The following is a 138351-nucleotide window of genomic DNA, read 5'->3' on the forward strand; positions in this document are numbered from 1 at the left end:
GGATGGTGTGCCTTGGCCTCTCCCACTAGACTTTAAGCTCCTTGCAGGCAGGGGCCACACCTTACTCCTGTTTTCCATCCCCACGGTCCAGCACGGTGCCCGGCACATAGTCGTGCTCAGTAACTGTTGGCCGAGGGAGCGCCCGCATCATTCATTCAGCCGGATTGCACGGGCGTCAGGATGACAGAGTGCACCACTTCCTAAGCCTTCGAAATCCTCCGGACTAACAGCCACCAGTCCAGGGGAGCCAGGTGCCTTACAGGTCTGTTTTGCAGCCAAAGCAAAGCATTTACTGAGTTAATCTTAACCTCGTTCTTCTGCTGATTAAATCCAGGGCTTTGTTTTTCTTGCAGTATTTGGTTTTCCGGGGAGTGTGCCCAGCTATCTCATCAAGTCAGCAGGATCAAGGTGGGCAAATCCGCAGGATTAACTGCAAGTCCTCCACGCTGCACTGGCCTATGGTGTTAAGGTTCCGGGTGTGCGTGACCCTTGTATTTCTACGCGACATGTGCATACCCACAGTTTCCCTTTGGCCGCATGGCACTGCCATGAGGCATTTAACTAAGCGAGGTTAAATGAGTCATCCAAGATCACACAGCTCATCAGCCAGGCTCCACCACCCCCCCCCCCCCCGCCCCGCCACCGCCTTGCTCCCTCCCCCAGCACGTTCCCTGTCACCCACCTTGGAGGGAGATGGCTCTCCGCAGCCACGGTTAGGGAGATGCTCCTGGGTTCCTGGGGCCTTGTTCCCGCTGAGCCAAGCACTGAGGAAGCTGAAGGGGTCCGCAGTAGGGGGCTGCAGAGATCCAGCATTCCAGAGGCGAGGGGGGAGGGGAGAGGGGAAAGGGGAGAGGGAAGCCTCGCCCTCCCAGAGGCAGCCGAGTACAACATTCCCCTGCGGAGCCATCACCGTGACCCAGACAGGAGAAATCTGGAGGGAGACAGACACTCGCTGAACCGAAGACAGACAGCAGCTGGGAGGGGAGGGGGAGCCAGGGCCAGGAAGCCTGAGGCTGGAGACAAGCTCTTGTCAGTGAGTTCTACACACAGGTGACAGCCGGCTCCGGCTGCAGACCCCCGGGCCTGTTCCAGAGCCTCTCCTCTGGGAAGAGGCCACTACCACGCCCCTTTTTAGGAGAATGAAACCAAGCCAATTGTCACTCATCTCTCTCCTTGGGAGGCAAGGTTGCTATAGAGTTAAATGGCCAGATTCAAAACCTAAAAGATAGCGGCATAGTTATTTTTCTTTGAGATTTGTTTATTTATTTGACAGGCAGAGTGACACACAGAGAAGGAAAGACAAAGAGAGAAACAGAGAATGTCCATTTGTTGGTTCACTCTCCAAATGGCCGCAGCAGCCAGTGGGGAGCCAGGCTGAAACCAGGAGCCAAGAACTCCATCCCGATCTCTTATGTGCGAACAAGGGTCTAAGTACTTGGGCCGTCATCCATTGCCTTCTCAGGTGCATTAGCAGGGAGCTGGGTTGGAAGCAGAGCAGCCAGGACTGGAACCAGGGCTCTGTTATGGGATGCTGGCATTGCAAGAGGTTACTTAATTCATTTCACCACAACACAAGCCCCCCAAATGGCATTTTTGCCATGAAATTCTTCATGGGTAGGGGCCAGAGCAGAAAGAGCCCAAGTACTTTGGTCCCTGCACCTACATGGGAGGCCCAGATGAAGCTTCTAGCTCCTGGCCTTGGCTTGGCCCAGCCCTGGCCGTTGTGGGTATTTGGGGAGTGAACCAGCAGATAGAAGATCTCCCTCCAGCTGTCTCTCTGACTTTCGACTAACAATAAATTAAAAAACAAAACAAAACAAAACAAAACCGAGATTCATTCAACGGTTGCTGAGTGCTGAGTTCTAGGCAGTTACTTAAAGCTGAGAGCGGCATCTCCACTGTCAAGGTATTTGCAGACTGGCGGGAAAGTAAGCTGACCCACGAAAGTCATCCACGAAGAGGCGTGGTTCAGGGTGGTAAGGAGAGGGCTGGCACCTGGCTCACTGAAGGCAAACCGGAGTGCGGCATCAGGGCGCCAGTGTCTAGAAAGGGGCCTGGAGTTAAATTTGGAAGACAGATACATGGCATACGCCCGCAACTCCGGGCCTCTGAGCTATTTCCAGGGCTGCGACCTTCCTCTCTTAGGTGGGATGGTGGTAATACTTTCCCATGTCGTCTCTAGGACTTTCCTGAGCTGGGTCTTCTTATCTATTCCCATCTCCTGTTTTACAGTTGAGGAGCCCGGGCCTCCAGCGGTTCAGTAATTTATCCGAAGTCTATCAGCTGGAAAAAGTTGGCAGGGAGACATAAACCCAGATGTCATCTGGTGCAGCGTGGAAGACACCACTTGGGATGCCTGCATCTCCTATCAGAGTGTCTCGTGCAAGTGCCGGCTCCATTTCTTTCTTTCTTTTTCTTTTTTAAAGATTTATTTATTTGTTTGAAAGTCAGAGTTACACAGAGAGAGGAGAGGCAAAGAGAGAGGTCTTCTATCTGACGGTTCACTCCCCAATTGGCTGCAACGGCCGGAGCTGCGCTGATCCGAAGCCAGGAGCCAGGAGCTTCTTCTGGGTCTCCCACGCAGGTGCAGGGGCACAAGGACTTGGGCCATCTTCTACTGCTTTCCCAGGTCTTAGCAGAGAGCTGGATCAGAAGTGGAGCAGCTGGGACTAGAACTGGCGCCCATATGGGATGGCCTGGCTTCAGGCCAGGGCGTTAACCCGCTGCGCCACAGCACTGAAGTGCCGGCTCCATTTCTGACCCAGCAGCCTGCTCACGTGCACGCTGGGAGGAAGCAGGTGATGGCTCAAGTAACTTGGGTCCTTGACACCCATGTGAGAGACCTGGATGGAGTTCTTAGCTGGCGAGCATTTGGGGAGCGACCCAGATGATGGAAGATCCGCTCCCCCCAATTTTCAGAGCAAATGAAAATACATAAAAATTTAAAAACTGGAAATTTTCCCTTAAGAAATGGAAATGCTGTCGAACTCAAGAAACTGCCGCTGCTTCCCTGAAGGAACCTCTCCCCCACAGAGCCCAGGCAAACGCAGTGCACACTGGGTGCCACCCTCTCTTGGGTGCCAGGCTCCCAGATTCTAAAGCTCCATGGTAGGGGCTGAGACCAATCCCTGCCGGCGGGAGAAGGCAAAGTTAGGAGACGAGATCAACACCACACATCTGAGGGTTCTGCAGGATCAGGCCAAAATCTCGTGGGCCCAACGTCTCTGAGGTGGCCTTGAGATCCAGGGTCTTGGCCTTGGTCTCAATCCCAAGCTCCTCTGGCCTCGTTGCAAACAGCCAAGGGTTGCTGTTTCCCTTTGCCAGTCTCAAGGAATCACAAGCTGTCGGTCCTGGGAGAGGCTTTAGGGATGATCTAGCCTGACCCCCTGGTTTATTATAGGCTACATATTAACAGAGGCTAAGGGCAGAGCCACTGGGAAGTGTTCTGTTTGTTTCTGTGAAAGATCTCCCCACTGAACAGCCGACATATGCATGATTTCCCTGGCTGCAAGCTATGGGAGAGACTCTCACAGCCCTCGTGCATGCACACGGGGGATCTCCGTCAACCCTCGTCCTTGGTGTTTTGATCTACCTGCAGTCCCGCTTTGGCTGCGAGGGCGATATGGGTGGGGAGGGGGTGTAGACAGCAGAGCCGTGCGTTTCCCTAATGCCGAACACAGACACTGTTGCGGCTGGCCTGCGCCTCTGCTCGCCGACCTGGTACGTCAGCCTCTCTGCCATGCTGGAAGCCAGCAGCCACACATTTGTCTGCCAAGCGCCTTATGGGCCTGACCCGCTGGCAGTGGGAGCTAAGCTGATCCTTTCACCTGCTGGCTGCTTGTCTGGCACACACGGTTTGTGGAGAAGGGGCCTGCCGGGGAGGAGCTGAGTTTCCCTCCCAGAGCCCCTGCACGTGAGGGTAGTGGTGCTGTCATGCCAGGTCCGCTCTTGGATCTCATGCCCTTCCTGTCCATGTGGAACAGCAAACATCTGTGCTTGGGGCCTACCACGGGGCAGTGGGCAGAGAACAGGCAGGGAACGCCTGTGGAAAGTAGAGGCAGCTGGGCCCACTCCCCCACCCTCTGTTGGGACCCTAGAGCCACCTATGCAGCCCATCCCCTGGGCTCCTCCCATCCTTCTGCCCCCCCACCCCCTTTTTAGGACTCAAACCCCTGGTTTAGACAGCATGGTAGGTTCCCATAGCAATGGGCCTTTCAGCTGTTTCCATGGCAACCAACACCCAGACCATTTAGTTGCTAGTCAACTGACAGCTGTAAGTGAATCCTATTCAGTTTAGAAGCTGAGGGGTAGGTCAGGGATTCTCTTCCGAGATAAAGACACAACCACCCCAAACGACTCAGCTCCCCTAAACAGGTACATTCGCCGCCCCCACCCGGAGGTGCAGAGCCACTTTCTACTTTGGGGCGCATGCCACTGGTCCCACACCGCCTTCCCAACTCACAGGTTCCTCAGCTGGGCACTCCAGGCCTTCTCACGGGGTGCTCCCCACTCCCTGTGTCCTGTTCTGTCTGCTGCCCAGAGGGTCCCTGGGACTGTCACCCAGGTGCCTTCCGTGCACACGACTCCGTTCCCTTCCTAAGCACCACGGCCTGGCGCTCATAGCAGCCGATCACTGACGCACTGTGCACCTCCGGGTTACCCGGAGTGAATGGCTAACCCATTCTTCGTCAGCCTCAGCTTTGCCAAGTCGCCCTTCCTATGCCCAGGGCCACCTCGGAGAACTGTCCGTTTTATCAGCTCACTCAAGGCATAATCCAGCTGTTTCTTTCTTTTTTTTTTTTTAAATCAACTAAGATTTCAAAAGCCAACATGCAGGATTTGGAATTACTCTATGCTGTTGCTTTCTGTTAGATGAAGAGAGGACTGACCACCAGGCCTCACCCTTGACCTCGCACCCTGGGGACTTGAGGGGTTTGGCTCCCTTCATTCTGTAAGCAGGAGTGGTGCTCGTCTTCTTTTTTAATACTGCTACAGCCTGGGAGTCTGGGATTTAACTGCCTTGGAATTCATGCAAGAGAGTTGAGTCTAAGCCTCCGAGGTTTGCTCAGGGACTAGAAGAGCAGGAGACGGGCATGGGAAAGAGCACTGCTTACTTTAGAGACCTAAGACCCCATGCTCCCAAGTGTTGTAATGACTGTGAACTGTTTGTGGAGGGCGACCTTTCAAACTAATCCACCCCCGCCCAGAGCCCTAGCTGGCTCACTGCTGCAGCCGCGGAGTCTCCCGAAAGCCAGGGAATGGTCACAAGCTGTCCTGGCCGGAGGGCAGTGGAACTACTCGTCCCCTCTGCAGGTAGCCTGTGAGGCACGGGAGCATGGAATGAGGGTGGGTGGCTGTTAGCCTCAAAGCAGGTAGCCAGGAGGAATCCTGTGGGATAGGGAGATAGCAGGCACGCACACGAGAGCTGAGCTAGAATTTTCTAGGCCCTGTAGGAAGTTCCTGTGCACAGAGAATTACCCCATTTTTGGGAGGAGACATCATCACACGGGAGATTGAATTTTCTGATTGCCCAACTGTTTCTAGACAAAGAACAGAGTCTGTCTCCTAGAACAATGGCCAGCAGTCACAGAGTGTGCGTTCCACGCCAGGGGTCATTCCAAGTGTTTTACGTGCCTCATTTCATTTAATCTGCACCACCTCACTATTACTCTCCCTGGCTGACAACTAAGGGCACCCAAGTAGAAGTTCCAAGGGGTCTGAAGCCAGAAACCACAGCAGTTAACCCCTTTAGGATTCACACCTCCGGCCTGCCTGGGGGGACAGGGCGGGCTGTCCCTTAGACTCAATGAGATAGAAAACACAAGAGACCTCAGCTAGTAGTGGGTGAATGGCGCCAGAATCGACCATCAAGGCTTTGCTGTGGATAACTTTTTACCTGGAGCTTTCCTGCCCCCTGATGGTTCTCCTGGGAAACTCACAGGCCTGAGAAACAAGGGTTTAGTGAAGTGACGGTGACGAAAACAACTGTAAGTGCCTTGTATGAATTAAGACGTTCTTGGTTTCTGCTCTAACGAGAGAGGAACTTCCAAGATCCATGTCATTCAACTCAATTATCAACAGGGTTGCAATCCCTGTGCCAAAAATCTGATTGCTAGTATGCGGCTTCAATGTGTAACTAGGTATAAAGTAACATCAACTACACTTGAGCGACTTATATTCAATGCAGAGCCAGGAAGCTGATGCCTCAGGGCTCTGCTGCCCTGTCCTAAGGCTCACTCTGCCTTTGTTTCTTATCTCAACTCTTTTCCTAGAGGAGGCCAAGCCAGCCTGTGGACCTCAGGGAAGGACCTTCGGCCACCATGGTGCCAGCCTCCTGCGGCTCCCGGATGGTTTTGCTACACTGACACCCCTTCCATGTAGCCTCTGGAAAGACCCCCCAAACTCCCTCCTCCAGCAGAGTGGCAGTTCTAGGGACCAGAGGTCTGTCACTCTCTCTTCTATCAATAGATTATTCTCATTCCTTTACCCCCAGATCTTGTCCTCATTATTTTAATTTGGCTTTGGGGGCAGGCACTGAAGCTTTGGTGACAGAAACAGAAAAATACATGTCTCATAATCATGCTTGTGCTTTAACTGTAGGAGACACCAAGATTTCATCAAGTTAGCCATGGCTTGCTACAACTTCGCATTTTATCTTCTTAAAAAATTAATTTCAGAGAGCGAGCGAGCGAGCACCTACCTGCTGGTTCACTCCCTCGATGCTTGCAACAGCGAAGGCTGGGCGGAGGCCGAGGCCGAGGCTTGATAACTCCAGTCAGGTCTCCCACAGGGGTGGCAGAAACCCTGCTGCCTGCCAGGGTCTGCATTAGCAGGGAGCCGCAGTCAGGAGCCAGAGGAGGCATGGAACCGAGGTGCGCCAGTGTGGACGCGGGTATCCTAACTGCTAGCCTAAACTTCTGCCCCTCCGTTTCACTTTTAACCTTCCAGGCTTTCCCCATCACGGCAGAGGGTTCCCAAGTCACCACGCCTCTTCCCAACCCGTAACCCGGATCGTCCTCTACCTGTCCAGTATCAGCAGTGTTCAGCTGGGTGTGCTGAATGCTTTCATGGCTGCTTTTCAGTTGTGTTGGGTGGGACGCGATTGTGTAAAATAAATAAAAACAAGGTAGGCTGGCACCGCGGCTCAATAGGGTAATCCTCCGCCTACAGTGCCGGCACCCCAGGTTCTAGTCCTGGTTGGGGCACCGGATTCTGTCCCGGTTGCTCCTCTTCCAGGCCAGCTCTCTGCTGTGGACTGGGAGTGCAGTGGAGGATGGCCCAAGTGCTTGGGCCCTGCACCCCATGGGAGACCAGGAGAAGCATTGGCCGTAGCAGCCATTTGGGGGGTGAACCAACGGAAAAGGAAGACCTTTCTCTCTCTCTCTCTCATGATCTAACTCTGCCTGTCAAAAAAAAAAAAAAAAAAAGAAAAACAAGGTCATTTTGTGTAAGACAGGTAAGGTCTAACTGGGAAAAATGGCGGAAAAGGTCACTTCAGAAAGAGCCGGGTTTTCAGCGGGGCCGCTGGGACCATGGAGCTGGGTGCTGGCATCCACAGGCCTAGGGGATGAGCTCTGTCCGAAGGAAGCAGGTGACCCCAGGCCAAATGAAGACAAGCCTGACAGGACTTTATTTACTCAAAGCTACACATGTCCAGCTACAGAAAGAGGCCACAAGTTCATGTTCTTTAAAAAAAAAAAAAAAAAAAAGACAAACAAAACACCAGCTAACCAAGTGCTGTCTTTAATGAAAACCACCTAGACAGAAGAAGAGACGACACCACCACGGAAAAGCAGCCGCGCAGGGCTGACTGCTGAAACCCCCTCTGCACCCAGTTCCTGGACCAGGGTGGGAGAAGTCACGGCTGCTGCACCGTCGGAGTCGGAGGTGCTGACTCCACGAGGCACTTAGAGAACAGGAGCCTTCAGAGACACGGCCCAGCTGGAGGGAGGATCTGGGGACCATCCCCCGCGGCCAGGACCCACAGGGCGAGCTACCTGACAGCCCCACAGCAATCCCCTCAGGCGCTGCCTGGTTGGGCCCGCCTTATCCCAACAGCCTCCCTCTCCCTCTCTCTCGTAAGGCAACAGTTCTGAGCTCAGGAAATAGGGTCTTAGATGCTTTTGGACGTGGAGAGGCAGGAAGCAGCATCTTGCGATTCCTTTCATCCAGGGGCATGGATTAAGCTTCAGGTCTGATGTCTTCCCTCCCTCCGCCCTGGCCCTCGCACGCCCAGACAGACATGCGGCCATCAAGCAGCTCCAGGCTCTAGGCTACGATCGCGATGGGGATTTCCCAGCAGAAGAGGTTTCTCTGTTTGTCATCCTTAAGTTCCCACTTCACCACCAGTTTTATCTGGAGAAAGAGAACAAGAATAGGGAAACATGAAGCTGGCAATTGACTTCAGCCATAACTGGCTTCACTGTGTGTCCTAGGTCTAAAGGGCAATCAACTGCCCAGTTCCTCACACTCCCCTTAAATCCTGCCATCAAATGCCCGCTCCGCTCAGGCGTGGCCTTAATGACAGTTAGCAACACCACGCAACTTCCCTGTGATCAAATATAATTTCTACAGCATTCTTGTCCCTCTCAGATGACTTGCATATGTAAACAACACCTTGCATGAATAACAACTTTACATGTAAACAGTCTCTCCCGTATGTCAACCTGATCCAGCTTTTCCCAACCGCAACCATGAAGAGCAGAGAAGTAAACTTAGATTCTTATGTATAAGGAAACGCTCTTGTTAGCTGTACAAAGAAATGTCAAAGTGGTGTCAAAGGATGAGCTGAAGAGGTGTAGGCTGTTGAGCGATGTCAAGGACAACCATCTGTGCAGCAATAGTTTCGGCTGAATTCCTTAAACTGTTCGCTCAGGAAATGCCTGCCTTGCCTTGCCTTGGTAAACTCATGTTCTGAGCTGCTCTAATTCTTGACTCACTGATACTGTACTGTTTCTATCCTTTTAAAATTTTATTTGAGAGGCAGAAAGACAGACACAGACACACAGACACACTCCTGTCTGCTGGGTCCCTCCCCAGATATCCACAAAGGCTAGGTAGGGACAGGCCAGGTCAAAGCTGGGAGCCAGACACTCAGTCCAGCTGTTCCTTGTGGGTGGCAGTGACCCAACCACTGGAAGCATTAGGGCTGCCTCCCAAGGTGTGCATAGCAGGAAGCTGGAGTTGGAAGTGGAGTTGGGACTCACTTGGATGTAGAAGGTGGGTCCAACTGAAGCCTTAACCACCAGGCCAAACGCTGGGTCCTGCAGTTCCTTCTTATGAGGACAAAGTCAGCTCTCTGGGCACTAGTTACCACCTCTCTTTTGTACTCAAATGCTTCTTCACAATGCAGTATTTGCATGACAATGATACCTAGCTTCTTGAAAGTTGTGCTGGGGGCCTGCACATGTAGGTGGTGTAGCAGGTTAAGCCTCCCGTGTCGGGCGGCTGCTCCACCAGACACAGAGATCCAGCTCTCTGCTATGGCCTAGGAAAGCAGTGGAAGATGGCCCAAGTGCTTGGGTCCCTGCACTCGCGTGAGAGACTTGGAGGAAGCTCCTGGCTCCTGGCTTCGGATTTGTGCAGCTCCGGCCATCGCAGCCAACTGGGGAGTGAACCAGTGGATGGAAGACTCCCTCTCTCTCCCTCTGCCTCTCCTTCTCTCTCTGTGTAACTCTGACTTTCAAGTAAATAAATAAATCTTTAAAAAAAAATCAATTCCTTGGCTTCTCTATTCGTATCAGAATACCTATCTTTAGTGCTCGGTGGAAAAAACAGCAGGTCAAGGGGCAGGGGGTCAGAGGTGAAGATGGGGGCTGGAGAGGGAGTGGGGAGGAGCCACCTCTCTGTCACAGCGTCAGCAAACTCTGGCTGTCCTGATGCCACATTCAGTGGGGAAGCCAGGATCCTCTGATGACAATGCCGAGACAGCCTGGATCTTCAACTCTGTGATAACCTTTTAATACTGCACAGGTTTCAGATCACAAGAGCTGGCTCTAAACCTAGGATGTGGCATTTCTTGGTGGAGCGGACTCTGTCCGTATCACACAACAGTATCTGTAAACTAGAAAGAATATCAGCTTGCATAGGTGGCCACGAGACTCCAGCGGAATACCCTGTGCAAGAAGGCAGCATTAGGCTAGTGTGACGGAACAAATGCACGCAGGAAGAAGAACCTGCCCTCGCCCGCGATTCCTAACCCTCGCACCTACTTCTTCCCCCTCCCCGTAAAGCAGAGGAGCCCCCAACCACAAGGCTCTCCCGGCCGGGGGCACTCAGCGGCACTCACCGAGGGGTACTCGTTCTTCACTGGGAGCTTGTTCATGTAGTTGTAGGTCTGGCCTTTCTGGATGGGGCAGCTGATCCCGCTCTTGCAGCCGTCGGGCTCAGGAATGGGAAAGGGAACTTCAACCGCGAACAGGATGCCGTGCACAACGGCCGTGCTGTTCTTAGACTGAACATCTAAGAGGAAAAAGCCAGCGAGAGGGTGAAGAAAAGAGCCCGTGTCCAGACTCCGAGCCAAATCTTCAGACACACTCTCAGGCAACAGCACTGCTCGAACGGCAGACTGTGGAGCCTGTGTGTCCTGATTCCTAGGGTCTGTTTCTGCTTGTAGTTAGGGTTGATGGTGAGCGCAGCGCAGGTGTTCAGCCATGAGCAGCCATTGAATGATGCAGAAAGGAGCAATGGGCAGGAGCTGGTTTTTTTGGCTCCCAACTCCGTGTTGCTCTTTCCTGCCTTTCATAGTTTCTCAGGAACATCACAGCTACCTGGATAAACGACCTCAGCCAAGTCCTGGTTTCCCGAGGGTCCGGTGGGTCCTCAGACCCTGCAGACTGTTCAGTATTAGAGGCACCCTTATTTTCAGAACGTGGACAATAACGGAAAGGTTTATTGCTGAAAAGAACATTCTGAAGTTTTCAAAGTCTGCAGACTTGGAGTCTGCATTAACGCTCTGAAGCCTGTAGCCAAACAGGGCTGACATCCCATAAACACCTGCTGTGCAATAGGGGCCAAGATAGCACCGGGAAAACCCAACGTGGTGCTCTAACCCGGGAACACACAGCCAGCGCGCTGCCTGCTTAAAGGGAGTCCGGCAGCCGTGGACGCTGGGGAACGGGCACCTGGAGCCCAGCACGAGAGCAGCAGCCGATGGCGTAACGAATCCTAGCTTTGCAGATTGGCAGGGAGGTCACAGAACGCCGCGCACCAGCCCCCCACCTCCCCCGTCCCCCATTCTCGTGCTTATGGCAATACTCCCGAGTTTACTCACTGCTGGAGAAGGTGACGTTGACGCCGTAGGACTGTCCCTTCTGCAGCTCGCAGGGCTGCACGTGGCATGGGCTCACATTGACTTCTTTGATAACTCCAGCTTCGGAACCTGAAGCAAAGGAGAGTGAATTGGAGTTGCAGGGAAACTCCACCAAGGAGGCGCCACCCCCACCTCGTGGGAAGGTGCTCTGTTCTCTGAGACGGCTGCTTTCCTGACAAGGGAGGGAGTCTACATGACAACGCAGAACCCCGATTCCTCTCACCCCTAAAATCATAGCCTGTAAATCAGACGGAAAGGGAGCTGGTGGGTGTTAATATTTGTCAAGCCAAGTACCCAGAGGCCATGCCCATACAAGGTCATAGAAAGGGGCTAAACTACAACGAAGAAACTCCAAATGTTCCCAGATCCTCGTCTCCCATTCTTAATCGTAAGGGCTCAGAGCTCAACCCCAAACCTGGAAGGTGCTTGCTTCCTTCTTGTTAATTAAAATACTCCAACTTCCACATTCATTTTCTAGCAGAGAAGCACATGCAAAAGTAGTCAAAGTTGTGCCGGAGAACTGACGCTCTGGAAGGCAAAGCAGAGGCAGGACTCCACGGAGGGAGCCCCAGCAGCTTCGCAAGCGCTAAGTTAGGGATCTGTTCCCGTTTGCTGGAAAGTCTGCCGGCTCTTAGGACCGACAGGACCTCTATGGAGCTCCTGGCTCCAGGAGTTCGGAGTTCCTGGGTCATCTGTTCTCAGAAACTATGGAACTTGTGTCTTGGGCAGCAAGGACCGGGAAAATCTGAGGCACTTGTAGGAAAGAAGGCGCACAACACTGGGGTTTCTGGCTTTGTCTCAGGACTTGGAAAGATGGCTGTGACTTGTCCAAGATCACACGGCCTGAAGAGGGTAGACCCAGGACTCTGTGGGTCAGCCGGACTTGGAACAGGAGGGAAGTTTCGAATTTGTAGCCAGAGTGACAAATGGAAGGAGACCCCCACGGAATTCCAGGGTGACCACTCTGTGAGGCCTCTGGGGAAGACCCAGGTTCAAACTCAGCTACACAGAGCCCTTTCGGGTCCCCTGATGCGGTTTCACACCTTTGCCCCTCACTGCTGTCCTCCGAGAGGTTCAACCCCCAGACCCTCCCCCCAGACCCTCGGAGACTTCAGTGATGAAATCTCATCTGCCCACATTGTATGCGCCGTTACAGATACGGGCCAAACAGGACCTTCAGGGTACCCAGGCCTGGCTTTTCAGCTTCCACTGATTCCATTCGCTTGCAAACAAGCAGACTACAGAATTTCTGAGGTCCTACCCCCTTCGCAGAGGAAGCTCCTACGGTCTCCGAACTGGGAATGACCCTTTTTAAAAGATTTATTTGAAAGGCAGAGTTAGAGAGAGAGAGAGAGAGAGGGAGCAATAGAGTGAGATCTTCCATCCGTTGGCTCACTCCCCAAATGGCATGGCCGCATGGCCAGGGCTGAGCCAGGCCAAAGCCAGGAGCTAGGAGCTTCTTCTGGGTCCCAAACACTTGGGTCATCCTCTGTTGCTTTCTCATACGCATCAGCAGGGAGCTGGATCAGAAGTGGAACAGCCAGGACTCGAACAGGCATCCACAGGGGATGCTTGCATTGCAGGCGGCAGCTTAACATGTTACGCCAAGGCTTGCATTTCTAAACAGAGAAGCACACAGTAGCCCCACTGCACTTCTATGTTTTCTTTAGCCATGTTCTTTGTGGGGGAAAAAAACCTGTGAGTCACAAAATATTCTGGTTTTAAAAATAAAAGGCAGTACCTCAAACCTTAACCAGGTTTGTTTGTTTGTTTTCATTTATTTGAAAAGCACAGTTACAGAGAGATGAGGAGGGAAAGGGAGAGAGAATTTTCCATGTGCTGGTTCCCTCCCAAACAGCCGCAATGGCCAGGGCTGGGCCAAGGCCAAAGCCAGGAGCCTGGAATTTCTTCCAGGTCTCCCATGCGGATGCAGGGGCCCAAGCACTTGAGTCGTCTTCTGTTGCTTTCCCAGGTGCATTAGCAGGGAGCTGGATCAGGGGTCTCTAACCAGCACTCATATGGGAGGCTGGCGTCACAGGTGGAAGCTTAACCTAAGCCACAACCCTGGCCCCCCTAACTAGGTTATTAGGACCTTGCTTTTTCCAACAGTTGAAGATGAGCTTAGAGGTCATGGTCTTTCTGTGGCTTCCCTATAACCGTAGGGCCCAAATCAGACCTAACTCCAAATAGGGTCAGTTAGCACAAACAGCAGAAGGGGCAGCTGCAGTGAGGCCCGACCCTGCCACCTGAGTCTAGGTTCCTTCTGCCCTGAAGCACTCCTGTGGTCTTGGTCTCCATCACTGCTGGAAATAATTCACTTGCCAGTACTCCCTGAGGGTCAGAAGTAGCAAGGCACCGGGAAAAGTCAGAAACAGGACTCATCTGACCTCTACTGTTGTTTCCAGGCAGGTTCGAAACTTATCACTCACCAGCTCTGTTGAGTTCGGGAGTCCTCCAACAGGAAGAAGAGGGCACCCAGGGGTAACCTACACATTCTCTACAAGTTTCTGAACTTCCGCTTTCTCTAACAGGAGCTATAAGCTATTCATATACGATGAAGGCGAATGGAGTAAATTAGGAAGGACAAAGAGCCAGCAGCCCTGCTCTGTGTCCTGCGAGGGCTGGATCAGAAATGCTTCCACGCCAACCCAGGATTTTAAAGTGGCACAAGCAAGGCTCAAGTCTAGTGCTCCTGTTCCCGTTTGTAATTTTTTTCTCCCCCATTTTATTTAAAGGTGGCGAGGTGGGGGTGCAGAGAAAGAAAGATTTTCCATCCACCGGTTCACTCCCGAAATGCTCAAAATAGCCAGGGCTGGGTCAGGCCAAATCCAGGCACCAAGAGTTCAATCTGGGTCTCCCACGGGGGTGGCAAGGACCTAAGTCCCCGAGCCACGGCTTGCTGTCTTCCCAGGGTGCACATTAGCAGGAAGCTGGACTGGAACCCAGGCACTCTGACATGAGGTGCAGGTATCCCAAGCACAGCACCGAACGCCACCCCCTATTGGGGATCTTGAGACTGGCTCCAGCCATGCCTGTAAGTAAGCCCTTGCAGCCCCCCAGCCCCCCAGCCTGCTCCTCCAACACTGCACAGTTCTCAAGCTGTGCACATTCTAAGCACACAAAACAGTTTGAGAAGCACTCTTCTACTCCATCCCATCATTTGTGGACAGGAAAAAATATCTATCTATATCTATGCTGACCTTGAATCAACAACCTGTTAGAAATCGGTGCTGATGTGGAGGCTTTGAGTTGTCCGGTTTCTACACGCTTCTTGCAAGCACAGGTCCCGTGACCCGGCAGGAACGAAGCAAAAGGCGCCACTCACAGTCCTTTCCTCCTGGTTTTTAGCTACCATGTTGTTCTTGGACTTCAAATGCCACCAGAACAAACTCCTTAGCTGTACCCTCAAACATTGCAAAACTGAAGTCTAAGAGGCTCTGCGGGCACCACCACTTCAGGAAATCTCACAGCAGGGGAAGTCCCACAGAGACTTTTGATGTGGGTGCGGATGTTGTCACCTTGTATTTCCTAATTCGAAAGTAAATTGAGAATCTGTAGCAGCCGCCCCCTTCCCTTGGAGAAATTCTTCCCCCAGGTGTGTACCTTCCCCTTTCAAATGACTAACGACTTCTGGATTGGTTTTTTTCAATGTTCCCTCAGAAACCTGAAGCTCACAAAGACCTACCACTTTCCTACTGCTTACTTGGCTCCCATGGGCTAGTGCCTCAGTCTCATCTGTAACAGAGTCTAAGGACCGGATGAGTTAATACAGTGTCTTCCTCCACACATAGACACTGAGTTTAGTGGAGGAAAAGGCAGTACTATGAGGCAAAAATAGCATTTTTCAAGTGCCGGCCTCCCAGTTGGGTGGGACGGCCCGGCAGAGTCTAGTCCTTAGACAGTCCTGCCCCAGCCCAGGATTTTACTTATGTCTCCACACACATTTTGAAGATGCCGTGGAAAGAGTACCCACTCACTCATTCACTTTTTCAACACGTATGAGTGCACTTCAAAAAACTGCATGGGAAAACAGCAATTAAAAGATAGTTTGGGTGCAAACATTTTTGAAATCCATGCATAGTTTTTTTTAAATTTATTTATTTATTTTTTATAATACCTTTCCCAGGAACGTTTTGTACTTCTTTCCTAGCTACTGAGCAGGGACTGCTCTCGGCATATTCCGGTTCTCTTCTGCCTATGCCTTCGGGTAAGTTAGCGAAGGAGGCAGGAAGTCAATGATTGACTACAAGAGCTCCAAGCCTCCTTCCTGCTCAGGTATTCTGCAAGATCGGTTTCCCGTCCCTTTCACGCCCCACCCCCCCCCCCCCCCCCCGCTCCGCCCCACCTCCCAACACCACTGAGTCAGTCTCCACAATGACTTCTATAGACCATGGCCGGATGCGTCCACTGCCCCCTTTGTTATTTTCCAACAGAGTGCGACCGCAGCGCGAGAGGCAGTTGAGGGTCATAAGCCGCGACTGGAAACGCGATGCATTTCGTAGGAGGAAAAAAATGACTTAGAATCCCGAGAATGTGTGACAGGGGAAGCCCTCAGTAGTAAGAATAGAACAGAGGAGGGGAACTGACTTGCGTCTTGTCAGCAAAAGGGAATAAGAAAGCAAAAGAAGCCGGAGGAAGTCTGCACCCTCACCCCCTGGATCCCGACCTGTTGTCCGCCCCACAAACTTGAAACTTAGGACAGAGGCCCAGGGACCCCAAAACACGCGTCCCAAGGAGAGACACAAAGTTGTGTGCGGCCGAGTTGCCTCGAGGCCAGCACGTTCTCCCCCCAGAAGCCCCCGGGTCCGAGGCTGAGCCTGGCCGTCCGAGGATCCCACCCCAACCCAGCCTGAGGTGGCAGCGCGGGGCGGGACCCTGGGGCCGGCCCGGGGCTCACCGCAGTCCTTGAACCGCACCGGCTCGGCCTGGACCGCGGCGGCGCCGAGCGCCAGGAGCAGGAACGCAGCAGTCAGGAAGCGCATGGTGGTTAACCAGGCTCTAGGCTCGAGGAAGCAAGGAGTGGACGCCGCGGTCACAAGATAAACCTGATGGGGCGGGCCAGGGGAGGGGCCCCGTCAGGCGACCGGTCACCAGCGACGAGGCCGAGGTCCGCCCGGGCCCCGCCCGCGGGAGCCAGGCCCCGAGCGCTCGGGCCCAGACGCTCGCTGTCCCGCCCATCAGGTCCGCTCAGAGCACTGGAGGACGCCGTCCCAGCTCCGCCCTGCCCAGCTCCTCCCCTGAGCGCTCCGCCCCAGTTTTCTTGGCCCGCCCCTGCTTTCCAATCGGGACCATTTCTTAGCCAATCAAACCCCTTCTCCTCCTGCATAGCCCAATAGGCACGCTCGGGGGGCGGGGAATCAGCGAGGCTCCACCCTCCGGCGTATTCTCTCCGCCTCCGAGACCCGGACGAAGGCGGTGATAAAGGCGGTGCGAGGGGCGGGATTCTTGGGGGCAAGATGGCGGCTGCCCGCGTGTTGTCGCTAGCGGCCTCGGCGTTGAAAGCTGTCGCCCGCTGGCCGAGGGGCAGGTACTAAGGCTAGAAGGGCACTTGGGGTGGACGTTAGGTCTGGCGCCTCCGGGGGAAAGGGGAAACTGAGGCCGGAGGGGGAAGCGAGGATGTGGCGTGAAGCCGTGCCGGTGGGGGTCTCGGGGCTTGGCGTGAAGCTGCCTCAGCGGGGGTCGCCAGGCGTCCTTCTGTTCCCGGACTCGTCTTCCTCCCTTGCGCCGCAGGCTCCTGGCGGCCTCTCCGGGACTTCAGGCGCGTCGGGAAGCGTCGTCCTCCGGTCCCGAGGCTGGCGAAGGGCAGATCCGACTCACGGACAGCTGCGTCCAGGTAAGGGGGTCGCCCGCGACGCCGAGCCCGCCCCGCACCTGCCCTCTCCCTCCGCTGGCCGGCGTTTCCGATCCCGGTTCCTGAATTTCAGAGGCTCCTGGAAATCACCGAAGGGTCAGAATTCCTCCGGCTGGAGGTGGAGGGAGGAGGATGCTCCGGATTCCAGTACAAGTTTTCGCTGGACACGGTCATCAACCCCGACGACAGGCAAGGAGAAGGGGACGGGCCCCCAGCGGACGCGCGGGAGGGACAGAGTGTGTCCAGTTTAAGGTGCACTCTGATTCCGAGCGTAAAGGGTTTGCGTTGTTTTTGAAGAGTTCCCTAAGGGTGGTTAGCACCGCCCTTCTCACACAGTGAGGATGCAAGAATTGTTGGTCTTGATTCAGTGTAGCTGATTTATAGTGGGGGAAATGGGCCCGCCCAGGTCCACAGTAGCGTGACAGGCTGGGCTGCATTCCAGGCTTCAGTCCCTGAGCGTTTCCCAGCGTTCCTAAGAAAATCAGCCCCTGTTGGAGGGAGGTGGTGCCTAACGCGATCGGAAAGCCGAGGACTGTGCACCCCTGGGCTGCACCCCTGGGTGAGGCTCCTTCACGGCTTCCTGCTGTCTCTGCAGGGTTTTTGAGCAGGGTGGAGCCAGAGTGGTGGTGGACTCTGATAGCCTGGCCTTCGTGAAAGGGGCCCAGGTGGACTTCAGCCAAGAACTGATCCGGAGCTCGTTTCAAGTGTTGAACAATCCTCAGGCACAGCAGGGCTGTTCCTGTGGGTCATCCTTCTCTGTCAAGCTGTGATGGGACCGTAGGTGGCCCCGAGGCGCGCTGCCGACGGAGGAGCCTGGGTTGGTAGAATTCTGGAGGTAGCCTTCTAATCATGTCCCTCTTCCAGTTTTATTTCCCTCGATGCAGGATCCAAGAGTGTTGTGTTTTGCCACTGTTATTTCAGAATGTGAGCTTTTACTCTTGACTAAATTCCACCCCTGCCCCCCCATCCCCAATACAATAGTGGTTTAATGTATAATGGATAGACTGTCCAAGACTCCATCATTTGGAAGCACTTCTCTGGGCCTCAAAGCTGCTTGTACATATGTGTATAGCTATGTATAAAAACCTCCTTTTAAAGAAAGGCCTCATTTTCGTGTGTTTTGGATTATGGTCCTAGGTTGGGCAGCTTGGACACCAGTTGCTAGGCTAGACAGGGTGAGAAAAGCAAATGAAATGTTCTCTTCCTTCCGAGATGTGCCCCATTCTCCACTTCCCATTTGACAGGAGAGGGCAGGTGCATTTTACTCTGCTCCAGGAGTCAAAACCAAGAGCTCATCACCCAGGACATTTGGACCAACCCTCCACTGATAGCTGAATTATTTGAAAAACTCCTCCCTACTGTATACTCATAAAGACTTGTCAAGGTTCAGCAACTGACTATTTTTAGGATATGCTAATTCACTTATGATGTAAACTGACTCTGGTTTCTACATAGCAGTAAGTGGTTCTTGGTTTGTGTAGATAATAGATACATAGGGACCTTTTTAGACTGGGTTACCAGATGAAATGCAGGATGCTCAGTTAAATTTGAATTTCAAATGAACAAGTAATTTTGGTTAGTATGGGTATGCCTCAGTGCACAAAACATACTAAAGTTATTTATTGTTTATCTGGAATTCTAATTTAATTGGACATCCTCCTTCTCTCTCTCTCTATACATATACATATACATATACATATATATATATTTAAAAGACTTATTTATTTGAGAGGTATAGTTACAGAGAGAAGGAGAGACAGAAAGAAAGGTCTTCCATCCGCTGGTTCATGCCTCAGATGGCTGCAATGGCCAGAGCTGAGGAGCCAGGAGCTTCTTCCAGGTCTCCCACGTGGATACAGGGGCCCAAAGACTTGGGCCATCTTCTGCTGCTTTCACAGGCCATAGCAGAGAGCTGGATCAGAAGAGGAGTAGCCAGAATTTGAACCAGTGCCCATATGAGATTTCCATGCCATAGGCAGAGGGTTAGCCCACTACGTCACAGCACCGGCCCCATCCTATATGTGTGTGTGTGTATATATATATATATATATATTTTTTTTTTTTTTTTTGACAGGCAGAGTGGACAGTGAGAGAGAGAGACAGAGAGAAAGGTCTTCCTTTGCCGTTGGTTCACCCTCCAATGGCCGGTGCGCTGTGGCTGGCCCACCGCGCTGATCCGATGGCAGGAGCCAAGTGCTTCTCCTGGTCTCCCATGGGGTGCATGGCCCAAGCACTTGGGCCATCCTCCACTGCACTCCTGGGCCACAGCAGAGAGCTGGCCTGGAAGAGGGGCAACCGGGACAGAATCCGGCGCCCCGACCGGGACTAGAACCCGGTGTACCAGTGCCGCAAGGTGGAGGATTAGCCTAGTGAGCCGCGGCGCCGGCCCCTATATATTTTTTTAAAATATTTTCATTAGAGCAACAAAGAGAGTGAACTTCCATCCACTGGTTCACTCCCCAAATGCCTGCAACAACCAGGGCTGGGCCAAACCAGAGCCAAATACCCCAAACTCCATTCAGGTGCTCCACATGCATGGCAGGGCCCAGGTACTTGAGCCATCGTCTGCTTCTGCTGCATCCCAGTATTCATTAGCAGGAAGCTGGAATGAAGTGGAAATGCAAGGACTTTAATTGGGATGTGTGTGTCCTAAGCTGTAGTTGAACTCACTGCCATAATGCTGGCCTCTAGCATTCTGTATTTTTCTTTTAAAGATTTATGTATGTATTTGAAAGGCAGCGTTACAGAGAGAGAGAGAGAGAGAGAGAAGTCTTCCCTCTACTGGTTCACTCCCCAAATGTTTGCACTGGCTGAAGCTGGGCTGATCTGAAGCCAGGAGCCAGGAGCTGCTTCCTAGTCTCCCACCCAGGTGCAGCAGCCCAAGTACTTGGGCCACCTTCTACTGCTTTCCCAGGCCATAGCAGAGAGCTGGATCGGAAGTGGAGCAGCCAGGACTTGAACTGGTGCCCATATGGGATGCCGGCACTGCAGGCGGCGGCTTTATCCGCTACGCCACAGTGCCGGCCCCCATCCTGTATTGTTGCTATATCAGGCAACCCTACTTCAGGGTCACTGAAAGAAAAGCTTTTAAACCGTAAGTTTTGGTGAATTTTATTTTTGTTTGAATATTCATGCTGATTCATTCCCCAAATGCCCACAACAGCTAGCGCTGGATCAGGCTGAAGCCGGGAACCTGGAACTCAGTCTGGGTCTTACACAGGAATGGCAGGAGCTCTGGTCCTTGTGACATACATCATCAGGAAGCCAGATCAGAAGCAGAGCCAGGACTCAGACCAGGCACTCTGACACAGGGTGAATTTTAAAGTACTTGGCTAGATGTGATACTTAAATAGGCTTCCCAGCTTGAAATGATAAAATTGCAGCGTGGGGCCAAGAGCTGTGTGGCCAAGCAGCTGAAAAATAGTCCACCACCACCAGTGACTTACTAATTTCAATGCTGGGGAAACCACCACCGGGTTGATTCTGGAAGAATTATTGGTTAATCTTTTGCTCTGGTACCTAGAAGTTTAACACAGCAAAAACTTGAATTACTGGACTAGATTGAGATTCAGGTCATTTAGTAAGACAGTTTACAAAACAAACAAACAAACAAAAAACAGGAAATAGAGTTTAAAAACAGAGTATTCGAGACAGAAACTTAGGCACTTTCATTACAAGTGTGGGAATACATGGGACTTTCAGAAGAAAACCTGCTGTGGTTAGAGGGGAAAGCAGGACCTCGGGGACCAGGAGCATGGTGGCACGCGATGCCGGTGTCGCAGCGGAGACTGACCTGCCCTGCCAGACGCCTGCACCCTTCTCGTTACTTTCAAGAGAAGTTGTCACAGTCCAATTTGTTGCAGAATTGCCTTTAACTTTTTTTTTTAAAGATTTATTTATTTTACTTGAAAGGCAAAATTACAGAGAGGCAGAGAGAGAGAGAGAAGCCTTCCATCCGTTGGTTCACTCCCCAGTTGGCCGCAACAGCCGGAGCTGCGCCGACCCAAAGCTAGCAGCCTAGAACTTCTTCCAGGTCTCCCACTCGGGTGCAGGGGCCCAAGGACCTGGACCATCTTCTACTGCTTTCCCAGGGTATAACAGAGAGCTGGATCAGAAGTGGAGCAGCCGGGACTAGAACCGGCGCCCACATGGGATGCCGGCACTGCAGGCAACAGCTCTATCCGCTATGCCGCAGTGCCAGCCCCCCCATAGGATTGCTTTTTTAAAATCCCTATTTTCCATTCTTCACAAAAATGCCACAGGGCTGTTTATGGAAGTTTGACTTAAGAAATTTTGGAATAATTATCACTTGGCCTTAATTGTAAATTATATTGAAACAAATATATAAATATAGAGGGGAAAGCATTTAAGCAGTCTGGCAAGTAGCCGTGTTTTTGAAATACTTTATTTTTTTTTGAATAGGTAATATATATGGTACACATTTAAAAAACAAACAAACAAAACAGGGATACAGTGAAATCTGCAAATCCTGTACCTAGCCACCCTATTAACCCTTCCTCAAAACCACCACTGCTCCTAGGAATTTATGCGACAGGTAAAATCCCATGGATAGAATGTGAAATAACACACACACACACAAGAATATGCACTACCGCCTTTATGATAGCAAAAGACAGGAAAAATGGGAACCGGCTCGGGACTGTTGACACAAATTCCCGTTACCCATCAGTGGAGTGTAGGCAGCAGTGGCGCAGAACGAGGCAGGGCATGGTGTGTAAGCACAGAGTGACCCGTGGTGTTTGCGGTCGGAAGTGTGTGTGGACGCGTGTGGTTTCTGGAGAGACAGGAAGGGGAGGGGAGGGTTTTGTGGGGTGTCGGTGACAGGAAGGTGAGGGTAGAGGGTTTTGTGGGCGTCAGTGGGAACACGCTTGAGGGCACAGCGTCAGCGGGTGCGTCTGGGGACGGGTGAGAAGTCCTCTGAGCGCTGGGCGTGGGCGGAGCAGCAGGGGGGAGGCAGCAGCTGTCCACTTCTGCCCCTCTCTTGAGACAAGTACACAGTGACATGTTGCACACTGTGACACTCGAACCCCTCCCTCCCTCCCTCCCTCTCTCCCGTGGTCTATTTTGGATAGTTTTCTTAAGGAGGCATTGAAAGTCACTCTTCTTTTAAGGCTTAATGGCCATGAAGTGTTTCTAATCTCTCACTATTAGAATTGATGCTGTAATAAGTAACCTACATGTTACGTCACAGTTGATGAGAATATATCTGAAGGTCAAGATTCCTAGAAGGATTACCGAATGAAGAGTAGTGTGTTCACGGTTCTCCGGCGCCCTCCTCAGAGGTGCAGTTTCTCATGCCCGCTGAGGTGGGTGCCTGTTTTCCTGGATGCTGCCGTCCAGGAATCTCCACAAACTAATCTCACAATTAAAAAAGATGATCTCAGTGTGGTTTCATGTTGCATGTGTTTTATTAGGAATGAAATAGTAGTTAATGTGTTTAAGAGCCATTTATTTTTGTCTACTGAGAACATTTCAACAGAGATAACGACCTAGAGCAAATTATTCAAGGCTTCTGGGCCTTGGTTGCCTCACCTGTACACTGGGAATGAGAACAGTAGGATTGTTGCATAAGTGAGGGAATTTCTGTACAGCACTCGGCATAGTGCACGGCGCACGGCAGGCGTTCAATAAGTTATTATCTGATGGCTGATGATCAGAGCAGCAGGCAGGACAGGACACATTAGGAGAGAGTGGCAGTCGTCTCTTTGTCCCCAGTCACACAGGCCTCGTCCATCTACTTTGCGAGTCATCAGAGGGATGTCGTGGGAGCTTCCCGGCTTGCAACAGCAGAGATCCCTCCCTGGTGGAACCCATCACAGGCCATCGGCAGGCAGGGCCAGCACAGGGCGGGCCAGCCTCGTCTCTAACACTGAGACGTAGCCAACGTAGTACATACAAGAGAGGTGGCCTAACATAAAGTGAACACGAGACCAGGAGAGCCCAGCTGTGCGCTTGTTTATTCCACCGTGGTTCTGAGCTCCCGGCTAGCCCAGGCGGGAGTGGTCTCCGCTTGTGAATGGAGAGGGACACCAGCCAGCCACGTTCCGAGGGGACAAACAGCGCTGGAAATGTGGCTTCCCCCGAACCCAGCCGTGCCAGAAAATAGACCTTTTTATTGTCAGCACATCAAGCCGGCGTTCACGGAGGGAGAGCCCGGAAGACTTGTTTCCTGTGGGAGGCAGTGTGTGTGTGATAGCGGTCTTTGGAGATGGGTACCGGCTTGCAGTAGCCCTGGCTGCTGGCGCACGTGGGCTGTTCCTGCGTGGATTTTGAATGTCTACCTGAAGTGACCGAGTCTCTTCAGGCCTGTACGAAGTCCTGGCTCTCCGTTTCTCGTCTCCTCCCCTCACCTCGCACAGCTTCCTCAGGCTCTTGCTCTTCATCTGCGTCCCTTAGGCTCAGCAAGCTGATACCAAGTGTCTTGGGATGCGGGGCTCCTCTGTCTCTCTCTGCGACAGAACCAGCTACAGGATGGAGAGGTGGCAGGGCCTCGCCCAGACTGGCTGAGTGGTGGTGATGGTCCTTGGGCGGCGGCATTGGAGTCGGCCCTCAGACGTCCCCAAACCCTTCTTGTCCTGTTGATTCTGAAGGACCGTCCCACGGCAGCTGTGGGACCACCCATGTGGTACCCGGATCATGGCTGGGCGGAGATGTCTACAGCGTGAGGCCACAGGTCCTTGCACTTCTGCACAACTTGCAGTGGATGCAGGCCATCCTTTGGTGAGCATCCCGGAACAGGGCCAGGACAGTGGTGCTCGGGCCGCGTGGCCAGTGGCTGAAGCTGAAGTGGTGTTTGAGCCAAGCAGGGCACGGCGGCAGCAGGGAGGCAGTGATGGAAGCACGCAGCCAGAGCCCAGGCTGGGAGAGAAGAAAGCTGGCGAGCCTGGCTGGGAGATGGGCTGCTGGGCCCTGGCCTGACATCACGGTGTCGTCCCAGCTGGGAAAGCTTCCTCGGGGCCCCGACCTGTAGCTGCCCACACGGGCCCTCACTGCTACTCCTTGGCAGCGCAGTGTGGGGGGCCTGCCTCAGCCACGTAACCTGGGGAGCAGTGGCAGCGGTAGGAGCCCTCTGTGTTCTCGCAGTGGCCGTGGCCGCAGAGCGCAGCAGGCCCGTTCAGGTCGTCACACTCATTCACGTCTACGAGGAAGGGAAGGAGAGTGCTGGAGTGATGGGCCCCGCCCCTCTGGTCACTGAGCCCTTGGCTGTGCCCTGCAGTGGACTCCTAGGTGGGACAGCCAGACCTAGGAGTCCAGCTGACATCACTGCCCCAAACCAAGTACATAAGGACGGAAAGCAGGGGCAGCGAGCTCTAGGGCGCCGTGACTGTGCTGTCCGGCCCCTGTCCTGGTTCTGTGTAGGAACCTCCTGTCCAAGCCCAGCATTAGCATCCTCTTTCATGGCTTTACCTGCTGTTGTGAAGCCGGGAAGCCCCACTAGGGGGCAGCAGTGGCTTTCCCAGCCGTCCTAGGTTGAGTCATCTCCCTGGGCAGTGGGCCAGGGGGACAAGTCCATGCACCCAAGCTTACCCACGCAGGCCATGTGCGCCGCGTCCAGCTGGAAGCCCTCGAAGCAGTCGCAGGTGTAGCCTTCCCGAACGCGCACACAGCGGCCGTTCTCACAGCCGTTCAGGATGCCGCACTCCTCAGCCTGAAGCCCTTCGAAGCCCGCCTGGGGCTCTGGGGCGAGGGGGGAGACAGGAGAAAGGGAGCTGTGCACCTCTGGCCACGCACGCAGACTCTGATCACTCCCAGCGCTGGAACCTTCCCCGCCAACGCCAGGGCCTGCTGCAGAGAACTCAGGGGGTGGGATGGGTCACCTTGGGTCATTTCAGGGGGGAGCAGGCTGCGCCCTCAGTGAGGGTACCAGGCAGGTGGGGAGTCCCTGTCACAGTGCCAGGCTCCTGGCCGGTTCAGTGTTTCTCTGTAGTGGCTGCACTGAGTGGTGATGGGGAGTTTTGTTTGAATCTGCATTGTTTTTTGGGGGGAGACTTGGACAGCAGAGGGGCCTCCCCCAACACTAAGCCAAACTTGTACCAGATGTGCCTGACCCTCTTTCTGGGCACCTCCCACCCCTCACGGCAGTGCTAGGGTGGCTGCGCCATGCCCCCTGCCCTGGGGCCAGCCAGACTTCCTCCTGAGAACCCAGGGCCTGAGTGCTGGGATTGTCCCCGTCACAGTCCCCAGGGGCCTCTAACAGGACTGGAGAGCCTCGCTCCCCAGGGTGGGCTGCAGGCTGGAGTGCGGGTTTCTCTGGAGCGGGCGGGTTATTCTGCATCCTCTGAGTGGTGCTGGAGAGAAGACCAGACCAGGCCAGACTGGACGCGCCTCCTCTCCTCCTCGCCTCCCAGGGGAAGCTCCTGAAGCTGGGACAGCACCTGGCCTCTTAGTGTCCCTGTGCTAGTTCACCCCAGGGAGCTGTCAGTGTGTGATGCAGGCGTCTGGAGCAGGGACACCTGGCAAGGTGCGTCTTTCCCCTCCCTGCCCCCCTCCCCCCCGCTGGCAGGGTGACTGGCAGGGGGTGGAGGGTGAGGGGGGAGATGGAAGGGAACAGCTTCAGCCCACTTCCTCCCCACCTTTGCACCAACACAGACCTGACTGGCTGGCCACGTAGCGGGGCTGGAGCTCTGAGGGCTGCAGCGGAGCCTCCAGGACTGGGGTGCGGTCTCCTGGCTGGCTGGCCGCGTTGGGGAAGCGGGGCTCGGGGATGGCGTCCTCGAGGCCCAGGTAGTTGTAGAAGGGGGCTGTGTCTGGGCCATAGAGGCCGTAGTGCAGGTCGTCGAGGCCAGGGCCATACTCATAGCCCGGCCGGAAGTGGACCCCAGCCTCCCGCTCCGCCTCGATCCGGGCCACGTTGCATAGCTGAGCATAGACCTCTGTCAAGGAGGAGGAGACGGGCCGGGCTGCAGCTCCTGCTCCCAGAAGCCTGGTGGCCGACTCCCCTGGGCAAGAGGGGACATGCGGGTTCCGGGGGGCGGGCCCTTCCCTCCCCCACCCTTTGTTCCCAAACAGGGGTGGAAAGCAGGGGTTCTGCTCTGGCTGCCCTACTCCTCCCTTCCCAGTTGGGGCGCTCCCCCCCAACCGGAGCTCCTGGGGGGGCACAGAGCGCACTGCCGGCTCCAGGCCTCGCCGTCCTGGCAGCAGCACTCTGTGTAGGTGGTGTGGCGGCCGCGCAGGGGCTGGCTGCACACGTCGTTGGTGACTTTGTTCCAGCAGATGTCCATGTGGATGTCGTGGTCCAGGAGGCCCTCTGTGGGCACAGAGCACAGAGGCGCATGAGCCCCCAGCCCAGGCCTGTGCCCACCGCCCGCCACCCCAGCTGGCTCACCCAGGCCACCCGTGCTGTTCACGCAGCGCTGCCCGCTCAGGTCCAGGGTGAGGGGTGGGCTGCAGAAGCAGTGGAAGGAGCCTTCCGTGTTCACACACTCGCCATCCTCGCAGGCTACGTCCCCACACTCGTCGTGATCTGGGTGGGGCATGGGGGGCAGGAGGTGTGGGTCCGGCTCAGGCTCAGGGTAGGGGGTTATCCTGGCACCGACCATGAAGACAGGCTCAGCCTGGAGGCCCCTCACCAGGGGCAAGGGGTGGGGGGAGGTGGCATGGGTCCTCACCCTGGCACTTCCTGCGGGAGGCGTCATAGTGGTAGCCAGGGTCACACAGGCAGATGTAGCCGGGCACCGTGTTGAGGCAGCGGCCGTTGGGGCAGAGGGCGGACCCGAACATCACACACTCGTTGGCATCTGTGGAGGCAGCGCTGGGGTGAGGGCTGCCGGGAAGCGCTGGGAGGCAGGAGCTGGGATCCCAGATCTGCCTCTGACTGGTTAGGGACCTTGCCTCTGTCTACCCGAAAATGCTGATGAGACGACTTAACCTCTCACAGTCGACAGGAGCATTACAAATGGTAAGACATTCGTGTAAGTGCCTGAAATAGTGCCTGGCCCTCAGTGGCACTGGAGGGAGGCCACTTTGGGTTGCTGTGTCCCTCTCAAGGCTGGCTTCGGGCCTGGGCTACTGAGGGGCTTGGTACCTGACCCCTGCGGGCGTATGGGCTCTGCCTTCCTAAGCAGGGGCTGGAGGTGGGGGCTGGGCAGAACGTCGTGGTTTGTTCTTGAAGGTAGGCCTTGGGGGAGCAGAAGATGGAGGTGAGCATCTCGGGTCTGGGCTTCTGGTTAAAGCTCCGCAGCAGGGGCTGGCAGTGTCGTGTGCTGTGCTAAGCTGTGGCCTGTGATGCCAGCATGCCATATGGGCACCGGTTCGAGTCCTGGCTGCTCCACTTTTTTTAAAAAATTTTTTTTATTTTTTTATTTTTTGACAAGCAGAGTGGACAGTGAGAGAGAGACAGAGAGAAAGGTCTTCCTTTGCCGTTGGTTCACCCTCCAATGGCCACTGCAGCTGGCACGCTGTGGCCGGCGCACCGCGCTGATCCGATGGCAGGAGCAGGTACTTCTCCTGGTCTCCCATGGGGTGCAGGGCCCAAGCACTTGGGCCATCCTCCACTGCACTCCCGGGCCACAGCAGAGAGCTGGCCTGGAAGAGGGGCAACCGGGACAGAATCCGGCGCCCCGACCGGGACTAGAACCCGGTGTGCCGGTGCCGTAAGTGGGAGGATTAGCCTAGTGATTCACGGCGCCGGCCGCTGCTCCACTTCTGATCGAGCTCCCTGCTAATGTGCTGGGACAGCAAAGGAAGATGGCCCAAGTACTTGGGTCCCTGCACCCACATGGGAGACCCAGATGGAGTTCCTGGTTTCTGGCTTTAGCCTGGCTCAGCCCTGGCTATTGCAGCCATTTGGGGGAGTGACAGTGGATCCCTCTTTGTCTGTCTGTCTGTTTCTCTCTCTGTCACTTTGCCTTTCAAATAAACAAACGCATCTTTAAACAGAAATCGGTAACTAAAATCTCCAAGAAGTGACATGGGGGCCCAGGCTGGGTGTGGAAACACCCAGGACCTCCTGGAGGGCCAGGCTGGGCCCACTCAGGCACACGGTGTTTGGGAGGAGTAGGAGGACAGTTACCTGTGTACATGGTCTCCCCAAACGTCCAGGCCTCTTCCACAGGGATGTAGCCTCTCCCACTAGGGCACAGCTTGCTGAAGTCCGCTGTGGAGGGAAGCATCAGAACTCAGAGCCCTTCGCGCCCCTCCCCCTCTCCCGCCTTCTTTGAGCGTCACTGTGGAGCCAGCCTTACCCGAGTCCTCGGACGGGCAGGGGTCACAGGCGTCTCCCCAGCCGGTGCCCTGGGTGCAGCAGCACTCGGCCTGCGTGGTGTTCCGGCCCAGGAGGCTGGAGCAGGCCGGGTGGCCGTCCTGCCCGGAGTAGCACGCCATGCGGATGGGGCCTGCGGGGCGGTGCCCTGTCGGGGCCTCGGGGATGTGCTGACCTGCGTGTGACAGATGCCCTCAGAGGCACGGACTCAGCCTGTGAATTTATTTCTGGAAATGAGCACTTAAGCAAATCGCACTACAGTATACAAAACGTTGCGATAGCCTCAGCAGCCTGGGAGGTGGGCGCTGGAATTACCACAGAGAGCTTCATGACGCCACAGCCACGCAGCTGCACACTAGGGAGCTGGATTTGCACTGAGCTCCTTCGGCCCAGCACCCCGCCTGCCTTCCTGCCCAGTCGTGGGGTCCCTAGCCCGGTGTGTGTGCCATACAGGCTGTCCATCCTCTGACCCATTCTGCCTCATGGACAGCCCAGCACCTCCAGCGCCCTGTTCTAGGGCCCCTCTTCCCCATCAGCGAAGCCAGCTGAGTCCTAGCCCGGCCTGGGTGGCGGCTCTAGGGCAGAGTCAGGGTGGGAGGGGGAGAGTCCAGCTTAGTCCAGGTGGAGCCCTCCCTCAGCTGGGCGACCCGCAGGGCCTGGACGGAGTCAGCATCCCTGCAGAGCTCCATCAGACTTCAGGGACCCCCCCGCCCCGACCCCGAGGCAGCAGCTTCCTGAGGTTTCTCTAGGGTCGTTGGAGCCCCGTAGCCTTCGGAACATTGCCTGGCCTGGAGCAGATGACCCCTCTGTCATGACATGTGGCGATGCTCAGACTCACTGCCCCACCTCACTCCTCCCCTCCCCTGCACCTCTCCACATGGCCCCAGGCCCAGGCCTAGGTGCCCCCATGGCTGGAGGCTGCAGGAGTCGCTGAGCTCTGTGCACCACACAGGCAGATGTAGCTGGGCACCGTGTTGAAGGTTCCAGGCCTCACCTGCAGCCCCCCGCGGGCGGCAGTGCCCCTCCTGGGCGTCGTACTCCTCCAGGTCGCTGGCGCAGAGGCACAGGAAGGAGCCTTCCACATTCTCGCAGAGCGCGGCCCCGCACACGGCCAGCATGAGCTCACACTCGTTCACGTCTGCCAGGCGTGAGGATGGGCTCAGTGGTGGGGGCAGGGTGGCCCAGCCCTGGCCCTGACTCCAGCCCTCGTCCCCCCAAAGGAAACAGGCCAGGTCTTAGGGTGAGAGCAGAAGCGGGGATGAATTAGCGGGAAGAGGGAAGCTGTGCACAGAGGGCCTGCGGAGGAAGAGAGGTGAGGCAGAGGAGGGTCCCAAAAGTGGGACACGAGGAAGGGCTGCCCTGCACATTCCAGACGTCGGCCTCTGGGGAGGGGCCCACCTGCCTTTGTGGGCTTGATCTTTGGCTGGCAGAGTGTAGCCAAGCTGGCTCTTGGCCACTCTGTGGAGACCTGCTGTGGCCCCCATCCAGGGCAGGCAAGAATGGCGGAGCTAAGGCCCCAGCCTGCCCTTGCCCAGACCTAGGGTAGCCCGCAGGCTTCTCACCAATGCAGTCCAAGCCTGAGGGCGAGGTCTCAAAGCCCTGGTCACAGAGGCAGCGGAAGGAGCCGTCGGTGTTGTCACAGAAGCCGTGACTGCCACACAGGGTGTCGTTGGCGCACTCATCTATGTCTGTGGGACAGAGGGTGCATGAGCACCCCATGGCCCTCCCCATTCACTGCCAATGCTTTCTTATGTGGTCTCTCAACACCAAGGCCTGCAAATGCAGCCTCCAAACATCGGGCAAGAGAAACCCCAACACACCTCTTCCATTTGGGCATTAGCTGTGCTGGGTGCAAGTGCACACACTTTGGACAGCTGCACCTGCCATGTGCTCAGGGTGTCCCCAACCCTGCGACTCACCAATGCAGTCTCCGGTCGGGGCCCTGTGGAAGCCGGGCTGGCAGCCCAGGATGCACCGGAAGGAGCCAAGGCTGTTCTCACACTTCCCAGCCTTGCACACTGGCTCTTCGTGCTCATCACACTCATCAATATCTGTCCTCGGAGCATGAGAAGGGACAGAGGTGGCCAGGTCACTGCTCTGCCCCCGGCCGTACAAGGTCATGTCCCACAGCCTCCAGGGTCCAGTGCTGAGCTCCACCCCAGCACACCAGGACCCTGGTACCGTCTGCTGAGCCAGCAGGGGTAGGCATCTAGGAGAACTGTATGCTGCTTAGGAAGCACTGAGCTCCTGGCCTTCTGGAACACTCCTTCCCCTCTCCCCTCCCCCAGCCCCCACAGCCAGTGCATCCACTTCTTTACAGGAGGCCTGCACTGTATTACAGAGAGCCATCTTCCTATCTGCCTGGTTTAAGTTCAAGGGGGTCTATAACTGTCCCAGCAAAAGCCACTGAACGTAGCAGGCTTAGTAAACGTTGGCTACGTCGATTTGGCCTTTACAGCCGGATCATGTGCTCTGCGGACACAATTATGATCGTCTTCATTTTGTCACCCTGAGACCATTCCTGAGTCTGTAGAGGCCCAGCAAATGCACTCGCCCCCGGCTGAGCCATCTGTGGCCAGCACTTGCTTCCCGGTCGCGGGGGGCTGAGGAGCAGGCAGGGGTGCAGGTGCGCACCTCCCCTGGAGCCCTTACCCATGCACTGCCCACTGTCGGGGGAGGGCCGGAAGCCAGGCTCACACAGGCAGCTGAAGGAGCCATCCGTGTTTTCACAGCGCCCTCTCAGACACGGGTCTGCGCCTGCACACTCGTCCACGTCTGGAACACAGACGGCCATCAGCGGCCCCTGCTGTGGGGTCTGGGTATCTTCCTCTGGGCTCTGGGTAGCCCACAGCAGGGCTGGGGAGTGGCTTGGGGTAGGAAAGCCAGAGGCTGGGCTGGAGGGAGGGGCCCTGGAGCTGGGCAGCAAGGGGTGCATGGGGAGCCCCCAGGAAAGATCCTGGGTCCCTTCCTGGCCCGCTTGCTGGCTCCCTCCACACACCCCCACCTCCCACCTTCTCATCCCTAGGTGGGGAGTCAGGGGGGGGTGCATGAGCATACTCCGGGATTGGTATTAACATGAGCTCTAGACACGGCCTCCAGGGCCCCTCCGGCTGGCCACTGGACACGCTCTGGCGTCTCACCCTGGCAGCTGGTGCCTCCCTCAGTGCTGGCAAAGCCAGGCGCACAGAGGCAGAAGAAGGACCCGGGGCTGTTGAGGCACTCGCCGTGGGGCGCACAGTGCTCCTCCTCGCGGCACTCATCCACATCTGCAGGACAGGGCGGGCAGTGGGTGTCCCGGATGTGTGTGTCCTCCCATCCTCGCTGCCCCCGCCCCAACGCCAGCGGGGAGACCTGGGCCGCTCACCCTCACACACGGTGCCATTGGCCAGCTGGAAGCCCTGGGGACACAGGCACTGATAGGAGCCCTCCGTGTTCCTGCACTCGCCTCCTAGGCAGATGCTCTGGGCGTCTTCGCACTCATCCACATCTGCAGGCCACGTGGAGGAGGGAGGCCGCCAATGGCAGCAGCACCCAAGGGCGGGGCCAAGGGCAGGTTTCTCGGGGCCCTGTCACCTGCCCGGGCCCTGGCAGCTCCCCTGCCCCCCGCTGGGCTTCTCCAGCTCTGCCCACACAACACCCAGGACCCTCGGCCTGGGGTGGCCAGGACCCTCTGACCGCATCATGTCTGCAAAGGCTTGGAGTTCAGAGAAGCCAGGGGAAAACAAGTATGAAATAAACCCAGAAACTGACACAGAGACCCTGAGAAGGCGGCAGAAACTCCCTGCTGAAAGTTGGCTACAGATTGCTCGGGACCGGCCAGTGTTCTCCAAAGTAAGGTCCCAACACCCATCCTGGGGAGGAACACTCGGGGCACTTGTCAGACAACAGATTCCCAGGGCCCCTCTGGAGTCTGGTCTCGTAGGGCCAGGACGAGGCCCAGGCAGCTGCCGGAGACCAGGGCCCCTCGGTGATGCGGAGTTCCACGCCCCCACTGCACCCAGACCTGCAGCTACCTTTCTGGTTTCTGTCCTCAGGTCGGGGGTGGGAGGGGGCACTCTGCTCACTCCCTTCTCCAAGAGTGAAGGGCCAGCCCCCTGCATCCCCGCTGTGCGCCCCCTGCCCCTGGGGGGCTTTTACCCTCGCAGGTGCGGCCCAGGGGGCTGGGCTGGTAACCAGCATCGCAGTCCTTGCAGGAGAAGGAGCCCACGGTGTTGGTGCAGACCCCCGTGGGGCACATCCCTGGGAAGGTGCACTCGTCCAGGTCTGGGCAGAGAGAGGGCCATCATTGTCAGTGACCGCGAGGGACCAGCAAGGCCTCGCCGCACTTCTGGGCCCCTGGTGAGGGGCAGCCCCTCTCCCTTTGTGCCCCGTCCCTAGGATGCTGCAGGAGCAGCTCTGCCCTCGGCTTCCCTCTTGGGCATTATGGGTCCTTGGCCTAACCTGGAACCCCTCAGTGTCAGCCCAGAGCTGAGGGCAAACAGAATTCTTGGGGGCGGGTGCAGGTAAGAAGGCCCACACACTCTGTGCCCTGCGCCCAGCCCCAGCCCACCCTCCTCAGGGTACCTTCGCAGGCAGTGCCGTCTTCATTCACCCAGTACCCACTCTCGCACGCCAAGCAGGTGAAGGAGCCCTGGGTATTGAGGCAGAGGCCCGTGGGGCACGAGGCTCGGCTGGCACACTCGTCCACATCTGAAACAGGCCGTCGGGGACAGATGTGCCAGGACAGCCAGCAGCTGTCAGGCGGGCAGGGGCACAGGGGAGGATGGGTCTCGGCAGGGAAGTGTTGGGTCAGCGTGGCTAAGGATGCAGGGTTGGGCACGGACGGGGCTGGGGGCGTGTGCCGAGGGGAAGGGGCCGTAGGCCGGGTTTGTCTGTGCAGGAAGGGGCCTGGGGCGTCTTTGTACCTTGGCAGCCCTTCTCGTCGGAGGTGGCCTCATAGCCCTGCTCACAGGAGCATCTGAAGGAACCTTCCAGGTTGACGCACTTCCCATGGGCACACAGCCCGGGGGTCAGACACTCGTTCACATCTGGGGGGAGAAGCCCAAGCCGGCGGGCTGGCTTAGAGTGTCTCAGGCACAGGCCAGGGAATCAGCATCCACTGTGGAGGCCACGAGGCCAGGCTCCGCAGTCCACCCCAGCGCTCACTTCAGCTCTGTCCCGCATCATGGAGCAATGCCCCCATGTGTTCTAGAAAGGGGGACAGGGTCGCTCAGCCCTGGGGCTGGTTTGGCCAGCTGAGGACACTCGGACTGAGGCGTTCCAGGCCCCTGACCCATCTCAGTGTGGCTCTGAGCCCCGCTGGCCTCCTACCTGCCAACCACCCAGTGCATGTTCCCAGCCCTAACCCAGCTTCAGCAGGTGGGCGGGCAGCGTGACCAGAAGCCAGCAGTGCCGGGGTGGCTGTGGCCGTCTCCGGGGCCTGGGAAACATCTGCCCTCTGCAGAGCCTCAAAGAATCCATTCAAAACTCAGTCCCTCCCAGCATCCTGAAGCCTCTTCCTGTGGGGGCTGAGGGAACACCCCTCCTGCCACTCACACCCAGCCCCCGCTCAGCGCGGGGTGCCATCTAGATGCCGCTGTGACAAGCAGAGGAGCCGAAGCCCCCACGGTCCCAGGACTGCGGAGGGACCGGCTGCTGGCTCTCACCACTGGCTCTCCACCCCACCCCACCCCGCGGGAGCTTGGACTCCGGCTCCAGAGCGGATGTGGCAGAAGAGCCCCCCCACCCCCCAAACTGGCTGACTCAGCGGGCAGAGCCCCAGTTCCCGGAGCACACCCTTCTCATGCCCGATGCCGGATCACGGAGCACAGCTGCTCGCATCTGCCCGCCTCGCCCTCCCCGAGCCCCCTCCCCTGTGCCCTGGCAGGCAGCCCTCACCTACACAGCTCCCGCTCTGGCCCCTGTAGCCCTCCTCACAGGCCAGGCAAGTGTAGGAGCCCGGGGAGTTGACGCATCTCCCGTCGGGGCAGGTGCCAGGATGACGGCACTCGTCAATATCTGCAAAACAACAGCCCTTCCCTCAGCGGCGGTCCCTGGGAACCCCAGCCCATGGGCAGCTCGGCGACCACGCACATCCTTGACCCTGCCCTTGGTTGGGGAGGGACGTGAGTTTCTGCACAGATGAAGAGTAGGAAACAGTGAGAGTCTCCCTGTGTTCCCAACTCCACCTCCCACCCACTGTCCCAGACCAAAGAGATGAACAGAAGAACTTGTGAGAAAGGGAGACACTCCCTGGGTGGGCGCAGGGGGCCGTGGTCACCACCAGCTGTGGGAGGGTGGGAGAGCCGACAGGGATGGGCCTCCACCTCGCCCTGGGTCAGTTCTGGATCCTTTACATGCAGGGACCATTACCAGGATAGGACATGCCTGCTGCAGTGGCCAGTGGGGGCTGCTGCCTGGGGCTCTGATCCCCCCCAGGGGCAGGGAGCAGAGATGGGCTGCTCTGCACAGGAAGTGAGGATGCACGCCAAGCCCAGCCCCGGAGCTCGGTGCAGCCCAAAGGCTTCTCTGGCGGGCAGGGGTCAGACCCTCCTTCCGGCCGAGAGCCATGGAGGTCTCCCCACACCCATGATACAGAGGGATGAGTCTGGGCACCAGCTGGTCAGGCAGGGTCAGAGCACAGCCTGTCTGCAGGGGACTGAGGCCAGCAGAGGTCACTAAAGAGCAGGACGTGGGCAGGAAGTGGAGGTGGCAGGGTCTGCAGAGTCAGGACACATCAAAGCCATCGGTCCTCGGGGACCTGGATCCTCTCAAGCTCCACCCTGAGTGTCCAGAAGAGGGAGCCCCCCCGCCCCTCGGCAGGCGGTGACTCAGGTGGGTGTCTACGGGGAGACGCCCATGACTCTGAGGCAATCTTGGGGACACGTGGACAAGGCTCATCTCTGCAGAGAGCCCAGAGCAGTCCCAGTGGTGCTGTGATGACACCAGGCGGGACTCTCCTAAGGGGTTCTAGGGGCGGGCGTTTGGGGCAGTGGTTAAGATGCGGCTTGGGATGCCTGCATCCCATGTTGGAATGCCCACTTCCTGCTAATGGGCACCCTGGGAGGCAGCAGGTGATGGCCCAAGTTGTTGGGTCCCTGCCACCCACGTGGGAGACCTGGATTGAACCCTTGGCTTTAGGAATTTCAGCCTGGCCCAGCTCTGGCTGTTGTGGGTATTTGGGGGAGTGAATCAGTGGATGGGAGATCTCTATCTGTTTCTGTCTTTCTCTCTGTCTCTCTGCCTTTCAAATAAATAGGATAAAGAAATAAACATTTTTCTAAGGGGTTCCTGAGAGAGAGAATGAGTAGGATCAGGACACCTGCCCCCAGACGAGGGCAGGCTGCACCCTGGCCTGCTGGCCTTGGCTGAGCTCTCTGCACACGTGGGCAAAGGCGTTGGGAATGACAGGCAACTCCTGCTTCAGAGCTATGAGGCTTTGCAGGTGAAAAGAAAGCAGCATAAGTCCTTGCCGAGAAAAACAGAGGCTTTCCCCCTGCTGCAGGGGCCAGGCAGCTCAGGAAGGAGACCAGATGCAGCAGGAGCGGAGGGCTCGAGTGCCCTGTCCCACCCGTGCTGGGCACCTCTCCTGGAGCTGGTGCAGGGAGTGTCCCGTGCTGCATCTCTAGGAGACATGGGTGCTTATTAACACTGGGCAGGAAGTGTTCCAGCCCTCCACACTCTGGGCCACAGCAGGTATCTGCCTCCTGGGCCCTTGTGGTCAGGCAGGGCTGGGAGACTAGTGCTGCCTGATGAGCTGCGAGTGGGCAGGATGTGTGTGATTTGTGGACCAAGCCTGTTAATTGTGTTCCACTCTCCAGACGGCTCCCTCTTCTGTCCAGGGAACTGGCCACATCCCAGAGACTGGCTGTTCCCTCAACCGAGTCCTGGAGGGAGCAGCAGAGCCCCCAGCTGACCCGCGTTGGACATGAGGCCTTGATGAGACCCTAGCCGGGCTAAGGCTGGGCTTGCCTGTTGATGCAGCAGAACCCAGTCCATCCTGGCACCTCTGCGATGGCCACATGTGTGCAGTCTGACAGCAGGTGGGTGCGGGAGGCCAGGAGAGCAGAGCAGCCCCTCAGCTCCACTTGAGCAGGGAAAGGATCCCTGCGTGGCAGTGGATGCGACCCAGTGGTTCCCCAAAGGAGCCAGCTGAAGGCTCTGGATCGCAGCAGCAGATTCCCTGGGATTCTTCCCCAGCCTCCTGGGACCTGCACTGGAGCCAGTCACGGAGCGGAGATTGTTCTGTCTAGTCTAGGGTTTGGATTTCATTTTACGTTAAAAAATTATTTATTTATTATGTGATTCATTTGAAGGGGACATGGGGGAGAGAGAGAGAAAGAGAGAGATCTAGCCACTGTTCACATTCCAAATACCTGCACTGGCTAGGGCTGGGTCAGGTGGAAACCGGAAGTCGGGAACTCTGTCTCCCACATGAGTGGCAGGGATCCAGGGACTTGAGCTGTCTCCCGCCGCCTCCCAGGGTGCATCAGCAGGAAGCTGGCACCCACAGCGGCACCCTGACAGGGCTGTGGGCCTCCTCAGTGGCATCTGAATGGCTAGACCCTCAAGACCACGCCTGGAGTTTGACTTTTAGTCTAATATTATGGCATGTTTTGGCAAGCTTTGGTACTCTGGTTGTCAGGGGCAGGAGGTGTCTGTTATGTCTATGGCTGTAGCTGGCACTCAACCAACATTAGCCGGGCAAGGAGTGGGCCACGGTGCCTACAACCGGACCGTTGGTCCTCTCAGGACAAGGCTGCTGAAGAGAGCCCCCAGGCCCCAGGCAATGGGCTCCCCAGAGGGCAGCAGGACATGGGAGGGTCCTATGTTCTCAGACTGGGTGCAGCTCTGGCATGGGGACCTCTGCCTTCATGGGAGCGTGGGCTGGGGGTGGGGCACAGGGAAGGCCCTGACAGTCTCCAGGGGATCCACCCCTGTCCGTGGGAACCCCGGAGTTCGGGACAACGGAAATGCCATTGAGACTGTGGGCGGGGCCCTGGGCCAGACTGCGCAGCCTTTCACCAGAGACTTTGGGTTGCAGCGGAGAGCGCGGTTTCTGGGTTGGAAACAGAAGAAAGAGGGAGGAAGTGGACTGGCTGGGGGTGCCGGGCTGGGCCTGTGGTTACCGATGGAAACCTGGAGCCCTGCGCCGCCTGCATCATTCTTTCTTTCAGCAGACTCGCGGGGTCCGCCCTGGGCCAGGAACCGGCCTGACCTCTCAGGCGCGGTGTGTGTCGGCAGCCTTTCCTCTGGGATGGGAGGGGACGATCCAGAGAGGGGGTGGGGGCCGGGGGTCCTGCTGGGCCAGGGAAGGGACCCTGGAGACGGGGCGAGCCCCTCATGTATCTCGGTCCTCGCAAGAGCCTCTGAGATGGACCTTATGGTTTCCATTTCCAGACAGGAGACAGGAGCCAGACCCAGGCCTGTCTGCACCGGAGCTGTGCCCTTAACCCAAGTGGTTGGGGTGAATCTGGCATCTTGAATGTTCTGGTGTTTTCTGGGTCCAGTTCCTGCCCTTTTGCTTTTCTGTCTAACACAGCGTGGCTGTGACACTCAGGGGAGCTTGTACAGCCAGCTGGGGCAGTCAGCACCCCCAGTCGCTCTCCCCTCTCCCAGGAAATGTCTCCAGGGAGCTCATGAGGGCCAGGGGCAGGGTTCAGGCTTTGACCACGTGGAAGCCTGAATGTTAAGGCTGAGACCAGGCAAGTTCGGGCTGGGAGAAAGCTGGAGGCTGGTGGAGGTGGCGGTGGTGGGGTGGCAGGGAGGGGTCTGAGCCTCGGCTCGGACTCAGGGCAGGGCTTTTCCCAGACAGAGCCTTGCTTGGTTCTCATTCACTCTCAGCTCAGCCCGACTTAGGAGCACACAGCCTAGCCTTCCTGCAAGCATCCGACACCCCAGGCAGGCAGGTGGCAGAGGTGGAGCCGGTGTGACAGTGGCAAGCTCCAGGCGGGCGGAGGAGAGGGTCTGGGAGGAGACCAGCTAGCAACATCTCAGCCACCCTCTGGCCGGGTGTGGGAGAAGGAGGGAGTTCTGGGATCTCGTTCACGTTCATCCAACCAGCACTGACTGGGAGCTGATGGGCGTCCGTGCCTGGCCAGCTAAGGACATGGCATAGCACATGGTCTAACAAGCTTTAGCGAGGCCAAGACTCTGCCTCTGCCACCCGAGAAGAGGTCCCCAGGAGACAGGGAGATGAAGCTACATGCAGACATGCCGCTGTCCATCAGAGGGGCTCAGCCTCAGGGGCCCGGAGGGGACAGGCTAGGAAGGGAGCTAGTGGTGGGGAGGGTGTGGGGGGGCCAGGCTGCCCGTCTTGCTCCCGCTCCTTACCTTGGCAGTGCCCCTTCCGCACCATGACATAGCCCCGGGCACACTGGCAGTGGTAGGAGCCCTCCGTGTTGGTGCACTGCCCCCCGCTGCACACTCCGGGCTGCGCACATTCGTCCACATCTGCGAACAGACAGAAAAGTCCTGTGTGGCAGCCGGCCCCAGGGTAGGGGTGCAGGGGGGCCTGGGACATCCTTTCCAGAGGTCAAGGGCACTTGTGCAGAGGCCCAGGCAGGGCAGGCTCTTTGTAGAGCTGGGAGGGTCAGAGAAGGCTCTCAGCCAGGGCTGACACTGGTCTGGCACAGGCTTCCTCTAACCCTAACTTACTTTCTCTCGGGGGGCAGCTACATTTGGGTACATGGAGGCCCTTGAAGCTGTCTCTGCCACCTGGCGGGAGGGCTGGTATTGAGGCTGGATGGCAATCCACACAGCACCATCTAGGAGGCCATCAAGGTCCAAGGTCCCCATCATTGGGTCTGCTACGACGGTTGTCTTCAGGACCTTTTTTTTTTTTTTTAAGATTTATTTTATTTGTTTGAAAGGAAGAGTCAGAAAGAGAGAGAGAGAGAGAGAGAGAGATCTTCCATCTGCTGGTTTACTCCCCAAATGGCTATAATGGCTGGGGCCGCACCAGGCTGAAGTCAGGAGCCAGGAGCTTCCTCCGGGTCCCCCACATGGGTGCAGGGGCCCAAGCACTTGCGCCATCTTCTGCTGCTTTCCCAGAAGCATTAGCAGAGAGCTGGATGAGAAGTGGAGCAGCCAAGACTTGAACTGGTGCCCAAACGGGATGCTGGCGTCACAGGCTGCAGCTTACCCTGCCACTCTACAATGCCAGCCCCTTTCCGGGGCCTCCTTAAAGGTTAGGAGTAGAGCAGACAGAGGGAGGCCGCACGCCAGGCAGCTATGGAGCTGCAGAGAGCAGTTTATGTCATTGTCCCAAGGCACACTGGAGCCCCCTGGCGGCTCTACACCCAGCCCTGACCATGACCATGACCTCTGCTTATGCTCCTGGGGTCCCCTGCTTCCCCCACAGCCTGGCTCACAAAGCCTTCACCACTCGGCCCCAGACTTGCTGTAATTGCTCATTTGCCTGTGCTCCTTGGCCTGGCTTTGACCATGGCAGAATCCCCTGGGAGCAGCCTCCAAGCCTTTCTTCCCACAAATGCCTCCACCTGGAGCACCTTTCCTCACCTCGAGGACAGCTGGTTCCTCCTCCCCTTCGAGGACTGGCCCAGTGTACCAACTCTAGGCGTCTAAGGCCACTCCCCAGCCCCTCCCCCTGGTGCCCCCTGTCCCCAGCACTGGTTCAAACGCCTCATGGAGTCCTTGGGAAGATTCCCTGAGATAATCCGGGTGAAAGGCTTGGCTCAGTGCCCACCTGGCCTAAGGTCAGCACGGAAGCAATGTCAGCTGCTGACATGACTCCAGCGCTAAGCCTGCCCTGCAAAGTCCACGCTGCTCAGCCTGGCTCCATGCAGCCTGGCCATGCCTCTCCCACCTCGCTTCTTGCCTCCTGCACACCTCCAGGACCTCCTCAGAGCTTCTGCCTCCTCCCCCGCAGCTGCCTCCTCCTCCACTCTCAGGGAGGCTGACCCCTTCCCTCTGGGCCATCTGCCCTTTCCCAGGCTTCCCTGAGCATAACTGTGGGTTCCCTTGTTTGCTTCTCCCCGCCGAACCTCAGTGTCCTCACCCCGCTACTCCCCGCAGAGCCCCAGCGAGAGCGCATCAGGGACTCCAGCAACAGCGTTTGTTCGTGGACAGTGTTTGCAGCACTTCAGAAGCCTCCAGACAGAGCAGGGTCACCGGCAGAAGGGATGACGTGAGCCTTCCCAGGCCCACACCCCGAGATCCTGACCTGGCAGGGCGGGGTGGGCCCAGGAACCTGCAGTGCAACTACCGTTCAGGCCATCTGGAAACCACTAGGCCTCGTTTGGAAAAGCTCTGACCCCAGTGGAAGGCCAGAGGGAACTCAGGCAGAGCTGTGGTTGTGACCGGTGGGGCCTGGTGCCTGGGAAATGGACTCACTCCATGGGGGAAAAGGAAACGGGAGTGGGAAAAACTGCGCTCTTCACAGCCACGCAAACGTGGGCTCCAGGTGGACTAAAGCATCCCATAAAAGCTCAAACCGTAGCCTCAGGGGAAGGAAGTGCAGGAGAGGGGCTGGCATCGTGGCACAGCAGGTTAAGCTGCCACCTACAACGCTGCCCGGCATCCCACGTGAGTCCTGGCTGCTCCACTTTCCATCCAGCTTCCCGCTAGTGCACCTGGCAAGGCAGTGGGAGACCTGGATGGAGTTCCAAGCTTCTGGCTTCGGCTTGGCCCAACTCTGACCACCACGGCCATTCTGGGGAGCAAATTAGTGAATGGAAGATTCTGTCTCTATAACTGCCTTTCAAACAAATAACCGAATTTTGGAAAAAAAAAAAAAAGTGGGCCAGCATTGTGGCGTAGCGGGTTAAACCACCGTCTGCAGTGCTGGCATCCCACATGGGCACCGGTTCAAGTCTCTGCTGCTTTACTTCTGATGCAGCTCCCTGCTGACGGGCCTGGGAAAGCAGCAGAAGATGGCCCAAGTGTTCGGGCTTCTGTACCCAGGCGGGAGACCCAGAAGAAGCTTCTGACTTTGGATTGGCCCAACTCCATCTGTTGCGGACATTTGGAGAGTGAACCACTGGATGGAAGTTCTCTCTTTCTGTCTCTCCCTCTCTTTCTCTCTGTTACCCTGCCTTTCAAATAAATGAATAAATCTTAAAAAAAAAAAAAAAAAAACAGCATAGGAGATCCTTGTATCCTAAAGGGAGGGGCAGACTCCTTAAATAAAGCCCTCAAACCAGAAGCAGTAAGGCAAAGCCATGAGTTTCAACACATCAAAGTGAGGGATTGCTTTTCTAAGACACCTGGATCAGGTCAACATCCAGAGGACGACCGGGAGAGCTGCAGGACGTGAATCCAGCCACACGTCTAGACTCCACAAGGGAGTCTGCAAGGCAAAGCAGCAACCAAGACTGAAGCAAGAGTCACTCGCCCAAAGGCCAGTGCACGAACTCGCTAGGAAAGTGCCTCTTATTTTAAATATTCAAATAGCTTATATTTAAATATTTAAATGATTTATATTAGTTGTTTCTGTATGTACTAATTTATGGCTTGTTACGGTTTGTATTAATTATACAGATCAGCGAATTCATAAAGAAGATAGACAATAAATAAAGTCACCGAAAATATCACTCTGGGATGGCAACGTTCAGAAAGTGCACAGGCTCCTGGATGAGAACGCGCGAGCAGCAGCCAAGGCCCACTGGGAGAGGCACTCACAGCCGACCTCAAGCCCCACCTCCTCTGCCCCAGCTGGCGGGGCTGGCCAAGACATCTGGACGCCAGGCTGGCACAGGGCAGAACCCTTGTCTGGCCAGTGCTGGTGACACTGATCCCTACGGCGGCCACTGCTTGCCCTGGGCTGGCTCCCTGGGCAGGGTCTACATGCAGGCTGCTGGAGCCTGCAGAAGCCGCCTGCTCCCTGCTTCTTTCCGGGCCCCCTTGGCCCGCTCCTGCCCGAGTCACTTCCCTGAAGGCCAGCGGATCGCGTCACTGCCCTGCTGCTTAGAGACCCCTCTTGCCCGCGGGACGGCGCCCAGGCACTGCAGCCTGGCACTCGAAACTTCCGAACTGGCCCCAGCTCCTCTGCAACCTCCACGGCCCCTGTGCTCCGGGCACACCGACCTCGTCACAGGCCTCTCCAGAAATGACCCCCTCTTACCTGGACCCCCCGTTCCTACCTACACTCCACCGTGGCGTCCAGCCCGGCGTATGGTTGGCAGCCAACCATGCCTGGGAGTTGGAATCACTTGGACGCTGTTTCCAGCTCAGCCGTGACTAGGCGTGAGGTCCCTGGTGTTTCAATTCGCCTCTCTGAGCCTCAGTTTGCTAAACTATAAAATGGGGACAAAGATTTCTACTGCAGGGGTTGGGGTGATGAGCTTCTCACAGGACAGGGCCGGCACCTCCGTACTCGTTAAATGGAAATTAATATTATTCTGCCCCAGCTCAAGCAGCCCCTGCGGGAAACCTTCCGGAATCCTCTGCTACGGAACCAGCTGCTTCCCCGTCTGGATCCTGCAGTGCCCACGTTCCCACCTCCTTGGGCTCAGCGTCCTCAGGGCTCTCAGCTCGGCGCCTGGCCCACATGTGCTCGCGCTGGAGTGCTCCCTTCTTCCACCAGATTGGGTGCTGTCTTCTCTGCCCCTCCCCTTCCCCCATGATCAAATCAGAGGCCCTGGATGGCAGACCAGGTCTTTGAGGGGCTTAGAACCGAGGTGACCTTGGCAATGAGGGGTGGGGCACCCAGCTTCCTGGGAGTGACCCTGGGGCTGCCCTGGCCAGAACCAGCAGTGTGAGCCCTAAGAGGGGGCAGCAGTGCTCTCAAGGTCAAGGTGAAGGATGTCCTGCTGGGGTGAATCCAAAGGCTCTGCTTGCAGAGTGCTGCGTTATGTTCTGTGTGAACTCAGTCACAGAAATGTACGTGGAATGTTCTGGTCACGACGGGGCTTGCAGTGCACCTGAGCTCACCAAGCGTCCCCTAGCAGAGGGCCAGGCCTTCCCAGGGAAGCTTGGAGCCGTGCGGGTGTCTCCAAGCCGCTGGGATCCGTGCCCCTCTCTCCAAAGCACAGATGGGTCATGGGTCACCCGCCCTCCCTGAGATGGAAGCAGCTCCTTGTCACTCTGAGTGCAGAGACCTGGTTTTGGTCCCCGTCTCCAGCCTGTCCCCTGCCCCTCTCCCGCTCTTGGCTCAGAATTCCTTAGGTCCTTTAGCAAATATCGCTGCTTGGCGGACTCCTGTCCCTCCTGCACATCTGGGTGCAGGATCAGCTTCCTCCCTGGCCCAGGCAGAGTCTGGCCTCTCTTCCCCCAGCTCCCACACTCCCCACACTGCAGTGTGGTGGCAAGGGACTGCGAATGCCTCAGGCCTCTTCCACCCCAGGAGATGTGGGCCCAGCCAAGACGCTTTGTCCTGTCCTTATCCCGGGGCCAGGGTGGGCACAGCTTACCTTGACACTGCTGTGGTGCGCCCTCGGTGGCCAGCGTGTAGCCGGGGTAGCAGAAGCAGCTGTAGGAGCCCACGCTGTTGACACAGCGCCCTCTTCCTGCACACGGGTCCCTCAGACACTCGTTGTCATCTGACCAGAGCGGGGTGGAAGCGAGGTTAGGGCGACCAGCAGTGGAGTCTGGGGTGACGGCTAGGACCTCGTCCCTGCCCCTGTCCCCTTCCCCAGGGGCCTGCTGACCACCTGCTCTCCTCGGAGACCATGGTGGATGTGTCTCCCCTATATAAAGCTACTGGGAATGGGGAATGATGTCCACTCTCAAATTATCTTGGCCCCAAACCTTCCCCAGCGAAGGCCCTAGTGGAGGCTTTTACAACTGGGGCAGATGTAGGTCCACTCTGCAGGTAGCAAAATGTCCAGTTTGAGGAGTGGGTGGAGGGCTGCCAGATGCTGGTGGGGTACACTGGGGTTCACCCCCACTCTCCTAAGTCCTGGAGACTCATGGGATGAGGCTCACAGAGGCAGGTCCTCCCCTGAAGGTCAAGGTCAGCCTTGTCCACAGGGACCGTGCTCCTCATAAGCTCACTGACACTATAGCACTGCCCGGGCCTTCTGCTACCTGGACCCCTGACTCGGTGCCCCAGCCCCGCTCCCGTCTACAGTAGGCACACAGTCGGCCCAGGGCGCCTGAGTGAACACCTGTGCAGTAGGCCTGGCTGGGGTGCAGCCGGTAGCCGGGGCTGCAGACACACGTGTAGCCTTCTGGGAGGTTCACGCAGGTTCCAGGGCCACAGAGGGTGGCGGCTCCAGCAGCACATCTGTCAATGCCTGTGGGAGACAGGGCAAAGTGGAGGTTACAGCCAGGTGCGGCGTGGACGAGGGCAGTGGAGTTGGCAGGGGTGGGGAGGGGTCAGGCCTCAGAAGACCAACGAAGTCCATAGCTCCTTAACCAAGCCCTTCCCTGTCCACGCACAGCAGGGCCTCCTGTAAGACCCCGGGGCCCGGGATGGACTTGCAGATATGCCTTGCTTGATGGAGACCTGCTAGGTCCCAGGAACCCGGGATCCCAGTGGGCAGCCTCCCTGCTGAGGCCTGCACCTGACCTCCCTGTGACCTCCCTGTGACCCCCGGCGCATCTCTGCCTGGTCATCCCCGGGCAGGCTCCTTTACAGACTGAGGAGAAGGGTGCATGGGGACAACTGCCCGGGGAAGATGGGAGAGGCAGACTGGGACCCAGGCTGCCACCTTGAGAGTGGCCTGGGAGAAGGGAGGTGGTCACAGAAGGGACTGTCTTGGCAGCAGGGTGGCAGAAGGGCCCATGCATGGCGGGATGCAGAGGGCCTTCGAAGTCTGCTGAAACCATCACAGGAGGGTGTTTGGGTGGTGGAATGATGGATGAATGAAGGCAGGATGCTTTCAGCCTCTGTGTGCTCCCTGAGGTCACAGCCTGAAGCCCACATCCCCAGGGGTTCCCCTCCCGCCCCGCAGCTCCAAGGGAACCCGGATCCCCAAGGGAGCAGGCTGGGAAGGGCCCGTGCTGGTGCACAACACACTCAGTCTCTGCTACACTGCGCTGAACTGAGTGCACGCTCTGGCCTGCTTGCCAATCCCGAGTCTGTGTGCACCCAAAGGGGTGAGGCTGGGGGATGGCAGGGCACGAGGGAGATCCGGCAAAAAGCTGAGGCTGGGGGCTGGGAGGCCTCCGTCTCCCACAGGGCCGAGAGCTGGCCTGGCTTCCTTGCCTTGTCCCTTCCTCCTGGCTTTACCGCAGCTTAGCCCAGCCCGGCCCAGCCCGGCCCACTGAGCAGAGGAGGGGAGAGGTCAGCAGGGATCCCAGGGAGGCCATGCCCCATCTTACTCCTGCACGGTCCCCCCAGGCTGCAGGGGCTCCCCTCTTGCTGGAGGAAATCCAGACCCCTCCTCACCTTCCTCTCGGGGCCTGAGGTTAAGAGAGCAGCAAGCCCTGGGAGAGAGCTCGTGGGCAGGCCCATTCGAGCACGGGGTGGGGGTGGGGGTGGGGGTGGCCGCCACGGTACCCGCCTGGCTTCTCGGCACCCTGTCCCCACACAATGAGCCTTTGAGGAGGCCACATTCCAGAGCCAGGTGCATCTGCCAGGGGTCTCCCCCACAGCTGCCCCCATCGCCGGCCAGAGGGACAGCAATGCAGCTAAACAATCTTAAGAATCAGAACCGCGTTCCTTCCCGAAAACCAGCCTTCCCCCGGGAGACCCCTGGCTTCCACGGAGGGCTCTGAGTCAGGCCCTCTCCCTGCAGCCGCCCCCCTGGGCTCATCAGGGCCGCAGACAAGGCTCCTTGTCTGGGGGGAGGGCACTGTGCTCTTGGAAAGACGAGGCTGGGGCCGCAGAGCCTGCATGGGGGTTGCTGGGCAGGAGGGGTTCTGCTTGTACCTGCGCCCTGGAGCCTGCTCCCAACAGCCGTGTCTCCCAAAGCAGGGTGCACAGAGCCCCAGAGGGCTGCCTGCAGCTACCTGGGGGGCCTGTGGTCACAGGCACAGCGGCCGAAGGGGTCACTTGTTCCTCTTCCTGGGGCTCTGCAACCTCCCGTGCAGGCAGTGGTGGCGTTGGTCTTCCGGTGGCGTCCTCTGCAGAGGACAGAGGGCAGCAGGTGAGTGGCCATGCCCTCCTCCTTGCTGTTCTAGAACCTGGGGTGCCGCCCAGGGTGGGTCGCCCCTTGAGCTTCCTAGCCTCCTGAAATGTGACCGGGCCCCCTACAGAGAGAATCTAGGAGCTTGCTGAGGTCTTGGAGCACACCCATTTCACAGGCAAGACGACGGAGGCTGGCAGAAACAGCTACAGTCCCAGGTCAGCCAGCTGGGTGGAGGCAGAGCTGATCCACACTGCAGCTTCCTCCTCCTTCTGTTTGCAAAGGGTCCTACAGCGTTCTGCCACTGACTCAGGTGTTTGAGAGGCAGCAGGACAGGAGTTGGTGCCCAGCACATGGGTGCAGGAAGCTGAAATCTAGCCTTGTGGTCTCTGAGCCTGTGGGCGGTGTGCTGGGCTCTGCAGAACCCTCTCAGTTCAGGGAGGCAGCACAAGGTCCCCCGGGGGAAAGAGCTCCAGGGACCCAGCCCACTCCCATCCTGGGGAGTGTGCTTTCTCTTTGGCCTGAGCTGTGCACTGGGTGACACCCTGAAATCCAGAGTTTGTGGCTAGAAAGCATTTGCAAAGCACTGGGGGTCTCTCACTGGCTTCACAAGCCCGCAGTCATATGGACATTCTGGAAGGAACACTCTGAAGTCGGGTCATTCATGACCTCCCCAGGGGCCAGCTCACTCCACCACCAGGTCAAGGTCCCACCTCCCCTCCCTTCTTTATTCCCTGGAGCCGCTGGGACTCACCTGGGACCCAGGCAGGTAGGTGGGCGACACTGGTTGTGACCTGCATGGGAACAAGAGAGCGTCACCCCCATGACGCACACCCTTCCTCTGGGCTTCTTATCCAACTTTCTCTTTTGCTTTTTCATTCATTCCAGGTATGGGAGAGCTCTTATTGTATGCTGGGCATTTTGCTGGGCACTTAATGCCCACAGTCTTAAACAGCCTCTTAACCTCAACTAGCTTGGCCTGTAACCCGCCTCCTTACATGGTCCCTCCTCTTCCACCTCCTGCCACACCGGCTCACTCCCAGGACAGTGGCCCACTGATGACGTGAGCCAGGCTGTGTTCTGCGCCAGGGTCTGGCATGCGGGAGACTCTCAACCAGCGGGGTATGAGTGCTACAGTCACCGTGTCTCAGACAGGGCAATGGACACCCAGAGGGTAAGTAGAACAGTTAGGGCCACAGGACCAGCGTGGTGAAGCCAGGACCCAGGGTCCAGAAGGAACCGGAGCAGGCTCTGGACCCCCTGTGCAGTGGAAGCCAGGACTCACTGGATGAGGTCCTACTTCCTTTCTGAAGGGCCCAGAGCACGGCAAATGGGAGGCTGCTTGCAGGCCAGCTGCTCTGTGAATGCGACCTGCTATCTCCCCGCTTTGTGGTGACACTGGGTCTTTGGCTCAACCCTCCCACCAGCCATTGCTCTGGTAAAACCCGACGTAGCCTCCATCTTTCTCCTCTCCCTCTGCTGTGGAACACTGCCCTGGGGCCTCAGGGACTGCCAGCTCTCTGCCACCCTGGCCCAGCTCCCTAGGGGCAGGCGTCACTCACCTGGCCGGCCGCCGGGGAGGCACCTGGGAAGGGAAGAGAGAGTGCATGAGCTCTGAGCATGGCCGGGGCTGCTTCACAGTCCGCACCCCAAAACAGGTCCTCAGCAGGAGCAGCTACGGAGAGAGCACAGACTCTCTCCCTGTCTCCACTGTCAGCCTGGGCGAAATTGGCCAGCACAGATTCCCAGAATCCCAGGTCTTGCCAGGATGGGGAAGGAAGTTCGGCTCACCTCTCCCTCATGGAGAGCAAGCCTGCTGCTTTCCTTCAAGGTCCTCCCTGGACCCCCACCCCCACCCCAGGGCCCGTCCACCCACCAATCCTGTAGCCTACCCCTTCCTCTCCTGCCTCCCAGCCACACTGGGCCCCTTAGCCCCTGCCCTGGGCTTTGTCTTCACTGCCTTGTCTGTCCCAGACTCCTGGAGCAGTTTTGGTGACCACGAAGTTCTCCCGGTCCTAATCCACGCCTGGCTTCCTGCCCTCAGTGCTGCCAGCAACCTGGGCATGACTTCTTCATGGTTTTCCAGGGCACCTGCCAGAGGAGGCTGGAGCCCAGCTCCTCTCCAGCCCTGTGCCTTCTGGTCCAAGGCCCTGAGCCGGAGTGAGTGATCTGACTCCAAGCCCAGGGCTGGGGTCAGTGGCCTCCGAACTCCACGGGATGCCCCCGCCAGAGCTTCCGGCTTTGCGGCAAGCCCTAGCCCCAGAAGCTGCTCTGCCAGGGGCGGCAGAGGCTTGATCAGCTGGGATGCAGGCTGCTGCTGTCCATTTCCCCCACTAGCAAGTTCCTGGGACCCAACATGGGGGAGGGCGGGATGAGGCCTTCCTGCCGCGCCCGGCCACGAGAGATGGTTCCAGGGCTGGGTGCTGCTGTTCCAAGCTCTCTTTCCTAAGGCCCCAGAGCTGGACTCCAGGGACCTGACAGGAATACCCTGTGCCTCTCTGAGGTGCTGCACCCTTGGGGGCCAGAGGAGTCCCCCGGTCACCTCCCCCCGGCCCCGATACCCTTGTCAGGGGGGCTCGTGGCCTCGAGCCAGATGTCCGTGGCTGCCCGGAGTGGCTGCTTCTCCACCGGCCCAGGCAGAGGCCCGCTGCTCTTCTGTTCTTGCTCCCTCGAGGGCCTGGCCAACTCCTCCTCCTCGGCCTTCCTCATGGACAGGCGAATGTCTGAGCTGGAGTAGGTGTAGCCATGGCCAGCCGGACAGATCTCCCTGAAGGCCTCTGTGAAACCAGCGGCCACGGACAACTTGAGAGACGCCTTTTCCCACCAGGGCTCAGGCCCTCCCTTCCCTCCCTTTGGGGGCCTGGACCACTGAGGGAGGTCATACCGGGATGGGGTGGGGATGGTGGGGGGCGAGGAAGACCCCTGGTGGCCAGAGCTGGGATGGGGACAGGGGATTACCTGTGCCAGGCAGGGGGCATTTCTCACACTCGCTGCCCCAGGCTTTGCCCACGCGGCTGCAGCAGCATATCTGCTTGGTGATCTGCTGGGCCAGGGGCAGGGTGCAGGTGCCAGATCCCAGTGACCGGTAGCACAGGCCCTGCTGCATGGACACAGCCTTGTCCGCTGCAAGAGACAGGGCACGTGGGGCTGGGTGAGTGCCAGCCAGAGAGGACAGCGTGGTGGGAGGGCAGAGGGCGCAGGCGTGGCTGGCCGCGTGCACCCTGGCTGGCCTGGCTCACACCTCAGTCTGAATGTGCAGCCATAGGGAATGCGTGGGCCCGCTCTCGTGTCATCTGCTCGTGGAGACCCTTGAGCACCTGAGCACAGGAAGTGAGCACAGGAAGTGAGGATGGAGCTGCTGCCTCCAGGCACTGAGCTTCCAAGAGCTCGCTGACGGCCCCACGTGCGCCCGGGGTGGAGCGGGGAGCAGAGTGACCCACAGGCAGCCTCCTTGGGACAATGAGACAAGGTAAAAACCGAAGGTCTGATGGGGAGGTTTGAGGACGGGGACCCTGTCACGGTCACCATTGCACCCAGGCACCTTCTATTTGTTCAGTAATTGCTGATGGAATGGACAGATGGGTGGCTAGGTCACTGACTCCATATACTGTAGGCAACAGTGTGCTGCTCCCCTCTCTGCGGTTTGAATGTGTCCCTCAAACATTATGTTCCAGAAACCTAATCCCCAAAGTCAGATGTGGCTGGTCTTTGGGGGGGGGGGGGCTCTTGCACTGGGAGATGACTGGCTCATGCATGGACCAATCATGGATTCGTGGGTGATGAATTCCCTCGGGAGTGGCTTTGGTATCCAGGGAGCTCCCGTGTGGCTGCGTGGTGCCCTCTGCCAGGGTCAAGTGCGGCAAGAAGGCCCTCACCGGAGGGCAAGCAGCAGACGTGGGCACCATGCCCTTAGACGCCGCAGCCCCCAGAATGGTGGGCCAAAACAAAAAAACCTTTGTTCTTCACAAATCACCCAGTGTGTGGCATTCAGTTAGAGCAAGAGACTGTTCTCATGCCCTGTCTCGAGGGGAGACCAGAGGCCACGCCTGGGTGGGAGAGGCTGAGTCCTCGCGGGGTGACCGGACTGTAAGGGGACAGCTGGGGTGCAGAGGACAGTGATGGAATCGCCAATCCTGGGGAACACTCGGCAGACCAAGGCCAGGTCCCTGCTGCACCGTGAGCTCCGGGACCTCCCCAGGCCTTAGCTCCCACAGGGGTTAAATGGAGATGGCAGAGACAACGCCATGGTAGTGGATGCCTGCCTCTCTGCCCGCCCGGCCTCTGTGATCCACATTCTGCATTAGCACCCTGATTTTCCTGGGGGGTCCCCTCTCCTAGGCTCTCAGTGTCTCAGTGGCGCTGGAGTCAGGTTCTTCTCCACGGCCTCCCAAGACCTGCACCAGGCGGTCTGCAGTCCGAGGGCTTGGCAGGCCACAGACAGCTCTGCTTGGCTGGTGGGGGACAATCCGACCCGGGCTGCTGCTCCCGAGGCCAGCGGGGGCTGGTTTTACTCAGCGCTAGGTGGTCGGGCCGTCCTACCCAAGGAAAGCCCCATCTGGGCCACAGCACTAGCTCTGCCATCTAGGAGAGCTGCCAGTGCAGTCCCTCCCAGCTGGGAACCACGGCCGCCCTGGTGCACCGGCGTGCACACACGGGGACCTTGCTAATGCTCACGGCTCATCCCACATCCATGTCCGTGAATGTGGGGGCACGTTCAGAACCACAGGGACTCGTGGATTGTGGGAAGGCCCTAGGGGGGGGTAGTGGCCTTTAGGAAAGGTCACTTTGCAGTTCTGTGGCCAGGCTGTTCCCCCAGGTGCTGGAAGAGGCAGCCACATAGGGGCCAGATGTTGCAGCCCCCAGGGTATGCAAGGCAACAAAGGGACAGAGTAAGGAATAGAAAGCAGGAATCTCAAACTGCTCAGCCCAGGAGGAGGACATGCCCTGGGCAGCAAGGACAGTAGGAGCGGGCTCTGTTCCAGGGGCGGGACACTGGGCCAACTCCAAGTTGAACAGCAGACAACAGCCCTGGGCTAGAGCCCGGGTGTCCCCCCAGCCCTGGGCCCCGCCAGCACTCACACACGCAGCGGCTCCGCGACGGGTCCAGCATGAGGCCGGGTTTGCAGGTGCACAGGTAGCTGCCCCTGGTGTTCACGCACTCCGAGTCCTGGCACAGCCCCAGGGCCAGGCACTCGTTGACATCTGCAGAGTTGGAGGAGATGAGCAGGTGCCCGCCCCCGCTGAGACCTGGGGGAGGGGACGGACTGGGCGGGGCCTTCATATGCTTTGTCCAGATAAGAGAGCACTGGGAAGACAGTGGCTGTTGACTAAAGGTGATCCCTGTCTCGGGGCCTCAGTTTTCTCATTTGTAAAATGGGGATGATGATAGCAGCAGAGAGTGTTGTTAGAAGGATCATACGATAGATACGATAAAATTGGCAAACCACTTGGAGCAGTAACTGGCTGGTACTAACGCTAACAATTAAGATGTGCCTACTGTATGCCACATGCTGTGAAGTAGACCCACGTGTCCCCATGGCCCCAGGAGTGACCTGCCCAGTGTCCCCAGGCCTGTATGTGGCCCCCCAGGATGCAGAGGAGACTGGCCCCGAGCACTCTCAGGGCTGGAGGGTAGCAGGCGATGGGCTGCCAAGTCTGCCCTATTTAGCCTTCCTGGAGGGGTCCCTGAAGCTTGTGTGTGGGGCTCAAGACTGGGGAAACATGTGTGCAGAGAGCTGCAGGTGCCAGGGACCCTGGCCTAGACACAGGAGGCTGAGGCAAGGGGCTGGAGGGGCTGGCGGGGCGGGCAGAGTGTTGGGAGGATGAGTATACAGGTGCCTGTGAGCCCCCTGTCCAGGCAGCTCCCCCACAGCCCCCCAAGGTCAGCAAGTACACAGCTGTCCATCAAACAAGGGCGGAACAGCAGCCTCCTCTGTGACCTTGGGAACTTGAGGCTCCACGTGGCTTCCTGCCCCGGGACACATCCCAACCCACGCTCTCTAAGCTCTGAGAAGGGGAGGGGGCGCCTTGGCAACGGGGCCTCTGTGGACCGTGACACAGCAGAGCTGCTTACAAGGAGGCTGTGTGAAGGTCACCCTGCCCCTCCCCTGAGGCGGGCGAAGCCATGGGCACTGGGGAAGCTGGCACCAAGCACAGGAATGAAGGGCTGAGAGATGACCCAGCTCGGGCACCAAGAGGACAGGTCCTTAGCAGCACGCCCCGTGGGGACGGGGGTCCCAGGGAGATGCCGCTGTCAGCTGGGAAGGGAAACCAATCCGTGCACTCCCAGACAGCGGCCAGGGGGACGTGCGGGAACCCAAAGCTCACTTGCCTCCCTGCGTCTTCCCTTCCTCCGGGAAGCCCCTGGTTCCTACCTTCTCCCCTTCCCCATCCCCAGGGCTGGGTGAGCAGGTGGCTGTGATGAGGCCCTGCGGTCCTTCCTGGCTGTGCCCGGGGTGTGCACACAGTGTTCCCTCAGGCTGTGCAGCCAGCCAGCACTGTTCCTTTCCTTACGCTCTTCCCCCGGCCTGGAAGGCCTGCAGCTCTTTACCTGGCCAACTCGTACTCATTTTCAAAGTCCTTCCTTCGGTACTGCCTCTCCCAAGAAGCCTTCCCTGATCCTCTCAGTCTGGGAGGGGCCCCTCACCGTGGGATCCCATAGCACCCAGTGCCTCTTTCCATCAAGAACCTTCTCTCCTTGTGTGCGATTGTTCAGGTGTCTGTTTTCACCCAGGGCCGGGGACTGTGTCTTTCCCATCTCTGAGTACTTAGCACCTAGCACCATGGCTGCAGCTCATGGTAAACCCCACAGCCCAAAAAACTCCATGGAAATCAGAAGGGAGGAAGGAGAGAGAGGGGGGTGGTACGTGTGGGGGTGGTGGTGAGCAGGTGTCAGGTGAGAACCACTGACCTGAGCAGGGGGACGCTCAGGGGCAGGGTGCTCTGGGCAGGGCAGGGGCTCAGTGGAGTGAGGGCAGAGTCACCCTCAGCTCCACCTGGGGGCCCTAGCTAGGAGGAGAGGCCTCCGGGGCCAACTGAGATGTGCACAGGCTCTCCACGCTCGGGCAGGTTTCGGCCACCACCCCACCGCCCACTGCCCTGCCGTGGTCTGCTCTTTTGCCTTGTCTGATCCCTTTTTCTTACTCGTGGGCCAGAAATCATCTCTGCAGCCCAGCACCCCACAGAAGCGGGCGCCTCTCTCCTGGGGGGGGGGGGCAGGAGAGGGTCCTAGGAGGCCATCTGGGGCAGCCCCCTGTCTCGAGCCCAGCTTCCCCCAAAGCAAGCCAGACACACAGCTACCTGTCCAGCTGCCAGAGCTCCGCCAGCTGTAGGAGCCGCTCACTGGAGGGAGACCCTGCTCGTGTCACACCCCTGCTGCGCCCCAGTCAGTGGGCTCGGAGCCAGCAGCTGCCAACCAGTGAAGGCCCCTGGGCCCTTGGTCATCTGGGGCCCACTCCCACCTACCAGTAACAAAGCCATCGCTGCATCCCACCTCCCCGCTCTGTCCCAAGGTGCCCCTAGGGCCCAGCCCCTCTGTGGGCCCTCTGACTGCACCCCAGCCGACACTGCCGCTCACAGCCCAGGGCGGGCGCCGGGCTTCATGTTCCCTGATCTGTGCCAGCCGCGCCCTGCCCTTTGCCTCCCTGGCTGGGGCCCGAGGCAGGTGGGAGCCCAGCCCAAGCAGCTGGAGGGACCTTGCTGGGTAAAGCCCTCAAAGGCCCCCACTTGACCACCCACCACCAGGCAGTGGAAACTCCCCGCATCCCCCGTCCACATCCCCCGTGTCCTCTCGCACCAGCCCTGGAGGGAAGTGGGGGTGAAGGGTCGGCCTAGGGAGGGCCCTGCCCTGTGCCGGGTGGGAAGGGGAAGGAGAGGTGGGCACAGCTCCCTGGGCCCCCTCTGTGGCTCCCCCATCTCCCCGCTTCCTTAGGCTCCTGGAATGGAGCCCCTACCCACTCCTAGCTGGGGCTTAGAAGCACCTGCAGTGGGGTGGGGTGGGGGCAGGCGGTGCTTCTGTCTCAGCGCTTGTCCCCTCCCCATGTTCCCTCCCCGTGCCTAGCAGGGTCGGTTCCTGCTTACCTTGGCAGTGAGTCAGGTTCAGCCTCTTATACCCCAGGGGACACTCCAGCTGGCCATTTGCAATCACCGGGGAGGCTGCGGAGGGAGGACATGGACAGGTCTCACCAGAGGGCCCAGGCCGGGAGGCGGGGTGCAGCTGTGAGCCCTGGCCGCACCCCCAGCCATCGCCCTAGGGGGCTCTGAGAGGCCACCATGTACCATCACCTGTATGCATGATCATTAGCGGCGCTGAGTGCAATAAGCCAGGCACAGAAGCACAAATGCCGCCCGCTCTCACTTGCGGAAGAGGCAGGGCGGGAATGGTGGTTACCAGGGGCTGGGGTGGCTGGGGAGACGTGGGTCAAAGGGCACAGAACTTCGTTAGGGGGAGGGGCGTGTCTGGAGATCTGTTCACACCATGGTGTCTATCATTAACAACTAGGTGCTGTGTGCTTGACAATCTGCGTTCTCAGCATAAAAAGATAACCACCCACAAAATACTAGGGGCAGGTATATGACACCGTGGTTAAGATGCCACTTAGGAGGGCTGCAGCCTTATAGGAGGGCCTGGGTTTGAGTCCTGGCGTCACTCCTTTCCAGCCTCCTGCTAATGCACACCTGGGAGGCAGCAGGTGACGGCTCAAGTGCGTGGGTCCCTGACATTCCCCTAGCAGGCCCGGATGGAGTTCCTGGCTCCTGGAACCATTTGGTGTGGCCCATTCCTGGCTGTTGTGGGCGTTTGCAGAGTGAACCAATGGAAGATCTCTGTCTGTCTACCTGTCTCTGCCTTTTATATAAAAAAGTTAAGAAATTAAAAAAACTTTTTAATCAAGCTAATTAATGTGAATTACATGTGACGTAATACATGTGGTGATTTGTTTGATTTAGCCATTCCACAATGTATACGTATTTCAAAACATCATATTCTACACCATAAATATATATGTTTGTCAACTTAAAAACATATTTAAAAACATGAAGAAGGAGCTAGCACTGTGGCACAGCCTGTTAAAGCCCCAGCCTGCAGTGCCAGCTTCCAATAATGGGTGTTGGTTCAAGTCCTGGCTGCTCTACCTCCTACAGCTCCCTGCTATGGCCTGGGAAAGCAGTGGAATATGGCCCAAGTGCTTGGGCCCCTGCACCTGCATGGGAGACCAGGAAGAAGCTCCTGACTCCTGGCTTCAGATGGGTTCAGCTCCAGCCATTGCAGCCATCTGGAGAGTGAACCAGCAGATGGAAGACCTGTGTGTGTGTGTGTGTGTGTGTGTGTGTGTCTACCTCTTTCTCTAATGCTGCCTTTCAAAATAAATTAAATAAATCTTTAAAACAATTAAGAAAATATACTAATTGATTATATACCTCAAATATAGTTATACCATTACATATAGCAGCTATTATACTATGTATTATACAATACAACATATGGTTGAGCGGGGAACGTCAAACTTTTATTTTGAAAGAATTACAGACACCCAGGAGATGTCTGATTGCAGATCGCCCAACAAGGAGACAATTTTCAGTATTTTGATCCTGACTTGATCTCACAATTTCCCCACTGATAGAGAAAAATCCCAAACTACTGGCATTAATAGAAACAGGGAAAGCATGTCGGTCACTGTGGAGCGACACACGTGTGGGCACCTCTGGTCTCTAAGTGGATCAGTCCCCACCTCGAGGGCTCCACTTTTGTTTCTTTTCAATAATTTGGATTTATTTATTTTTCATTTGATTTAAAGGGGGAGGGAGAGAGAAAAAGGATGGGGGGAGTATCTTCTATATACTGGTTCACTTCCCAAATGCCCCATGCATCTGGGGCTGGGCCAGGCTGAAGCCAGGAGCCAGGAACTCCATCTGGGTCTCCCACACGGGTGGCAGGGGCCCAGGGATTTGAGCCAACATGGCTTCCTCCCAGGGGAAGCAGGCATTGGAAGTGCACTGGGGGCTTGAGCGCAGGCACTCCGGCAGGGCACGCGGGTACTCAAGGAAGCAGGCCCCTGTGCACTCTCTTGAGAGCCTCCTACAGGAGCCGCTGGCCACCCCAGAACAGCAACAAATGGGGAACACCATCCGTTTTGTTAGGAAACGAAACAAGGAATACGTCATCTTTCTGTCTGAGGCTCTCTTTGTCGAGAGGTAGCCAGGGATGCTCAAGTGGTCCTAGCAATTGTCACAGAGCCTGTTCCACTCCGAGTTCCACAGGGAACTCCTGAAGGGAAGGGCCTTGCCTGCGCCTCTGCCTCCTGCCTTCTGCTCTGGCGGGTCTGGGGACGCTGCAGCCAGGGACTCCCCACTCAGCGCCTTCCGTCTGGCACCCCAGCCCCTTTCCTTTCCACTCCAGGGATCACGTCAGCAGCTCCACGTGCACATTTGTTTGGTAAAACTTTTTTTAATCCAAGGAGTCACCTACTGGTGAAAATCTAAGTTTTCTGGTTCTGCCTTCCTTGAGTGGCTTACACAAAGATGTTTTACCTTATTGTTGAACTGGAATCTTGCAAATACCAAGAGACATGTTGGGAATGTCTATATTTTCATCCAACTGCACGGCCAAGCTTGAGGGTTTTGGTGTTTTAGAATGCTTTTTCCTAATGATTACAGATTTCTGCTAGCACTCGCTGCTGCTTGGGGCCTATTAGACACTTACAGCAAGGTCTGTTATTACTGGTTGCAGACAGAAATCTGTGTTTCACAAAGTCTTTTCGAACCTTCGGACGCTGGGGACATTTTGGTTGTTATGATGATTTGAGAGCAGAGGAGACGGAGAGAAGGGGAGAGACAGAGAGAAGACAGCTTCCATCAGTCAGTCCACTCCCCAAATGCCCACAACTACTGGGGCTCGGGCAAGGTCAGAGCCAGGCACCAGGAACCCAATCCAGGTGTGGCACATGGGCGACAGGGACCCAATTACACGGCTGCCTCCCAGGAAAGCAGCTGGAGCTGGGAGCTGAACTGGGCACTCAGATGGGGAAAGCTGGCATCTCAGCCAGTGCCGTAACCACGAGGCTGGCCACCTGCCTGCACCGGGTCCCGACTACTGCGACCCTGGAACACGCCTGCTGACACAGCCGACCGCCGTGGCGAGAAGTGCCCGCCCTGCATTTTGTCCATGGCTGCTTGTTCGCGTTATTTTGAACCCAGTTGCTTTGCAGGAGGTTTTTTGAGGCACTTCTCCGCTCTTCAGTGAGCATTAGGCAACAGAACCGAGCGGTGTGCGAGCCAAACGCTGCAAACCGCCCTGTGTTGTAACACGACAAGGACAAACATGAGGAGGTGCCACATTTTCCTGGAACCCCCACTCTTCCCTGAGGACACAGCGGCTGCCAAACCTGACATGTGACGGTCTGACAAACGGACAGAGCAAGCGAGGACATAAATTAGCAAAGCTCCATTAAAAAAAAAAAAAACAACTAAGAAATGTTAGAGTGAAGTTAGAATATTTTTTTTCCTGCTGTGCACTGGCGCACTCTGCATTTGCGGCTCTGGTGGGAGCAGGGAACTCAGCTCTGAAAATCCTGGGACTGAGAGGGAACAATGGGTGAGCTGGGGGACGTGCCTGTCCCTGTCCTGGCGCCCCAGGGGGCACCAACTGAGGACAGGGACGAGGGAAGAACGAGAGGACGTTGCTTGGAGAAACCCACAAAGCCACGGCTGAGCTGTAGCCAGGGACACCGTGAAAAGCAGAGGATGGCGAGGATAGGGTGGGGTCACTGCCAGAGGGTGGAGTCCCAGCAAGGGGACAGGTGCCCGAGGCTCCTGAGCTGTGAGGCCAGCAGGTGTCATCCTGTCCCTCACAACAACTCCCTGGGGGCAGGGCTCATCACCTTCCTTTTTGCAGATCAGGAAAGCAAGGCTCAGAAAGACTAAGTAACTTGCTGAAGTTAGAAAGTTGGTTGGAGGCCGGCGCCGTGGCTCAATGGGCTAATCCTCCGCCTTGTGGCGCTGGCACACCGTGTTCTAGTCCTGGTTGGGGCACCAGATTCTGTCCCGGTTGCCCCTCTTCCAGGCCAGCTCTCTGCTGTGGCCCAAGAGTGCAGTGGAGGATGGCCCAAGTGCTTGGGCCCTGCACCCCATGGGAGACCAGGAGAAGCACCTGGCTCCTGCCTTCAGATCAACGCGGTACACCGGCCGCAGTGCGCCGGCCACAGCGGCCATTGGAGGGTGAACCAACGGCAAAAGGAAGACCTTTGTCTCTCTGTCTCACTGTCTACTCTGCCTGTGAAAAAAAGAAAAGAAAAGAAAGAAAGAAAGCTAGTTGGTTGGAGCTGCATCTGGGTCGAATCCAAGCCTCCAGATGCCAAGACCACATCCTCTCCACTCACCTGAGTCAGGGAGAGGTCAGGGGGCTCCGGGACAGCCAGCAGTGTCACCTTTTTTTTTTTTTTTAAGACTAAGGATCTACAAATACTATTTGCTCATTTGAGAGAGAGAGAGAGAGAGAGAGAGAGAGAGAGAGAGAGAGAGAGACAGCAACCCTATTCTCTGGTCCATGCCCTAAGTGCCAGCAATGGCTGAAGCTGGAAGCCGGGAACTCAGTCCAGCTCTCCCATGTGGGTGGCAGGGAGTCAACCCTTGAGCCAGTGCCACTGCCTCCCAGGGTGCGCCCTAGCAGGAAGCTGGAATGTGGGCCCGGGCGTCTTAGCCAGTGTGCTACTCACTAGGCCAAACATCCGTCCCAGTGTCACCTCTTGGGAGAAGCTGGCAGAAGATCATTGCTTTGGAGGTGACCAGGAGAAGTGACAGAGAACTTGGATTAGAGCTGGGAGCAGGAGCGGGAGCGGCTGCTGGCCGCTGAAGAGGTGGTGACAGCTGGAGGGCTGTGCTAAGCCGCGAGGCCCCGGTGTGGACACAGGTAAGTGCTTGTTCTGTGAAGTGCTTCCCGCCTGCGTGTGGCGCTGCGGGGAACACCGCCCAGGGCCAGGCCTCGCAAAGGCAGGCTTTGGGACAGAAAGCAACACAACCACTGCCTTGGGTGACGCTGCCTTTTTGTCACTCCCCACTGGTTCCCAGACCAGGGTGCCCAGAGGCACTTACGAGGCCAGTTTGTAAGGCCAAGTGCAGCACGCGATCCAGGAAAATCAGCTTGAGCCTCCCTGGGAGAAAGCGAGCGGAGGGTCAGACTGCCACGTGGCTCAGGGGAGCCTTCAGTGGCCGGTGAGCTGTGTGGCTCCCAGTGAGAGGAGGCGGGTGGGCCGTGTCCCCACCCCTGCCACCCCTGCCAGCTGCCCCTCCCTGGTCACAGCACCTAACCTGCTGCCTACTCATCCCTCTCCCCACTACAGTGTGAGCGCCACAAGGACAGGGACCTTGTGGTCATCATCATTTCTATGTCTAGTGCAGGTACCTGGAGAAGTACGGACACTTGGTCCAAATGGCCGTAAGTAATAATAACACAGAATGGCACTTGCCACAGCCTGGCCCTGACGGAAATGCCTTACAGCCACTCACTCAGATCACCCTCCCAACAGCTTTTGGCGATGCTCACTAATATTACCCCCATTTCACGGATGAGAGGCACAGAGAGGCCCAGGTCACCCAGCTGGAGGACAGAGCTGGGACCGGGGACTCAGGCTGCCTGGCTCCAGAGGAGAAATTCGGAACCATTCTCCCCGCTACCTCCAAATGAGTAAGTGACAAGCACAGGCGCTGTCCAGAGGACCCTGGGTGCAGTGGAGGCCACAGGGAGACCCTTGCCCCACAGGAAGCCTGCCACTCTTCCTGGAAGCTCTCCCAAGCCATTGCGCATTAAGTTTTTCTTAATACAGGATCAGAAGAGGGAATGGAATGGCAGGGATGCTCAGAAGGTGGGGAGAGGAACTAATGAGATGTCCGTGTGTGAATCCCACGCTTCATGAGGTGTAGAACCCCTCAGGGCCCCTAAAGGCCAGGAAGGAGGAGGAGAGGACCTGAGATCGAGAGAGAGAGAGAGAGAGCAGAGCAAAGCTGTGACTCCCACAGACCACAGATGCCTCTGGGAGACACCTGGGGTGGAGACGTGAGAGAGTCAAGTGTCTGCTGAGGGCTGGCTGGGACCCGAGCAGATCCTGGGGGTCTAAGCTCGGCACCGTGCCTGTGGGGCGTGCAGGGTCAGCGTGGGGGGACCGTCTCAGGGAGGGAATCTGGGCCATGAGCTTTCTGGTCTTTGACCTCAGCTCTTCTAGCCCCTGACCTTGGCCCTGGCCACCCGCCGCTGCACCCTGGTTGCTCACGGATCTGGGAAGGAAGCAGAGGGCCCCCCACCCCTGGCTGCAGCCTGCCCCTGCCCTGCTAACTCCCCCTCAGCAGCTGCGATGCTAATCGCTGCCGACAGTTTTGGCCCTGACTGTGAGAGCAGAGCAGGGAGGAGGCGGTGAAGACATGCGTCTGGCCCCAGGGCTGTTTACAGGCTGCGCTGTCTCAGCCGCGATGACAGGTGCCTGCAGCAGGCAAGAGGAAGAAGGATGAGAGCAACCGCTCTGCCCAGGGAACAGACTCCTACATGGCTGCTGAGGTCAGGGCCAGGGTCAGTGGCGCAGGGACCTGCAAGCAGGCTGCAGCCTCGGCCCCTGGCCTTGCAAACCTCAGGCGGGTGAGCTGGAGAGAGAAACATCTACTGGCTTGGTACAGAGGGTGGGTGTAAGGGCAGCCAGACCCACTTCTAATTCCTAGGTCTGCACTGGCTCCGTGTGTGACCTGGGGCACATTTCTTGTGGAGTGGCTGGGGGTGTGTGTGTGTGTGTGCCATTTTGCTGAAACAGACGGGCAGACTGAGTGGAGCTCGATCCTAGCACGGTCCTGTAGGTGCCTTCTCCCTCCCTCCTTCTCCCCACCCCCCATCTCCCGCCTTCCTTTCATGGTCTCAAGGAGAGCTTGCTGGCCGGCTGCCCTGCATGAGTTTGTAAGTTACCGAACTTCGAACTTCACAGAGCCTGGGGGTTCTTATCAGCAAATCGGAAGTGAAAAGTCCTCTCTCGTGGGGCTGCTGCGGACACTAAGCAAGCATTCGAGACTCTGAGCACGTCCTTGTCACACGTAACAATGGCCAGAGCGCCTGCCCTTCCGACCTCGCCTGCAGGAATGACGCACGCTCCCTCTGAACCCATCCTCACTGCCCCAGTGGGCACCACCACCAGCGAGGAGGAGAGGGGTCTGGGCACGCTCCTGGCTCAGACAGGCGCCCCGCCCCCCGCCGCCATCCCCACCACAGCCCTTCCCAGCCCTTCCCAGGCCAGAGACGATGCCACGTGTCGGCAACAGCCTCCCTGCTGGGGCAGGGTGGGTGCTAGCTTCAGCCGGAGGCGCCATTCCCAGGCGGCTTCCAGCCCCTTGGAAGAGGCTCTCAGAATCTCTCCCAGCCACAGTCACAGGGCTGGTTCAGCCCAACAACTGGAATTCTGAAAATCTCGTTTCTTGAGGGCAAGGAACTGGGCGTCCCGGAGAACAGGAGCCCCACCCCAGCACAGCTGTTCCCCAAGCCGGGGTCCTCTGGGTGAGCAGACACTAGGGCCAGTGCACAAGAAATTCACGGGCAGGTGCATCACAGGGTGCTTGGGAGCAGGTATCTGGAGGCTTCCAGGCCTGAATGGGGATGATGACACCTGACGCCCAGAGACGTCGTTGGGATGCCAGGGAATGGGGAAGCAGCCGGCCTGGCGCCTGTGCCATCAGGGCTCTGGACAGACGCCTGCTGAGATGAGGGGGGTGACCATGCACCGGCCGCTGCTCTGACTTGCCCTTGGCTCTCTGCTCCTATGCCCTCCTGGCCCACATCAGCCTCCCAAACCCACCCTCCCCAGGAGCAGGCATCCTAGACCCACACCTAGAACAGTCCTCATGCACAAGGGACAGGAGCAAACCAAAGCACAGCCAAGCTTTCTTCCAGCTGAAGGCGCCAAACAGATCTTCAGGCATCGCTGAGCACATAAACCCCCATCCCCTCAAAAATCAACTTCTCTGCCCAGCTCCCCCGAGAAATCCGGCCTCGGCAGGAACACCCCTTGGGACGGGGAGCTCAGTACTTCCGGGTGCAATGTTTTACTGCTGGGCACCTGCAGTTGTTCATAGGCTGTCTCTGTGCTCAGCACGCTGAGCTCTGCTTCCAGAAACATCTGTGCATTTTTTTCCCCTCCTGAAGCACATGATGCAAGCTTACCTCCTCCCCATCCCCCGCCAGGGGCGCGTTTTTCAACTTGTCTGATAATTCTCCGGCCTGGGCGCTGTGCTGCTAACCTTGCCTGTCTGTTCAACCCTGACCTCGACACGCATTGTTCTTCATGCAAAAGTAACGCATGGACTATCACCACCCTGCTTGCTTACAAAATTCCAGTCTGGGAGCCTGATGTTCTGAGCCCTCCGGGCAGCCCCAGGTCTCAGGGCAATGGTTAGGGAAGTCTGGCTCAGCTGCCAATCAGAAACCTCGTGCGAGTGAATCCCAGCTCCACCTGTCCTGGCTGAGTGACCTCGGACGAGTTCCTCCACCTTCTCTCAGCTTCCTTGGAGTCCGTCAAAGGAGGGTTAAAACCCTGAGCTTGCAAATTAAACCCTGGTCGTGCAAATTCACTGAGATACCACAAGTGAAGGCTCTAGCGTGGTGTGAAAGCTCTGGGACTGGCGGCCCTGCCTTGTTTTCAAGAGGGAAAGGGCCAGAATTCCCTGGGGGGACACAGCAAGCGTCAGCTCTCCCTGGAGCTGCAGGGAGGGGCCCGGGTTCTGAGGTGAACCCATCCACACCAGGCAGACGAAAGCCGATCCCCGGGCAGACAGCTGGAGCCCACCGCCACGGGCCTCGAGCCCTGCGCCAGCTCCGCCTGTCCCAGCAAAGGGGCCTTGGGGTTGACACGGCCAGTGCCAAGCCAGATGGGGCCGCGGCCAACTTTCCAGTCAACCCAGATGTTTGCCTTTCTCAGATGAAAACTCAAAAACGTGGCCTCGGTCCACGTGGCTGTGAGAGCTGCGTGGTCTCCAGACTCTGGCGGGGCACAGGCAAGCTCTGGGGTGGGATTGTTGATAACTCTCAAGGGTCAGGGAGAGGCATGGTGCAGCCAGGGCCTGGGAGGCTGGCTGGGGACACGTTGCGTGGCTTCAGAGAGAGAGAGGGGGGAGCCACAGGTGCCAACACTGCCTCCTGGAGCCCAGCCCCTGAGGAAGGGGGCTCTGCGGGACCCTGGGAGGAAAGGCGTGTCTGGGCCATGTGACTGAGCATAGCTGTGGTCTGCAGGACTCTGCCACAGCCTCAGAAGTACAATGTGACTGGGGGAAGCTGTGAAGTCACATGGGCAAGTCACGTGGCTCCCAGGCTGCTCCATCAGGACCCCCTTGACGGGGATGACAAAATCTCCCACCCTCCTACTCCCCATCGAGAAGCACAGCCCTGTTTTATCAGAGAAAGACAGGCTCAGAGAAGCAAAGTCACTAGGAACAAGAACATTCCAGAACCCAGAAGTCGTCTTGCCAACCATCCCCGAAACCCTCCGAGCAGTTTGTCTTCTCCCAGTCCTCGCACAGTAGCTCGCTGTCATGACTGCTTGAAGAGGCGCCCTGACCCCAGGCGTGGACACACGGCTGGGTGCTGGCACCCTGTCAACTCAAACACAGTTCCCAGCCTCCCTGCCCTTCTCTACACAACGTCCAGCTGCGTTTTCTTGTGCTTTATATGTTTATGTTGCCCTGGTCTTTGTTATTTCTCACTCAGTGTGCTGGCATGCTTGGCATTCCAGGGTCCGCCCCCTGGTACCCGGCTTGACAGAGTGTGCCGAGCATAGTGGGGGAGGGGAGGGGGCACCTGGGAAACGGCAGGTGGAGGCTGAGCCTTGGAGATGCGTGTGTGTGTGTGCGTGTGTGTGTGTGTTGGGGGGTTCACAGCACCGTGTTCATGACCCACAGATCTCTGCGTCCACGCCCCCCGCCTCAGGGCCCCAGTCCTGCACGAACAAAGCTGGTGCCGCTCTGCTGGGAGCAGGGTCCTTGGGCATCGGGCGGGACCAGGCGTGGGGCGCGTGGGTGGGCAGGCAACCCTCAGGGTGCAGGGTCTGGCCTTCTCTCCTGCTCCCCACCCTCCCAGGGGAGGGCTGCCCTGCGGTCTGTGGGTGCGGTCGCTGTGCCGAGGGGGCAGGCCCAGGACCTCCCCTGACAGCAGCCATCACTGTCTGGGCCTCACAGGCAGCATGCGTGGGTCCCTGCTGGCTCCGGGGCCCTGTGCTCACACGGCCTGCCTCAGTCATGTAAGAGACGAGGTGGCGTTGGAACGAAGACTCCGGGCGCAGGTGTGCGGCATGGCAGTTAAGACGCCTCTCCAGACACCTCCATCACATTTCACAGGAGTCCCAGCTCCACTTCCAATTCAGCTCCCGCTCAAGTGACCCCGGAGGCTTGAGTACTTGGGCTCCTGCCACTCACTCACGTGTGAGACCGTGACAGTTCCAGGCTCCAGGCTTTGGCCTGGCCCCGCTTAAGCTGTTGTAGCCATTTGGGGAGTGAACCAGCAGTTGGAAGATATCTCTCTGTCTCTGTCTCTCTGTCTCTGTCTCTCTGTCTCTCTGTGTCATACCACCTTTTAAATAAACGTTTAAAAATAAATAAATGGTCCAGAGTGACTTCCATTTTCATTTTCACTAGTGTCACCTCTTGGGTCCCTGATAGGTACTCTGGTTTCGCACATTGCTGTCAAGTTGGCTCGTGAGTTGAAGAGGAGGAAGTGACCCCAGTGACCCTCCAGGACCCTCCAGCAGACTGCTCAGGACTCAGGACCGTGCTTGGTGGCCAAACCTCAGACAGCTCAGGACCGGAAGACTTGTCCAGAGCTGGGTCCCTGGAGACAGGAGTGGCCTGGCCTCACTGTCTGCGTCCCCACTGCCCTTGGCACTTGTCCAGTCACTGCGCCTGCTCCTCTCTGATGCCACCAGTGGTGTGCGGCCCCCACTCCACCACCACGAGCACGAGGTGCTTGTTCTTCCTCACTCCCCGCCGTGTGGCGGGGGCCTGCACACTCTGGGAACCTAGTGGGGGCTTGGTTGATGTGAGCGTGATTGACTGGCATGTGAGATGCAGAAGTCAGGGGTGGGCCTGGTGGAAAGAGGAAGAAAAAGCAGGAAAGAGCAAAGGAGCCTGCAGGGGAGATGCGCACACACTCCTCTGGGGGGCGCTGGTCTGCCCCCTTTGCCCTTTCTCCTAACACTTACAAAGAAAATAGCACAGCTGTTCCTTGGCACGCTGGGGCATTGGTTCCAGGGCCCCAGAGGATGTCGGCATTTGCGGACGCTCAGGCCCTCCATGGGAAAGGGAGAAGTACTTGCACATATGCACATTCTCCTGCAGGATGCTGCTTCAACACATTCGCGGAAAATGGAATTTATCTCAGTGCAAAGTTCATCGAAATCCAAATTTGAGAAGTCCATGCAAGCGTATATTACGAAAAAATTACGCATGGGTTTCAAAATTTTTACACCGAAATAAAGCTAGCTTTAATTTTTTTAAAAAATTTGCTTATTTAAGAGACAGCGAGAGAGAGAGAGAGAGAGAGAGAGAGAGAGAGAGAATGCACATACCCATCTGCTGGTTCACTCTCCAAATGCCCGCAACAAATGGGGCTGGATCAGGGCCAGAGACAGGCACCAGGGCCTCAGTCCAGTCCTCCCAGGTGGGTGGCAGAAACCCAGTCACTTGAGCCATCGCTGCTGTCTCCCACCGTGTGCATTAGCAGGAAGCTGGAGTCAGAGCCACAGCTGGGCATCGAATCCAGGTCTTCCAATATGGGATGCATTTTCAATGCCAGGCTACGCACTCACTCCCTAAACTAACGTTGTCATTCCATTTTTACCCCCACAGACTTTAAATCATCTCTAGTTCACCCTTAACATCTTACACAATGTAGATGCTATGCACTAGCTCTGCTGTATTCTTTAGGGGACGATGACAAGAAAAGAAGGAAGTCTGAATGCATTCAGCACAGACACAACCATTGTGGGCCCAGCCAGGCAGCCCATGACAGAGACAGCAGGGGAGCACTGCTCGCACGAACGAGGATCTGTGCAGGGCGGGCGCTACAGCAGGGGATGCCACACAGCCCCGAGGGCACGTGAATTCACCACAAGCCTCAGTGCATGACAGATTCAAGTTTGGCTTTCTGGAACTTTCTGGAATTTTTCCCCAGATATTTTTGCTGTGCGGTTGGTGGAATCTGTGGATGCAGAGCCCACACATACCGAGGCCGACTGTGAGAGCTTCCATTTGTTGACCTAATGCTGAGCGCACGCAGCATCCCAAGCAATGCCCTCGGCAGCCCTAAGAGGCTGCTGTTGCTACTGCCACGGTCTCGCAGGGCAGGGGAGGGGGACACGGAGGCGTCCACGTCCAGTGGGCAGGCTGGCCCTGACGTCTGGCAGCTTAGCGCTGACTGCCCTTTGCTGCTACCACACCGTGAAGCCGCCTGTGCTTATTTGCAGTTTGGAAATTATAGTCCTCGCTCACTTGCTCGGGGCTGAGTCCGATGTAGGGAACAGCCCTGCCCCTCCCATCTTTGGGTGCCAGGCCAGGCACCCCCTCAAAGCCTCCTCAGCGAGCCCACTGCTGACAAATGGAAGAAATGCACACCAGCATGAGGCCTGGAGCGGCAGGCAGGCTCAGACACGGGCACCTGGTCACCCCCAAAGCCATGGCGTCGAGACCCACGAGAGCAGCAGGAACAAGCCTGAGGCAGCGGGGCAGCGTTTGCTCAATGAGTGAACGAACACACATTAGAGTTCTCCCACCATCCACAAGGGGACAGGGAACTGGGGTCTCCATGCCACGAGACGGAGAGATCCTGGGGCAGATACTCAACACTGGCCAATGCTAGGGGTGGTGGGGGGCAGGAGGCAGGGTGAGGACGAGGCCTGGGGGCCCCTCCAGAGAGAGAAGGAGGGAGTTCCTGAGTCATCAGACCAGGTGCTCTGGGCCCCTGGTGCTTGTGCAGGGGTGCATGTGGCACGGTAAGGCTATGAGGGGGCCCCGTACCATGGGATCCCCCAAAATCCAAGCAGGAACCGCTGCTAGAAGGAGGAGCCCCTCACAGGCAGTGGGGCAGGAGGGCTGAGCTGGCTGCACTCAGGAGCTCCTGGGGCCCCAGAAGCACCCTGAAGGCAGAGCTGCAAAGCCTGCCTGGTCTAGTAGCCTGGCCACCTGCCCGACCCTGAGACCCTGGGGGTGCGTCCTGCATCCCACCTCCCCTGACCAGGGCACCCAGCACTCACCTGGTCTAGGTGGGCAGGGGACACACGAGGTCACCCCCCAGAAGGCCCCCACGCTGCCACAGCAGTCCTCTTGGGCAGTCAGCTCCAGCAGGGGGTTGGCACACTGGAAGAGAGGCATGGGTGCCTGTGACCCCCTCTCCCCTCCCCTGCGGCGCACAGGGGTGTCTCAGGAGAGCCCGGGACACCCAGCTCGCCCCTCATGTTGTGGCGGCCCACGGCATTCCCGAGGGAGTCAGCTGATGCCCCAGAAGAGAACAGAGACGCCTGCAGTCCTCCCTCCCAGACCCTGGGCGCCCAAGCTCTGCCCTGCTGGCTCCAAGGCCCGCCCCGGTGCGCAGCCAGAGGGTCCCAAGGACAGCTTTTCTTGGCCCACCTGCAGGGTCACGTGTGGTGTGGGCCCTGCTGTGAACAGCGGCTTGGGCTCAGAGACACCATGAGCTGAAGGGCAGGGAGTCCCTAACCTCTCAAGGACTTCCAGGAGATACCAAACCGCAACCCCAAGGAATAGCACCCCGGGCTGGCCTCACCCCTGTTCCTGGATGCTTGGCACCCCAAAGCTCATCTGCACCATCAGGGCTTGGGGTGAATCTGTCATTGCCAATTCCACCTCTGGGACCCCTGTCTCAACTGCACACAGGACTCTGTCCCCAGAGCCTCACGGCCCTGCTGTACATGTGCCTGGGTGGTCAGTGCTCAGCCAGCATTCACTGGGCTCAGATTCTAGGCTGCCTGGGCCTGAAGACGCTGGGGACAGATCCTCCAGATGGCCACGTCCTTGGGTCTTCTGCTGTGTGTCTGGTACCGGCAGGTACCACGTAGAGCCCAGGCAGCAGGCCCGGCCCCTCCACGCTCAGGCCCTGGGTTTTCCCACGTGGGAAAGAGGAGATGGCAGACACACAGCCCCGAAGGAGAAGGAGAGAGAGAGGAAGGCAAGCACAGAGGGTGGGAGGGGGAGACTGCCGTTCTAGAAGCCTCCATGACTGGGGCATGAGCCGACGCTCACCTGTCCGTTCACGGTGCTCAGGTAACACCGGCCCAGCAGTTCCTGAGGCCTGAGCACTGCTGGGGGTGGCGGCCGAGGGGGCTCTCCTGACTGAGCCGGGATGGTGTTCCTGTGCCAGTGGCCGCGGCCGGAGCTGGCGGGAGGCTGGGCAGGGGGCCGCGTCTCCACGCTGTTGTCATCCGGAGCTCTCTCGGTCTCGGGCCGCACCCGGGCCACCTGGTGGACCTGCACGGAGGCCTCGGGCGGGTGGTGAATGTGCACGTTCACCAGCGAGGGGTTCACGGAGGCTGGACGGAGGGGTGGGACTTAGTGCAGGGGAAATGGGGCCACGCCCCCACTTTCCCACCCAGAAGGAGTGCCCTGGGCCCGGTGGGCCACCAACTGCGTGCCTCACCAAAACTCTCCTCTGTTTCTTCACTCCCTGCCTGGAACCCCAGGAAAGTCCCCACAATGAGGACGGGGCGCAGCTCAAACTCCTTCCCTGTGGACTTTGCCTATGAAGTCGTGCGCACAGAAACCCCTGCTCCCACCCCCGGGCCTTTGCTCACGCCAGTCCCTCTGCTTAACCAAACGCTACCCAGTGGTGAAGGCTAACTCAAGTGCACCCCTGCTGTGTGGCCTCCCCCAGAGCTCCAGGTTCAAGGGTTCTTCCCCTCCTGGCCTCCTGCAGGAATCCATATTATTATGATTTTTGCACCCTTCATTTGGCACTAATCATAGGAGCGGGGAAAATGACATCTTGTGTGTTGATTTCCCCTCCAGCCTCCTTCTGTCGCGCATCCTTGACTGCTCAGCGGGAGGGGTTAGAGAAGGTCAGGCAATGTCGGGGAGCCCCGAGGGGTCTCGGCAGTGAAGGCAGCTTCCCTGTCCCAGCCAGCACCAGGCACAGGGACGCCAGCCACCCTCCCCGGCGCGCCTGCCAGTCCCAGCTGCACTGGCACTCACCGAGCTGGTTGGAGAGAGGCAGGGTGAAGGTGGACTGCTTCAGGGGGCCTTCCAGCAGGGCCCCACGGCGAGAGCCCCGCTCCGGGGGCTCCCTGTCCAGCTGCGGGATGGGCAGGTGGCAGAACTTCCCGGTGGAGTTGGAGGGGCACCAGCACTCGTCCCTGCCGATGCAGCGGCCTCCGTTCAGGCAGGGAATCTGGCAGAAATCTACAAGGTCGACCCTTAGGGTGACCGGCGGGGAAAGACATACAGCACCCACCGCATAGCCAGCAGGTGACAACAGATCAGCAAGGGGCGCAAGACCCCACATCTCACGGCTTGGAGAGCCCGGCATCCGCTGAAATGGAGGGACTTTCTCCAGGGCCCAGGAGCGAAGAAGGATCCACAGTAGCCCCCTCCCCACCTTGCCCCTCTAAAAAGCACTCTCAAACCTTTCCCTGCCCCCTACAACAACCTGGGGTATGCGGCAGTGGCGTTAACATGAACCCACTCACTCCTGTGTTGAGGAATCAGAGAGGTTAGGTGACTCGTCCAGAGTCCCACAGCTAGACCAAGGCAGAGCTGGTGAACTCGGCTCTCCATGTCATGGGAGCAGGGGACTTCCTGCCTACAGGTCCAGTCTAGGGCAGCCTGTCCCTCTGTCCCCACCCCAGGGCCAGTCTGGAACCATCTCAGGCGAAGGGACTCACAGATGCGGAAGCCGGACTGGGGGTCATGCCCGTGGCCCCCCTGGCTGTACAGGGTGGTGGTGTCACCCCGCTCACAGCTGTTGGCACAGTGCCCGCGGGCACAGGTCTGCCTGCAGATGGTGGGCGTGAAGACGATCTTGATCTTCTTGATTTTCTCGGTGAGGTTCAGCCCTGCAGAGAGAGGGCTTGGGTCCAGGGGGCGGGGCTGAGACTCGGTCCACCTCTCCCACCTGGGTGGCAGGCCGTTTTCATGCAGAACAAACCAAAGAAGGAGGCAGGCTCAGGCAGACCCAGGGAAGGGAGGGGTGTGCATAGCGGAGGGGTGGCAGGAAGAGGAGGAGTCCCTGGGAGGTGGGGACTGTCCACGGACTGATGGGATGGAGGCTTGGAAAAGCAGGGAAGGGGGCCTGGAGTCGCAGTGCAGGGGGTTAAGCCACTCCTGCAACACTGGCATCCCTCATGGGCACTGTCTGCCTCACTTCTGAGCCACCTCTCTACCAGTGGGCCTGGGAAAGCAGTGGAGGATGGCTCAAGTGCTTGGGCCCCTGCACCCATGTGGGAGACCTGGAAGAAGCTCCTGGCTCCTAGTGCTGGCTGTTGCAGCCATCTAGGGAGTGAACCGGCAGATGGAAGTCTCTCTCTCTCCCCCTCTCTCCTTCTCTCACAACTCTGACTTTCAAAATAAATAAATAAATCTTAAAAGAAAAAGAAAAAGGAAAGGCAGGCCTGCAGGAGCCGCTCTCAGGAACGGAGTGGGAAAGCAGGTGTGAGTTCCAGGGGATGCTGGGGACCCCTGTGGGCAGCAGAGGCCCCGTGCAAAGGAAGCAACTGGCTGGCTTGGTCTAGAAGGGGTGGAGTTGGCAGGGAGCAGGAGGAGGAAAGACTGAGGCCTGAGAGTTCAGGTTCAAGGTTGGCTATGGAGGCAGCAAAGGCAGGAGGGGATCACAAATGGGCAGAAATCTCAACCAAGCCCTGATCAGCTGGGAGCCCTGGAACCTGGCCCAAAGCAGGTGTTCAAATACCAGGTGCTGATTGGCTGAAAGAATGAGGGGAGATGACAGTGTAGCCCCTCTGTGAGAGGTAGGGGGAGAGGGAAGGTCAGAGATGGAGACGCTCAACTCTGGCCAGCCCTGAGACAGGGCGTCCTTACCCCAGGGGGATGCGGCCTGCGGGGCGCTAGCCCTCGGCTCCAGGCCAGTGGCCACAGGCAGGGCGTTGGAAGTCAGCTGGCCACTGGCGGCAGCGGCCGGGTAACGTCGGACAGTCCGGGAGAGCCCCGCGTGCTGCTGGGGGGGCCTGGTCTGGCTGAGCCCACTCAGGGTCCTGTGGAGGCAACCGGGGCACAGGTGCTTGACTATCCCAGGAGCAGGTCTCCGGGCCCACCCTCCTGCTGGCTGCTTGCTGCCCCCTCCCCAGCCGACTCCTGGCTACGGAGGTGCCTGAGGCCCAGGAGGACCGAGCTAAGGTTAGGCAGCCGGCTCTGGGGTTACCCACCCTGATGGAGCCAGGCTTTGGCTGGGTGATTCTGGGCAAATAACTTGGCCTCTCTGGGCCTCCAAGCCCTTGTTTGCAAAATGAAGGTGCTAGACTAGGTGGTTCTGACACTCTGGGAGTCTTTGAGATCCCACTTATGGATGAGCCCCCACCCTGAAACCAAGTCCCGTCACCTTCCCTGCAACACAGCCCTTCACCCGAATCACCTGTGCCAGAGGTGCCCAACGGTGCAAGCTCACAGAGCCTGGAATCTGCCTCTCACTTGTTTATACTGTATAAACAGTAGAACAGTGCTATCTAACTGGGGGCATGAACACATCACAGCCTCCCACACTGACGCAGCAAACACTTCTTTCAGCCTGTAGTCTCATAGACGCCCACATCCTGGTAGCATCACCTGCAGATGCAACTGAAGCTGATTTCACTTCCTGTTACATCACAGCGTAGGCAATTCTGTGATTTTTATATTTATCAAGCTCATTGCTACATGTAGTCTATCTTCAGATAAAACACAACGTAGGGTCCGGCGCTGTGGAGTAGCGGGTAAAGCAGCTGCCTACAGCGCCGGCATCCCACATGGGTGCCGGTTCAAGTCCCTGCCACTCCACTTCCAATCCAGCTCCCTGCTGATGCACCTGGGAAAGCAGCAGAGGGTGGCCAATGACCAAACAAGGACAAAATGGGGAAAATATGCACAACCTTATTGTGGACAAGAAACAACCTCTAGGATATCTAAAGAGTTCCTAGAAACGGCCAGCGCCGCGGCTCACTAGGCTAATCCTCCGCCTTGCGGTGCTGGCACACCGGGTTCTAGTCCCGGTCGGGGTGCCGGATTCTGTCCCGGTTGCCCCTCTTCCAGGCCAGCTCTCTGCTGTGGCCAGGGAGTGCAGTAGAGGATGGCCCAAGTACTTGGGCCCTGCACCCCATGGGAGACCAGGAGAAGCACCTGGCTCCTACCATCGGATCAGCGCGGTGTACCGGCCGCAGCGCGCCGCCCACGGTGGCCATTGGAGGGTGAACCAATGGCAAAGGAAGACCTTTCTCTCTGTCTCTCTCTCTCACTGTCCACTCTGCCTGTCAAAAAAAAAAAAAAAAAAAAAAAAAAAAAGAGTTCCTAGAAACAAAAAAAAAAAACCAGAGACTAACAGCCCTAGAAGGAAAAAAAAAGCAAAGGATGTGAAAGAGCAAGTCACAGAAAAATGTTTCCTATAACCCAGAAAAATACGCTCAGCCTTTCTCCTTAGAAGAGGCGTGCAGGTGAAAGATTTTTAATCCATCGCTTAGCAAAGCTGCAAAAGTTTAATCACATACTCATTGGGCGAGATGGCACAGATGCACACTCTCAGGTGCAAACTGGAACGGCCCTTGTGGAGAGCAGCATAGCCATGTCATGAGGCATGGATGCGTGGCCCCTGCAGCTCCAGCACCGCCAAAGGAGTTCAAAAGCTCTGGCCCACAGCGAGATTCGAGTTTGGCACAGTGGCTAAGATGCCACTGGAGAGGCCCACATCCCATGTCAGAGCGCCTGGGATTGAGGCCCCGCTCTGCTCTTTTTTTTTTTTTAAAGATTTATTTTATTTATTTGAAAGATAGAGTTACAGAGAGGTAGAGCCAGAGAGAGAGAAAGAGATCTTCCATCTGTTGGTTTACTCCCCAAATGGCCGCAACATCAGGGCTGGGCCAGGCCGAAGCCAGGAGCCAGAAATCCTATCCAAGTGTCCCACATGAGTGGCAGGGGTCCAAGCCCTTGGGCCTCTTCTGCTGCATCTTCCAGGCACGTTAGCAGGGAGCCGGATCAGAAGCGGAGCAGCGGGACTGGTGCTGTGGCATAGCGGTTAAAGCTGCTGCCTTTATGGGCGCCAGTTTGAGTCCAGGCTGCTACACTTCCAATCCAGCTCTCTGCTTAGGCCTGGGAAAGCAGCAGAAGATGGCCCAAGTCCTTGGTGCACCCATGTGGGAGACCGGAGGAAGCTCCTGGCCCCTGGCTTCAGATCAGCCCAGCTCCAGCGGTTGCGGTCATTTGGGGAGTGAACCAGCGGGTGGAAGACCTCTCTCTCTTTCTTTGCCTCTCCTTCTCTCTCTGAAACTCTGACTTTCAAATAAATAAATAAGTGTTTAAAAATGAAAAAAGAAGAGGAGGAGCAGCGCTCTGATACGGGATGCCGGCATCACAAGGGGGCTTAGGCCACTGCGCCACAGCACTGGTCCCTATCCACACCACATTCTTGCACGGCCCTCTACATGTTCCCCCCGCTGTTTCCTTTCCTCCCTTAGCACCCCCCCGATACATCACACACACCTGAGCCCACACCCAGGAGCCCCAACCAAGGCACCTGAAAATGTCCCAAATGATACATGAGCAGGGTTATTCCCAGAGGCCCTGTTTTGCAAGGGCATGTTATGTTGTTATTGAGAATAGGAACAACTTAAGTGTCCTGTGGGAGAGAGCTGGCTAAGCTAAGCAGGGTCAGAACAAGGTACCTCCCACCCACTGGTGTGGAAAGGCCCCACCTTCCGCCGCAGCCACCAAACCCACCGGCTGTTTTTGGACAGACAGACCTAACCATGGTTTTCACATTTCTAAATGGTTGGGGGGAAAAATCAGAAGAATCATATTTCCATGACATGAGAAAATGATATAAAATTCAAATTTAAGTTTCCATAAATAAAGTGTAATTGGAACGCAGCCACACTCATTGTCTGAGTCTTTCGCTCTCCGACGGTGCGGCTGAGCAGTTGCAGAGGCCATCTGTCACAGCGAGCCCACATATTTACTGTCTGGCCTTTTATGGAAGAGACTTGCTGGCTCCTGGTAGAGGGCGGATGAACTTCTGGGTGAAAACACAGATCAGCCGCATGCATGTTGCATTGCTTCACATATTCATAAAGCGACCTTGGAAGAATGCCCCGGAAAATTAGTGACAGGAGTTACCTATGGGGGAGGGGGTTGTGCACAGGGAGGGGGCGGGGTGGGGAATAAACACAACTCAGGCCCCGTGCCAAGGACGCACGTCCCAGGCAGTCTCTCGTGTAGGCCTTGCCATGCCCCCAGGAGTTTGACACTCACCGTGCCCATTTTAGAGAAGTGGAAACCCAGGCTGCCGAGGGGCCATACCTTGCTGAAGGGCGGAGGCCAGGCCGCCTAACCAGGCACCCCCCTCCGCCGTCCTAAGCCCACCCAACTATCTGCCCCCATGGCCATTTTGCAGATGAGGGCACAGAGGCTGGGAAGGGGTGAAGAAGAGCTGGCCTGGGCCTGCAGGGAGGAGGGCCTAGAGTCTGGGCTGGGCTGCAGGAGGAAAGGCCAACTCCTCTCCTCCCACTCATTCAAGAAGCGCTCGCCGAAGGTCTGATGCGTGCCCCCGGGTCTCAGCTCCATTGGAGGTCCAACAAAGGGACCAGCACCCAGGCAGGGTGAGGGGGCCCGGGAGGGAGGGCTAGGCTGTGAAGGGCGAGAGGGCTTCGGTGATCACTATTCTGCTGGTGGAGGAATGCGGGGGGGGGGGGGGGGTCGTTGACCAAGGTCTGGGCCGGCAGGGGGCGAGCACAGGACTGAGAAGGATGCGTGGGTTCGAGGAAGATTTAAGGCATGGAGACGGAGATAATTCCCAGCCATAGCTTAGGCAAGTGGGTGGATGGAGGCCCAGGAACCAGGACCTCAATGGGAGAGACCCCAGAAACAGAGGACGGGCTCGGTTTGGGACATGCTGAGGGTTCCGTTCCTCTGGATGGATCTCAACGTGGAAACACTGGGAGGCCGGACTTGGGAGAGAGTTGGGGGGCTGCAGACCCCATGAGGGTGGGCGTGGGATGGGGGCTTCCCACGTGAGGAGGTGGTGGCTGCAGAACTAAGGGGCGGGCAGGGGAGTTTGTCACTGCCAGCCTGGGGCCTTGATTCTGCTCGTGTCTCCTGGGTTAAAAAAGGGAAGTCTTTTCCAGCCCTTGGCACCTGCTAGCGCTTGTCCACTAGCGCATGCCGTGGCCAATGAACAAGCACCAGCCCTCCTGCTCGCTGAGGACATGTGGGCCTGCTACTGGTGAGCCTGGGATCTTTTGTGCACGCAGACGTCCGTCACAGTTTCTGCTGATAAAACTGCTCCCGGCCCCAATCGTGGAATTAACCCTGGGGACAGTTTGTGTTACTCCTTGTGACTTCCAGGGCTCTGACACCTGTCGAGAGGAGCAGGAAGGGTGGAGGGGGCGTGGCCAGAGGGGGGGAGGGGGCAAGGAGAAGGCCCGTGAGGAGGGCCTTTCAGAACTCTCTCGGCTTCTGGCCACAGGTTCCGGGGCTGCTCTTCCTCTAACTGCAGCCCCACCCAGTGCCTGGGTGTCTTCCAAGAGGCTTGGTTTCCCCTGCAGAGCTCCGCACCCCCAGGCCAGACGCCAGGGCCAGCTGGAGGATACTGGGAGGCCACGTGCTCAGAGGGTCCATGTCGGGGGAGGGGGAGACCCGCCAGCTCCTGGCATACTTGATGGGGGCAGCGTCTACACTGGCATCCGCAGGTGGCTCCCAGGTGTCTCGAGACCACTGCCACTGCTGTGCCTGCTGTGCCTTCCCCCATCCAGCCCCTTCGGCCTCCCCAGTCAGCCCAAAGCCCCCACGCGGCTGCCATGAGTCCCATCCCCCTTGGGCCCCTAGCTCTTTCTGTGTGTGGCACACCAGGGCTGAGAGGGCTGGAGAGGCCCCAGGAGGCTGCCAGGCTGGGGTGGGGAGGGCGTGGAACCCTGGGAGTCTCTCCAGCCCACTGCTGCACCCCTCTCTGCTTCCCAGCCGGCTCTGGAGGCAACATGGCGTCCCTGATCACAGTGGGTGAATGTGAGGTGGGGGGCCCTGGGAGGCCTAACCCCTGCCTCAGCGGCAGCCTCCGTTTCCCAAGGGCCCAGAGCCTCCCACTAGCCTCGTCCTCTCCTCTGCCTCCCAGACCCTTCGACCCTCCGTCCCTTGTGAACACTTCTCCACCGACACTATCTCCCTGTCCCCTCCTGCCTGGGAGAGGGAGCAGGTGGGGGAGCTGGGGCAGGCTGCCGGGGCTCCCCCTGGGGCACCTTGGGGGCAGAGTGGCAGGACAAGGTGGCCCCCAGGGACTGCCCAGGGCCCCAGGAAAAGCCTCCTCCTCCCACCAGGAAGAGCCGCTCCAGCACCCTCTGTCTGCCTGCCTCTGGCCCACAGGACCACCCGCAGGACGGAAGCTTGGCCAGGGACACGTGCTCCCTCCATGGAGTCACCACAGCACCGAGCACACAGCTGCTGCCCCAAAGATACTGGTCACGTTGAACTTGGGACTTCCCCAGGGCTTCTCCCAGCTAGGAAGCCGTCTCCCCAGCCAGCTCGGGGAGAGCCTGGCTTTGATGAATTCATCACTCAGCCACTGCCCAGTATGCTGGGGAGCCCCTCGCAAGACGCACAGTCCCAGCTGGCACGAAAGGGCTTGGGATCCAGACGGGGCGGGAGGACTGCAGGGCCTGAGCAGAAGCCCTGGCAGCTGCCTGCTTCCACGGTTGCTCCTCCTCTGAGCATCCCTTCTCCCCACGGACCAGGAAATCCATACAGGACCCACGCAACACACAGCGGAGCGGTTATCGGGAGCGCGGTAGCCACCCTGGAGAGGGTATCTCTCCTCCTGGGGTGCAGCTCTGGGCACAGGGGTGCTGTGGGGCACACCCCTGAGGAATCTGAACTGCAGAAAACAACGGGTGTGCCCAGGAGCTGCTGGCGACCAGGGCGAGGCTGGGGGGCTCCTGGCTGTGCAATGGAAGTTACTGCTCCTAGTCCCAGGACCAGAGGGGCAGGGAGCTGACCCGTAGGAAACTTGCCCAGCGGTGGCATCCTTCCTCGGGGGACTGTGGGTCCCAGGGGTGGCTGGGGTGGGGCGGTGGAGTCTCTGGGAGCCGCCAATCCACACCCAGACCAACACAACCACCCTTGCTGAATACAGGGAGCACCAGGCAGCAAACATACAAGGATGCTTCAGGAAGTGCATGGAAACGGAATTCAACAGTAAGTTAATTTCGGTGCAAAAGACTGAAACCAGGCCTAGTTTTTCATAAGACACACTTTCCATGAACTTTTTTAAGACACTCCCCACCCCACCCCCAAAACATCACCTTGCCAAGGCCCCCTACCCACCCTGGGGGTCGGAGAAGGAAAGGAGCCCAAGCTCAAGGCTGGACTGGGCTCAGACACGGAGAAACCCACGATTCTGGAGCTCGCCCGGCCTCTCGCCTGCAGCGGAAGCCTCTGAAACTCTCCCCACATGACAGACGCAAACGATTGGAAGGAAGAGAAACGGGCCAACAGGGGTCTGAGGAGTGTGGCACGAGCTGCCGGAGGCTGGGGGAGGGGAGGAGGTGACCTTAGGCTGAGGGGGTTGGAGCAGGACCACTGTCCAAAGCCAGGATCCTCGTGTGTGGTCTTTTCACCTCCACCAAGTTGGCCATGAGCTGCCAGCCTCCTGAACCCTGGGTTCCCAGCTCACAGCCCTTGGGTGCTGTCCGCCCGCCATGACACACCCTCCCACAGTGCACACTTGGCAAACCCAGGCCTATGACTTCACGTGCGGTTCCCCACTCCTGGGCCTGCCTGAACCGGCCTATTGCAGACAACAGCAGCGGGGCCTGGGTCAAGGACAGCCAAAGCCCTGCCTGCTCCTCCAGGGGCACAGATACACCAGGACCATAAGCCAGGACCCTGACCCAAAAAGTCTGCGCACAGCCACACAGCAGCCCAACCCTGTCAACTGCCAGGCGCGCGACACCTGCCGCGGCAGCTCCGTTCTTCAGCTTTTTAGCTTCCTGACCGCAGCTGACCATTTTGCAGAAGACAAAGTGGAAGCACGGAGGAGCTGCCAGCCAGCCCCGGTCACGCCCAGCGGGGTCTCCAGGCCCGAGCTCTCCTGCCTTCGGCGAATGGCTTCCCCCCACCTTGCTGCCCACCCAAGCTGTGACCGGAACCTCACCAGGGCTTGAAACTCCAACAACCGCCCTGGGCAAACTCTGATTTTGAGCGGCTGCTTCTGTTCAGGGGCAATTAAGAGTGGGTGCCACTCACAAGTGCCCCAGAGAAGTACCACTCGCAGAAGGACTAAAAAGTGCCTGAAGCATCGACACGCATTCAGACAGGAGTCCTCCTGACAACTCTGGAAGGGTGTGGTGGTCATTCCCATCTGCCAGATGGAAAAACTGAGGCCAGGAAGCTAAGCCCCTTGAGATTCACACTCAGGCTTCCTCCCTGTAGGACATAAGTGATTTCACAATTCCGCTCTCACTTATGACCTGTGCTCTGGAGGGCCTGTGACCTCAACCCGGGAACATCAAAGGAAAAAGAAATATGGGATTCATTCATTCCTCGCGGCAGGTGGCGGCCTGGCTGGGGGTTCATTCATTCCTCGCGGCAGGTGGCGGCCTGGCTGGGGTGTGGAGAGGACACGGCCACCCCACAGAGCCAGCCCTCCCCTCTGCACGGGGCACTCATGGGGACCACCCCGGGCAGTGGTCAGGGGCGGAGGTTCCAGGAGGAAAATGACGCGTGGGCGAACTGGCTGGACACAGAAATGCGGTTGCCCGGAGGTTTTGATTTGTAATCTCTGTTTTGCAAGGACCGGGGATTTTTCTCTTAAAAAGTACTTCACTTCCTCGAATTTTAGACCTTTCACAAATATTTTTTTAGGAGAAATAAGAAGAAAAAGACGAGAGGGGGAAAAAAAAACTCGAGAGAATGCCTGTTAGAGCCACTCACTTCCACAGTGAATCACGGGTACCAAACCACAGCTATGCGGCTGACAAAGGAGCCGTGTGTTTTCTCCTTTGATGATTGCAAATCATTTAGTAATTTTCACTATGTCATCTGCAGATAGAGCAATGGACGGACACAGCCGCACCCTGCTGGGACCCGAGGGCCGCCGCCTTACACCACGGTCATCAGATGACTTTGAACTTCATCCGTTTTCCCTTTCTAATCGTTGTCTGGAAGATTACCCTGCAAGGCTTCAACCTCCCCCTTTAGCCATCCCTGCAGAGGTGGGCTGCGTGTGCCGTGCCTGGGGGGAGGTCGGGGGTGGGGGCAGGCGGGGGCACTGATCCAGTTCGCTCCCCAAGTGGAAACACGTGTCCATTTCATAGCCGCTCTTTTTATTACTGTTCTCAGGATACCGCTTTGCTTTGCTAAAGGGATTGTCACCGGGGTCGTTCAGAGCCGCTGATGACAGATGTACAGATGGAGCACCTGGAAAACCCATCGGACCCGGAGCCAGGACAAGGGGCAAACCCGATGTGTATCTGAGCTCAAAAGGGGATTTCACAGGGTCTGCAAAATCTCCACGAGGACTTTCAGGGCAAGCTCACGCCACAGCTTCCCACCCACATCTTGCCTCTGTCTCTCTCTCTCTCTCTCTGTCTCTCTGTCTCTCTGTCTCTCTGTCTCTCTCTCTCTCTTTCCCATATATATATAGAGAGGGACTCACTGAGCATCACGGTTCTGCAAAGAGCAGCCTGAAAGAGACCCTGGGCTGTCCATCCACTCCCTCCTTGCCTCATCTCTCCTTCTCTCTTCCTTTCGAACAAAAATCCTAAAGGGTTTAAGTCAGTCCAGGGCTCCGAGGACAGCGCAAGCCCGAGCCGCGTGCTGCTCCTGTTCTTCCGAGGCCGGATGCTGGAAACCGCACCCATGGCCACTTTCACGAGGCTCCCCGGCCTCCCCCATGTGGCTGGGAGCGAGGCTGCCCCAGGCTCTCGTTCCGCGTCTCTGCCTTGGCTGCCAGGCCGTGCGCAGTGCCCGCCAGCTGCACGCCCCCACACTTGGCCTTGCTTACCTGCTCTGGGGCTGACGGCACAGTGCCTGGGAACACAGACTCTCGGCTGGGACAGAGGAGAGCTTGGATTGCCCTCCCCCTGCCCCTGGTTTCTACCCTGCTCACAGGGGCGCTGAGGGCTGCAGAACGTGCCAGAGACCTTCCACTTGCTCCTGGGACCCTGGCCGGCCCTCTCCAGTCCGTTCTGGGCCCTGGGAGGCTCCTCCCCCCACTGCCCTCCAGTCTGGTTCAGCCGACAGGGAGCCCCAGCAAGAGGTGAGCAGAGGGACCACCCTCCCCAAACAGGTGGGCAGGGCCGGTTCCTCTGCCAGAGCCCACAGCCCTGTCAGTGGCCGTGTCCTGGGGCTGTGGCAGCTCTGGGTTCAGGAACCCCTGGTCCCTTGCTCCTTGGTCCTGAAGGCTCCCCCAGGCATGCTCCGCCCCCTGTGTTGTTTGCCTCTCGCCCTGTCCATGCCCTGGTAGACGGACCCTTTATTCAGCCATGCCCACCAAGTGTGCCAGCTCCTCCCTGCTGGAGCTCTGATCCAGACAAGAAGAATATCAGCTATCAGGCCACCCTGCGTTTGGTGCAGAGGTTAAGGTTAAGGTTAAGGTTTGCCACTCAGGATGCTGCCTGCCGCGTCTACAGCCATACCACTCTGAACGCGCCTGATATTCTAAGCTAAGCCGGGTTGGGCATGGTTAGTACTCGGACAGGCAGCCCATCTCTTACATCAGAACGCCTGGGGTCAAGGTAAGGCTCGGCTTCCAATCCAGCTTCCTGCGAATGCACACCCTGGGAGGCAGCTCGAGTGCTTGCCACCCGTGTGGGAGACAGCTGGAGTTCCTGGTGCCTGGCTGCAGGCATCTGGGGCGTGAGCCAGCAGGTGGAAGATCTCTCTCTGTCTTGGTCTCTGTATGTCTGTCTCTCTTTCAAATAAGTCTTCTTATCGAGCATTGAGCACATAAGTATGTGACTCAGCCCTGTAGCCACTTTCCTGACCACACTGACCACAGCCCTGTGGGACCGGTATTAACGTCAGCATCATTTTACACTGAAAGAGCTCACACGGCCTCCAATGGCCGGAGAGCAGCAGAACCGGATGAAAGGGCGGGCTGGGTGGCTCCCGAGCCAGGCTCTCACTTCGGCCGGAGTGTCCCAAGGATGAAATCCCCCCCAAGCCTGCAAAGTGCCGGCCCACTCAGGAAAGGGCCCCCAAACAGCAGATGCACCCGGCAACCACACCAGGCCCCACACACCCACAGTCCTCCCTGGAGCGTAACCCCAACCCAGCCCAACCGCAACCTCAAGGTTAAAACCTCAGCCCAATGCCTCATTCAGCTACACCCCTAATTGCACCCTACCCACCGCTCCGTAACCGTCCTGGCTGACATCCACCCTGGGGCTCCGGTCCAAACACACCTCTGACAGCACTGTGGCGAGCACTGGGGATCTCCCAGCCCCTCTGCCCACCGTGGCAGGTGCAGCCCGCCAGCCCACCCCACCTGCACTCCACTCGCTGGATACAACATCTGTGCCCAATTCAGCCCTGAGACATTGTGCAACACCCACTTCCTGCCTGCCTCAAGCCGGAGAACTGTGACGTGGGGACTGTGACAGGAGGGGATGGCAAAGTCAGAACGTTGTGGATGCAATTAATCCCACGGACAGAGAGGGAGACTCGGAGAGGGAGCAGGTGGGGGCCTTCATCAGCGCCGTGGTGGCTGCCTCGGCCTGGATGTCTGCTGTCAGGTTCCACTAGGAATGGGGAGCAGGAAGCAGCCCCAGTGGCCCCCGAGCCTGCCACCCCCTCAGTCTGCTGTCCCTGCCCCGCCCCCCGCCCCATCTGCCAGTGCTGCTCTGAGCTCTGAGAGGCCTGAGCTCTGCACCCGGCCCCAGCCCCGCCCCACAGCGGCTGCATGAGGAGGAAGGAGGTACCCAGCCCCCACCCCCCTCGCAGTCTCTGCTGGGGCCCCAAGGTCCAGGGTCAAAGCAGAGCCACATTTCACGCTCTGCCCAGAACAGGGATTTTACATACAAGCTCACCCTCAGGCCAGCCTCGGCCCCGCCCAGGGACTGAACGCCTTGGGTCTCAGGTATGTGCGTGGCTTTGGAGATGCACATCAATAGCACAAAGCCAGATGTCCACTCTCTTTCAGAGGGCCCTAGAAGGAACCTCAGTAGCTAAATCCAACTAGAAAGGATTCCCTTGAAGCCACATGCTTTGTGGAAGAAATGGAAGATACCTCTCTCTCTCCCTCTGTCTCTCTAACAAAGAAGCCAGATCTAGGGTCACCACGTACGGTTGCGCACGCTGTGTACTGCACAACTCTCAGGATGCCTATCACAGAGATGGCAGTGTGAAGGACAAGCCCCAGCACTGTGTCCAGCAGCTGACAGGTCCAGGGCCGAACTGGCTGCCTCCCTCCCCCGCCTGGCTGGAACAGAGTGCTTCTGACCCGCCCGGCCACGCCCAGCAGTCCCTACCAGGCAGGGATGTGCTTGGGGCTGGCCGGGCCGAGTGCCAAAGAACCCTCTGGAAACCCTGATGCAGCCCCACTGCACTTCCGGAACCCATGCCTTGCGAGAGGCCTGGGCCGCGGAGGCCAAGGTCTCTGCGCTCCTTACAGAGCGGTACCAGGGCGCCTGCAGCTGCGGGCCTGGGAAAATAAAACCTTTGTCACTCCTCTGGCTGGGGGCCTGCAGCAAGCACCCACCCACGACTCCCTCGGAGCCTCCGGCTTCTGAAGCCCCAGCCCCCGGCGAGGAGAGCTGGGGGCCGGCTGAAGGTCAGCTCAGAGTGGGCTCAGACCAGCCCTGCTCCAGGCAGCAGCGGAAGACGCGTGGGGAAGGAATGTCCACTCGCTGGATCCTTGTTTCCCGGGAGCCAGCTACCTGCTGGGCGCTGTTCTGGGAGCCTGGGATGTGTCAGTGAACACAACACAGATCCCCGCCCCGGAGCTCTCAGTAGCAGGGGGAAAACAAACAGAATAAATCATCACATTATACGCTACGTTAGGGAATGGAAAATCAAAAGTAAACCAGATGAAAGGACTCTCAAGTTGAGGGCTGACGATATCCAATCATGTGAACATGGGAGCCATCCCAATGCTGGGACGAGGCCAGGTCCAGGGTCACCTTGGACAGCTGCACAAGTAGTGCACTGTGCAACTCCCCGGATGCTTGTAACAGGCTCTGATGTGAAGGACACCCCCGGTGTTGTGTCCAGCGGCAAAGGTTAACCCTAAGGTTACAGAGACATTTGACGAGGACCCACTGGAGAAGCTTACTTCAAAAAACGGCCCACAGACATACACGAGGCGTCAGCAAACACTCCAGCCTGCTGTCAGGACGGCCAAGAAACCCCCAAGCATCTGCAAGGCACCCTGCGGTCCGCAGAGCGAGCTTTCCTTCTCACACGTTGGTCCAAGGGCATCCCCACAACATCCCGCGAGAAAAGACCACGCTTCCCATCGCACTGTGAGGAAGCGACGTGGGGCCTCCCACTTCCCAGTCTACCCGGAATCGTGTTCTCAAGGTCGAGGCGGTGGTGAGTTCCAGAAAACCTCAGGAGGTAAGGTCGGGACTCAGGTCAGGAAAAAGCGACAGCTGAGGTCTTCCTCCGGGAAAGGCTGGCCTGGCCTGGACGTGACCTTGGAGAGGGGCAAAGTGGGGAATCGGCACCTGTTGGCACCAGGGACGGGACAGGGCACAACCGGACGCTGTCGCTCTTGACCTCAGGGCAGATACATGCTCTCCCCTCTGGCCCAGGGCGGGCAGGGGGCTTTCCCAGGGTCTCCTCTGTAAGGTGGACCCCTGTCATGTTCCGCGGGAATGGGACAGTGGTCTTGGGTCTGAGGGGCGCAGCATTCTGACGAGGAAGGAGGACAAACAGGATTCACGTGGCTCAAAGGAGTGAGTGGAAGGAAGGCTCCCAGGGCACACTGGAGCCCGGGAGGGAGCCACGGGGTCAGGGGTGGGGGGCGGGGGCGGGGCTGGAGCGGGAGCCAGGCTCAGAGGGCCGGGGCAAGCTTCCCGCTGACCCAGAGTCAGCGTCTCCCGGGTCCCCACGATGGACCCGCACCCCAGCTGCCAACCTTCGCCTTGCCTCAGTTTGCCCGTCTATAAGCCTGGTCAGCAGAGTGGAGGAAAGCCCATCCTAGCAGATGGGGTGCCCCACACTGATGGGCCACGGAACGGGACAGGTAGCTGATGAGATTTGCCGGCACTGGACCTAGTGCCTGCCAGGCACCCACTCATGGCTCCACCCGCAGGGTTCTGAATTCTCCCATACCCACTCCGAGATGGGCGTGAACTGGCCCATGTCAGAGTCAAAGGAACTGGGATTCCGGGGCTGAAGCGGCTTGCATGGCTGACTCCTGAGGGCACCAAAGCCCTGGCACCCCCGCTCATCCCCTCCTCCAACAACCAGACCTCCATCCGCAGGGCGCCCAGGAACCAGTCTGCCTCCCCTACACCAGCGCTGCAGGGCCTCCTCCCTGCCAGTCAGGGCTCACAGCATCACCAGGAGACCCGTCCACGCAGCCCCACGGGGAGCCTTGTCCCACCTCCCCCTACACCCAGCCCCTGACTGCTGGTGCTGGGGGAAGAAGACAAGACAAGGCACCAAGCTGATTCGCCATACGGAGTGTGGCTCCCAGCTGCCAGCCCCCTAGTACCCGGGTAACCCATCCCCATTTCTGGGAAATATTCGCGGCATCCTTTGACCTTAATATAGGGGGGCGGGGGGCTGATGTTGTGATTGCAGAGGGTTAAGCCATCTGCAATGCCAGCATCCCACGTGAGCACCGGTTGGAGTCCCGGCTGCTCCACTTCCAATCCAACTTCCTGCTAATGGGCCTGGGAAGGCAGTGGAAGATGGCTCAAGTGCTTGGGCCCCTGCACCCATGCGGGACACCAAGATGGAGCTGCAGGCTCCTGGCCCAGCCCTGGCCATTGTAGTTGTTTGGGGAGTGAACCAGCTGACGGAAGGTCTCTTTCTGTCTCTCTGTCCCCCTACTCTTTCTGACGCTCTGCTTTCAAATAAAGAAATCAATTCTTTTTAAACAATAGAGGGATAGTCTTGGGTTAACCAGGTGGGCCCAGTGTCATCCCAGGGGCCCTTGAAAGTGGGAGAGGGCGTCAGGAGAGCCCCAGGGGAGACCCAGCAAAGAGTGAGGCGGAGGGGAGACTGAGACCGCGGACAGGTGCAGGAAGGTGGCACAAGCCAAGGGGTGGGGGTGGGGGGGCTTCTAGAGGCCAGGAAGCATCTCAGCTGATAGCCAGGGGAGGCCGGGGCTGCAGCCCCACAGCTGCGAGGACCTGAGCTCTGCCAGCCACCCCAGGGAGCAGGGACACACTCTGCCCCGGGCCTCCGGGAGCGCAGCCTGCCAGAGGCCCTGGCTGACAATAAACCGCGCTTGCCTGCACCTGCGTCTCTGGTGGGGTTTCCTTATGGCAGCCAAGGAGCGTGTGGACAGCATGAGGACAGGTGGGGTGGGCAGAGAGGGGCTGGCCAGCAGAGACGGAGGGAGGGGTGCAGTTGGGGAAGGAGCCCCCAGCCCCTTCAGTGGAGATCCTGCCGGGGCCTGTCACAGACACGCCCCTCCCCTCCCCTGTCCGGCTCAGGGCTGTCCTCCAGGCCCCTGTCCACGCCTTGACTGAGCCTGAGCAGTGTCCCCGGGGCTCAATTTCCAGATCCTCAGAACATGCAGAAGCAGCAAACCTAGCGGAGGTCCCTCCCAGCCTAATGCGTCCCCAAAACCCGGTCTCCCAGAGAGTGGGTAACAAGAGGTCTGGGGGAGCAGCCAGCCCCCAGGTCAGCCAAAGCTGCTCCTCCCCCGAGGCTGGCTGTGGGCTCTGCACACGTGCATGCACGCACACACAGACACGCAGACACAGACACACACACACCCTGCAAGGTTCTCTCTACTCTGTGCCCCCTCGTCCCGGCCTGAACCACTGTTTCCCAAAGCCTGTGGGTTCCAGGTTCTTAGAATCAGCCGCTGCCCCATCTCTGAGGTCCCTCCCCGTGGCCCCTGGCTCCCCAGGCAGGGCAAGGCGCTCTGCCCAGCCTTGGGGCAGAAGCCTGGGCTGCGGCTCAGGGAGACTCCCCGGCGGCAGCTGGAAGGCATCCGTCTGCATCTGGCGCTCTGTCGGGCGTTCTGCTGGACCCTCCCTCTGTCCATGTCGGGGACACGCATGTCCCGGCCTCTGCCCGAGGGGCCTCTGCTGATCCTCAATCGCACAGGGTCTCCCTGCATTTTACACCCCCCCCCCCCACTCTGAGAATGCCCTGAGCACTAGGCCACATTGAGCCCTCTGGACACACAGGGCCTGTCCAAGTTGCTATCAGGAGAGAGGCCAGCGGCTGCCTGGGAAAGCTGGCCAGGCTCACAGGAAATGTCTGACACCACCAGGCAAGTGGGATTTGGCCTCCCAAAGCAAAATACAGCTGGGCCGACAGCAGGGCGCTCGCGTTTCCCAGAATCATGGCACCGAGGCCCCGGGGGCAGAGAGGGACTGGGCCGGCCTGTGGGTGGCAGCTCATTAAGACCATCACAGCAGCCCCTGGGCTGGGAGCCTGTGACAGGCGAAGGGGACAGCCCCAGCGGGGGGCCAAGATCTCCCCCAGGGTCTTGGTGCACAGAACACCTTCCCTGAGGGCTGGAGGCCCACGGTGCCCGTGCTCACTGTGATCCACCCAACTCACATCGACCGGGCACCTCTGGTGTGCCAGGCGCGCAGACGCGTGCAGGGTGTCGGCTCCCAGGGAGCTCCTGGGTGAGGGAGCAAATGAAGAGACCACCCCTGCCCGGAGGGGGGGCTCACCCCTCTCGCCCCATGAGCAGCCCCAGGTGCAGGGCGAGCGTTCGGTGCCAAGCGGGCCCTTTTGCTAGCCTAGCTTTGTGGTTTGGACCAAGTGTTGGAGATCCAGTAGGAATTGGGCCCTTCTTTGAGCTAAGCTGTGGGGAAGCTCTGAGAGCAAGTGGTGGCTCCGCCTTTCGGGGCGCAGGCCTCCCCCCACCCTTGGATCTGCAGGTGCAGCGCCAGTAAGGGCTGCAGGGGCTCAAAGAGCTGTGTAGCCATGATGGGGCAGGGGGCAGGAAGGGAGCTGGGAGAAGCAGGGCCAGGCCTTGAGGACGGGGAGGAGGGAGATGGGCTGGAAGATGGGGCAGGGCAGGGCAAATGAGAGGGCCAGAGCCAGCCGGCAGCGTGCACACACTGGGATCAGCACCTGACAGACGGGTGAGTCCCTCAAGCCCAGCAGGAAGGACTCTGAGCCCACCTCGCCCCTGGCTGGCGCCTCCAGCATTCCTCCAGGTGCCTTCACATCAGGCCCGCCCACAGCCAGGACCAATCAGAATAAGGCGCCAGCCCTGCCCACCTGCTCACAGCCAATCCCAGCCCTCTGGGTGGTACACCCAGCCCCTGGGCTCTGCACACAGGCCTTGCCTTCCTGGCTTGGCTCTTCTGGTTCCCTGGGCCTCAACCTGAAGCCAGCTTTGGGCTTTGCTGCTCCCAGATGCCTTTGAGGTCCTGGAAGCCCACTCCCCCGAGACCCTGGTCTGCCCAGCCCCGCCTGCTCTCAGAGCCACTGGACACCTGCAGCCTCTTCTGCTCTCGCTCCTGAGAACTCAGCCGGCGGCTCCTGACCCTCCCTGCCGGGGGCCCGACCTGCGAGGTCGCCTCCTGCCCGGCTCCCCTGGCCTCTGACAGGGCAAATCCTTTTTCCCCTTAGTTCAGCAAGACGGGGTTGCAACATTTCAGAAAGAGCTTCCTAAGGAGGCAGCGAATGGAAAAACTAACGTGAAAAACCCAAAGCAAAACACAGCCCCCTAAAAAAACGGACCGCTTTGCAAAGTTCAGATTTCCTGTCCTGAGCTCGAGGAAGTCTGGCCAGATTGGCCAGCGAGCAGGCCAGGGAAGCCTGCCCGGCCGCGTCCCCTCGCTGCTGTTTATTCGACTTTCTGCTCCCACACGCTCCTTCCAGTGGGTGGTGAGGGAACAGAAGGGGCTTTTTCTGGCACAGGGGTCTCCCGACATCGCAGAGGCCGCGGGCAGCAGCAGAGGGCAGGGGGCGGAAGCTGACACCATAGAGAGCTGTCACGGGCACCCCACAGTAATCCTTATCATAAGGCCACCATGCACGCATTAGCATCACCCCCACCTGACTGATAGAAAGTAACTTGGCCCAGGTCATCCACCTAGGAAGTGACAAAGCCAGGAACCAAAGCAAGAGACCTGACCCCAGGGACATGCCCACTTCCAGTTCACCCCCATCCTGGCCAAGGACGCCTGCGCCACCCCACTACCTGACCCTCCACCCCCACCCCATGCCTGCTCGCAGTTCACAGCCCTGGCCAGGCAGGCAGGAAGAGCCAAGGACAACTCCACCTTCTCCACCAAGGGCTACACCAAGCACTCCCAGGAAGAAGCCCCTCCAGAGAGGGGACTCACCTGGCTGGTGGCAGCTGCCGTGCCAGCGGCTGGGCTCTGGCCTCCGGCTGTTCTCTGGGCACGCTGCTCCTGCGCAGGTTCGGGGCGCCCTCGGCGGAGCGCCGCGGTGCAGGCCGGGAGTTCTGCGGGTCGAACTCTTCCTCGGGAATGACCTCCTCGCAGCGGGCTCCGCGGAAGCCCGAGCGGCAGACGCAGAGCTGGGGCCGGCTGCAGGAGCCCCGGTTCTGGCACGGTGGCTGGCACACGGCTGAGGATAGAGGGAGGGAGAGGGGTAAGGGCCGCGGCCGGGGCCACTGGGCAGCACTGGGCGACATCCTGTGGGAAGGGCCTCCCGCCTGTGCACCTTTGGTGACGCCACCACTTGGGACACCCACATCCCATATTCAGCAGAGGGCCTGGGTTTGAGTCCTGGCTGCTCGTCTTCCCACTTAGCTTCCTGCTGGGAGGTAGCAGGTGCTGATGATGGGTCATGTGCTTGGGCCCCTGACACCCACACCGGAGACCTGGATGGAGTCCAGCCTGGGCACAGGTGTGGTTGAAATTGGCCTCTCTCCTCCAAGCCAGGACAGTGTAGCAGCCCCCAGCCCACGGCTTCCCTCTTCACCACCCTTCGTCAGCTGGAGAAGTGCAGAGCCACAGCCTCTGCTCAGTGGCCAAGGCGGTCGCACACAGGGTCTCGCGCTGGGACAGGGGCTCTGCCCCGGGGGAACACGTTCGCACCCCTGAGTGCGTGGTCTTGCTCATACTGGATCCTCCCAAACCCAATGTCGCATCCACCCATCACTCATCATTCCACAGTTTTTGGGTGCTGGGCACTTGGGACAAAGTCCTTGCCCGCATGGGGCTTGCAGTCCCGTGAGGGACAGCAACAAGTAGCAGGACCTCAGGAGCACCATGTAGGGTTGGGCAGGTGCTCCAGGCCTACCCAGGGGCTTTTCAGGGGGCAAAGGGTGGTCAGGGTACCTCTCCGAGAGGTGGGATGAGAGGGGCTCAAAGGGGCTGGGACCGGAAGATCCAGGCAGGGCCTCCCAGGCGGCGGCCCAGGCCAGCACAAAACTCTGCAGGCGGGAAGAGCATGGTTAGCTCTGAGGCAGCCTGAGGGACCCGGGGGGCTGGGGTCTGCGGCCACAAGCTAGGGAGTGGGGACAGACACGCAGACCTCGTCGCCTCGGTTGCTCCAGGTGCACCTGTGAAAACGCCAGGCACAAACGCCATGAGCAGGTGCCTGCAGGTTTGCACCCTCAACTCTCCTCTCTGAGCTCAAACCCAAACCACAGGCTGGATACATCTCCCCCGATTCCACCTGGCCTGGGTTCCCTCCGGCTCTCAGAGGCCGTCGGTGGCTTCCCAGTACCTTCAGGATCTAAGCTGGCCTGGTCAGCCACCAGACACTCCCTGGGAAACGGTTTGTGCCAGGTGGGCCTAGGGATTGGTATCCCAGGACCCCAGACTCCTCTGGAGCCCACCCAGTGCTTTCAGAGGTTAAGAGAGGATGAACGCGAGCTCATGCATTCACTAGCTGTGAGCCCGCGACAGAGCCTGCATCCTGCCTGACACAGAGAGCAGGACGCACAGACTCCGGGACAAGGACTGGGTCAATCGGAGCCTCTAACCCAGGCTGAGGCAGGGGGAAGTCAGGGCAGGCTTCCTAGAGGAGGTGATGCTGGCCGAGACACAAAGGATGAACAGATTGGGCACTGGGCACACTCAGGGCACCTGAGGGCCTGCCTACCTATTCAGCAGAGTGTGGGGAAATAAGGCCTCCCTGCAGGGCACTGGCCATCGGCTGGATTTCCAAGGCCAGGCATTATCCTCAACGCCTCACCCCTTCCTGGAGGTCTCCAGGCTTCCAGGGGAGCAGGGAACCACAGTGATAGGTCTGGGGTTATCACCTGGCCTCCACTCCATCTGCCAAGCAGACTTAGCCCCGGTCCAACCACCTGCCAGGCCCCACTGCTGTCACCATCAGATTGCCAGCCCAGCACGCACAGCAGGGCCAGTGAACACATGGGGTCGGGGGGAGGGGGAGGGAGAAGATGTGCTTGGTTCTTGTTTCTGGAGAGAAGCAGAAAGGGAGGCCTAGGTGGATTCCCACCCTCCTTGGTGGCAAAGACCCCAAACCTGGCACAGATACCCAGAGGCTCATGCAGCTCCCACCTCTGAGGGGGGTCTGCCCCAAAGCCAGCCTTTGGCAAAAAGCCCAGCATCCATCCTTCCCCTCCTGAACCCCAAAGATGCCAGGAGCCTAGAACTTCATCCAGGTCTCCTGTGTGGGTGGCAGGGGCCCAGGGGCCCGAACCAGCGTCGCTGCTGCCTCTCGGCGCGTGCAGCAGCAGGCAGCTGGATCGGAAGCAAAGGAGCCAGGACCGAAGCCCAGGCTCACCGACAAACAGGCAGGTGCCTTCGCCGCTGCACCGACCACCGGCCCTCTGCCCTGGATTTAACAATCAGACCTTCCACCCTAGGGACCCACCGAGACCCTGGCGTCTGTCTGTGCCTCGCTGAATTCTGCATCTGCCTCATACGCGAACGCCTTATGCAAACACTTCACGAGCACCTTCTCTGGGTTGCACTGGGTGCAGGGAGTGAAACACGGCCAAGGCAGGGCCCTGGGTGGAGGAAGCTCGGCCTCCCTCCGGCTCAGCGAAGCCCCGCACAGAGCAGCGACTTGGGGCCTGCGTGAAACGTTGCTGGGTACGGCGACAGCGCATGAGCAGCGAGCGGTCAGGGGCAGGACACGCTGTCCTGTGGCTGTCTAGAGTAGCACAGGTAAAATCTCAACAGCCTCCAAGCCAGCCCACGCATTGGTGGGAGACACCGCTGGAGGAGACATCCCCCCCCCCCCACAGTGTGGCCATTTCGGAGACGGTAGCGACGCCCCATGTGCTGGGCAAGGGCCCCCACAAGCTTCGGCGGTCGGAGGTTTTGAACCTGCTCTTACCAATGCCGCTTCCATGTCTCTGGGGTGGTTTTCACAGGTTTCAGCAAGATGGAGAAGCCGTCATGGCTCCCTCTCTGCAGTACTAAAGTGCTTTGTTCTGGGGCCGGTGTTGTGCTGCAGTGGGTTAGACCGCAGTTGTGCTGCCGTCTGGGACACGTGCATCCCCATGTGAGCACCAGGGGTTCGAGTCCCGGCTGCTGCACTTCCAATCCAGCTCCCCCGGGAGATGGCCCCAGTGCTTGGGCTCCTGTATCCACGTGGGAGAGTTGAGGCTCCTGCTGGCTTCAGCCTGGCCCAGCCCCAGCTGTTGCAGCCATTTGGGGAGTAAATAGAACACTTTCTCTCTCTCTCTCTCCCTCTCTGTTTCTCACTCTTTCTCTCTGTAACTACACCTTTTGAAATAAATAAATAGGAATCTGTTAAAATAAATAAATAAAGTGCTTTGTTTTGGGCTGAGTGCACACACTATGGGACTGGAACATAAACTCAACTCCCCTGTCCTCCCCTCCCCTTCTCTCTCCCCTAATGGCCCACAGGGGTGGCTCCAAGTGTCTGCCTATGGAAGGAACATTCTGTTAGTTTCTTCTGGTCTGCCAGAAAACAAGGAAAATGAATACAGTTTTTTCTGTGTGTGCGTGTTTGTAATGCTATTTTTGTCCCATTTATTTAAAGAGCACTTTTTGTTTTGAGATGATTTCTTTCCTATGTTTTCGATGTTAAAATTTTCAATTAAAAGTGGTGGAAAACAGTTTCCTTTTTTTTTGCTCGTTGTTGCTTTTCCTCCCTTAACATCCTCACTTGGAAAAATGAAGAGCCAGCCACCGGCTGGCACCTAAGAAACCTGGGAGACTGTATCATCCAGCGACCCTCTGGCAGGAAGTGGCTCTTTGTGTAAAGAACCCTGGACCAGAACATTCCCAGGTCAAATGAGCAGAGATTTCAAAACCCAAGTGTCCCGAGGGAAATTCAGCATCTCAGATTCGCCGGTGGCAGGGACTGTCGCGCAAAGCCAAGGAGGAAATGCTGGGGGTAGCAGGAGGGGCAGCCCTGGGGCTGCAGGGATCAGAGAGCGGAAATCGCCAGCCTGGGTGGGCTAGGCAGTCTTCGAGCTTTGCCCCTGGAGCTCCTTCCTGCCCATGGGCCCCTCGGAGTGCAGAGAAATCAGCCTAGCGTGCGTTCCGTGTGTTCCGCGGCTCCGGGGACTCCTTGGGGGCCGAGGGCAGCGGCTGCGGGGGACAGTGCCCTCGGATGCCTGGAAGCCACATGGCTGCCCAGCCTCCCCGTGCCCGCCCGCCGGCGCCAGCCTTTAGCCATTCATAACTTGGGCTCTTCCAGAACCCTTTCTTCGCCACCCCTCCCTGGCACTCTCTTCCTCACTGAACATCGGATGCATCCAAGGTCTCGCTGCGGAGGGAGCCGGCTGCCAGCAGGCAGGGCAATAAAAGGAAACTCCTGGAAGTGCCTTGAAAGCCAGAAATGGAAGGCATTGTTCCCCCGCCCGGCTGTGCCCCCTCTGCCTTCACACAACAGCCGGGCAGGCTTCCTCCGATTTTCCACACAAAAACCCTGGTCTTGGGAGAAGACCAACCTGGGAATGGGCAGGCCTGGGAGAGGCTCCAGAAGCAGCTCTCACTGTGCTGGCTGCTCCCTTCATCTGTTCAGCATCTCTGGTGCATCAGCCACTTGCAACGGAAAGAACATGGGGTTGGCGTCGGCCGGGACCGAGCTCGGTGACCCTGGGCACGTGGCACCTCAGCCGCCTCGCCCGTCGAGTGGGCTGGTCATTCCTCTCTTAAAGAGTTGCGTGGGTCTCAGCAGGCATCCTGGGTGTGAGAGGACTCTGTACCCTGAAGCTAGGCTCGCCTATACCTTCTCATACTGTAGCCACAAGCTATATATAGCCACTTAAACTTAATCCAATTAAAGTTAAATTTAAAATTCAGTTCCTCAGTCTCACCAGCCACACAGCAAGGGCTCAGCAGCTCACTGTGGCTTACTGGACCGGAAGAGAGATGTTTTCATCATCACAGAAAGTTCTAGTACAATAGCAACAAAACCCCACTGAATCCCTAGAGACAGGATAGCCTTAGAACCATTCAGCCGGGCCTTCTTCCCCAGGGAAAAGCCTGGTCCGCTCAGCTCATGGCTAGTTGATGGATAAGTAAGAACTTGCAGGGCCGGCGCTCTGGCGTAGTGGGTGAAGCCGTCACCTGCAGTTCCGGCATCCCATATGTGTATCGGTTCGAGTCCCAGATGCTCCACTTTCTATCTAGCTCTCTGCTATGGTCTGGGAAAGCAGTGGAAAATGGTCAAGTGCTTGGGGCCCTGCACCTGTGTGAGAGACCTGGAAGAAGCTCCTGGCTCCTGGCTTTGGATTGATTCAGCTCTGGCCGTTGCAGCAATTTGGGAAGTAAACCAGCAGATGGAAAACCTCTCTTTCTCTCTCTCTCTCTCTCTCTCTGTAACTCTGTTTTTCAAATAAATAAATATATCTTCAAAAAAAAAAAAAAAAAAAAGAACTCACTGTACAGTGAAGTCTATATTCCAGGCAACAGTACAGCCCCCACCCCCAGGCGGGACGCTTGTCATCTTCTCTCCTGTGCCCCAGAGACACCTGCTCCCTCCAGGGCCCTGGAGGAGGCCCAGGGACTCCGCCTTCCTCCAAGACTTCAGCTCCAGGGCCTCTCGTCTGAGACCTGAACCCCAGCTCCTGGCCAGAGGATGGGGCCAGACGACGGGTCCTGCCTCCCACACCGGAAGCTCCGCAGCCCACCAGGACACTGGGCCACCCAACCCCTCCTGTAGCCCAGGGCCCTCCCTTACCCAGTATTTACCCCGGCCCCTCCCTGAGCATCCCACTCGAGACCCCCACCTGCAGCCCTCACTTTGCCCCCGGAGCTTGCTTGCTGGGAGGCCCAGCTGGGGCCCTACACTACTTCTCCACTACCTTGGCCTTGGCCTGGCACAGGAAGGGGACACTGACAAGGGACCCCTGTCTGCCTGCTGCCCTGGGATCCAGCCAAGGCCTCGGCCTGTCCGTGGGGGCCTCGCCCTGCTCCCACCACAGCTGCGCAGGGTTGGGGATGCAGCTCGGGATGGCTGGAGACAGCGCTGGGGCTCTGAGCCGGCCAAGTGCCCGGCTCCAAAATAGCAGTTGTGTTCACATAAAAGCTTCTAATGAGAGAAAGATGCCGTTCCTGGCCCCGCGCGCGCGCTGCAGACACTGTCTGGAAGGCCAAGTGGGCCTCTACCGTTTGGCGGCCGGAGGGGAGGAAGGGGAGGCGTGAGTCAGACCTTGGCCCCCAGCCCCTCAGCCTGGACCGCCCTACTCATTGTATTAACAGATGCTCCCCAAGCTGGGCCAGTTGGGGGGCTGGGGGCAGGGGGCTGGGGCAGGGAGCAGCCCTGATTCCCACCGGCTCCAGAAGGCGTGAGCTGGGGGACCTCTGGCCATGGCCTGTGGTCCCAGGCTGAGGCCCGAGTGTGTCCCCAGCAGCTGCCACAAAGCTGGAGAAGAGTCGCCTGTCCATCCCCAGCTCCTCCTCAGGGAGGGGACAGGGCTTTGGGGGCTGCTGGAGGTGAGAGAGAGGACGAGTTGGGGACCTGGGACAGCCACCGTGAGGGATGAGCCCCGGGAGCTGTGTCCCAGGGAAGGGTGTGGAAGACAGCTCTGCATCTGACATGAGCCACCCACCCCTCTGCGCAGCACCTGCTCCTCCCCCAGGCCCTGGGCAAGTCAGGAGGGCAGGGGGCCCCAGCCCCACTGAGGACGCAGTAGAGGCCAGAGAGGACGCACGGAGACGCATGGGGTCGCACAGAGCCCTGCATTCCAACCACGTGACCTCAGACCAGCTTCCCCTCTTCCGGGACATGATGGTACACTCAGCGGCTACTGGCAACCGAGGACAGTAAACAAGACGTGGGCTCCCAGGACAGTCAGAGGGACCGTCCCAAAACAAGCGAGCCCACAAGTAGAAGGGGAAAGAGATGAGGGGCCGAGACTCAGAATGCCAAGGTTGGTGGAAGCAGCTGGGGCAGGGGGCTTGGGGTGCAGCCCCTTGGAGGAGCAAGGTTTGAAGCAAGGACTCTCCAGATGCCGACAAGGGGCCAGTACATAAAGGAGAAGCGAACCAGGGGGTGAGTAGCAAGGCCTGTGCAACACCTGCAGGCAGGGGTTGGCCAGCAGGGGGCAGTGCTGAGAGATGAGGCTGTGGAGGGCAAGAGCAGACGCACAGCCTGCTGCGGGCACCCAGGCCACCACGCCGTGCTCGGGACCAGAGAGAAGGCACCGTGTTCAGGCTGGACGTGTGACAGAAAACAGAGAGGGTTTGCTGGGGGCCTGGTGACAAAGTCTGAGTGGGAAGACGGTGTCCTGCACGGCCACCAGGGGTGGGGCCCCAGGCGGGCAGGGAGACAGAGACGCCATCTCCCAGAGCGGGTAGGAACTGGGCAGGGGAGCTGGCTCCAGGGCGGGCGAATCACGAGTTCATGTTGGATGGGCTGGGGATGGGACGTCTGGGAGGGATCAACAGCAGATGTGCAGCCGGCAGCGGACGCACGAGTCTGGGGTCAGCAGGGAAGGCTGGCTGAGGATAGATGTGAATCTGGGCACCATCAGCTCGGAGACGGTGTTTACATTCAGGAGAATACGGCCCGGGAGCAGAGCAGCGAGCAGCAAAAGAGGGGGGAACCCCAGGCAGGAGCCCCGGCAAGGAAGCCCAGGGTTTGGCTGTAGGTCGGGGAGAAGCCGCAGCCAGGGCCACGGGAGGGCACCAGGACAGGGAACCACACGGTGGCCACTCGCAGGCTTGGAGGAGGAGGCAGGCGTTTAGTGCGTCGCTGGCAGAGCGAGCACTGGACATTATCATTTCATTATTGTTATAGTGCATGTTCATTGTCTGGCACGGCACCTGTGGGGCTCAGTAATGGGCTGTGGTTTATGTGTGGCCTGGCTCCCGTGGCCCCCGCCTTAGAAGTGGGAGTTTAGAAGACCTTGGGCAAGCCTCACATAAGATGCTGGGTACCGGAGCTGGCACTGTGGCTCAGCGGGTAAAGCCATATGGGAATGCTGGGGTTCGAGTCCCGGCTGCTCTGCTTCCGATCCAGCTCTCTGCTATGGCCTGAGAAAGCAGCAGAAGATGGCCCAAGTGCTTGGGCCCCTGTACCCATGTGGGAGACCCGGAGGAAGCACCTGGCTCCTGGCTTCGGCCTGGCCCAGCAATGGCTTTTGCAACCATTTAGGGGAATGAACCAGCAGAAGGAAGATCTCTCACGCGCTCTCTAACTCTGCCTTTCAAGTAAATAAAGAAAATAAATCTCTAAAAAATTTTCTTTTAAAGATGTTGGATAGTGAGGGAGAAGCCAGGAAAGGAGGCGTTAGTGAGCGTGTGTGTGTTTCTGCCTCTCTTCCTTTAGGATAAATAAATACATTTTTAAAATTAAGAACACAGGGGCCGGCACTGTGGCATAGCAGATAAAGCTGTCATCTGCAGTGCCAGCATCCCATATGGGCGCCGGTTCGACACCCAGCTGCTCCACTTCCGATCCAGCTCTCTGCTATGGCCTGAGAAAGCAGTGGAAGATAGCCCAAGAGCTTGGGCCCCTGCACCCACGTGGGAGACCCGGAAGAAGCTCCTGGCTCTTGGCTTCGGACTGGCACAGCTCTGGCCGATGTGGCCATCTGGGGAGTGAACCAGTGGATGGAAGACCTCTCTCTCTATCTCTCCTTCTTTCTCTGTATAACTCTGACTTTCAAGTAAATAAATAAAATTTTTAAAAATAAAATTAAATTAAGAATATAAACTGCTCGGCAAAGCACCCACCATGTGATGCTCTCCCTAACTCCTCCCAGCGACTTGGTATTGAGGACTGTCCTTGTGTCATGGGCTAGGAGAAACATTCACCTGCCCAATGACACTGAGCGAGGATTCAGACACCTACCCCCTCCCAGATCCGCCCCGAACACAGCATGCATGGTCCTAACCTTGAGCTTTGCTGCATGCAAGGGTCGGAGGAGTAGTGGTCTGCCCAGAACCCCTCAGAACAGCCCCTGCCCTTGTTGAGGTGGGGGTGGGGAATGAACCAGCCTGAGAAGATTTTGTCCCAAAGGAGCCACGGAGTCACTCCCACTCTCCAGGCCAGGGCAGGCCACCGTCAGCTGCCCCCATGAACACATAAACAGAGAAATCCCTTGAGAGAGCCTGCAAAGGAAAGGCGGGGCCTGGACCAGAGCCCAGCTCCAGACCCCACCCAGAGGGGCGGGGGACACCTGCTGCCCAGTGCTTCCTCGGTCCCACTGACTGTGCAAGGAGGATGGCGGCAGGCCTGGGTGACACACCAGTGGGAAACAGACCTGCGCCGAGTCTCTGAGAGGCGGCAAACAGAGGGCCAGGTGAGCATCGGAACGCCAGGCGGCACGGACCCCCACGGGCCTGGCAGGGAGGCAGGCCCACTGATGCCTGGGAGACTGAGTGTCTCCGTGGTTCTGGAATGAGACTTTGTGCTTGGCAGTGGGCGGGTGCCATGCACCCCTCCTGCACCCCATGTGTGTGTGTGTATGTGTGTGTGTGTGTGTGTGCACCCAGAGGGCAGACGTGGAGAGGAGAGAGGAAGATGGGATGTCACTGGGGGACGCAGGGAGCCAGCTGTCGGGGTGCCGAGCCAAGAGCCCCATGTCCTCCAGCCCATGGGACCCAGTCATCCAGGCCAACACCCCAGCACCCACGTGGTTTTCATTAGGCTCATTAGCAGCAAAACAGCAACAAGCAAACAGCACAGGGACCAGTCCTCCAGTGGGCAAGCCCACTGCGACCAAGCTGCCAGTCTGGGACCCCAGGGCCAGGATGGATCGCCAGGGGGACAGCAGGTGCCAGAGTGGGAGAGGGGGCACCAGGGCAGTGGGGACGGGCCACGTCCTGCGCAGCCTGCTATGACAACCCGCAGGCTCCCCAAGCCTCCAGCCTCCAGCCTCCAGGATTGAAACTCCAGTTTGGCATCCAGCAATGCTGGGGAATCACAAGCAAATTAGACACTGAGACCCTCGGGGACTGGAGGGCCACCGTGAGGCCCATCCCAGATGCCCCAGGCAAGTGGGGGAGAAGTCCCCACCCCAGCTCCAGCCGCCGGTTCAATCTCAGCCACATTGTGCCTGGACAGTGCTCAGCAAAGGCTCAGCTCCGGGGCCACAGCTGCCCTGCTCCCACCTCCACCTCCACAGTGGAGAGGGAGTCCCTGGAGGCCCTGCAACTCAAGGTGTGGTCCCTGGACCAGCAGCGTCAGAACCCCTGGGAGCGGTTGGAGTGTGGTGCCAGCCCACCCCAGCTCTGCTGAACCTGAACCTGAACCTGAACCTGAACCTGAACCTGCCCTTTACCAAGAGCCTCCAAGGATCTGAATGGGAGGGAGCTTCCTATAATGGACCCCAAACTCTGTGGTTTTTATCAGCCACAGCCAGAATCACCCAAAGTACTTTGGAAAAATACCAGCACCAGGCTCAGCCCCCAGAGCTCCGACTTAGCATAAAGCCACCTGGCCACCCCCATTTGGTAGAAAATGGAATTGAAAGATAAGTTTATTTGGGTGCAAAAGTTTTTGAAATGCAGGGCAAGTGTTGTGGTGCAGTGGGTTAAGCCACCACTTGGGGCACTTGCCTCCCGGTTTGAGCCCCCAACTCTGCACTTCAGATCTGGCTTCCAGCTAACGCAAATAGGAAGCATCAAACAACAGCTAGCTTCAGTCTGGCCCAGCCCTGGCTGTTGTAGGAATTCAGGGGGTAAACACATGGATGGAAGATCTCTCTCTCTCTCTCTCTGCCACTCCCTCTCTGTCACTCTGTCTTTCAAATAAACAAATAAATCCTTTTTTAAAAAATGTTGCAGCCCACACATCATTTTTTGAGAATACGCATTTTCCTTGAATTGCTGAAAGTCCTTGTGCTGGCTCCACTACTAGCTGGAGACCGAGCACAAGGAGTCCTCAAAGAGCTCATGAAAAATTCATTCTATGAAAAACTATGCGTGGATTTCAAATTTTTTATATCAAAATAAACTTATCCTTGAATTTCATTTTCCATGAACTTCGTGAAGTGCCCTCATCCACTGTCTTCCCAGAGACATTACAGAAAGAGAGGAAAGAGAGAGAGAGAAGGGGGGGGGTCTTCCATTTGCTGGTTCACCCCCCAAATGGCTGCAAAGCTGGGAGCCTGGAACTCCATCCAGGTCTCCCACATGGGTGTCAGGGCTCAAGTGCTTGGTCCTTCTCCTGTGCTTTCCCAGGCACATTAGCAGAGAGCTGGATCAGAGGTGGAGCAGCCAGACACCAAACGGTGCCCTTGTGGGATACCTGCATTGCAAGTGACGGCTTAGCCAGGTGTGTCACACTGCTGGCCCCAGAATGTGTTAGAAAGGGAAACTTGGGGCTGGTGCTGTGGCGTAGTGGGTAAAGCTGTCGCCTGCAGTGCTGGCATCCCACATGGGCACCAGTTCGAGTGAGTCCTGGCTGCTCCACTTTGGATCCAGCTCTCTGCTGATGGGGGGACCTGGAAGAAGCTCCAGGTTCCTGGCTTCAGATAGGCCCAGCTCCAGCCACTGCAGCCATTTGGGGAGTGAACCAGCATTTGGAAGATCTCTCTGTCTCTGTCTCTCTGTAACTCTGCCTTTCAAATAAATAAAATAAATATTAAAAAAGGAAAGAAAGGGAACCCTGGAGTCAGGTGGCCTGGACTCAGATCCTAGCTCTGCATTTCCTGGCTTGTGACCTGGGGCGATTTTCTTGTCTGTGCCTCAGTTTCTTCAGGTGGGTAGCAGTGGCCGTGTAGAGTGCACCTTGCACCAACTGAGTGCTACCCAGGCAGTGGCTTTTGTCATCGTTGTCACTGCCGCTGAAGCCACAAGCGGATGGCACAGGTGTGGAGGCCCTGGCTCTTCCTCCCTCTCCTGGGATAGTCTCTGTCCCCTCTCATTCGAGCCAGCTTGCCCAGCAGCACAGCAGGCCAAGAGAGGACGGCTGTGGGCATGGGGCAAAGGCTCACCTGGCCCTCGGGCCCGAGTACCTGACATGGGGCAGGGCCACCAAGCTGGAGGCCAGGGCGAAGGGGGATTCCCAAGGCACACAACACGAAGGGGGGCCCTGGGACCATGCAACGTGCAGAGCGTCTGGGGCCGGCGGTGCAGCACCCTGGGGACCCTGTGGGTGGGGGGAGGGCGCCGGAGGGTGTGCAGGAAGCTCTAGAAGCCAGGAGCAGGGGGTTGCTGGGAGAGGCTCTGTCCAGTCGGAGACATTTTAAACCTTCCCCCTGCAAGCGCCTCCACGCTGAAGTCCCTGAGCCCGGCTCACCCCAGCGGAGAGGGCAGCGGAGCGGGCAGGGGGCACTCACGTTTGAGACAGTGGTTGGTGCTGTTCGCACGTGTCCATCCCGGGCAGCACTGTCCCCCGCAGACGTTCCTCCTGTGGGGTCAGCAACACAGGGTCAGCACGAGGATGCTCAGTGCTCTACAGGACGGGGACAGACTGTCCCCATGGCCCCAGGGCAGGCACTGTGCACACCCAAGGGACAGGAGTGTGCCCGTCTAGGATGGAACCCGGGCCCCTGAGACACGTCCCTGTCACCACCTCTCCAACCTGCCTGACTGGGTGACCGCGATGATTCAACAAGGTACGGATGCTCAGCACCTGACACAAAGAAGGCAAAAGGGACAGTGGTCGTCAGGACGACAACCGAGCAAGCGCAGAGAAAGGACAGGAAAGAGCCGCAGCCAAAGACGCAACCCGGGTCGCTCACTGAAACGCAAACACCGCAGTCCTTGCCGACCCTCTAAGGGGCAGCTGGGAGACACACATAAAACAGTGACAAGGACAGGCAGACGTGTCGCCCGCCACCAAACTCGCACATGGAGGAGCCTTGGCCCACAGCAGGCTGCTGCATGATAAGACTGAGACCCGAGGAACAGGGCTCTAGAACTGTTTAAGAAGAACTTGGGACCAGTGCTGTGGTGCAGTGGGTGAACACCCTAGCCTTAAGTGCGGCATCCCATATGGGCGCCGGTTCTGGTCCCGACTGCTCCTCTTCCGATCCAGCTCTCTGCTGTGGCCTGGGAAAGCAGTAAACTGTTTAAGAAGAACTTACGGGAGAGCAAGCTGGTGGGAAGCCGGGGCTGGGGACGTGGTTACGCCGTTTCATCTGGGGAAGCTAACGGGGCTCACTGTACATGGGATGGAGTCCTGTGCCCAGCTACACCTTGGTGCTGGCTCTGAGGGCAACCGAAAGAGACCCTGGTCTGCAATACCGGGGCGCTCAGTCAATGCACCCCAACTGCCTCCGGCACCAGTAGCACCCCAGCCCTGATTCTCCAGCTAACAAACTCAGTCTTTCTCCTCCAGAGAAGCCCTCTGGGGCCCAACTCCGCGGCCCAGGCTGGGCCCAATCACAACCACTGGGGATTGTCCACTGAGTGTCCACTGACAGTGGAGGGGGAGGCCACGGGCAGAGCAGGGGTGGCCACGACTGGGATTTCTGTGGCCAGCACGGCGAGCATCTGGTCCCAGTTAGGAGTTTGTTTGACATTGGAGTGGACCCCAAAGCTTGTGTGGTTTTGAGAGCCTTTCAAAGAATTCAAAATAAAATTCCTGCAACTTCAAAAAGCCGAGGCCCATTCCTGGCCCTTGGGCCCTCAGCTGTGGATAGCTGCCTCGAGGGAGCGCCCCAGGATGTCCCAGAGCCCTGCCTCGCGCTCCACCACCGCTTTCGACCAACCCCCCTCCCGGCTCCAAGAAGGCCCCCTCCCCACCAGGGCCCTAACTCTGGGGCCTGGGGAAGAGGCTGCCCTCGCGACACGGGGTTCTGGAGTGTGAGCCCTGGGGGCAGTGACAAGGCCCCCTTGCGAGGAAAGAGGATGGGTGCCCTGGGAGTATCAGAGCTGAGGGCCCTGGCAGGGCTGGCACGACATGGATCCCTGCCCAAGGAGGCTCCCGCAGGATGGCTCTGCGGCTGCATGTAGGAGGGCAGAGGCTGGGCCGGCCTGGCCTGCCCACAGGGAAGCCTCCAGGGCCGTCATGACACATGGGGACCAGCCAGAATCATAAGCAGAGTTGCCGGGCTAAGCTGAGGGGTCAAGCACCCAGGGAGAGCTTCTGAGAGTCGCCTCTCGGCCGGTACAAACAAGACACGTAGATTCGGGCCAGTGGGAAGTGGCTGGGCAGGGGCTCTGGCTAGCAGGGGGAGCAAATGAGTGTGACCCCCTGGGACTCTGTCCCCCGGAAGTCAGCTCTCATACCGGTCAGAGACCACACATCTCCCAGATGACACCACACTGCAAACAGCAGCCTGACATCCAGCTTAGGAAGAGCCCGGGACAGACCTGACCGCGGGTCCTATGCTCAGATCCTCCCGTGGCTGTCCAGGGCGGTGCCCCCTGTCTGTGCCTCCAGCTGCTTCGGCCACCCTGCCCACCGCCCCCGCACTCCTCCAAGGTCATGAGGCCACCACAGATGTCGCACCGACGCCTTCACGCCAGCACCCCCTCCACCCACGAGGCCTGCCCCGTGTGCTTGCTGAGTGATGTCCCTTGCCACCAGCAAGACCTCCGGGTCAAATGTCCCCCGCCTGATGCCAAACCTCGTGACGGCCACCCCGCCTCCCCGGTCTCCATCAGCTCCATCCCACGTTGCCCGAAAGTGGCAGAAGCGACACTGAGTGAGGACAGGCAACCTGGGGGTTCCAGCATCACCAGGCTCGGCGACGCTGGGTCACATGGTAAGGACCCTCTGGGTCGCCAGGGTGTCGCCCTCTGAGGGTGGATGCCCTGCCAGTCCCCCTTCCACAGCTCTATTCTAAGGCGGTGAATGGTGCCTGAACAGAACTGAAGAACCGTTTGTTTTCATTCTCAATTTTCCTACAATCGCTGCCTCTTATGCAAGTGGTCCTCCTTTCAACTTACCCTAATGATACAAAGCTTCCTTTCGATTATGAATTCATTTATGTAGAAAAATGAGTCAAGCCCTGTTTGTAATAGCAGCAAAAAAAATGTAATTCATTCAAAGATCCAAACCAGGAGGACAGATAAATAAACTGTGGTGTACTCAGACAATGGAATAATAAACAAGAGTTAAAATGAATAAACTTGGGCTGAACGTATTAACATGATTAAATCTCAGGAATCTAATAAGGAGGGGGGAGCAAATTATGGAAGAACACAATATGGGATCATTTTTCTGGGCTTAAATATGCAAAAATAAGATTGTGTATTTTATGGATACATGCGTCTGTAGTAACAGCATTAAAACATGCATTGGGGGGCAAGACTCTGGCCTAGCAGTTAAGCCACAGGCTGGGATGCCTGCCTACTGGAGTGCTTGGGTTCGAGTCCCAGTTCCTCTCCTGACTGCAGCTTCCTGTATATATATATATATATATAATACATATATATATAATACATATATAAACTATATATATATAAACTACATGCATTGGAATTAACTAAATTCAGGTTAGTGGTTAACTCAGAGGAGGGCAAATTTATGGAGGAAATTTCAATTCAACTAAAAATACTGGAAGCAGGGTGGGTAAAGTGCAGGCTCCTGAGTCCCACTTCCGAGTGTCTGGGTTCCATACTTGGCTCTGACTCCCGACTCCAGCTTCCGCCAATGCCGACCCTGGAAGGCTGCAACGATGGCCCAAGGAACTGAGTCGCTGCCGCCCATGTTGGAGGCCTGGACTGAGTTTCTGAGTCCCAGTGTTGGCCCAGCCCAGTTCTAGCTGAGATCTGGAGAGTGAGTCAGCAAAAGGGAGCTTGCTTTCTGTGTCTGTCTGTCTCTGTCTCTCTCTCTGCCTCTCAAATAAAGACAGAAAGAAATATTTTTTAATCAGAAGCAAAATAAACCAAAATATTAAGGTGTGGTAAACCTGGATTGTGGTTTTAGTATTTCCAATACCTTTATCTTTTTCAAAAACTTCATAATGTACTTAAAAATAGATAACACTCTAGACCCTGTTAGTTTAACAGTAGATAGAGAAAAAATAATATCAGAACAAGAGGGAAATATGAGGGCCACATGCTGCGAGACTGGTTCTGGAAATGCAGAAGATCGGGGAACAATGACTTAATAGGTCCCCTGCAGACAGTACATTTCATTAGGACAGGCACTGTGTCTGCTCTGGTCACAGCTCTGTCCCAAACATTTAGTGCCGTGCCTGGCACACACTTGGTAAGCCCTCACTGCGCGCACTAAATGCCAACCACATTGAAAGTTCCCTGAGGACAGAGGCTGTCTTGGCCACTGTCTCACCCCTGGGGTCCAGCACAGCCTAGCACACAGCAAGCCTTCTGCAAACACGCAGTGAACCAGTCGTGCTGATGCAGTTCCAAGCTTTACCGGCAGGTGGCACTTGGTCATTGGCTCGTGGCATCCCACCAGGCAACGGCCAAAGTAGTCAGCCTGGCCAGAAGCCAGGAGCCAGAATGGACTTGAGTTGGAGAAGAAGTCAACGGACAAAGCTGCCACTCAGCCCCAACGCGGCTGACACGCAGTAGCTGGCTGGAGTGCCAGGAAGCTGCACAGAAGACGGCGGGGGAGAGGAGCCACACGCAGCACAGTATGGTCCGTGTGCACCTGAGGACAGCAGGGGCCTGTGGGTGGCACCCGGCGCATACACACACATCTGTGCATGCCTGCCGGTCTCGCAGTCCCAAACTGCTTTGCTCACCAACACCTCGCTTCACAAAGTCTGATCCCGCCCCATCCAACCCCCACCCCACACTCCTCAGCCTTCCCTCCAGCTGCGCTCAATGCCTACAGAATAAGTTACTCCATGATCCAGCCCCATCTCTGTCTCCGGCCTCGGCCCTGTGGCTTCCCTACACCAGAGCTTCAGTCCTGCCCCTGGAGCAGTGCCAACAGCAAAGAGCCCTGGACCTTGGCAGTGCTAACTGGCACGCTACCCTCAACTCTGCCTCCACCCCAGGATGGCCACTGATCCCCAGGGGGTCTGCCCCCCCCCGACACTTAACATAAAGCTTCCAGCACTAGAAAGCTGCACACGTGCATCTGTTCACCTCTCCAATTTGTTTTTTAATGTTTATTTATTGTCATCTACCTGACAGGCAGAGTGACAGAGAGAAAGAGAGAGAGAGCGAGCAATCTTCCCTCTCCTGATTAGCTCCCAGCAAATGACTCCAACACCCCAGGCTAGGCCAGGCGCAAGCCGGAAGCCAGGAACTCCATCTAGTTCTCCCACCCGGGCGGCAGGGGCCCGAGCCCTTGAACCATCATTGGCTGCTTCCCCAGGAGGAATCAGCGGGCAGCTAGATTGGAAGTGGAGCAGCTGGGACTGGAACAAGCACCCGGATATGGGATGCAGGTCTCCCAGGCGGTGACTTCACCCGCTGCACTACAACACCCTCCGGTCCCTCCAACCTGATTTTAAGTCACTGAGTTGCTCTCCCAGCAGGAGCCACGCCCTGGTCTCTGGGCCCCATCCCCTTTCTCCCGTTCCACGTGCACTCTCTTTAGAGCATCTGTTCACTCGCAGTCAGGACAAGAAAAAAAAAAAAAAAAAAAAACAGCAGCACAGGTGCCCTATGAATACCTGTTGACTGACCCTCCGCGGAAGCAGCCGGGCAGTGCCCGGTCTACTCTCTGCCAGATGCCAGCCGGCCCTTTCCTGGGCAGCAGGGGGTTCACGCGCCCGCTCACAAGTCACTCAACGGACACCTAGTGAACCCCAGGTGCAGACACGGTTCGAGGCACCAGTAACCCAGAAATGAGAAAACAAAGCCCCTGCTTTCCCACACCCTGCATTAGTACGGGCTGGGAGGCCAGATCCTAAACACAAACAGAGCATACCGGATGGAGAAAGCGCTGTGGAGAACCATAAGGCAGCCGGGACAGTGAGAGAGGACCGGGCAGGAGTGGAGGGAGGAGGCTGGCCCAGCAGAGAGCAGGATGAGGCCAAGGACCACAGTGCAAGCAAGGGCCACGAGGCCTCAGGAGCAGGACTGGGGGTGCATGCGGCCCTCACGCTGCTCCCCAGGACCAAACCCTACTAAAACTCACGCCCGGGCCAAGCAGGGCTGCCAGAGCCCTTCCCAGCCTTGCGGAGGGTCCCCCGTGCCCGGGGCTCCGGGGTCTTCAATCTAGAGACACCTGTCAGACTCGGGCCAGGCTGAGCCCCCTGGGCCATGAGGAGCCGGGGTGGAGGATGGGGGTCTTCGCTGGGCGACAGCACCCCCGCAGCGAGCAGGGGGCGGCACCCCCAGAGGATTGGAACGAGGCTTAGCCCTGCAAGTCGCGCCACACACGCTAGAGCACTCCACTCTCCACGTACGTACGCACCGTGCAGACGCTACATCCGGATCGACGTCCTGTCCGCAGTGCCCCCAAGCGCGCGCCCATTCCACTCCCAGCCCACTGGCGCCTTAACCCATACACGTGCCCGGGCGCGCGGCTTCGTTGTCAGTCCCTTACCAGAGGATGTCGTCTGCTTGGGCCCCGTAGCCCCCCGTAACCTTGCCCCGGCCCAACCTCCCCAGTGCCCCCAGCTCCAGGCGCAGACACCCGGGGCTTCCTGGTCGCAGCGTCGCCGGCGTCTGCTGCCCGGATGCGCGAGCTGAGCGCGGGAGGAGCGCGTGCGCGCCAGAGGCGCCCTGCGAAGGCACTGGACATTGGGGCTCGTGGCGAGCTGGCCAGAAAGGGAGAGGATGAGCTAGGGCTTTGCCCGGACACCCGGAAAGCGGGTCTGAGCGTGGCCCTGGAAACTCGAGGCTGCTTCCCCGCGGAGGGACCGGGGCATGGCCGGCTTCCACTTCGCGCCCGCACTCCCCTCCGCGAAGGAGCGCACGGGAGCCCCCGCGCGCACTCCTCGCGTCCCGCTCGCTTCCCTTTCCCATGCTCACCCGGTGAGCCGCCCTCGCGGAGCGGCCCCGGGCCGTTGCGGGGTCCGGCTGCGCAAGAGAGCCGGCGCGGCCCGGGCCCAAGGTGCGGGCTGCGGCTGGCCCAGGGCGCTGTTTCTCCGGTTCTGCGCAGGTGGCTGGACTCGGCGCGGCTGCTGCGCGCGGGGCGGCCTCCTGGCCTCCGCCTCGGCTGACCTCCTGGGGCTCCCCCAGCCCGGCGGGGTCCGCTCCGCGGGCGGCAAGCCCGGGACGGGCGGGTCCTGCTCGCGGAACAGGCTGTACACCTTGGCTGGGTTAGCGGCGGCCGGGTGGCTAACCGCAGGGCGCCGCAGCCGGTTCGCGTCCCTGCCAGACGGCTCGTATCTCCCCACCGGGTCCCTCTGGGCATGGCCCATGACCACGAAGAGGGCCAGGACGAGTGGAAGGAAGCCCCGCCGGGGGTTCCACCGGGGGCGCCCCGGGTGGCGGGAGGTGGCCGGCAGCCCCATGGCGCAGGAGGCAGCTGGAGAGCGGAGCGCGAGGGGGGACCGCGCCGGGCTCAGTCGTGGGTGCGCCCGGCCGCCCGCGGACTGCTCTGCCGACCCGCCTGGCGGTCCGAGTCTGCGGGCCTAGGGGGTCCTGAGGGCGGCCGCTGGGGGGCCGAGCTGCCCCCTGAGTCTGGAGTCGGCGCTGCGTCTCCAGCCGGGCGCCCACGGCCGCTGCCCCGGCGCTGCAGCCGTCTGAAGGGGATTCGGAGGGTTTTATTTTTGGAAACCTCCTCCTGCTTTTTCGGCTCTTTTATCCACACCATGCCCCCTCCTCGGAGGGACAGCTCGGCCCCCTCATTACGGAGAGGGAGACAGGAATTCCAGCAACACCCACTTTGGCACCGGGAAGCGGGCGGGCGGCGAGGGGGATTAACCCGTGAGGAACTGAGGACTGGCCGGGCAGATGGCGTGTGCCGGGACAGGGGCCCCGGAGCTACCCTTCTCCGGCCCTGGCCGAGCTCGCACTGCTAACCGGTCCCGAGGTAATCTGGCCTTGACCTCGAGGACAAACTCCCGGACGGATGACCGGGGCGGCAGCCTGCAGTCAGGGGGATGCGGGAGCGGTCCAGAGGCCTGGGAAACAGGTACAGAGCCCAGGGCAGGTGCGCCCGGGCCCTCTCGCCGCCTGCCCCGGCCGCTGGGGGCGCCCACCGCGAGTGCGGGCTGGCGCCGGGGCAGCGCCGGGAGCTCCCGGGCCCGGGCCGCGTGGGCGCGCGCGCCCCCTGGTGGAGCCGGCCGCAGGCTCGGCGTAGCGGCCGCGGTGGAGCCGGGCCGGGGGAGCAGCCTTGGCAGCTTCGGCTTCATCAATCCCCGGCCTGCCTCTTTTTCACAGAGGTTCAGGCCCAAAGCCTCTTGAATAAGGGCACACAAGGAGACGCTGTGTGTCCAAGAGGGGGCAGGGACGCCGGCCTCCTGCCTCTGGGTCAGAGTCCTACTCCAGCCCTCACTCCCTGGAGTGGGATTCCACGGGTGCATCTTTCTGCGCTGGCTCCCGTCTCTCCATCCAGTGATATCTTCCCTGTTTCTGTGTCCCCTCCCGTGGTTGCCTCTGTAGCTGATATTTTGGATGGTCGGAGCCTGTGCAGGGACAATCGGAAGCAGCTGCGTTTTCCTCTGCTTGGGGCTTCAACCCACGGCGGTGAATGTCCGGGGTCCCTCCCTTTGGTGACACCTGGGGCAAGACCCTTTGCCTGCCTACCCCTGCCAGGGTGGTTTCCTAAGATCAGTGCATACGCACTGGAGGCTGCTCCTGTTCCAATCAAAACCTCACCGTTGAGTCAGTGTTCCATTCAAGTGAACACTGCCCCTGCCCCCCAGGCCTGTCCCTTGACCAGAGACCCCACAGCGGGGAGCCGGGCGTGGTCTGTCTTTCTGAGCCTCCCTTTCTGCAGAGGTTTCTCCATGTCAAGGTACCAGGAGAGGGAAGGAGCAAACTCTACTGGAACAGGTGTCCAGTCCTGGCTTCTCCTACACTTGTGTGCTCTTGGAGGTGTGTGTGTGTGGGGGGGGTCTCTTTGGAGGACCTCCACCCAGCACTACCATCTGGGACACGGGGGTGCCTGTAGCTTCCAGCAACGCAGCCGGCCTCCGTGGAGGGCTGGCCTTGGGGAGCCCGCCCGTCTCCTCTTCCACAGGTGACCTGTGCCAGGCTCTCACTGTAGGGGGCGCGAGGGCACTCTGCACCCTGCTTTCCAGCCCTCGGCGCTCGGCTGGCTGCCTTTCATTTGGAGACCTGGCTCCTGCGCGGGCTCTGATCCTTGTGGAACCTGTTTTGCCTTTAGGGAAGCCTCGTGGAGCGTGAGCCTGGTTAGCCTCTCCTGGCTGGGCTCGGCAGCTTCCGCACACCTCCTGAGCCTGCAGGAGAAGTCCTGGTCAGCATCCTACAAAGCCATTCACGGTGCGGCTCCCCAGGCCACACGAGCGCTCTGGCTTCCCCAGAGCCTGGAACTGCCCTTGGCTCTATGAGACAGCCAAGCAGTGGCAGGGCTGCAGCGGCTAACTGAAGGAAAGAATAAGCCCGTCAAGGGCTAGGAGCCGCACGCCCATTTTCAGGGAGAACGACTGAGTCCCGAGTGGTAGCTGTTGGTCCAAGTTTCTGGCCTTGCGTCTTCAGGATTGGCTCCGGAGGCCCCTAGCCCTTGCATCTGGGGACGAACGTCACATCCCAGTTCCTGGAATGTTCTGTTCCCTCCACGCCGACCTTTCCTTGCCCAGGTAGCTGCCCCGGCTCTGCAGGTGCAGCTCGCTTGCTCGCCCCTACCTGCCCCGTGCCTTCAGGAAGCTCACCTCGTCCTCCCCCAGCGCTCACCTCGCAGCCCCCTGAGCCTCGCCGGGCCAGAAACCTTGGCGTCATCTGCGTCCCTGAGCTATTTTTTCCTCCTATGTGTCCAAGTCATTATTACTGCTCCGTCTCCTCCGTCTGCATTTCTGGACGTCTGCCGCCCATTCAGCCTCTCGCCGTGACCTCAGCCCCAACCCTCCCTCGCCACCCAGTGCCTGCCCACTCCGCAGCCAGGACAAGGGGTCCCTGTAAATTCCCTCCCTGTGCTCCTGGGGACCCCCCAGCATGGCTGATCTACTCCGAAGACCCACAGCAGCCGCCCGTCTGCGCGTCTGCCCCTGGCTGCCCGCCCCTCCCCTCGCCTGGAATTCTGCAACCTGTTGATGCCGCGCTTTGGAATCGCCACTCTCATAAACACTCGAGTTCTGTTCTTTTATTTTTTTTTTTAAGCTGCCAAAATTTATGGAGTCCTCTACGGTCCAAGCGCTGTGTTAAGCGTGCTCCATAACTTGGCTCGTTTCACCAAGGGAAGGCGGCGTTTTGGTTTCCACACAGACAGCGAAGAACACGGGCTGGAAACGACTCCCGGCTTGCCCGAGATCACACAGCTAGCTGCTCGGTGGCAAGTGCAGGATTCAAGCATGGTCGGTTCTCCCCACTGGCACCCGAGCTCTTAGGAATGCACCCTCCCACCTCCCCTCTTAAGTGGTCCATCACTGGGGTGGGGGTGGGGGGTGTCATCACCAAAGTCCTGAATTCCCGAATGGTCACACTTGTCACACTTCCATTCCCTGGAGATGGGGAGTTTCCAGAACTTTCTCCCCCCACCCCCCGCGCTCTGCACGGTGAAAGAACAGGGGCTGTTTATGAGGGCGCCTGACTCACGGCATCCCCACCCTGCTCCCCACTTCCTCCCTAATGAGGCCACAGAATGCTGGTGGCCGAGCCCAGTCGCCCATCTCTTGGCTCCAGGAAGGGAAGTCATCTCTGGAAAGCCCCACCGAGAGAGTCCCAAGGTGCTGATAAAGAGATTCCGGCACAGGCACACGATGCCGGGGTCGGCAGGCTGCTGGGTGCCCAGGGCAAGCTCACTGTGCCCCCACGTCTTGCTGGAATAGTGCTGGCGGCCGGAGGGCTCTCTGAACCCGAACTAATGTGGTAAATAAGGACCCGGAGCAAGGACCGGTCTCTGCTGCCTGTGCTCCGGCGCAGGCTCTCCGCAGACGGAATTCTGGGGAGCTTTCTTCTTTGGAAGCGCCTAGACCTCCAGCCCTGAATTCCTCTCCCCAGGAGAGCTTGCTCCCCTGCTCAGAACAAAGAACAGGCTTCCTGGTTAATCAGGAGTCGGGATGCTGAAGGAAGGCTAGCTGGACACACAGCCTTCCAGATGGGAGCAGCGCACAGGCTCCGGGGGTCCTTGTGCAGACACCCGGCGGCCGGGACCCCGGTACTGAGCAGAGAGAGGCCTCCTGGGCCCACAGAAGCTGCCAGAGCCCCTCTGCTTCAGACACCGCAGTGTGACATCCCGTAGAACTCACCACCACCCTGCCCTGGCCGGCCAGTGCCTGTCCCTGGCCCCCCACTCCCCACCCCTCAAGCCTGACTTGCTGCTGGGTGGCCATCGAGTGGATACCCCTGCAGAATATTCTGGTAAGGGTCTTCCCATTCCCCTGTGGCGAGCGTTTCTGTCTCCTGTGGATGAAGCTCTGTTTTCTTTCCTTTTTATTTATTTATTTAAGAGAGAAAAAGCGCTGAGTGGCGGCTGCGCTGTTCGCCGGCGGGTATTTCTAGAGCACTGCCGTGTACAAGGTGCTGTGCTAAGTGACTGTCAGGGTCTCCTTGGATGCTCAGGATAATCTCATGAAGGAAGTACCATACCTTCACCTGTCAGAGGAGCCAGTGAAGCCAGGAGGCAAAATGACCCACCCACCGTCCCAAGGCTACCGGTGACTGCACTGCGCGTCACTCAGGTTTTTCTGGCCCCGGGCCCTAAGCCAATGCCAGCTTCCAGAGGAGGGGAGTCCGCCTCCAGCTGCATGCCAGCTGTTTGTGGTGTGATGGGGGTGCTGCTGGCTGTGCTGAATTTCTGGCCCTGTCACATACCCTGCCATAGCATGCCGGCTGGGGCTCCACGTTGGGTCCAGACAGACGAATGCCATCAGGGTGAGTTTCAGTGAATGCCATCCCCACCCACCAAGAAGAAGGCAGACAAGCTCACCCTATCCCCGGGAGCTTGCCACCCTGGGTCGTCTCCGCAGCCCCCGAGGGGTGAAGCCTGTGGTCCGAGGTCCCACCGCCCGGAGTGGAGCCAGGATTCATTTCATCGTCTGCCCGGTTCCAGGGCCGGCGCTTTTCCCACCACGGCACTCTGCACTCGCTCCGGGATGTTCTGCCACCAGGACCACCTTCAAAATAACACACTTCCCGCCGTTTCCAGGCTCTGCTGCAAGAGGGGGCTAATCCCCAAGCTCTGTGCATTTCGCAGAAGCTCAGAGGTCATATCCTACTTACCTGCAGTCTCTGGCTGGGGTGGGAGCTTCTAGAACTCGGGGTGGTGGGGGGATGGAAGCATAGCTTCTCCTGATAGATTCTCTAAGACAGGAGCAGGACCACTGGGTAACTGGAGGCACCCCCCCCTTTTAATTCCTCCCAGGAAGACCACAGGGGCTTCCTGCCCTCCCCTGGGGCTGGGGGAGTTCCGGGGGGATCATGGTCGGGCACACCCTGTCACTGTCCCCAGAGGCTAGCTCAGTGGGCTGGGGGAGTGTGCAGGCGGATCCAGGGGGCTGGCATGGCCGTGCAGGAGTCCGAGGACAAGGTGGACAGGAAGCCATGTCCCTTGGCCGTCACTGGGCTCTCCCAGCCTGTCCCCAGCCTTGGCTTCCTGCTGGGACACAGTGACTTTTCTCACAGCTGAGGGGTGAAGCTTGTGGGGACAGAGAAGAGGGGCTGCTGTGGGATCTTTTCCAGAACCAGCTTTGGCCAGGGAGGCCTGCAAAGCTCCCTTCTGCTCATCAGCAAGGCAGAGACGGATGAGGGGGCCCTCTGCCCCATGTCTTTGGCCCGTCTTCCCCTGGGGTGTGTGTTGGGAGTGGGGACCCTCACTGGGGTTCGCCCTGGTGCCTGCTACTCTCTCAGGGACCCCAAGCCCGTGGGGTCAATGCCAGACCCTGAAATCCGCCCCCCAGGCAAGGGCACAGACATGAGGGGGAGGGGGAGGGGAGACATGGGTGCAGCCGGGTCCCGCCGGGCCCCCGCCGGGCTGCATGACTCACGCCCCGTTTCCGTCCACTCTGGTCTGAGTGCCTTGGCCCGCAGGCCTCTGGGAGGTTGTAACGCAGCCTGGCCCCTCGCCCATCAGGGCTCAGCAGACACAAATGAAAGATCTCACCGCTCAGGAACTCACACAGACAGCACAGGCACGCTGTGTGCGCTGCCTCGCCAGGCCAGACCGCGGCCAGGGGTGGCTGTGGCCAAGGCAGGCGGCAGAGGCGCCTGCAGCTCCTCCTCCACCCCCACCCCAGGCGGTGGCCAGGGGCGGCCTCTGCCCACGTGCTCTCCCTCGCGCTCTGGTCCCAGCCTGAAGACCGCAGTGCCACCAGCATCTCCGTAGCACCCCTCACCCCCACCCCACCTCCGCTGGGCTACAAGTCCCCAGGGGACTCAGCAGTGAGGGCCACACCGACTGGGCCTTCCAGGAGCAGCAGACCTGTGACAACTAACCGCACAGTCTCTGAGTTCTGCTCAGGTCATGGCTCAACAACCTTCAGTGGCTCCCTACCCCTCCCCTCCTTGCAGGCTGAGCCTCCCCCTAGCCTCCTCCCTCCCTGCGTCCTCTCACCCACGTCACGTTCTTCCTCTGGAATGTTCTTCATCACCCCCCAGCTGTCCTCTTACTCCCATCCTAAAGGCCACCTCCTCCAGAAAGCCTTCCCAGATGCCTCTCTCTGTCTAGGCAGCCTGCTGTCCCTCTCGGTGTGGCCCTTGATTCTGGCACAGTGGGCAGAACACCAGGCTTTACAGTTCTACCCTCAGCCAGTTCTAACCTTTGCCAGTGATGAGACCTGGGCTAAGTGGCTCAGTGAGCCAGTTTCCCCAGCAGTAAAGACCAAGGCAGCATTGGTGGCTGCTCCACTTCCAGTCCAGCTCCCTGCTAATGCACCTGGGAAAGCAACAGACGGTGGCCCAAGTCCTTGGGCTGTTTGGGGAGTGAACCGGTAGATGGAATCTTTCTCCCTCTCTCTCTGTCACTGCCTTTCCAATAAATAAATCTTTAAAAAGAAAAGTTTGACTAGACATCTTTCTACACACAGCGTCCAGAAAAAGCCGCTGGGTGAGGGTACTGCAGCGTGTCCACGGGTGGGCATTTGTTCTGTTGGTTAGGATGCCCGTGTCCCATGTCAGGGTGCTGGGTTTCACTCTGATTCCTGACTTGAGCATCCTGCTAGTGCAAACCCTGAGAAGCAGCACGGATGTCCCAAAAAGTTGAGCGTCTGCCACCCATGGGACGCCTGGAACGTGTTCCTGGCTCTTGACTTTGGCTCCAGCCCAGCCCTAACCATTGCAGGTTTTGGGGGAGTGAACCAGCAGGTGGGAGCACTCTGTCTCTGCCTCTCAAATAAATCAATTTTTAAAAAATATTTGTAAGGCCGGTGCCGCGGCTCACTAGGCTAATCCTCCGCCTAGTGGCGCCGGCACACCGGGTTCTAGTCCCAGTCGGGGCGCCGGATTCTGTCCCGGTTGCCCCTCTTCCAGGCCAGCTCTCTGCTGTGGCCCAGGAGTGCAGTGGAGGATGGCCCAAGTACTTGGGCCCTGCACCCCATGGGAGACCAGGAGAAGCACCTGGCTCCTGCCATCGGATCAGCGCGGTGCGCCGGCCACAGTGCGCCGGCCGCAGCGGCCATTGGAGGGTGAACCAACAGCAAAGGAAGACCTTTCTCTCTGTCTCTCTCACTGTCCACTCTGCCTGTCAAAAAATAAAAATAAAATAAAATAAAATTTGTAGACAAATGGAATTAAAAGATAAGTTTATGCTCATGTAAAAAATTTTTTTGAGTGGCCAGAATTATAGCAGGGCAGGTTAAGCTGCTGCCTACAATGCTTGTATCCCACATCGGATCAACAGTTAGAGTCTTGGCTACTCAGCTCCTGACCCAGCTCCCTGCGAATGCGCGGAGGAAGGCAGCGGAAGATGGCCCAAGTGCCTGGGCTCCCACCATCCCTGGACCGAGTTCAGGTTCCTGGTCTCAGCCTGCCCAGGCCTAGCTGTTGCAGCCATTTGGGGAGTGAACTGGCAGATGGAGGACCTTTCTCTGTCTCTACCCTCGTCTCTCTGTAACTCAGCCTTTCAAATAAATAAATCTTTAAAAAATTTTTTTGGAAATTCAAGCGTAACTTTTTCATAAGACACATCTCCCATGAATGTTTTGAAGACCCCTCCTATGCATGGATTTCAATTTGTTTTTTTTTTTTTAAACAGGGAAATAAACTTGTTCTTTAATTTTATTTTCCATGAATGTTTTGAAGCCCCCTCCTATTTACCAATGACGTAACCCTCCAGGCTGATTGGACCAGGAATGAGCTCCTGACCCACAGACAGCCCTCTCGTTGGCTGACGGCATGAGACTCTGTGGTCTCCCTTGAATACAGACATTATGTGTTATTGGACCAATCAGATTGTCTCTGAAAGTGGGAGCTGTGAAATGTTCCTCTGAAAACAGGGTGGGTGGGAGTGGCCGGGTCCCAGTGCCCTGGAGCTCACCATTCCATGCAGCTCATTAAATCCCAGGGCACAAAGCCAGAGGAGGGAAGCGGCTTGCCCCGGGCCACACGGCTGGGCGGTGACACATGGAGGAGGAGAACGCAGGTCTCAGGACCCCTAGCTTGGGTGGCTCCTGCTACAAGCTCAAAAGCCCTGTGTCCCCCAAACTGATGGCCTGAGACTGCAGAGTCACCATGCCCCGTGTCTCCCCAGGCTGGGCACGCAGGCAGCTCGGGGGGAAAAGGCTCTTCTATTGGAAGCTGGAGTCGGGTCACAGCAGGGAGCACACGCCTGGATTCTAGCCCCACGCCCCCCACGCCCGTGTCTCCCTGATCACGCCTTTTTCCCTGCCCTTAAGCCTCAGTTTTTCAGCTATAAAGGATTTCACTCAATGAATTCCGAAGTCCGAGCTGATTTGATCTGAGGAATGGACAGACCAGAAGCAGGTGCGCATCCAAGAATGGCAGCACCCACAGCCGAGCGGGACAGGAAGGGCAAGTGCCGGAGCTGCTGGAGGAGAGAAGAGGAGCTAGGGGGCGGCGAGGGAGCACAGGGGGTGAGCGGTCAGCATCGCCCCTCTTCTGGTTGGCAAGAACAGGAAGGGTCCGTGACGACTCGGGGGAAACAGTCCCCATGTCTGGTTGAGCCATTGCTCACAGCGTCCTTTCTCTTTCCTTCTCTCTCTCTCTCACACACACACATGTGCACCCCCCACACACTATTCCCTACCCACCCCCCACTAGCTGTGCAACTCTGCCACCTGCAACTTCGATCTTAAGGTGTTTGCTGGTGGGGTGAGCATTTGGCACAGCAGTTAAGATGCCACTTGGCACAGCCACATCCCTTGCCAGAGTGCCCGGGTTTGAGCTCCGCCTAATTTCAGCTTTCTGCTAATGTGCGCCCTGGAAAGCAGCAGGTGATGGTTCAAGCAGCTGGGTCCCTGCCGCCCACATGGGGGACCCTGGATGAGTCCCCGACTCCTTTTCAGAAAAAATACATATAGTTACTTAAAAGAGAGAGAGAGAGAGAGAGAGAGAGAGAGAGAGAGAGAGAGGAGAGAAATTCCATCCACTAGTTCACACCCAAATAACCTCAACAGCCAGGGCTGGGCCAGGCCAAAACCAGGAGCCCAGAACTCCATCCGGGTCTCCCATGTGGGTGGCAGGGGCCCAAGCAGTTGGCTTTGACTGGGCCTAGCCCCAGATGTTGTGACTATTGGGGAGTGAACCAATGGATGGAAGATTCTCTTGCTCTCTCTCTCTCTCTCTCTGCCCCCTCCCTTTCAAATAAAATTTAAAGACATCGTAAAGCTTTTAAGAAGATGTGGCTGGGAGCCTCAGGCCATTCGTGAGGCCCAGAGGTCTTCTAAGTTCCTGTCCCTCGGGCTCAGCTTGTTTGGCGAGGATCACGGTGCCTCTCAAGGCAGCGACACATTTTTGGGGGTCTCAGGGATTCCAGGCTCTGTGCTAGACACTGGGATGGACAGGACCCTGTGTGGCAGCCAAGTAGCTCTGTAGGGGAACTATCGCGGGCTCTCCAGCCCACTGAGAGGGTGCTGGCCACGCAGGGAGGGGTCGGCCAGGGTGCACTTCTCAAGGAGTCACGACCTGAACTTGGATCTTGAAGGCTAAAGAGGAGTCCACCACGTGGGGAAGGGTGGGAGGGGAAGGCCGTGCATGGGCAGCCCGAGCTGCAGGGGGAGTCACAACCACCCCGGGTGACTGGAGCTCGATGTGAAAGAGGTACGGAAGGAGAAGAGGCTGAAGGAGTAGGTTGGGGTCGATCAAGGTGGGGCTCAGCTCTGGTGAGCTCCTGGTTCCCCAACCCCAAGCCACCTGCTCGTCCTGGCACAGCGGGTTAAGCCACCACTTGAGATGCCTATAACAGAGTGCTGGTTCGAGTCCCAGCTGCTCTGCTTCAGATTCAGGTCCCTGCTAAATGCATCCTGGGAGGCAGCAGGTGATGGCTCAAGTACTTGAATCCCTGCCACCATGTGGAGTTCCTGCTTCCTGGCTTTGGTCCAATCCAGACATTTGGGGAGTGAAGGAATAGAGTGAAGATAACTCCTCTCTCTTTCTCTGTCACTCTGCCTTTCAAATGAACCAATAAGTCTTTTTAAAAAATAGAGTAGTACTTAAAATAAATCTATTTGTAGGGATGTTGCTTGTAGCGTAACAGGTAAAGCCACTGCCTACGGTGCTGACATCCCATATGGACACCTGTTTGAGTGCTGGCTGGTCCACTTCCAATCCAGCTCTCTGCTATGGCCTGGGAAAGCAGTGAAAGATGGTCCAAATCCTTGGGCCTTGCACCTGTGTGGGAGACATGGAAGAAGCTCCTGGCTCCTGGCTTTGGATTGGCCCAGCTCTGGCCGTTGCAGCCATCTGGGGAGTGAACCAGTGGATGGAAGACCACCCCCCCTCTGCCTCTCTGTAACTCTGCCTTTCAAATAAAATAAATAAATCTTTTTTAAAACAATCTATATGTATCTTTCCATATCCTTAAAAAATAAATAAACCAAATCAGATGCTGCCCATTTCCTTTTTTCAAAGGGGTGTTTGATTAGAGACATTTTGCAATATATATATATATATATTTTTTTTTTTTGACAGGCAGAGTGGACAGTGAGAGAGAGAGACAAGAGAGAAAGGTCTTCCTTTGCTGTTGGTTCACCCTCCAATGGCCGCCACGGCTGGCGCACTGTGGCTGGCGCACCGCGCTGATCCGATGGCAGGAGCCAGGAGCTTCTCCTGGTCTCCCATGGGGTGCAGGGCCCAAGCACTTGGGCCATCCTCCACTGCACTCCCCGGCCACAGCAGAAAGCTGGCCTGGAAGAGGGGCAACCGGGACAGAATCTGGCGCCCCGACCGGGACTAGAACCCGGTGTGCCGGTGCCGCAAGGTGGAGGATTAGCCTGTTGAGCCACAGCGCCGGCCGAATATTTTTAATTCTATTAAAACTAGGTTCCATGTGGAGAGATGGAGACAATGCAGAGCTCCCGGTAACGTGGTTGGACTTGTGGGTAGATGTTTAAACTCCCATTCCCCATAGTGACGCCATTGAGATCCACTGCTCTGCATGAGTCAGGGCTGTGGCCTGCATAAGACTTCTCACAACCTGAGGTCAGAAACAGCATTTTAATCAAATTTTCACATGACATAGGACTGGAGGAACAAACTATAAAACTTGAATCATGAAAGCAAGATAGCAACTGATGTAGATAAGTTGAGATTTTCATGGCGATAAGTGAAAAAGTGTTGCATCTTGGTCCAAAAACAATCAATCATTTATTTAAGGATGGAGATACTTGCTTTGATAGCTGTTCATGGGAAAAGGCTGGAATCTGGGGAGAGGGAGAAGTGGTGTGGAGACCGCTGAAAAGGCAGAGCCTAGTTGGCTCCTGGTTTAAAATAAACTAACATGCGACCTTCCAAAAGCTCTGGTTCCATCGTGGTTAGAAGCCAGGGCTCAGAACAGAGATGGTAACAGTGGATTCCAAGCTGTTCAGACACAACCTTCAAGTGTTTGAGGACTCTGGGTAGGAGAGTGGGTCCACTTGCTCCGTGTTGGCATTACTCATAACAGATTGACATCTTGCACAATCCACAGGGCCATTCAGGGATCTAGGATCCATCCACTACAGAGCTCCACTATCTCAAGAGATTCTTCCTCCTTCACATTCAGGCAAGCGACGATGGGAAGAAAAAAAAAAATGTGGAAGACTGCATGGGTTTGCACAGGGCGCTGCCTGGGAGAGACAAACATCACTCCCCACCTGCCGTTCGCCGGGGCTCAGTGACACAGTTGTACCTTACAACAAGGAAGGCTGGAAGATGTCACCCAACAGGGAAACCAGGAGGGACAGGCCGCGGCTGTGGGCTGTACAGCTTGGCAATCACGCTTGCGGGCATGGAGAGAGTATCTTAGCAAAGAGAAGAGTCGGGGGTCGACTGGATCTGCACAGAGAGTTGCACATGGAAATTTTTAGCAGCGTAAAGGCCAAACCTTGGCTGGGGTGTAATGTCCGTCAGCAGGGGACCAGACGAGATCTGCTATTGCCCCGTGTGGAAATCTCATTTGGCGATAAAAAGGTGTAAATGGTGAATACACGCAGCCACCTGGAGGAAGTGCAAAACCATTATGCACGGTGAAAAAAGCCAGTCACCTAGCATCACAGAGTGCATGGTTCCATTTATGTGAGGTATCCAGGAAAGGCAAAGATACAGAAAGAAGATTCTAAGGACTCAGGTGGGCATTGAGGGAGGGGATTAATGATACATGGCCACAGGGGATGCGATGCGGGTCATTAAAATGCTCTACTATTGATTTACGGTGATGGTTGCAAAATGTGGTAAATTTACTAACAGTAATTGAAGGGCGCACTTGACATTGGTGAGTTACAGGATATATAACCCATTCAGAGTTAAGGGTTTGCTACTTGGAGGCTGGGGAAAGGAGAGAATGGCGGGATATCCAAGTAGAGAGTGGGTCAGGCGCAGGAGCCAAGAGTGAGAGAAGGACCCAAGGCCATAGCTGTTCTCGCTGCTGGGTGCTCCTCCCGCGGAACAGTACCACCATCTCTGTTGCAGTGTGGTCCACAGTGGGCGTCCACATCAGGATCAGGATCAAGAAAAACACAGGAGCACGAATTTCCACTGCCAGTAAACGCAGTGTGTGGACACATCCCAGGGCTACGTAGCCTAAGATTGCATTCTGTCTCTCGGTCAAGGTCTCATCTCCACCCTCGGCCTCTGGCTCCTCATCGAAGAGCCTGAGAGCCTGTCCTGTGGAAGGTGGAGTGGCCCTGCCCCCTACAGCAGCACTGCTGGGGCCAGGAGTTCTTTAACCTCCGAGAGCTGCCTTGAGCTATGAGTGGCTCGGCGGCCAGGTGTCACCCAGCAGCAGGTGTCACCCAGGTCAACAGGGAGAACTGAGTGATCCTGGGAGGTCAGGCGAAAAGAGGCTGAAGGGACAGAGGATGGCATGAGAAGACCAGGCCCCGTGCAGGCCAATCCCACCCCACAGGGGCCTCAGGCTCATCCACCACGCCCCCAAGGATAAGGCACGGCAGGCAGAAGGTGCAAGACGAAGTTCATGGTGACCAAGCCGAGGGCCCTCGAGACAGGGAGAAGGGGAGGACACAAGACACAAGTACGGGGAGCGCATTCGGCATAGTGGTGAGGACTTCCCTTGGGATGCTGGCTCCCATATTGGAGTGCCCGGGCTCAAATCCCAGCTCCACTTTCAATTCTACCTGTCTGCTAACGCACACTCTGGGAGGCAGCAGATCACAGCCTTGCCACCCATGTGAGAGACCCAGGCTGGGCCCCAGGCTCCTGGCTTTGGCCTGGCCCAGCCTTGGCTGTTGAGAGTATCTGGGGAGTGAATCCACAGACGGGAGATCTCTCTCTCTCTCTCTCTCTCTCGCTGCCTTTCAAATGAATAAAATTCATTAATTAATAAAAAATAAAAGACACCCCCCCACACAAGTCTATGTGCCCGCCTCCTGGGAGGCCACTGGGGGACAGCCAGCCTGCGAGTGGGTCCCAGAAAGGAATGTGACACAGATTTCTTAATTGGGGCTTTGCTTGTTTGCTTGGTTAATCACGCACCGGGAATGCTCACCACGGTGCAGAAATCAAAGCCCATGTGGGAGCTTCTAGAAGCCAGAAGAATTTTGTTCTCAAAGACGTGCAAAGCTGGTGGGGCTTCTGCACTTCCTGAATTGCCGCCAGCCGGGACCGTCACCAGGCAGCGCTGCTCCAGGGTGCCCTCCAACGCCAGCCGGGACCGTCACCAGGCAGCGCTGCTCCAGGGTGCCCTCCAACGCCAGCCGGGACCGTCACCAGGCAGCACTGCGCCAGGGTGCCCTCCAATGCCAGCCGGGACCGTCACCAGGCAGCACTGTTCCAGGGTGCCCTCCAACGCCTCGGCCAAGAGGGAAGGAGTCCTTACTGGCTCCCACAGTGGCCCTGACGAGATAGGGTGCTGTCTGGCATCAAAGGGGACACTCAAGAGGCGACCTCTCTTCCAGCCGACATTCGCTGAGCATCTTCTACGCGCCAGGCCCCTCGCAGAGTTTGCCACTGTTTTTTCCGAGGTACGCGGAAATGGTCCCAAAGTCCCGGGGACACACGGACGTGTGGGTGACAGTGCTGGAGATGCAGAGCTAAGTGCGTGCTCCTCAGTCTGCCCCATGGAGTCAGCCAGATGGTGTGGGGGAGGGGCGAGGGCCGATGCTTGGGACACTCACATCTCGTATCTAGGTGCCTGGGTTCAAGCGCCCACTCTGCTTCTTCTTTTTTTTTATTTTTAAGATTTATTTATTTATTCAAAAGGCAGAGTGACGAGGTTGGGGGCGGGGATATCTCCCATCCGCTGGTTCACTCCCCCAGATGCCCAGAACAGCCAGAGCTGGACCAGGCTGAAGCCAGGAGCCAGGAACTCCACCTGGTTCTCCTAGGAGGGTGGCTGGAACCTAAGTACTTTGAGCCACCATCTGCTGTCTCCCAGGGTGTGCGTTAGCAGGAAGCTGGAACAGGAGTGGAGGAGCTGGGACTCAAACCAAGCGCTCCCTTGTAGGATGTGAGCATCCAAACAGCAGCTGAACCTCTGCAAGTGCCCAGCCCTAAACGTGTCCTTCAGTTCCATTTCCACAAAGGCTGGGCGGTCTCCTCGTCTATCTGTAACAGACACTTCTCTGCTGTGTGCGCTGCACTCTCACGTTTTCCACTTGCTCTCGTCTGTTTTGCTGGTGAACGCTGGCTGTGACTCACTACAGTGACTTCACACCCATAATCTCATTTCCGCGCTCCCCTAGACCGGCGCCTAGGCTCCGCCGCTGGAGTCTGTGGCAGACATTGGGATACTCGAGGACGAGTCAAGAGGACAAGGCGTGAAGACGCAGCAGGGCTGCTCGATGGATAATTCCCCAGAAGAAGGTTCTGGAAACCCCTCCGCCCAGAGAAGAAGCAGGCCAAGGGAAGATTTCCCCAAGTCTTCCTCTCTCTCTCTCTCAAGGCTTGGCCTCTGGTTAATGTAGAAGTTGCATTCTCTGTGCTCACTGGAGACAGAGTGGAGGGGAGGGGACAAAAACAGCTTTGGAAAACAGAATAGGCATGGGCCAACGCTGTGTCGCAGCGGGTTAATGCCCTGGCCTGGGGCACCGGCATATGGGCACCGGTTTGAGACCCAGCTGCTCCACTTCCAATCCAGCTCTCTGCTATGACCTGGGAAAGCAGTAGAAGATGGCCCAAGCCTTTGGGCCCCTGCACCTGCGTGGGAGACCTGGAGGAGGCTCCTGGATCCTGGCTTCGGATCGACACAGCTCCGGCCAATTGGGGAGTGAGCCATCGGATGGAAGATCTCTCTCTCTCTCTCTCTCTTTCTGCCTTTCCTCTCTATGTGTAACTCCTTCAAATAAATAAATAAATCTTAAAAAAACAGAATGGGCAGGCGAGTAGCCATGGGGAGCAGGGACAGTGAGAGAATTCACACACTAGGAAAGCTTCATGCGACAGTATCGGAGAGGGGAAGCAGCTGCCATAAGAACTGGTGAAATTCCTGGCCATCTGGGGTGGTTTCCCATTTTCCCAGGAGACAGGGGCAGGGCTCGGGTCCTGTTCAGCTCACCCATGGCCCTGCCCCCAGCCCAGGGCTGGCTGGGGAAGGTGGGACTGAATCCACAGGTTGTGCAGGCAGAAGGGCTTCCCCATCACCAGAGCTTGAAAAAAAAAAAAAAAAAAAAAAGCCAGGCCAGGGAGAGCCAGAGAGAGAGAGAGAGGGAGGGAGCGCACCACGGGGGATGGAGGAGAGGCGAGGAAGCTGATGCTGTGTGCCAAGTGTTCTAGACTGGGTGGGACACACAGGGAGCCGGGCGGGGCCCTGACTCCGTGTCGGGCAGGAGGCAGGTCTGGCTCCTGTCATACCTGCACTAATGAGGTGGAAGCTGGCGGAAGCAGCCCAGCGTGTGAAGGCCAGCGCTTGAGCAGGGGCCTCCCCGTGCCAGCTGGACAGGAGAGGACAAGCTGGGTGGAAACAGGGCCCGCCCCTCCCCACACACCCTGGGTGCCCAGGCTTGGGGCTGGATCTTCCAGGAGAAGGGGCTGGGAGGCGAGGGCTGCTCAGATGCGGCTGGAACACGGCCTCCTGGGGGAAAGGGGATTAGAAAGATGCCAGGGGACCGTGCCATGTGAGAGAGAGAGAGAGAGAGAGAGAGAGAGCCAAAGGCTCCAGGAGGAGGGCAGGGAGGGGTGCCAGCTGCAGCCTCAGGCCCTGCACAGAGAGGCTGAGCGGAGGATAGGGCCAGGCAGCCGCTGACTTCATCAGGGCCGGGCGGTCGTGGGGTGCGGTGGCCCAGCAGCCCAGCGTGGCAGAAACGGCTACGAGGATCTGCAGACTGTAAACACCAAGAGGGATGGGCTTGTCTGGCTCCGTGACTGGCAGGGGCGGGCCGGCAGCAGGAGATGAGCCTGGCGGCCCTCACTGTGGATTTCTCCTGACACCCCGGAGAAAGGGGCCCTTTGGGAGCCCCAGGGACTGCCCAGAAAGCCTCGCCACAGCCCCCAAGCCAGGACTGTATTTTGCACGTGCAGGGGCAGCTCATCCCTCGAATGTTTGTTCCTCTCTGGGGCCCAGGACCCAGGGGCTCAAGGATGGATTCCTGTTTGGACCCTGAGCATGGAGCCGGAAATGTTAGGGAGCGGACTCTGCCTCCCAGCACCGAGCAGGCCAGGGCAGGGCGGCTGGATGCATACCTGTGGAGCACCCACAAGGGGAGCCCGTCACTCCAGCCCCACCTCTGGAAGGGAAAGTTTCTAGCAGAAGCAGAGCCTGGGGACCCAGCCTGTGCAGCAGGCTCCAGGTTAGAATCCCAGTTGTGGGGCCGGCGCTGTGGCTCACTAGGCTAATCCTCCGCCTGCGGCGCCGGCATGCCAGGTTCTAGTCCCGGTCGGGGCGCTGGATTCTGTCCCGGTTGCCCCTCTTCCAGGCCAGCTCTCTGCTGTGGCCCGGGAGTGCAGTGGAGGATGGCCCAAGTGCTTGGGCCCTACACCCGCATGGGAGACCAGGAGGAAGCACCTGGTTCCTGGCTTCGGATCAGTGCGGTGCGCCTGCTGCAGCGGCCATTGAGGGGTGAACCAACGGAAAAAGGAAGACCTTTCTCTCTCTCTCTCTTACTGTCTACTCTGCCTGTCCAAAAAAAAAAAAAAAAGAATCCCAGCTGTGGTCAGAGACCCACAGAGCCCAGCTTGTGACTGCTTCCCCTCTGGAGGTCTCAGTTTACCCACCTGTCGCATGAGAAAACTGAGCCCTCCTGCAGCAAGGTTCATGGGATGGCGCCTTCGCTCCACCTGTGGTTGCCATGGAACTAGCCTAAGGCTAAGGCGTTACCCTCTGGCTGCTGCCTGCAGTGGGCTCTGCCCAGCACCTGTCTCCTATTCTGCCACCAGCATCTCTTTTCCTTTAGGGGCCTGCCCTTCCGTGCCACAGGGCACACGACCCAAACTGGCCCAGCCCAATTCTGCCACGACTTGACCCTGAATTTCCGACTCAGCTCCCGAAGACATGCTCCAGTGAGTTCCCGGGGCTGCTGGCCCCATCGTGGCCTAGATTCCTGGCTTTTTTTTTTTTTTTTTTTTTTTTTTAGATCCATTTCATCTATCCAAAAGTCAGGGTCACAGAGAGAGGGAAAGACACTACTCCATCTGCCGGCCCACTCCACAGATGGCTGCAAGGGCCAGGCTGAAGTCAGGAGCCAGGAACCTCCCTGGGTCTCCTACGTGGACGGCAGAGGTCCAAGCACTTGAGCCATCCTCCACTGCCCTCCTAGGCGAACCAGCAGGAAGCCAGATTGAAAGTGGAGCAGCCAGGACCTGAATCAGCACCCACATGGAATGCCGGCACTATGCCACAATGCCTGCCTCAATTCCTGGCTTTCTTGATTCCTACCTGTTCAGTTCTTATTTCTTTTCTATTGGCTCCTAAAATGTTTCAGGTATCTCCACTCTTCTTTTTTTTTATATATACAAATCAGTCAGAGTCCTTGTTGCTGCTTGCAACCATAGAACCCTCATTTATAGACACTGAGAGACAGGTGAGGCGGGTTGCAGCACTCCTCCTGGGTCGCCCCAACTGCTCTCCCCCAGCACCCCGGGCATGGAGGAGAGGCTCAGTAGCGTTTGCTCAACAAGGCATTTGGCCTGCATACACCTAGCTTAGGACCCTACGCACTGCAGGTGCTCAGCTGTGTTGCCTTGAGATCTCCCAGCCTGGAGCAGGTAACTCCATGGGGGACAAAGTTCACTGGGTATCAGGGGATAAGACTTGGGTGGCACACAGACACAGCTACCAGAGGGACCAGTTCGGGGACAAGGCAACTCCTAGTGCGTGCAAGTGACGGAAATGCAGGGGTCAGTGGTCAGGGCCACTCTGTCCCCTGGAACAAAGGCAGCCTCCATATCCGAAGGCTCCCCGTGCACAGGTTCAATCAACTGAGGATAGGAAATATTTGAGGAAAACCCAAAGGCCGAAACTTGAACTTTCCACATACCAAGTACTGCGCATGTGCTGCGGCCCCCAGCAGGCCAGAGATTCCTGCCTCCCCCGGCACGTACTGTTTAAGCACTGTTTGCCTGGCGTCTGCTCTTGTACTATGTAGTTAGGCCTGCAATGGTGGCAGCTGTACTGACTGCATATAGACTTCCTTGCCTTGTCATTATCCCCTAAGCAGAGCAACGTAACAGCCACTTACATAGCATTTACAGTGTACCGGTATTGAATGTTAACAAGAGACTATTTAAGGTATACAGAGATGTGGGTAGTTATGTGCAAATACTACACTGATTTATATAAAGGACTTGTGCATCCATGGGTTTAGGAACCTGAGAGAGGTTTGGAAAGTAAGGCCCTTGGAGATGCTGGGGGGGGATTCCACCTCTTCTTGACTATTCCTAATCCCTAAAACAAGAGGCAAAGGCAAGCCTTAGCCAACACATAGAGATGGAGCTAAAAAATGCATCTACCTCTAGGAGAAAAAGGACTCGAATTTCCTTTACTTTGAAGCGCAAATGACTGGTGCAGACCCTTCCGTGGGTGTAGACTTTGATGGGAGAGAACACGGAGGTGTTCAGGGTGTGGGCAGAGAAAACGGATTTGCAGGTAGAACGAGGAGAAGATGGCTGGAATACAGCGCAGGGGATGCCAGTTACAGAAGCCGGCTTTGGCCAACTGAAACTGGGAACGGAAGTCAGTGGCCGGGTCCAGGATACTCAGGGAGGCACTCAGTAACTCTGCCTGGGAAGCCAGGGGTCCGGGCAGCTCTGGGGGCCTGGGGGCAGGGGCACGTGAGCTCCTGGCTCTGCATGACTCCAGGCCACTCGCCTTCCACCGTCGGTAGCGACTCTAACCCAGATTCAAAGTTCCCACTCTGCTGGGACCTTGTGTCCTGTGTCCAGGTCTGAGAACGGAGGGCGGGGAGGGGAAGTGGGGAGTTCCCCAAAGGAAAATTGAGTTTCTGTTACAGGAGGCTGGGGACAGAGTGCTGGGCATTTGCACACAACAGATGTTCACTCCACATGGGATATGCATTCAGAGCCGAGAGAGATGAGGGGGCGGGGTATGGGAGCTTCCAGAATCCGTCACAGGGCCAAGGCTCCTGCTGCAGACTCGAATCGCCTCTCCCTCTCCTCCTGCAAGAGCAAGCGCAGGAGAAGGCGGTTTCTGCTCTTGACAGCTTGATAGAGCTGTCTCCTTAGCTTCCAGTCACGCTCCGCTCCTGCTACGATAATTACCACCCACCTGTTCCTCATGCGCGAGCTCGCAGCCAGGGGACACACAGCTGGCCTGTAAGAGACGGGCTTGGAAGTCTCCCAGGCTGCTTGGAACGGGCTAGGGACAACACAGGGTCAGCCACTGAAAGGAAGGCAAGGAAACAGCTGGTCTGAGAGCCGTGGTCGTTGTGGTCTGAGGAGCTGCCTCCCCTCCCGCCCCAGCAGACAGCTGGAGCACTGTGGGACAGGTGTGCCCAGACACCAGCACAACCCGAGACTCCGGAAGGTCTGAACACAGGCTCCGCCCTCCTCCTCAGGCCCCACCCTCAGCTACTTCTCCCGTGGAGTGCAAGGGTCTATTGCACTGTATTGTTCTTCCCCTTACTGCCCACACACTGCCTTGTAAGCACCCCCAGGAGATAAGAAAAGGCCAAGCAAGGTTTTAATGGGGGATGGCCTGGCATATTTTGGTGGTAAAAGTGACTGCACAGGGGCCAACGCTGTGGCATAGTGGGTAAAGCCACTGCCTGCAATGCTGGCATCCCATATGGGCGCCCGTTTGAGACTCGGCTGCTCCACTTCCAATCCAGCTCTCTGCTCTGGCCTGGGAAAGCAGTGGAAGATGGCCCAAGTGCTTGGGCCCCTGCAGTCACATGGGAGAGCCGGAAGAAGCTCCTGGCTCCTGGCTTCATATCCCCCCAGCTCTGGCCATTGCAGCCATCTGGGGAGTGAATAAGCAGATGGAGTGTGGGGAGCAACTGGGAGTAACTCGGACTAGACTAAGTTACTGGAATTAAGACTTATTCTATGCATCTGCTCTCCCACAATATGGCGCTGGGAGAGAAGAAAACAGCTTCTACACAGCTGCCTCCAGTTCAACCAATAAACTGTAGGACTTGCTCCTGATTGGAGGAGAGCAGCGTACTCAGCGTGTGGGCAGCCGAGTTGGGATTGGCAGAGGAGGACTATAAAGGAGGAGAGAGACGGCATGCACCAGGAACATCTAAGGGGAACACCTGTGCAGCCCCCGAGAGAGCCGGCCGGCGGAGTGCCGCTCCCCTGCGGAAGTGGGGAATGTGGCCAGGGGGAACCGCCCTTCCACGGAGGTGGAAGGGATAGTAGCCAACCCGGGAAGAACCAGCAGCAAACCCGGGGAGGGCCGAGCAGACGAAAGAACAGCGCAGGGTCCTGTGTCGTTCCTCCACGAAGAGGGGGAGCGACAATGGAGGACAACCCCCCGCCCCACCTCTACCTCTCTGTAACTCTGTCTTTCAAAATAAATAAATCTTTTTAAAAAGTGACTGCACATATACATACATACATACACATACATACATACATATATACATACATGCATATACATATATGTTTATATATATATATAAACTAAGCAGCAAAAACCTTTGGACAGTGTTTCAGCACTCAACAAGCATCCATCAAATGCCACGATGCACCCCTGATTCCTGTCCTCTGGTGGGGGAGAGAGACATGGAGCAAGTAAGTAGATCAGTAGGTCAGTAATGAGTGGCCACTGAAGGAGAGCTCAGACAAGGGCGTTTGCAGGTAGGTGACCTAATACAGGGAAGAGGGGAAGCAGCCCCGAGGAGCTGAGATCTTCAAGGGGGCATAGCGGGCAGGAAAAGGAGGGAGGAGAGTGGACCAGGCAGGAGCTATTAGGAGAAAAATCTCCGAGGCAGGAGAGCGCTGGAGCCACAGGAAGCCGTAGGAGAGGCCCGCACAGGATGAAGGCGACGGGTGCTCAGAGCAGAGCCGTCTGGGGCCTCCCTGGGCCAGGTCAAGGGCGTGAACTGAAAGCTGAGCAGCTGCTGTGGATGAAAAGGGGCCCACCCTTGAGCCCCTCCTCCCCGCCCCGCCACAAGCACACAGTCCCTTGCCCAGCCTGTGGGGCCCCTGGAGGAATCACCGGGCTTCTCAGATCACAGCTCCAGCCCCGCCTGCCATTTTCAGACAAGGAGACAGACACTTGCCTGTCACCCACCCCCAGGATCCTCCCTGTTAACCCCGGGCAGCTCACCCAGCCTCCCTGGAGAGCGAGGGCTCTGGGGACAGCCTCCCAGGACACGACACGTGTGAACAGTCCAAGAAGGAGGGGGACAGCCTCAGGAGCCAGCTCGGGGCTCTGGCCCGGGGACCCACTCCAAGGACAAGACACTGCCAGTCGCCGGCCCCTGGGGCCCTCGGTCTATTTGTGCTGGGAGAGGCCCTGTCCCCTTTGGCCTGTCCCCATCCTTGTTTTGAGGCACAGGCAGGCTGCCTGCCAGGCCAGCAGAGCCTACTCAAGCTCCCAGCCTCAACATTCCTCTCCCCCAGGGGTCAGGGTCAAGGGTAGGGTATTTTCCCAAGCCCTGGGGAATGCCTCCAGATAGCTACGGTTACTACTGGCCACAAGGGCAGCTACTGGGGCAGACAGGCTGGAGACCAGAGCAGTCCTCAGGCCTGCAAGGGGTAGGGGTCTGGGGAGGAGCCCCCACCCCCACCCGCCACCCCCAGGAAGTAAAAAAGAGCTGGCAGTGCAGGAGTCTGAACTGAGGTTCCGTCTGCCTCAACACCAGGCTGGGTTTTCCTGTCCCAACCCAGCTGCTCCTCATCTAACACACACCAGGGGCTGGCCAGTCTGCAGCTCCTGGGGCAGAAGCCAAAGGCGGCCACAGCTCGGAGACAGCCGCCTCACCCAGAGGTCCCCAGCAGGAGACGGGGGGTACAGGCACTGTAGACCCTGCAAGGGGCCAAGCACCAAGCGGGTAGGGCGGGCGGGAAGGGGCTGAAGGAGAGGCAGGGGCAGTACCCTGGGCCAGGTCCCAGGGAGAAAAGTCCCTTGGGGCCTGGCAGTTGGTATCACCAGCCACAGCCATAGCCGGCCTGAGACGAAACCAGGCAACAGCCTCTCCTTTCCTCCTTCCAGCCCCTCACCTGGCTCCACACTCCAGGAGCACTGACTCCCCGCCCTGCACCCCCAGGGGAAGGAGGTATGGGAGCAGACTTCTCGCGGCCTGATTTCAAGTCTGGCTGCTCCTCATTCCTGCCTTGTGATCTGCAGCAAAGACCTCATCCTTGTTGAGTGAGAAACGCAGGTGCAGTTTGCCCTGGGCGCTCCTAGAGAGAGGAGGGGGAGTGGGGTAGGATGGGGGAGGGGGCTTTGGCTTTTTCAAAACAGGGTGTTTCCAACAGCCTCATTTCCAAAAGTTAGAGGCTGGGCTGCAGAGCGGGAGGTGAGGGCCAGAGGCAGGGACGGGTTATTTTCTATTCAAAAGAAAACAGAGGGAGGAAGTCAGATCTCGCAATGCGAGGAGGTCGGCCAAGAGGCTGGGCAGACCGTGTCTCCTGCGGAGGAAGGGCTGGTCTCCTGCTTTCCTCATTAGCAGGGCCGCAGCCTGGCCCCTCACACCGCTGATAAGGGCCAGGAGCAAGCCAGGGTCCCCAGCCAGACAGCACCAGCTGCTTTCAGCATCACCTCCTGGGGGAGAGCCGGGAAGCCGGGATTCTGTGACCCTCACCCTGTGCCCAGCAATGCCAGGCATCGTGGGCTCCATAAAACAGGAAGCGCTAATACTGGGTGAGTGTGTGCCAGGCTTGGCGCTAAGCATTTATGCATGCAATCTCACGGAATCCCCAGAACCACTTAGGAGGCTGATAGGACATTGATAGTATCAGAGCTTCTGTTTTACAGGAGGAGAAACTGAGGCACACGGTGATTAAGGGTCTTAACCAAGGGGCTGGGGATTGGCTGGGGATAGGCTGATGGCCCCAGGGTGAAAGCAGCAACGTCTGGGCTATTCCTCACCTTCCGGAGTGACTCATGCCTCAGTTTCTCCCCAGCACCTGCCTCAGTTCCCTAAGATTCGCAGCGCAGCCCTGGAGGCTGAGCCGGAAGGAGAGCCCTCACTCGCTGCTCCACAGGGACACGCCCATCTTCCCAGAGTTCAGCCGACGCCTGGCCAGAAGTCGCCAACAGCAGCTTATCGAGGAGGGTTGTAAGGAAACAGAACTACCTAAGAACGTGGAAAGCCAGGAAGCTGGGAAGGGGGAGTTTACAATGCAGGTTTCACGTCCCAGGATAAGGAAAATAATGGAAACTACTGGAGTGCTGAGCACCGGGCTGCATGCTGCGCCCTCCATCGTGCTATTTGGCTTCATTCTCAAGGGTACCCAAGGGGATGTGCATTATTGCCCTTATCCCACAGATACGGGAACAGACGCTCAGGGAGGCGGGGCACCTTGTCCAGGTCTCACAAGTTGACAGGAGAGGTCCTGGGAGCCAAACCTGCCTTAGCGCTCTACCACCTGAACAGAGGAGATGGGCCTGCCGGGTGGCACCCGGCGACTCCCGGGCACAGGCCTCTCTGAGGAATGAGGGAGGAATTAGACTAGGCTACCTCGGACCTAAACCAAAGGGTCACAGGTTGGCCCCATAACTCCATCTGATAGATTTTCAGATTTTGCTCAAGAAGTCAGCAGAGGGGCCAGTGTCATGGCACAGGTTAAGTCACCACCTGTGACACCAGCATCCCATGAGTGTTGGTTCAGTCCCAGCTGTTCTGCTTCCCACCCAGCTCCCTGTTAATGCACCTGAGAAAGCAGCAGAAGATGGTCCAAGGACTTGAGCCCTGGGCACTCACGTGGGAGACGCAGATGGAGTTCCAGGCTCCTGGCTTTGGCCCAGTGAGGGCTGGTGCTGTTGCAACCTTTTGTGAAGTGAACTAGCAGGTGGAAGATGTTTCTCTCTGTCTCTCCTCTCTGTCACTACGCCTTTCAAATAAGTAAAATAAATCTTCTTAAAAATAAAAATAGATCATCAGAACACTTTACCTCCTGGACATGTCTGGAAAAATCTTGGCAACTTTGTACCTTGCAGCTCTGTCTACCAGTCCCTTATATGCAAGCTGAAATAAAGCACACACAAACAAAGCAATACATTTAAAACCCTTGTATTCGGGGGGCTGGCGCTGTGGTGTAATGGGCTAAGCCTTCACCTGTGGTGCCAACATCATATGGGCACTGGTTCCTGTCCCTGATGCTCCTCTTCCAATCCAGCTCTCTGCTATAGCCTGGGAAAGCAGTGGAAGATGACCCAAGTCCTTAGGCTCCTGGACCCACGTGGGAGACCTGGGAGAAGCTCCTGGCTCCTGGCTTCAGATCAGCACAGCTCTTGCTGTTGCAGCCATTTGGGGGAGTGAACCAGCAGATGCAGGACCTCTCTCTCTCTCTCTCTAACTCTGTCAATTAAATACATGAAATCATAAAAAATAAAAAATCCTTGGGGCCAGTGCTGTGGTGTAGCAGGTAAAGGTGCCACCCGCAGTGCCGGCATCCCATATGGGCACTGGTTCAAGTCCTGGCTGTTCCACTTCCAAACCAGCTCTCTGCTATGGCCTGAGAAATCAGTGGAAGATGGTCCAGGTACCTGGGTCCCTGCACCCACGTGGGAGACCTGGAAGAAGCTCCTGGCTTCAGATTGTCCCAGCTCCGGCCATGGCGGCCATTTGGAGAGTGAACCAGTGGATGGAAGATTTATCTCTCTCTTCTCTCTCTCTCTCTGCCTCTGTATTCAAATAAATAAATCAATCAATCAATCAAAAAAAACCTTGTATTTGCACGTGTCCTCCATGCTGAATTACCCTCCTGATCTGCTACCATTCCCACAGAAGCTCTGTGGACCCTTGGGCTAGTGGTTCCTGAAATGCAGAGTTAATGTGAGTGAGGCTTGCACCAGGGCCTGGCACAAACTCAGAACTGGAAACCTCTTCCTGGCAAGTCATCTGACTCCCCTCTCTAAGGCAGCATAAAAATCAAGTATTGAGCGAACAGTTGACACCAACAGCTATGGAATGGAACATTGATTAGGCTGCTGCTTCCTGCCAGGTGTTAGTCTGTGTTGCTTAGATCCATTATCTTTTGCTAACAACTACAAATGATTTTCTACAAAGAAAAACACTTCCATCTGTACATTTTAACCCATGCACTGGTTCACTTCCCAAGTATCCACAGTGGCCAGGACTGGTCCAGGGACAGAGCTAGAAGCCAGGAACTCAGTCCAGGTCTCCCATGGGTGTGGCAGGGACTCAACCAGTTGAACCCTCACCTGCTGCTTCCCAGAGTCTGCATGAACTGGCATCAGTAACTGGAGCCGGGATTCAAACCTAGGGACTCAGCTGTAGGACCTTCAAGTTGTAACCAGTGTCGTAGCTGCTAGGTCAGTGCCCACCCCAGAGTTATTTTTATTCCATCCTCCTACAGATGGTGAAACTGAGGCTGAAAATATTAAATAATTTTAGGCCGGCGCCGCGGCTCACTAGGCTAATCCTCCGCCTTGCGGCGCCGGCACACCGGGTTCTAGTCCCGGTCGGGGCGCCGGATTCTGTCCCGGTTGCCCCTCTTCCAGGCCAGCTCTCTGCTGTGGCCAGGGAGTGCAGTGGAGGATGGCCCAAGTGCTTGGGCCCTGCACCCCATGGGAGACCAGGAGAAGCACCTGGCTCCTGGCTTCGGATCAGCGCGGTGCGCTGGCTGGAGCGTGCTGGCCGCGGCGGCCATTGGAGGGTGAACCAACGGCAAAAGGAAGACCTTTCTCTCTGTCTCTCTCTCTCTCACTGTCCACTCTGCCTGTCAAAAAAAAAAAAAAAAAAGAAGAAGAAGAAGAAGAAAATATTAAATAATTTTCCCAACAACACACAATTCCCAAATGGCGAGACTGGGATTTGAACCTAGACAGCTAAGTGCAGAACCCGCACCAGTAACCTCCACACGGTCCTGCGTCCCAAGAAGAGTCTGACCCTGAGACCGAGGGGGTCAGAGAAGGATGATGGCCCTGTGTGCTGGGAGGGGGACACGATGAGTGAATAAAAGAGAGATCAGGCAGGAAGAAGATCCTTGATGTCTCCTGGGACGCAAGGCACTCTCCCCTGCTGGTCACAGGAGGGACTGCGTCCCCTCAGGAGCAGTATCACTTCGCCAATTTGTCCAAAGGATTCAGAGCCGGAACAGGAACCTAGCAACAGAAGAGGGAGGGAGAATGTCCACAGATCCCCTGGGAAGTCTGGGCACAGGGCTGGCCAAGGTCACGTTGACCCCAGGCATCTGCACACTGGCCACAGATTTGCTTGGAGGAAGTTGGGTTCGGTTTGCTGTTACTGTGGCAAAGGGGCCCACAGACATGCGAGTCTAGAAATTCCCAGAAATCTTAAGGAAAAACTTGAACTTCACATAAGCCCTAAATGTTGAAGGTTGGGGAAGAACTGAATTCAAAGCTGGGCAGACTCCCAGCTGGCATCAGTCTTCCCCTGCACACTACCTGCCAAAGGCACGGCTGAGAAGGTCAAAGGGCACATATCTGGCATGCGGCAAGTGCTCCTTCAAGGGTCAGCCAACCTTCTCCAGGCTGCATCTTGGGGATGCACTTCCTTAGTGGAGTCCAGATCTGCCAGCCAGACTCCCAGAGGTTCTCTGACTATAAACACAGACATCAGGGGCCAGCGCTGTGGTGCAGCAGGTTAATGCCCCGGCCTGCACTGCCAGCATCCCACATGGGCGCTGGTTCAAGTCACGGCTGCTCCACTTCTGATCCAGCTCTCTGCTATGGCCTAGGAATGCAGTAGAAGATGGCCCAAGTGCTTGGGCCCCTGCACCTGCATGGGAGACCTGGAAGAAGCTCCTGGCTCCTGACTTCAGATCCACTCATCTCTGGCCATTGTGGTCATTTGGGGAGCATATTTGCACTAGCAGAGATCAGACGAAATAATATGGCTCTGTGGGCTGACGGGCTCTGTGTCTGTGTGCATTCTTAGACCCCAGAGAGCAGTGTGTCCCCAGAGAACTTGTTGCCTGGAAGCTGATCTGAGGACTAGCTCCCAGGACAGCTGGGCCAGTGTTAGCTGGCTGAGAGCTCAACAAGAAAGCTCCCGAGGCCCACACTCATGGGCACGGATAGAGGCTCCGAATGCCTCTGTAACTCCGCACCTGTCCCTTTTCACTTAGCCCAGCCTGGCCTGACTGAGGGGGGCTACAGCCAGAGGCAACCTGGAACAAACAAACACACACTGGCCATCATGCTGAGGCCTGAGCAAAGGCCAGGAGGCACACACAGCCTGGAGCATCGTCCTCGGCTCAGGAGTCCACGCGAGACCCTCGTGGCGCCCGTCTCACAGGCTCTTAGCTTTCACTGTGCAGTGTGCTTGCTGGCTTTCACTCTGGCCATGTGCCTGCCTGGCTGACTCTCCTACAGTGTGGTCCACGGGCCAGCAGCATGAATAGCTCACTGAGGTGCTTGTTTGAAAGGCAGATTCTCTGGCCCCACCAACACCCGGGTCACAATGTGTGATATTAATATTAACATGTGCGCACCTGACCGTGTGAGAGGCACTGCTGCTGGGGAGCCGGCGTCAGTCCCGTTGGAGACGTCTTGTCACCTGTGTGTCCCAATGTTGGCAGTAAGCAGGTGTCAGGGAATTGATGTGTTCTTTCTTTTTTAAGTTTTATTTATTTATTTGAAAGCCAGCATTAGAGAGAGAGACAGACAGACAGACAGAGAGACAGAGGGAGAGTTCTTCCATCCACTGGTTCACTCCCCCAATGATTGCAATGGCCAGGGCTGGGCCAGGCTGAAGCCAGGAGCTTCATCCGGGTCTCTCATGTGGGTGCAGGGGCCCAAGGACTTGGGCCATCTTCTACGGCTTTCCCAGGCCACAACAGAGAGCAGAATTGTAAATGGAACAGCCAGGACTTGAACCTGCACACATAAGGGACACTGGTGTTTCAGGAGGCAGCTTTACCCGCTATGCTGCAGTGCCGGCCCCCTGCATGTTCATTTTTAATTTGAAAAGTCATGGACTTATAGGAAAGTTGTAGAAATAGCACAGTGTGTGCCCACAGACCCGTCATCCAGCTTCCCTGCTGTTAGCAGCTTCCGCAACCATAGCACAGCTGCTGAACTAATGACACATTAACACAGGTATAAGACTGTTATAAACCAGGGATCTTGGCCAAATTTGACCTGTTTTCCCCCAGACGTCCTCTTCCCATTCCCGACTACCACCTGGCATGTACTCAACGGAGTCCCCGGTTCCGCTGCTGGGCGACAGCGCCCCGGTCTGCCTGGTCCCTGTGGCCTCTTCTGAATGAGCCTCTTCTGCTTTCTGTCTCCCAACCCCGTCAGCACGCTGCTTCCTTGTGATTAGGTTAAGGCTGTGCCTTTGGGGAGAGCACCCTGGAATGATGCTGCACCCTGGAATGATGCTGCCCCTCTCCAGGTGGCAGCCCGGGGTCTGTGACGTCACCCTCGCTTATCACCAGTGAGGTTAACCTTGACCACTTCATTAAGCCTATGTCCGCCATATGCCTCTGCTCTAGTATTGTGCTATTCACATTCCCTCCTTAATACGTGCCTCAGCGGTGATGGCTAGAGACGATGCAGACTTCCTGGTTCCCCTTCGATTTGCTCCCTGGGGTTTCAGCATCCATTACTGGTGGGTCTTGCCTACGGCAATTACTACGCTGCTTGCCTAACGGCGATTTCCTATCTCCCACATTCCCTCTACAATGATTCCTTAGAATTCTTCTGTAAAGACAAAGTGTGTTTTCTTTCCCATTTTTAAAAGCTGAATGGCTTGTTTCGGTGGACTCATGGCTATGATTCTACCCTGTGGGTTGTAATCCAATGTTGTCAGTCTTTGATGTTGTTGCGGGGGCTCCCACAGCTGGCTGTCATGTGCTTTCAACACAGCCCATCCTTTCCTCCGCACTTCCTTACTCTCTGGCACCACAAGGCAGGAGCCTCCTCTCGTGCAGCAACGTCGGTGGCCGGAAGAGGTGAGCGGTACGTAGACACTCCGTCTCCCCCAGGAATCTGTGTCTGGTTCAGTCTCAGCTAAGAGGAAAAAGAGGAGACGTTCAGATGCCCCTCTCAGGATCTCTCACCTCCCCTGCCCTACTCCTCTGGGGGAGCTGGAGAAAAAAAGAAAGGCTTTATTTACTTGTTTGTTTGAAAGAGAGGGAGAGAAAATGAAGACGAGAGCAAGAGCCTCCATCCCTTGGTTCGTTCCCCCTAGATGGCCACAATAGCCAGGGCTGGGCCAGGCTGAAGTCGGGAGCCGGGAGCCTCATCGGAGTCTTCCGTGTGGGTGGTGGGAACTCAAGTACTTAGCCATCGTCTGCTGCTTCCCGGTGCATTAGCGGGAGCTGCATGGGAAGCAGAGTTGCCAGGACTCCAA

General features: G+C 57.8%; 3 protein-coding genes across 5 annotated transcripts; 1 reads left to right on the forward strand and 2 right to left on the reverse strand.

Moving 5' to 3' along the window:
- Positions 1-7727: 7727 nt before the first annotated feature.
- On the reverse strand, positions 7728-16554 carry NPC2 (NPC intracellular cholesterol transporter 2). The gene is made up of 4 exons (XM_002719582.5): positions 16209-16554; positions 11273-11380; positions 10289-10461; positions 7728-8355 (listed from the first exon to the last, which is right to left on the reverse strand). Exons 1-4 carry the CDS (start codon positions 16291-16293, stop codon positions 8269-8271), a joined length of 453 nt encoding a protein of 150 aa, XP_002719628.1. The 5' UTR covers positions 16294-16554; the 3' UTR covers positions 7728-8268.
- A 71-nt stretch (positions 16555-16625) lies between these two features.
- ISCA2 (iron-sulfur cluster assembly 2) lies at positions 16626-44031 on the forward strand. 3 transcript variants are annotated; one of them, XM_070065269.1, is made up of 5 exons: positions 16626-16838; positions 17042-17144; positions 17236-17351; positions 41585-41722; positions 41863-44031. In XM_070065269.1, exons 1-5 carry the CDS (start codon positions 16768-16770, stop codon positions 41876-41878), a joined length of 444 nt encoding a protein of 147 aa, XP_069921370.1. In that variant the 5' UTR covers positions 16626-16767; the 3' UTR covers positions 41879-44031. The 3 variants fall into 3 exon arrangements, with proteins under 3 accessions (XP_069921370.1, XP_051682202.2, XP_002719694.2); XM_051826242.2 differs by lacking the exons at positions 41585-41722; positions 41863-44031 and adding an exon at positions 41222-41460; XM_002719648.5 differs by lacking the exons at positions 41585-41722; positions 41863-44031 and adding an exon at positions 17758-18263.
- Positions 22573-108572, reverse strand: LTBP2 (latent transforming growth factor beta binding protein 2). The gene is made up of 36 exons (XM_008272051.4): positions 107798-108572; positions 101284-101354; positions 88970-89216; positions 71379-71551; positions 70229-70399; positions 69540-69746; positions 68595-68881; positions 67592-67694; positions 54414-54488; positions 51414-51536; positions 49293-49457; positions 48896-49111; positions 47897-47919; positions 47089-47128; positions 46219-46332; positions 44430-44558; positions 43734-43862; positions 38695-38814; positions 34261-34380; positions 33288-33410; positions 32947-33072; positions 32521-32646; positions 31748-31870; positions 31524-31649; positions 31036-31158; positions 30303-30434; positions 29946-30071; positions 29378-29521; positions 28367-28558; positions 28195-28278; positions 26792-26920; positions 26509-26646; positions 26263-26430; positions 25775-26056; positions 24711-24860; positions 22573-24321 (listed from the first exon to the last, which is right to left on the reverse strand). Exons 1-36 carry the CDS (start codon positions 108280-108282, stop codon positions 24176-24178), a joined length of 5436 nt encoding a protein of 1811 aa, XP_008270273.3. The 5' UTR covers positions 108283-108572; the 3' UTR covers positions 22573-24175.
- Between the last annotated feature and the right edge of the window lie 29779 nt (positions 108573-138351).

This window comes from Oryctolagus cuniculus, chromosome 20, assembly GCF_964237555.1.
Source record: "Oryctolagus cuniculus chromosome 20, mOryCun1.1, whole genome shotgun sequence".
Classification (NCBI taxonomy): domain Eukaryota; kingdom Metazoa; phylum Chordata; class Mammalia; order Lagomorpha; family Leporidae; genus Oryctolagus; species Oryctolagus cuniculus.

What these genes read in the sequence shown, in the direction of transcription:
- NPC2 (XM_002719582.5), bottom strand. Translation starts at nt 16,293, where the DNA reads ATGCGCTTCCTGACTGCTGCGTTCCTGCTCCTGGCGCTCGGCGCCGCC. An exon ending in GGTGCGGTTCAAGGACTGCG is followed by an intron (nt 11,381 to 16,208) that starts GTGAGCCCCGGG and finishes CCTTTGCTTCAG; the next exon opens with GTTCCGAAGCTGGAGTTATC. An exon ending in CAACGTCACCTTCTCCAGCA is followed by an intron (nt 10,462 to 11,272) that starts GTGAGTAAACTC and finishes TTTTCCTCTTAG; the next exon opens with ATGTTCAGTCTAAGAACAGC.
- ISCA2 (XM_002719648.5), top strand. Translation starts at nt 16,768, where the DNA reads ATGGCGGCTGCCCGCGTGTTGTCGCTAGCGGCCTCGGCGTTGAAAGCT. An exon ending in TCACGGACAGCTGCGTCCAG is followed by an intron (nt 17,145 to 17,235) that starts GTAAGGGGGTCG and finishes CCTGAATTTCAG; the next exon opens with AGGCTCCTGGAAATCACCGA. An exon ending in GTCATCAACCCCGACGACAG is followed by an intron (nt 17,352 to 17,757) that starts GCAAGGAGAAGG and finishes CTGTCTCTGCAG; the next exon opens with GGTTTTTGAGCAGGGTGGAG.
- LTBP2 (XM_008272051.4), bottom strand. Translation starts at nt 108,282, where the DNA reads ATGGGGCTGCCGGCCACCTCCCGCCACCCGGGGCGCCCCCGGTGGAAC. An exon ending in CACCAACCACTGTCTCAAAC is followed by an intron (nt 89,217 to 101,283) that starts GTGAGTGCCCCC and finishes CTCTATCCTCAG; the next exon opens with CCGTGTGCCAGCCACCGTGC. An exon ending in GAACAGCACGGGTGGCCTGG is followed by an intron (nt 26,431 to 26,508) that starts GTGAGCCAGCTG and finishes CTGTGCCCACAG; the next exon opens with AGGGCCTCCTGGACCACGAC.